At 36.5% G+C, this 107,165-nt stretch overlaps 3 protein-coding genes, 1 non-coding gene and 1 pseudogene across 11 annotated transcripts; 2 read left to right on the top strand and 3 right to left on the bottom strand.

Annotated features, from left to right (window-relative positions):
- Positions 1–7,338: 7,338 nt before the first annotated feature.
- Positions 7,339–26,412, bottom strand: HSFA1D (heat shock transcription factor A1D). Of its 4 annotated transcripts, none has more exons than XM_088900667.1 (4): positions 25,832–26,412; positions 22,607–22,668; positions 20,554–20,948; positions 7,339–9,057 (listed from the first exon to the last, which is right to left on the bottom strand). In XM_088900667.1, the coding sequence occupies exons 3-4, from the start codon at positions 20,800–20,802 to the stop codon at positions 7,816–7,818; spliced, it is 1,491 nt and encodes a 496-aa protein (XP_088756793.1). In that variant the 5' UTR covers positions 20,803–20,948; positions 22,607–22,668; positions 25,832–26,412; the 3' UTR covers positions 7,339–7,815. The 4 variants fall into 4 exon arrangements, with proteins under 4 accessions (XP_088756793.1, XP_010276858.1, XP_010276854.1 ...); XM_010278556.3 differs by lacking the exon at positions 22,607–22,668 and adding an exon at positions 24,184–24,267; XM_010278552.3 differs by lacking the exon at positions 22,607–22,668.
- Positions 26,413–40,932: 14,520 nt separating this feature from the next.
- TRNAW-CCA (transfer RNA tryptophan (anticodon CCA)) lies at positions 40,933–41,004 on the bottom strand. The gene has a single exon. It is a non-coding gene; the product is annotated as a tRNA-Trp (tRNA).
- Positions 41,005–60,862: 19,858 nt separating this feature from the next.
- On the top strand, positions 60,863–63,916 carry LOC104611498 (cationic amino acid transporter 1-like). Of its 3 annotated transcripts, none has more exons than XM_088899866.1 (2): positions 60,863–61,076; positions 61,933–63,916. In XM_088899866.1, the coding sequence occupies exon 2, from the start codon at positions 61,937–61,939 to the stop codon at positions 63,761–63,763; it is 1,827 nt and encodes a 608-aa protein (XP_088755992.1). In that variant the 5' UTR covers positions 60,863–61,076; positions 61,933–61,936; the 3' UTR covers positions 63,764–63,916. The 3 variants fall into 3 exon arrangements, with proteins under 3 accessions (XP_088755992.1, XP_088755993.1, XP_088755991.1); XM_088899867.1 differs by lacking the exon at positions 60,863–61,076 and adding an exon at positions 61,116–61,771; XM_088899865.1 differs by lacking the exon at positions 60,863–61,076 and adding an exon at positions 61,116–61,725.
- Positions 63,917–71,514: 7,598 nt separating this feature from the next.
- LOC104611479 (cationic amino acid transporter 1 pseudogene) lies at positions 71,515–76,165 on the top strand (annotated as a pseudogene). Its single transcript, XR_016084134.1, has 2 exons — positions 71,515–71,568; positions 73,549–76,165. The product of XR_016084134.1 is annotated as a cationic amino acid transporter 1 pseudogene (transcript).
- Positions 76,166–76,869: 704 nt separating this feature from the next.
- On the bottom strand, positions 76,870–106,416 carry NHL8 (NDR1/HIN1-like 8). Of its 2 annotated transcripts, XR_016084133.1 has the most exons (8): positions 105,815–106,416; positions 93,553–93,627; positions 92,923–93,469; positions 85,428–85,813; positions 81,697–81,923; positions 81,443–81,590; positions 77,602–77,867; positions 76,870–77,190 (listed from the first exon to the last, which is right to left on the bottom strand). XR_016084133.1 is itself a non-coding variant. In XM_088901405.1 (7 exons), the coding sequence occupies exons 1-7, from the start codon at positions 106,316–106,318 to the stop codon at positions 77,739–77,741; spliced, it is 2,016 nt and encodes a 671-aa protein (XP_088757531.1). In that variant the 5' UTR covers positions 106,319–106,416; the 3' UTR covers positions 77,095–77,738. The 2 variants fall into 2 exon arrangements, 1 of the variants encoding a protein (XP_088757531.1); XM_088901405.1 differs by having other exon boundaries at positions 77,095–77,867.
- Between the last annotated feature and the right edge of the window lie 749 nt (positions 106,417–107,165).

The following is a 107,165-nucleotide window of genomic DNA, read 5'->3' on the forward strand; positions in this document are numbered from 1 at the left end:
GATAAACCCCCGTTATCATATATGTGTTCTTATTTTTCAAATTCAAAGCAAGAAATAAAAAATTTCCTCTAAAGGCATAGACAATAAGGCAAGGCACAGACTGCCACTGGTGCAATTCCATGCTTTTCCTTTTGCTTTTTAACCAGAAGAAGAAGATTCATTAAGAAAGCAGAGGAGCAGTATTACAGAGTCAGTTTCACAGAGGAGGACATGACTCAAGAAATGACTGATGTATTTTGAGCAGAAGGCATCAGCTCCCATGACTTGTTCAAGAACCAGACCATTCTGTTAAACTAGTTATTTATGGGTACCGAGGGAGAAGCAGAGGAATCAATGCAGATTCATCACTTGGAAACAAAATTCAGTAACCCGGCCATATTCATTTAAATTCTTCGTCTGCTCTGCTCTGTTCTGTCCTTTGACTCCTTTCCCTCTTCTTTGTTTCGTCTCTCGAGCCACAGTCAAGCCATATTTCTTTGTTAATCTGAAAAAGAGGACATGATAACGATAACGGGGTTAAACTCTGCAGTCTCCATTAATGGAAGTTCGAACAAGTGAGTATGGATTCCCGTGCATAGCTAACGTGTAACCATATGAGTGCAAGTGCACGAGGGCGTGGATTAATACGAGTGCAGGAGGAGATCCCAACAAAACTTGAAAAACTTTTCATTCTTGCTTCTCGGCAAATGTTATGATAAAAAAAGGCATAAAGCTGCTAACCTCATATGTAGCCAGTTAGCCACACAACCCCATGAATTTTCTATCCTATAAGCTACATTATTTTTTAAGGGTACAAAAACGCCCCCCACTGTCATTTAAATTTTCAAAAACATGCACTCTCAGAACAATTATAGTCTCATGATTGAACAATAATTTCCACTATTTTTGCCATTTATATAATTTTCTGATATGTTACAAATTGACCCATTCAACCGGGATGGTAGAACCAGTGACCTGCAACATGGACGGTTCAGCCTCTAAGATGGTGTTTGGTATCGATGTAGCTTTTTTGAGCAATGGTGCCAGCTCACCAATAGGTACGTAATGGCGGTGAGGTGCAAAAAATCATTTTTGAAGACAAAATCATATAAATTGATACCAAACATGTTCACTAAGTTGGTTTTTAAAGCATTGCATTTTGCAAGGCATCAATCATTATTCATTCAAATTTGCAAGTTGGACTTGTAGTTCATGAATTGGCTAGTGTGTCCTTAGGTATAAGTGGCTTTGCTTCCACCTCACAGCACTTAGTAGCCATGCATCATAATCATATCCTCATGAATGAAAATATATAAATATAGGAGATGTTCCCAATGTGCTGCTTATGAGATGGGTGTGAGTAGGAAACCCGAACTTGTTTATGTCATATTTCATAGTCATGAAGAATATTATGATATTTCAATTTCAAGTGTTTGATGAAATATAATTTACTCTATATGAATCCGTCACATTCATAATAGTAAGTTTTAATATTATTTCCTCTTGCCTAAGTAATCTTTCAATTGAAAGCCTAACCTGAGCCCAATGTAATTTAACGTAAGCTTTTCCATGGGTTCGTCTTGAGTTTTCAGGCTCAAGGATAGGCTTGGGCTAGAAAACTCTGGCCTGACCTAAACTTAGGTTAGGCTTAGGTTTAGCCTTCAAGTAGGAATTTGGATATGCTCTGTCCATAGTGAGTCTCACGCCGATCTTACAGTCACATCTCACCTTGTATTGGAAACATCTTCCCATGATAATAATAAATTCAAGGGCGGGAGATGTTCCCAATGTGTGGCAAGAACATGTTGTGAGGTCAGTGTGAGACGCACAGTGTGAGGAGCAGATCTGGACTCTTTCAAGTAGTTCAAGCCCCGTTGTTTGCATGGTATTCTGTAACATAAATAGGTGTGTAGTATCTTCTATACCTTAGAATATATGGTCAGAAAAACCTCGCCTGAGGTTCACTTTCACAAAAACCTTCCCTGTAGTATTGAAGAAACTTGTAGTTACCTCCCTCTTGTTATTGTATTGGACAGGAAACATTGGCCAAATGCATTAGTTTTTCAAAAGTACCCATTATATCTATCAATTAAGATGGAAAATATACTAAAATACCCCAAAAAATGTTTTCACTTTTAATTGAAAAAATTTCCGAGTTAGATTGAACAGAATAAAGTAATTTTACATAAGGATGGTAACTGCAGGTCTTTGTGAAACTACAAGGGAGGTTTTTGTAAAAATGAAACCTTAGTGAAGGCTATTCTGATTGTCAAAAATTTCAAGGGAGGTTTTAATATTTTACCTAGATTATAACTATACTACTATTAAAAGTGTGAAACTTTTGTTTGACTAAAATACATCATCTTTTTAATTTGGTCCCTCTCTAATTAATTGTAAGGACATAAGTGTAATTTGAGCAACAACTTTTCTCCTCGTTCAAATTCCTCTCATTAAGTCTTGTATTTAAGGTATTAACTCCTATTAACAATCATTAATCTTATTCTTGATCAGAATACCCTTATTTTTGAATTTTATATTCTCTCTAATTGTGATGGAACAAAATGTAATTCGAACTACTATATTTCTCCTCATTCAATTCCCTCTCATTAAGGTTTATATTTAGGGTATTAATTCCCATTATTTTATTGAATCATACATTAATTAATCATATTAAATAAAATAAGTGTGATAAAGAATAATTGTTTTATTGGTGATATAAATAAAATACAAATTTAAAACTAATGCAAAAGTAGAATTGTTTTTTTTTTTGTTTGGTGGAAAGTCAACAATTCAACCTTTTAGGTCAAAATGTGTCAACCTTTGATGTCATAGTTAAATAATAATAATAAAAATTAAAAAGAAAAGATGAAAACACACAAAAGTATAAAAAATATAAAAAATTGTTGAAAACATTTGGGCACATCTCTAATATCATATATTCATTAATGTGACAAATAAAAATAATTTTTATAGATATAGAAATATAAAAAAAAAAATTGTAAAAAATTTGGAAACATATTATTTGTTAACATCATTATCATCACCACAAAAGAATTGTCATGTGCAAAGCAAGTGCATATTTACTAGTTTATATTAGGTATGTAAAATGTGGCCCAAGACCGCCAAAACATAGCCCTAGTTATGTTAGGTTAAACTTGTGTTGGGCTTGGGTTAGTAAACTCAGGTTAGGCCTAAGACCTAAAGTCTTAGGTTTGGGCTTACATGACCATCAACCCTAAGTTGATTGGCTTCATGTAAAAAATATCAAAAAAAGAGGGAAAAAACTAGTACCTTTATTTTCCTCTTTTCTAACACATGATTCATCTCTATTCTTTTGCACATGAGAGATTGAAAAGGCTTTGATATTTTCCTAAACTTGGAGCAAATATGATGTTTAGGCCCCATTCACTTTTTTGGGAAGTTATTTATCCATGTTCTTTTGTTTTCTAGGTAAATATGGCAATGATCATTTTATCCAGATAAGTATGTCTCAAGAAACAATTGCGTGTAAGTAACTTCCCAAAAAACCAAACAGGGCCTTGCAGTAAAAACTGAATTGCTAGTTCTAGGAATTGAATTATGTTTTCAAGTGATATAAGATTAATATATACATCCAATCTTAACTCCCACAAAGTTTTGATCATGATTTACAGGGATGCACAACGTATAAACGAATACGAAAAGCGTGTGGTTTGGTTGATTAAAAAAATGCTTGGGAGATGCAAATGATCTGTGTTATAAATGACAATGCAGTCATGCAGATACAATCAGAAATCCATGCAAGAGTCAAGCTACGGCCAGCAACTCAAGTTTGATGGCTAAGCTAAAAGAGGGTCAACTAGGTGAGACTTCAATTTTAATCAACTTAGGCTCAGTTTTACTTAATTCTCAGCCCTTTTATACCAATTATAGATAAAGGGCTACACAAACTAGGGGTGTAGCACATCCCCAGTGTCCATTAAGCAAATATGGTCGAGAGAGTTTGATCCAATATGCTCTACATAGTATATATATAGGGCTTTTTTGGCACGCCTTTTGGTCTTTCGAAAGCTCAGAAGACCAAGAAAAGGCATTTTCCCCTTTGGCATTGCATAGACTAGAAAGCGAGCATGCGGAAAGACTGAAAAAGCTGAAAATTGGCAAGCTCCAAATGAAGCATTTGTCTCTTGGCACTAAAATAGCCTTTTCATATATTTTTAACGGTCCAATAAACCATAATGTGAACCAAATAGTCTTGGCCTTTAAAGATAAGACTTCAAAAGCTCAATACATCTCTTCTATCTGCTAGGTCGTTGAAAGATCTACTTAGAAAAACTTGCCAAACAGGTCCATAATAAACCCCGCAAAGAATAGAATATTTTGGTCAGTAGCTTGGTTGGGTTCTCTAAGCGCCCAATTGGAGGAGTTCTCAAACCATGGCTTTTTGGCTTTGTGAGATAGGCCCCACCCAAGTAGGAGTCTAGGTTTGGCCATCTATGTATTATAGTTAATAAATCCAAACTCACCAGGTAGCCTGGTATGCAATTAGCAATATTTGGTGAAAAGGCTAAAAAAAAAGTTAAGAGTAGCTGTCCCTTGTTCAAAAACAATGGCTTTGGTGCAAAGCTTCTCTTAATGGCTTCTCCAAGGCAGCTCAAAGAGAGCGTTGCACAGATGGTCTGGGAGTGCTTCAGCTTTGACTGAGTTGCTATGATAGAGCCGTTTTGAAGAAGTTATTAAAACTAACTTGTCAAAATGTAGATTTCTTAGCAGAAATTGTGTGTACTTAGCTTGGGTTTTCACCAAATATAATTTTTGGACTTTCCATGTAGGGTTTTCACCAAACACGACACAGTTAGTGCATTTGGGTATATCTTAGCTATGTCCGTATCAAAATAATGCTGACCTGTTTGACATGATTAATAAACATGTCAATTTTGGGTTAATCCACTTAATTCGAAATTACATGTTTATAACCTGAAGTTTCAAGTATTAGATCATGCATGTGTATTTGAATGAAATGCTATTGTGGTAGATAAGAACGGCATTGAATGTTTTTTATGGATTTGTTTAGGTAATGGATTATTGAATATTTATTTTACTATTTAAATTTATTTTTTGTTTAATTTAAACAAATTAATTGTGCTGATTTCTTGTTAATTTGAGTTGCATGTGTCATTTAGTAAATAATAAACAGGTCATGCTCATATTTAAAATTTTAACACGATTAACTAATTGTATCATATTTGTATTGGAGTATATATCCAAATACCCTTACCTTGACACGATACAAGAACACAAATTCCCACCCCCTAATGGATGCCCATTATTAATATTAAATAGAATAACAAAACTAATCAATATATAAATATTAAAACAATCAATAAACCATAAAGTTCAATTATTATTATCCATAAAATAAGATATAAAACAAGGTTCAAAATACCAACTAATGGTGGTTCAATCGGTAGGACCTCTAACTCCTTGTAGTAGAGATCCAGAATCAAATCTTGCTGCCACCAAGGTTGGGAGGGGTTAAAGGGATGGGAATGGACTGCCCCATTGTAAAGACCCATGAAAAACAAAGGTTCAAAATATTAACACATGATACAAAAAATAAATAAATACAATGCATGTATTGATTGATACTCTTTTTTTTTCAATTTGTTATTTAAATATAGGTTTGAAGGGATAGATATTGTATGTGTTTGGAACTATGGAAGTTTATTGATCAAACGTTTTGTACTTGATTTGTTTGGAAAACCGAGAAAAGTAATAATAAACTTGTTTATTGACACTTAGGCACCACATCAGCAAAATAGTGAATAAATGTCTACTCGTTGGGAGAGGTGCTAAAATGAAGTTTTCTTAACGGTAAGCGTGCACATAAACTGAATCCTACTTTTGCAAATCCCTATGCGTACGGATTCACATAATGGGAGAAATGTTGAAGTGGCACTCATGTGACAACATTTATTTACATGGCTCCAAACACCCTCATTAACATCTCAACTGTTAATATCCCCTTACTCTCAATATTTTGCATGTTGGTGGCCTTGGTAAACAATAAGAGACAAGCTGCATATCATATCAATAAATTAATTTTTTTTTCGGTATTAATCATTGTCTGACACCCCATAAGGGCCGTTAAGTGAATAGTACTAGATCACATCAACAACAGTAATCATACAATTCTACTTCTTACAGAGATGATAATAGCAGAATCCAAAACTGCACCACTGCTGGGACATTTCATCCAGCACGCCAATGCCAACTGTGCTACTCCTTAATTGGCAATACTTTAAAGTTTAAACCTTGGCATAAACACACATGCAATACATACATTGCAATCAAAACATGAACCAATTAAAATTTAAGGTAAAAGACTAAACATGCCCTAAGTTTTTCAAAAAAAGACTTACATATACCTTGTGAAATGATCACACTGGACCTAAACATACCCTTCATCAATGAAAAGGCACATGTGAAGTCATTTAAAATTTCAAAAATCCTATTTTACCCTTTTGGGCAGAAAGAAGAAGAAGAAATGTGGGAGGAGAGAAGAAAAAAATGACCAACGGTCCAATTCTATTAACACACACAGGGAGAGAGAGAGAGAGGTTCCCATAGCTGGAAAGTAAAAATAAGGGGAGAAGTTAGGCAGTAAATGGGGAAAATGGGAAGTTCAACTCGAAAACAAATTTTTGGGTTTAGGGGAGAGAATCCAGAGAAAGATTAAACTGAAACGTTATCACGCTGAGCCGTTAGGGTTTAGTTAAAAAGTTTGAAGAAGTGACGGGGAGGGAAAAAAAGTCAATGGATGGCTCCTCATCTTTTGGTTCTGAAGGGGACCCATGCAAAAGTTGTCGAGGTTGGTGGCCCCCATCATCAATAACGTCACCTTAACTTAGCAAAGAAATTATATTCAGAGCCCTTCAAGCATCGTAGAACTGTAGAAGTCCCACATAGGTTGAGCCCTCGCAGTAGAAAACAAAAACATGATCAAATGACTTTGAACCACAACCATCTTATTAGTGTATTATTTTTCTGGGCTTTATAAAACTTAAAACAAAAGACACACGCCTCATGAGTTCAAAAAATTTAGGATACATTTTGAACCATTACATGACTTTCAACCATTTGATTAGAGGCAATCCAGTATGCTCAATTACCAACTAGGGCAACCACCTACATGAATTTAAAAAATTCAGGATGCATTTTAAAAGTGTAAAAAAATATGAAGGATAAAAAGTCACAAGTCTTTAAATAATACTAAGAATACATATAAGTCGATTTATGAAAACAGAGAGAGCATGTTCAAGTCTTTTGCCTAGGCACAAGCAACTCATGAACCCATTACTATGAATTAAAATGCATAAATTTAAAAATATGTAAATTTAATATAAAATTGTACGTGTCGGTTCATAAACATATGAATTGGTGTACCGTGCTCCTAAGCCCAGAAAAGGATATGTAAAACAGTTAAAAGTTAAACCTTCCTACCCACAGGCAGAACTGCATAACTCCATGGCTTCGCAGAGCAGTACCTTCATCTGTGGTCTCTACAAAGGGGATACCTAATGGAAGACCTTACACCATTGCATTCGTTTAATTCTGTTGAACCGAGGGAGCTTAGGTAGGGTACAAGGGAAAAAATAACAAGAAAGAAAAACAGAAATGAAACTTATGGCTAGAAATGGACCCTGTATGTGCAGAAGAACGAAGATGGAGATATTCTATCTATAGCCTGATCATTTGATCGCTCAAGTAAGAGAACCATGCAAGCGAAGAAAGCAGAATGAGTGTATATGGGTCAACCATTTCAAGGGCCAGAAGGAAATACATCAAACACAAAGGTTACCCCGCTTTGGTATCTGACGTAAGTAGCCCCATCTGTTCTGTGAGCTGATCCATATGTTCAGCCTTATCCCACCCATTTTCCTCTCCTGAATTCTCCTTTTTTTCCTTAACAATACCTTCTGGTATGCTAGAATCAATCTCCTCTGGGTCCCCTGAAAGAGGGCTTACATTGAGAAACTGTTCCCAGAATACATCATTTATGCTCGGAAGCAATTCAGAATCAGGTAATGGATCTATGTATGCTCCATTACATGTTTCAGTCTCCACGTAACTCACAGCAGGAATATCAACAATGTTTGTTTCTCCCACCAGTCCGTGTACTTGTGGAAGGTCAGGCAAAACCATGTCCGTCTGGCATGAGGCAACGGCTCCCCCCTCTTCCACTCCAGATAGCACACTCAAATCTGGAAATTCAGTTGTTGAAACCATGTCTGTTACTAGGCCAGAAGAAGACTGGATCTCAGATATGGCAGCTGAGGGACGACTACCTGGAAACCCTGAGGCCACAGGCAAAAGTGATTGCCCAGATGTTGGTGGGACCTCCGAAAGTGTCACTCCCGAGGTCCTACTTGAAGAGCCACCACCATCAAATGAGCCGTCTAATGAGTTAGATGGTGTAGGAATATCATCAATCATGAAACTGTCGGGATTGCCATTTGAAGATTCTAGCCTGGGTGATGCATCAAACTTCAAAATTTGCCTTAGCATTGATTTTGCAGCTTCACTCATCAAGGGCTGGTACTTTACAATCTGTCCATCAGGAGCTACAGCACACTCACCCTCAGAGTTCTCTTCCTGTTTCGGGAGTCTCCTTTTCTTACTGACCCCAGATATGCACCGGTTGCTATCATTCTGCTGTTGGACCAGTTGTGCAAGGAATCCAGGGCTTTGCATGGCCTTTGCCAGGAATGACATCATCTGCTGCTGTCGCTGCTCCATTCCCTGAAGTCGCTGACCCATGGTCTGTAACTGGTGATCAGTTGCCTGTTGCTGCTGCCTTAGTCTAACCAGTTCCTGCATAAGTACATTTTTATCTCTTTTAAGTCTCTCAACCTCTTCCTCAAGTCCAAACTTTCCCACCTCAACGCATGCCCCGACTGAAGTACTCTGTCCTTGAGGTTGTTGGTGATGCACATGGGCGGGTTTTCGCCTATTAATACTTTTCAACAAGTGTTTCTGACCCCTCAGGAAACCCTCATTTGCAAATTCCCAGCGGTCTGGATCAACCTTCCTGAATCCCTGGTCAAAGAAAGCCAGCAGAACAAGAAAGGAGAAAGGACTCGTATCAGCATTTTCTATGTTTTCGGTGTCTTTCCATGCATAGTTGTATTTCACTTCCATCATTTAATAAAATCAATAAGATCCAGTTACAATCTAAAACTGAAAACCTTGAGAAAGCTCCAAAGGTCCCCTCCGATGGTCAGGCTTGGGCTCGGGCCTGAACATATTCTGTTAATGTAGAGGCAAAGCCCGGCCTGGCCTGGCCCATGAACAGGTCTAATGGCGGCACAAAACTTTACAAACAAGACAGAACCAAGAAACAACGTGAAGAGTTGAACCCAGTGTTGAATGGGACTCTCCTAAATGGATGTGTTGTGCCAGACATGCACCTAAGGCTCGCATTTCACGGACTCTTGAAGGCACAGGGCACTTCTACATAACATTTCCTCTTTTTACCAGCAACAAGAATCTACATTTCCTTTTTATCCCGTAGCATAGTTCTGTTAATTTCATAACAAGTAGTTATGCCACAATTAATGTTGACAAGTAAAACCAATGGTCAACTTGCATAATACTTTTTTTGTTTTGCTAATAAACTAGTCAATCCAAGAATTTCAAGAGTTTCTATGGGATTTTGTATAGGAGATTTTCCTTCTTTAGTTATAATTTCTTTACTACTCGTATTTAACTGCATGCTAACACTATATATATACATATATAAATTTGATTGCACAATGGCATATTATGACTGCCTAAATGTTTTGGAAAGATCGCTGGTGTTTGGACAGACCTTTAGCTGAGGCTTTTCCCCTCCTTTTCCACTGTGCAGTTAACCAAGAAATATCAGTGGCGGAGTCCTATGTGATCTCTAACAACACAGTAACTTGGAATCCTCAGTTTAGAAGAGATTTGTTTGATTGGGAGATTGATGGAGTGATGCAACTACTGCAGATTTTGCAGGAGCAGTCAATAGATATTTCTGGTGAAGATGAATGGAGTTCTGGTCCTGGAGTAGGGATGGCTGTTTCTCAGTCAAATCTCCGACTGTTAAGCTTAGCAGTACAGGGATTACTAAGTTCCCCTGCCAGCAAGTGTGGAAATCTTGTTCTCCCTCGAAGTTTATCTTCCTTGTGTGGACTATGGTGCTAATGTCTCTCAAGACTCAACCTGGATAGAAGGGGTATTCAGCTCCCTTCTCTGTTGTGTGGTTTGTGTGGCTTATTGCCTGAGTTATCCATTGTCCTATCTCTTCGAGAGTCTGGTACCACTTTATAGGAGTGATTGATCTTTGTTGGGTCATGCCAAATTCAGTTAAAGATCTGCTGCTTTGCTGGAATATTCAAGGTCTGATGAAATAAGGAAATTTAACTTGGAGAACTATTCCTGCGGTTGATGTGGGTGATTTGGTCAGAGAGGAACAGAAGAGTCTTCAGCAACAAATCTAAGAGCATGGAGGAGATTGTGCAGCAGACGGTCAGCAAGCTGATTTCTTGGGTGTCTGTAGCCCCTGATTTTAAAAATTTGAATGTTCCTGAATTGTTTAGATCTGTATCCATTTAGGATCTGTAACATGTCCCATGATCTGAGTAAGCCACATGTAGTTAGCTCTCCTGTTGTAATGAGTTCTTTCTGATTTAATAAATCTCTTACTTTACCTTTCAAAAAAAAAACCTTTAATAGCAACAGGATTTCAAGTCCATACTTACTTCCTTATCTAATAATTTCCTCCTGTCCACTATTCCTACCATAAAATTTTTCTTGATAAGTTATTCCAGTGGCCATGCCTAGGCACACAGGCAAGGTGTGTACCTTAAAATTAGGGATGCAAATGGATTGGATCGAATTTGATTCTGAGTATATCTAAATCTGATCCGATAATACAAATCGTAGATCCAACCCAAACGGATCTTACAAACATCAATTCAAATCTGAATCTGTTAAGGATGTCGAATATCCAAATCTCATCCAATCCAATTTAATTTCTGAAAATTTTAATAAATTATTAAAAGGCAAAAATATTACAGTTTATATAAAGAAAAACAAAAAAAAGTAATTTTTTCAACTATTTTCATCATATATATACACGTTTCTATAAAAATAAATAATATAAAAAATTACAACAATGCAATATAAACATATTTATAAATAAATAACACATATATATATGATAGGATTGGCTTTTTTCAGATTAGATAAGGGTGATCCGAATCCGATCCAATTTTTAATCAAATCTATTATCCGATCCAATCCAAAAATCAAACAAGGGATATCCGAATCTGACAAAATAGGATCAGATTATGGATTGGACCGGATCATGGTCCGATCCATTTTCACCCCTACTTAAAATGCACCTCCCCTACCCCTAGGTCCTAGGTGCACGACTTTCAAAAGGCATGAGCTTGATGCACCTAGTGCACCTTGCGCCTCAGCCCAGGTGTGTGTGCCTTTTTTTCATTTTTTGCACTTTTTGGTGTTTTTCTAGCATGGTAGAGGGCTGGGGGTTCCACCCCCGGACTCCCAGCCAAGCCCCTTGAAGCAAGCCCAAACAAGTCCATGTAATGGTCTTAAATTCTTAATCCCTGGCCTCAAGGGGCTCGGTACAAAGGTAGGTTGTACAATTAGGAATGAAAGATGTCAAATCACATTAACTATTTGAAATAATGCAATTGAGCAAGAAATAAAGAAATTAAAAGTTTGACATGCTTGAATATGTTTTGTATACTATTTTTTATTTTATTTTTGCATTTTTTCACTTTGGATATGTTTTATATGCTATGTTTATGTATCTAAATTTGAGCTAATAGGCTTTTTTAAAACATTTGGTTTAAAATCAAAGTTTGAATTTTTTTAATTAATACTATTAATATTTTCTTAATTTATTTTGAATGTTTACTATTTTTTCATTTTCTCCCTTTTTTTATTTTGCACCTTGCTTCAAAAAGGCACTAGCCTCACCTTACGCCTTACACCTCAAGTGCAAAATGGCCTTTGTGCCTTTTTTTTTATGAATGCCTTTGTGCTTTTTTTCCACCTTGTTCTTTCAAAACATTGAGTTATTCATATCATACAAATTTAGCCCCTTCCCCCCCCCCTCCCCGTTCAAGCACAACAAAATAAACTCAACCTAACTAAACCTGAACCCAATCATTTCACCAGCTATCCAATTCCTTTGCCACTAGGGATGATCAAGCCCACGGCCCTAGGCCAGGCTGGACTGAGCCAGGCCTAATTCTGACCCTACAAATTTTATGTATAAAACATTAAATGTATATAATATTTTATATTATACATCTATAATATGTATATATATATATAATTTATTTTACACATAATGTAACATATAAGATAATATATAATATGTATTATATATAGGTGTTATATTATAATATTTATATAGAATACAAAATATGAGAAAATAACATACATGCATATGTAATTATTATCTACAAATATGTGCAGGCTGGGCTGGGCCTGAAGTATTGGGCCCAGGCCTGCCCTGAAATTTGCAGTCCTAATGTGGGCCTAGGCCTGAGTCAGGGCTGAACACAAAAACCTAGGCCCAAGCCTGGAATTTCCAGGTCTAGCCAAGCCAGGCAGAAAATGATCACCCCTATTCACCACTTTTCAATCTTTATGAGGGTAATATCTTATGTGAAATGGATAAAATCAAATAGTCTTTTTTGAACGTCAAACTAACATAAAATAGAAAAGCAAATCAAGGATAAAATAAGAAGAAATAGAGAGAACACCAAGATTTAGGCTATGTTTGGTTCCGTGGGTGTTTATTGAAAAAACGCCACAAGAAGAGAGGGAAAAATATCCACTATGAAAACAAGAGATACATGGATGATCTCTCGACTCACAACAAAATATTGCTCTCTCCTCAAACCCTAATCTCACACACTCGCTAGCTTAAATAAGCAAAGATCATATTAATATTAGAATTATACATAAGCCCCTCTTTCTCCCATAAATACATATAGGTCTCCATAACTTATCAATATTACAAATATACCCTTGTAATCTCCAACAACCCAAATACAATATATCTCTCAACATTGAAAAAGCAAATATTGCCAAATCATGTGAACCAACAAATTAAAGACATTCCAATCATTAAATTCCAAGAAGTAATACAATATACAAGGCTCCTCAGACTTGAAGAAACTTTGAAACTCAAAAGCATGAACATCTTTTTTTATCAGCAACACAAATGAAAATTTCATTCATCAATTATTTATCAAAAAAAATAATTCATTAATTAGAAAAGGTGCAACAAGGGGTTGTGAGTACAAAGAAAGAGGAAAAAAATACAGCCTTAACTTCCCCCCACCCAAAAACACATCACATCACACAGCCCAAAAAAGAGATTGTCTATTAACTCTCCGCCTTACCAAACCATCAGCCAAGCCTTAACTTTCCCCCACCCAAAAACACATTACATCACAGCCCAAAAAAGAGATTGTCTATTAACTCCCTTCTTTGTCAAACTATCAGCCAAGCCATTTGCTGATCTTTGTACCCACTTAATTCCCAACTGCATATCCTTCAAGAAACACATAAACTGCCTGAATTCGCTCCTGTAGCACCAAGCAACTTTCTCCTCCAAAAATCAACTGATAACCGCTCTAGAATCACCTCCAACAATCAGCCTTACAGTTCCCATTTCCTTGGTTTTCTGCATCCCCAAAGTCATGAACACCTTAGAACCCTACTAGTGATCATCAACATCATCATCTAAGCCTTTAGGCCCTTTACCTTACTATATGGGGTTGGTTACATGAATCATGTCTCACCATTCTGTTCTGTTCAATGCCTTATCCATAGTTAAACTACAAGCCCTTAAACAATTTCTTACTACTTCAACCCATTTCTTTATTCATCTGACACTAGCTTTTTTTATAGGCCGTCTGCTGCTACTACCTTTTCTAGCCCCTTCAACTTGTAACAGAGCATTTCTTCTCAGAAGTGCTGTAGATGGTCTTCTATGTAACCAAACCATCTTAATCTACTTTCCCTCACTTTATCACCTATTGGATATGCTCCTAGGTTCCTTCAAATGAATTCATTTTTTATCCTGCCGTTCCTAGTTTTCACACTCATCCATCACATATTTGCATTTCTGTCATAGTCATGCTTTGGACATGTGATTAAAAAAAAAACTTGAAATTGTCATATTTTGACCTTATCACCTAAAGATGTTAGCCTCAAAAGAAGGAAATCAAACGGCCAAAAATACAGCACTGTCTAGAATGTTAAAGCAAGCACTCACACTTGTTGGTATGCAGTTAGCAAAGGTGATATGGGAATTGGGATAGCCAAATAATCTAGGAATCCTATACATGAAGATTTAAATAATGGTTGACTACCATTACAAGGGACAGAAGTTAATGGGAAAAATAGAATACTGATCATGGAATAGCCCATCTAAGGTGAAGGTTTTCTGTTAGGAGATGGCAAACCAGGCCATTAACACATGTGAGAGACTCCAAAATAAACGGAAATCTTGGTACCTTTTTCCCCATGTGTCTTCTTTGCCTAAGGAGTGGAGAAAACACTAACCATCTTTTATTGAGTGTCAATATTCTATGCAGGTTTGAAACAACTTTTTATCCATCTTTAGTAGTGACTGGATGGCCCTTGGTAGTGTTTTGGTATTATCTCCATGACAACCCCCCAGTCTTATCAGTTATCACACAAGAAGGCAAACAATATGATGTCAGTGAACATTTTTTGGTAATAAGTTAAAAAAGAAATTTTATTCAAAGAGAAGAAAAGATAATACAGGAGGAGGTGATAAGATATCACCCAACAAAAACAACAGAAGAGACCCATCACCCTTCCCAGACTGTGCAGCTGTGTGTGTATATTTGGTTGAAATTCAAGAGCTTTTGAAGAAAACGAAATTGGGGTTAGTCTCTTTATTGAACTCACTATGCAAGAACTAATCATTGGACCTTAGTGTGTGATGAATTTAAAGAGGTGAGTATGAATGATAATGCTGAGGGGATGATAAATAGTTGCCAGATTCCACAGCACAAGACAGCAAAGAAATGATCAATTGGAAGCACCAGGAAAAGGAAGGCTGAGGCTCAATTTTGAAGGATGTAGTCTTGCCAATCTGGAAATATGTCGGAGAGTGTCAGACATAGGTGGGGTGATCAAAGATCACAACAGCACCACTCTTCTCAGTTTCTTAGGACCATTGTGTATTAGTAACTCCTTAAAGCAGAACTGCTGGCTTTGTTCCAAGGATTGAAAATGGCTTCAATTAAAGGATGGACTGATGGAGTGAAATGGAGGCAGAGGGTGATTGTCTTTATGCTAAAATCCCTTGGGAAGTTAGGCCTTTAATAAGGGGGACACTTAAGCTAATTCAGATTAGCTGAATGCATTAGCTGTATGGCAGGCTGTGGAACCAATGATACCGCCCCACGCCAGTGATAAAATACATGGGGCCCACAGTGAGAGATTGAATGGTTGTGGGCCCCATGTATTTTATGACTAATGTGGAGTGTTATTATTGGTTCCACAGCCTGCTGAACAGCTACTGCATTCAGCCAATCCTATCTCCACTTAAGCAAGGCAGCAATTTCAATAGCTCATTCAAATAGGTTCCTGAGAATGCTAATGGCTTGGCAGATGCATTAGCAAAATTGGGTGCTGTCAGGGAAAGGCTGGAATGAGGTGAACTTGGGCCATGAATTATTGCAATCCAATTGTTACATTTCTGAACCAAATGGACTTGTATTTCATTGGTCTGCTACTCTTTTTGGGGTAGTATGGAGGTTTTTTAATGAAACTACCATGGTTATTTATCAAAAATAAATAAATAATGTCCGCTATTCATGGGGCTGTACCAAACAACAGAATACCTTCAGGCGGACATAACACATTAACGTCCAAATGGTTTAATTAAAAGGGGAAGAAACCATATTCTTCTTCAAAGCAGGAAGGATTAATAACACTGGTAGAGGGAGGAAAGACATTGCTTTTACCTGCAATTCACATTTATATTTATGCAACTTGTTCTGTATAAGTGATACACAAGTGAAATATAAGTACAGGAAGGACAAGCATGGCACTTATGCTAAACACAGAAGATACCATGGCAACATAGGCAAACTGGATGCCAATCTGCACCATCCATGAGCTCAATTTACGCCTAAGCGAGTTACAGCCCAAAGATGGGATAATTATTAATCCATATTTTCCATTTGACAGCAACATTCTTAGGTCAAAATTAATTGTTACTTGGTTATTATCCAGTCCACAGAAGGCTGATCACATAAAGGTGATTGGGTAATTCCTCAAATGATATAGGTTTTAGGTTGATGCTAATGTAAGAAGTTGAAATGGTCCCTGGACCAACGGCCACAATAATGACCACATCTGTTGTGTGGAACCTTTTGGCATCATACAACGAGAAAGCTCACCCTGCTTGGTCAGTTGCCAATGTAAGTTCCTGAATGTAGTGAAGTGCTAATGCCTGTCAAGCATATTTAACAACCTTAACAGGGAATACAAATACATAGATCTCTGGTCATAAAATATATACCAGAAAAATAATTCCACAATGAAAAATGTCTTAAAACAAAAGAACGTAAATATAGTGGAGCTTGAACTCATAGGGGCCTATAAGCCAACATTGACTTACCATGTCCAGGGTATTGTTACCTACAATGTAAAATATCAAATGTTTCTGCAAAATGTATGCATAGCAAACCAAATGGAATTCAATAATGATTAATGGATATAAATACTAAATAGACTTATTAGAGGCAGAAAACTATAATTTGCAGGCCTCAAGCAATATATAGTACAGATCTATAATCCAGAAGCAATGGCACCAAATATAATAGCCTAAGAATCCATATAACTTGAATAGTTGGATCTTATATTTCTTATTAGCAGGAATATGAAAAGGAATGGCCATGCATAAAATTTCAACATCCACCACCATCATCATGTACATCTTGTCCAAACTATATGGGATTGGCTATATGAATCCTCTTCTGTTATTCTGTTCTATTCAGATCCATTTCCATTGGTTAACCATGGGCCCTTATCATTTTCTTGATAATTTCCCTTAGATCATTTCTTACCACTTCAGCTCATGCCCTTTTTGGTCTGCTGCTCCTAGATCTTCTAGCCCCTTCATCTTGTAATAGATCACTTCTTACAGGTGCTAAAGATGACCTTCTCTGCATATGCCCAAACCAACTGATCCCTATTTACCCCTTGCTTAGCTAAAGCATCAGCCATCACATTAGCTTATCTCTTAACCCAATGTATCCTAAAACTCACATTTCGAGTAGGGGCAAGCATGGGTTGGCTTGGTTTGGTTCCAAGGCAGAACCAGGAACCTACCCTGTAGGGATCGGTTCCAGATTTTTGGAACCAGAACCTACCCTGTCAAGATTGGTTTAAAGGTCAGGTTCTGGTCTTGGTGATTTTATGGTCAGTTCCAGGGACTACCCATGGAACCTATTCTTTTAAAAATAATAATAGGGGTGTTCATTATATGGTTCAAACCATAAAACCGAACCGAACTAAAATTGCGCTTTGGTTCGGTTTACACCTAAAAACGGTTTGGTTCAGTTTGGTAGTTTTCTAAATTATGGTTTACGGTTTTGGTTTGGTTCATTGGATTTCATAAACCAAACCAAACCATAAACTGTAAACCGAAATTATATATATATAATGTAAATTATAAATATATATGAATATATGATGTATAAATATTGTATAATATATCTAAATTGAATGCATAAAATTATAAGTATATAATAAACTCTTTATTTTATAATAAAATAATAAAATAAGTTTTAATTTTTAATTTTTAGGGAAGCTATTTGGGCTTTCTAATTGGATTAAGCCCAATAGAATCATAGAATGGTCCAAGTCCCCAAACTGTATTAGAAACCGCACCAAACCATAATAAAATGGTTTGGTCTGGTTTGGTTTCTATACCAAAACGGTTTGGTTCAGTTTGGAAACTTCTCAAACCGTAGTTTACCGGTTTGGTCTGAGATCTTCTCCAAACTGGACCGTGAACACCCCCTAAATAATATTATGTTGTTTTTTATATTTTTCCCTTTCAAATTTATAATCATTCAATCTCAAAGAAATAAAACATGATCCATAAACAACCTAAATAATATCACATAATCATTACTAATCCATAGTCCAACTTCACACAAGGTTGGTTCTCTGGTTAGTTCGAGTAGGGTAAACCCCCAAACCTTGACACCAGCCTAGGTGGGGGTCAGTTCCAAGAATCTGGAACCTGACCCTTTGTTTTTTATAAGTAGAAAGAAAAATATTCATTAAAATAAAAAGATGAATATAATCAACAACAAGTGTTAAGGCAACACCCACATCAACACTACCCAATCACATCAAAATTTCAACAATCTAAAATGAAAACACACACACACACACTCCAAAGCTCTTCTTGATAAATTAATCTTCTTCCTATAGCTCTGGAACCACAAATTAACAAACAGATGCATGTTGCCATTTGCCAACTCGCCAACACCTTAATCATCTTCTTCCTGCCCATCTCCTTCCTCGTTCCATGCCTCTCCTCCTTCTGGCCTCCCCTACTATGGTCTTCTTTAATCTCTCCTCCCACTTGCTCCTTTTTTTTATCAATAACAAAAGCTCCCTTCAAAAGAACAAACCTAAACTCTTGCCAAATGCCAACTCTGACATCTCTAGCGGCCAAATTCTCGATCTCCACTAATCCTCCCTTTTCTTCTTTGCTATCTGAAATAACCTCATCAGGTTTCTTCTCTTCCCGCCTCCCCCCTCCTTTTCAATAACCTCTGACCCATCAATTAGCTCTAACATTTTTCTCATATGCAACTAACAAATGAGTCACTGCCCCATCTAACGCTTGAGTCTCGGAACCTCTCCTCTCAACCATCTCAATCAAACCCTTGAATTGTGATCCATTTTTCTTATAAACTCTCTTCAACTTGTTGTTGGACGACCAGCCCCAACCAGGCCCTCTTTCAATCTTGAAAAAATTTTAGTAACATGCAATAAATAGGATTTATTCGCAATTTAAGCTTCCTACAACACCTTCAACTCACTCACAAAACCATCTAGAACCAAATCATACCCAAGAACTGATTGGAACCATCCTTGCCAAGGCCAATTTGAGGTCGGTTCCAATTTGCTCTGAGTGGAACCAACCCATTTTTTCTTGGTACTTGTACAACCAACCCATTTGCTCACCCCTAATTTCAAATAAGCAATTTAAATTTGCATCACTTTTTTGTCCCCCCTCGACCTCCAGATGTGCCATATTCAACTCATTTGCAATCTGTACCCCTTGTAGTGCAACAAGCAAATAATCCCTGATAGAATCCCCTACTCCTGGACCCAAGAATAAAGAAATGACGGCCCAACATTCTGCTCCATGATTTTTCAAATCCATTAGCATTCTAGATTAAGTGTGAACAGCCATAATCTAGTAATGGGTTTTAAGGCTAAACATAGGCAAATAAAGATATATAATCTATAATCTATAAGCAATGACACCAACCAAATAGTTAAGAATCTCTAAAACTTGGATCTAGTAATTCTTGATGGAGGAACATGAAATAGAATAGTAAGATCATGTATAAAATGCCAACATCCATAACCTAAAAAATTAACAGACCCGTAATCTAGAAGGAAGAACACATAGATTAATAATTTCTATGACTTGCCAACTGAGGGGTGGCTCAGTTGGTGCATTAGCTGGTTTGTTCCAGAAAAAACGCAGATTTGATTCGCCCTATCACCAAATTTGGGGAGAGGGTTATTAGCATGGTGCTGCACTACTCAACAGCCCCTACGGAGGATTTGGGCATATCACCACATACCAATAAAAAAAATTCTAAGACTTGGATCCAGTACTTATTGTTGGCAAGTATACCAGATAGAATGGTAACCCGGACCAATCAAATCATATTAACTCTGATCAGTCACTTGTCGATTTAGAAAGCTCGCCAGTAATTAACTTTTCAAACTTTTAGCCACTGTGTTCCATTGAACAAAATCTATCGACCAAATGTTATCTAGGGCAAAAGAATGGATCGAATGTTCATTAGTTTAGTTGTAATACGTCACCAACAAGATCCATCACAAAAAAAAAAAAACGTCAACAAAAAAGTTATGACGAAAAAATACAGAAAAAAAAGCAGGATACGCAAGTGTTCCTCTGCCTTCACCAACAAAATTGAACCATTATGCTTCAATGGAAACTGAAGAAACTCAATAGATTGGATAACCTTGCTACTTTCAAGAGGCCTCATGATCTCACACTTATGTGCACTGCTAATATAAGAGTGTAAAAATTTATCATGCTTCACATTAAGAACAAAAATAGAAGCCAGAAAATAGATAAGAACCCGACATCTTTTTTTATTAGCTGATATTCCCTCTGGTTCAAAACATTATTATAACAGTAATAATAAGAGGAAAAAGAACTTCAATAAGCTCAAGGAGGGAAAGGCGTACGTATGTGTTCAACTGTCTGACGAAACTGGAGAAGTTATTGTGCTTGAAATACTTGGGCAGCAGATCCCTTGCGAACTCCGGCGGGTTCCAGACGACAAAGCTGTTGTTGCTAGGGCTCCAGGACACGATCGAATTCGTCGAGGGATCATCAACCATGTCATAGGTCTTGCTCAGGAACGGGGGCGGAGCATTCGCATTCGAAATCGAGCTCGAGCTTGAAATCGTCGTTGTGCTCTGAACCCCATCCATGCCGCCGTAAATTTAAACAACGACAAGCATCGAACAGCCGATAAAAAAACTTAGGAGAAGAGGGAGTATTATCAACTTCCGAGACAACTTCCTTACACAGGAAATAGAGGTTTAAACGAGTTGAAATGGCGCCGTTACTGTAACAACTGCTGAGAAAAAGCAGAGATAGGAGGATTAGGTTCGATCTCGAAGGGAATATAGGGTTATTGGAAGCGAATTAAAGGGTCCTGACTGAAGAGAGCGTTTAATTGGAGAAATAGTGGGAAAATGAAGAGAAACCCTAAATTGCCCGATGGATGCCATTGTACAGTCAATGCCTGGATAGGGGGGGTGGAGGAGGGAAGACTGCTTAGAGACGGAGGTGAAAGTGATTTTATTAGGGGGTTTTTATTAGTGGAAGAGAGAGAGAGAGAGATGGGAGACGACGGAGGAAACGGACACGAACCGGTCGACGGTGCTTGAGAAAGTCGTGACGGCGTCGAGTTTTGTGTAAATTCAAGAGAATAATTGCTCCCTCACGTTCTCCCAAATAACGAAAATGCCTTCCAAGATGTTTTTGGAATATATATGGGTCATGTAATTTGGGGTAGTGACGTTTAAAAAGGGCTTTGACTTCTAAAATTATACACTCTACTACAGTAGATAACTGAAATATTTACAAAAGTCATTTCACCCTCGGAGTCCCAATAGGATACTCAATACATAGAAAAAAGATTTTGGGAGTGAGATTTAGTCATTTGGAACACTTATGGACTGGTATTATAAGTTCGATGAACAAAATGAAACTTAACATTTTAAAGTTTGTAATTAAATTTCTGGTTTTTAACAAAATCCAATGGCAAGACCTAGGGGTGCAAGTCGAGTGGGTTGGGTTGGGCTGGGTTTATGGTCAACCCAGGCTCAGTCTTAAAATTTGGGCTCAAGGCCTGAGCCTAGGGTTAAGCCTGATTTTTCTAATCCGAGCCTAACCCATCATGTATTTGAAGCACTTAGGTTGGGTTTGGGCCCGGGTCGGGCTGGGGTTGGTCAATAAATTCACTCTAAAATTACACACATATAAATGTATTTATACAAATATGTATGTATGTATGTATGTATGTATATATATATATATATCAGGCTCAGGTCTGGTTTGGGCTACCTAAGGGCTAAGCCTAAGCTCGGCCCGAAAAAAAAAAAAAAAAAAAAAAACTCAAATTCTTGGGCCCGAGCCCATCCTAAGGACTGAAAATCCAAGCCCAGCTCATGTAAAATTCTGGCTTGGGCTGGTTCAGGCTCAGGCTGGGCCCACCCAGGTTGCACCCCTAGCAAGACCAGGGAAGTATACTTTTTTCTTGTAAAGTCCATACAACCGTTTGTGCATCTATGGTTGTGTTTGTTTTCGTGGGCGTTTATTGAAAAAATGACACCACATCAGTGTCACATAGGCATATTGCATATGAAGCAAAATGAAACAACTGTTTGGTTTCACCGTTTATCAAATAAATGGTAGAAAACTGAAACGTTTTGGTTTTTGTGACTAGAGCATTTGGGGAAACGTCAAATTCTTGTTTCCTCCAACACCCCATTGTTTCTTGAAACCAAATACTGATGTGGCACACTTTAATGGGTATTAATCTGAGGTGGAGAGTAAAAAACATTTAAAATAAAGTCCAACCAAACAACAAAAACATGAAACATTTAAAGTGAAAAAGTACAAATAAACGGCCTATCCATAAACGCCCACAGAACCAAACACATACTATATCTCCACAATTCCAATTCTAAATTTCTATTAAAGCCTGCATAATAACAAATAGTTCACCTTGATCAGTAGAAGCAACATTGAATGCTCTTCCCCTTAGAATTTTCAAGCAGGATAGATTCCTTGATAAAATGATAATTCCAAAACTGAATAAGGAATCAGTTACTTTCCCAGTGAAGATAATTAAATCAGTAGAATGGGTAACAGAAAGCGCAAACTTTTGTGATAGAGATGCAATCCATGAGAGCCATTTTGAGGAACTGAAGCATTCTAGGCACTTTGATTTATAATATTAATGAGATTTTGAGGAAGAATTTGTCAGTTCATGAAACATTTCTCATTTCGGGCATACTAGATATAGTAACAAGCAATAGCAATCCATCCTAAGATTTGCAACAATAATTGATTGTCTACAATTAAAGTAGATAAAGTATTTACACATGACATCCAAGATCCTTGATATACATTCTTGAGATTTAGGTTCTCGGGTTCTACAAAGAAAATAGCTTGTGCAAATTGACAATCAATAAACAAATGAGAAAAGGATTCTACTGCTTCATTACATAAAGCACAGATTTTATCTTGTGGATCAAAGAAAAGCATGTCTTTTATAGGAATAAAATTATTGATTACTCTCCAGAAAAACAACTGAAATCGAGGAGGAATATTGAGTTCCTAGATTCTATTCAAGCAAAATTTTAATTCGGGGGGAATAGCTCTCAAATATTGTTGTTGGTTCCTTTTATATTCCTCTTTAATTGAAAACTTACCTAAGTTATGAACAGTCCAAATCCAAGTAATATCATTGTTTGAGGGAAAGATTGGAGTTCTAAGGATTTTATTGGCTTCCCTGGTGGTGAACAAAGAATTAATGAGTGTTTCATTCCACTGTCCTGAGGAGAGGAGGGTTGAAATTCTTAGATTCTTAAGATTAGGGGTTAAAAGAAAAGGAATCCAAGAGAAATCATTATTGGAATGAATCCAAGGCACTTGGTCCAAATAAAAAGAGGAAGTTTCATTCACTAGATAACTACATTCATAAGCTAGTTCCCTAATCTCTAGGGCTATGTATTTCCAATAAAAGGAGATTGAAGGAGCTATTGAATAAGGAATATGAGTGCAGTGTTTTAAATATTTTAATTTCCAAATTTGGGCCCATAATTTATGTTGCTCATTCAGATATTGCCAACCAATTTTCTTAAGAAGGGCCAGGTTTACCAATTTCAGATGTTTCAAGCCTAAACCTCCAAAGGCCTTTGGCAAAGTAAGTTTATTCCAAGAGCAGCAACGATAAGGATGACTCCGAGAGTTAGAAACCCCCCACCAGAACTCTTTAATAATTTTCTCCATACTATTAATAGTTTTTTGGGGATAGTGTATAAGGCTCATAAAATTGAGAGGGTCAGCTTGGAGAACTTATTGAATTAAAATTTTCTTTCCTGCTTGGCTAATAGCAGAAGCTCTCTACTTATTTAATTTGGATTTGAGGTTTTCCAAGGCATTATTTAAATTTGAGGGCCTATGTGCAGCTGGAATTAAGAGGGCCTATGTGTAGTTGCCACCTAATCATTCTTTAATGTCTTGGATGAATATTCTTATTACAAAAAGGCCTAATTTTTCAAAGTTTACCAGCTAACCTGGAGTTGATTGATATTGAAGAAGAATCTGTTTCAAATTATCCAACTCTTCTCTATGGGCTCGAAGAAATAGCATAATATCATCTGCAAAAAATAAATGGGAAATGGAAGGAGAAGAGTTATTTATTTTAATATATACCTTGTAATTTTCCTTCCTGCTCAGCATGTGAAATCAAACAAGACAGACCCTTCATGGAAAAAATGAACAAATAGGAAGAAAGAGGGTCTCCTTGACGTAAGCCTCTGGTAGGACAAAAGTGTCCTTCCAAGGTACCATTAATTAAGACTGAAAGGAAACTATGGAAATACATTCTTTTATTAGCTGACAGAATGCTTCAGAAAACCCAAGGAGAGATAATATTTTTAATAGGAAACCACATTCTAGACAGTCATAGGCTTTAGACATATCTAACTTTAAAGCTACATAGCCCGTACCTCGTTTTTTATGTTTAAGGAAGTGGAACATCTCATGTGTAATAATGGAATTGTCTACCATTTGACGTCTAGGGACAAAAGCTGCTTGATTAGGAGCAATACATTTATCTAGTAGAGTATGAAGCCTAGTAGCTATCAATTTTGCTATAATTTTATAAAGGACATTACATAAACTAATAGGTCTATAGCCTTGTATTTTCTTATAGTATACTTTTTTCAGAATTAAATAGATAAAAGTATGACTGGGCCTCCTAAGTAGTTTTTTAGTGATAAAGAAATCCTGAACTACCTGCACAATTTTCAATCCCATCATGTCCCAACATTCCTTAAAAACTAGAACTGGCATTCTATCCGGACCCAAAGATTTTAGACTCCCAATGCTAAAAAGTGTTAATTTTACTTCTTCTTCGGAGGGAATTGTCATTAGCATAGTATTTTCCTCCTTAGTAACAATAGTATTAATGAGATGGGATAAATCCTCAATTTCTTATGGATCCCGAGACATGTACAGATTTGAAAAGTACTCTACAAAAATTTGAGCAAGGTCTTTGTGAGAGGATATCCAATTATTTTGTCATTCCTTGTGAACGTCGAGAAAAATCCCCCAGTAGTTCACTTCATGGCCGAAGAGATGGAGTTGTCACCCATTAGGATACATAACTAGGAATCATGGGCCTCCCGGGATTAGATTTCGCAAAATATTTTGCATTTATAGTGACTCCACATCAATCAACCAGGACAAGGCTGATCTGGGTAAGTTGAAAAAGAGAGAGGGAAGGGGTTAGACACCCCTCTCTCATGTCAGTGTGAATGCTAGTTTCCCTTCTCTGATTTTTATTTAAAAAAACAACATATCGGATAGAGAACCTGCCTTCACTAGCTTGAAAATGTGAGGTGGCTGAAATAATCTCTTTCCTCCTCTAGACCAAACCCCTTTTGGATGCAGGGACTTGAGCAAAGAGGTGAGAAAATCTATCCTTACCCCTTTTTATCAGGAACCCCACTTTCAGAATCAGCTGAATGGTCAGAGGAGATTGAGAGGACGAAATCGCCACTTCCACCAAGCAAAGGAGAGAGCAGGTGCTCCCAAACTCAAAAGAGTGAAGCAAACAAGCGCAAATACAATAAAAAGCTTTCAACGATTAAAAGGAAATAAATGCTTCCAAAAAAATAAACTATGAATCTAACACAAAAAGTGAAGTAAGGATTTTACCTCTATGTAGCCTATGAATAAGGGGTGAATGTTGCTAATGGTGTCACCGAAATAGAAGCCAGATGAATGAAGATTTAGTCGCCTAATAACTACATCAAATTGCAATTTTTGATTGAATTGATGGTGCTAGGGGGGAAAATGATTTTGTGAGAATGAGATGCAAGATGTGAGTCGTTGTTGCTGGTAGGTTCAAACCCGCCGCTGCAACTCAAAGTGTGGTCTGTGGGTCGGAGGGATGCAAAGGGGAACTAACAAAAGAGAAGAGAAAAGGAGAGAGAGGGGAAAAGAATGAGAGACGGGGAAAGAGAGAACACTAGGGGAATTCCGAGCTCACCACCCACCGTCGCCACTATGTAGTTGCCGTAGGGTTGAAGACAACGAACCCTTCTACCCTTTTACCTCTCTTCAAACTCTTCTTGCCCAACCCCTTTCTCTCTCGACTTATCCTAGCAAGATGACTCTTTTCTCTTTGAGCCCCTCTTTCTCGAAACTTTATCTCTGAACTCGTATCTCGACCACCTTCCAGCCTTCCCAAAAACAAAACAACGAGAGAGCCTCTTTTCCAAGATCCTCTCCTCCAACCCCTTTTTTTTTTGGGATGGGTGCCTTCTATTTATAATAGGAGTGAGGGGATTCTCAAAGAAACTTCAAAGTGAATGGGGGGTTTGGGGTGACTTGACAATTAAGGTTTGAAAGGACCCATTTAGAGTGGTGCTTGGGTTCATGAAGGGTATTATTGTAATTTGAGGTTTGTGGGGTAAATTGGTAATTTGGGATAAAAGGGTAATCAGGTAGTTTTGAGGTAATTTGGTGATTTGGGGTTTGAAGGGGTTGATTAGGAAGGATAATTGGGTAAATTTGGTGAATAAGGGCATTTTGGTAAATTTGGTTAAAAGGGCAATTCGAGAATTTGGAATGGAGGGTATTTTAGGAATTTGGTCAAGGGGTATTTTGGGAGATTTGAAAAGGGGTCATTTGGGAATTAAGTTAGGGGTATTTTGGTAATTGGTCCAATGAGGGTATTTCGGGAATTTAGAAGAAGGGGTAATTTGGGAACCAGGTCAGGGGTATTTTGGTAATTTGGAAAGAATGTAGTTTTGGTAACTTGGTCAAGGGTATTTTGGAAATTTGGTGTGAGGGTACTTTTGGTAATTTGGTCAAGGGTATTTTTAGCATTTAGTCAAGGGGTATTTTGGTAATTTGGAAGGAGGGTAATTTTGATAATCTGGTCTAGGGTATTTTGGGCATTTGGTCAATGGTATTTTTGGAATTTGGTTCAGGGGTTTTTTGGTAATTTGGAATGGGGATGATTTTGGTAATCTGGTTAAGGGTATTAGGTGGGTCCATTTATGGATCTTGGGGATTTGGGGTTGAGATTTGGGTTCTTTGGATTCTTTGGATATCGGTAGTGTCGGAATGGTTTAATCGGTGTTCGAGAGTGAGTTGGGGGTTTAGACAGAGGACCGAGCAAAAATCGAGTGCTCACAATCTTTAATGCCATCAATATAATTTATTTTTTGTCTAAAGAGAGTACTCCTATGAAAAAATTTTGTATTCTTGTCACCCAAATGCAGCCAAGTTTGATAAGATTTTTGTCATTAAAAGCTTTCAATTTGTGTTATCGTCTTCTCATATTCTTTCTAAAGGCTATTCAATCTATGAGAGTCCTCAGTTTCAGCTTCTTCTATTTAATTTGGTCCTCCAACATTTTTAGTTTCTCTCTAGGTTCAAGAAAAGAAGTCTTCCTCCATTGAATTAGGTATTTCTTAATCCTATCTAGACGAAGGGTTATCCGATAAGCTGAGTGTCCATTAATCAGATTCCATCCATCCTCCATTACAGATTTACAAGAATTGTCAGATAACCACATCTCATAAAAATGAAACATTTTGGGCAGATTTAGAATATGAGGGTTTATATTCAAAATTAAAGGATGATGATTTGATCCCCATCTAGTACCTAAGGACATAGAAGCATGTGGATACCAGTTTAACCAGTCTGGAGAAGCAACAACCCTATTAAGAGTTCATTGAATATGCCCTTTACTTCGTTTATTAGTCCAAGCTATACCCCCTCCCTGAATGTTTAGCTCCACAAGGTTTAGTTCTATAATTAAGTTCCTATATTGCTTGGAAATGAGAGGGTTCGAAGCAGAAGTAGAAGGGTCTAAAGTTTCCACCTATGCTGCTTCATCAACATCACCAATTAATACAAAAGGTAGACTTATAGTTTCTAGCCAAGAATTTAAGTTTGCCCAACTTATAATGTAAGGACCATAAATAAAGCCAATTAACCAAGAATAAGAATCTGAGTTGATTTTCAGGAAGACATACCTTGGATGAACCAAAAAGATTGAGGCCTGGATACCAGTTTTCCAAATAACAACTAATCTTCCGACTCTCCCTTTAGGAGGAATCATATAGGAATTAGAATGGCGAAGTTGATTAGCCAAACTATTTATTTCATTGTTAGGGATTTTAGTTTACTTGAAAAATAAAATCAAGATTAAAACGGTGAGCAAAATCCCTTAGGCCTTGAATTGCCTTGGGGCGAGCAGCCCCACGACAGTTCCAGCTCATTATGATCATTGGCGGTGGTGTGGCTGTTGAGGGCAAGTCACCACCGCCCACTGGAATAAAAAATGAATATAAAAAGCCAAAGAAACAATACTCACCTTATGCCTTCCATCGAGTTCTTGAACAAATTCCTTGAATTTTATGTGATCAATAGTGACAATTAGTTCCAATGGAAGACTAGAATATGACAATTCAGGTCTATCAAAAATTGGGAGATTAGGAGTATCATTCTCTACTTATAGACCTGACAAGAGATCCAAGTGGGGTCTCTTCCCTCGAGACAAGGAGGAGGGGCCCAATTGGTCATCCATCAGCCGATTGAGGATGGATTGAGTAGCAACCGCTAATTGGAAAGTTTGAGGTGACACTTGAACATGGGGTAAGGGAGTGGGAGTAGAATAAGAAGTTAGAGTCACTATTTGAGGGGTAGAAGGGACACAGTTTTGTTCACGAATCTGGGTTTGGGCAACCAGCTCAGGTATTGCTTCATCAAGAAGATTTGTAGGATGGACAGGAGCATTCACAAGAATATGAACAAACTACTAAATTGGGGGCTCTTCCAGAATCTATGCATACTTTGTTCAGCTCTGAGCTAAAGACCTAGAAGGTTCATCACCATATGACTGAAAAACTACTCAAATGAATGACCATTGGTACGAGGTAATGGCTGAGAACACCAGCAGAAGAGATGACTAATTTTACCACAGAGGTAGCAAATCCAAAGAAGATCTTCATGGTGATACGTAATCCAATTGTGAATACTTACAAAACATCCGATTTTAGAGGCTTATCTACTAAAATAGTGACCTTTGCTTGAATATAGTTTTGAACTACATACACTAATTGAGTAGGACCTAGCATTCAAAAAGGGGGCATCCAATATCTTCTGACGAGGTTTCAAAGGGTAGATAAGGGATTTGCACCCATAATTCAACTTCTTGTAGATTCCAAGCATATTGTGGTTGACCAGGGACCAGGGTTGCATGAGGATCTATTGACCATTGAGGGTCCATGGACCATTGTCTTTGATCCTAACTAACATAATCATCCTCATAACGGAAATGAAGGCAGAAATGCCCTCGTTGAAAGGGAGCTAGTAACAAATGATTAGGTCCTAAATTCCATAGCGCATAGAGGCCTTGCACTATTTCCTTCATATTCTCTAGGATATATGTTGAAGGTTAACCACATCTATATTTCCGGGGAGGTTTCCATTCATCATGAAAGCTTCATTGAGCACATCCAGGTTATCCATGACCAAAACAGAAGAAGAGACAAAGAGTTATGGGAATTGAGGAAGCAAAGATGAAAACTGGAAGGAGAAGAAACAAGGAGGGGAAGAAGTTTGTAGAAGGATACAGAGGAAGAGGCTAAAGGAAGGAAGGAGAAGAAAATATTTACAGAGAAGAAGCTAGATAAAACACACAATACTTGATCTATCACATCACCGATCACAAAAAAAAAATCGAATAGACAAGATTCAACACTTAAATGGTTTAACAGCTCATATCGAGAAAAGAAACAGTTGAAACTAAACGAGTCTAGTTCGATTCTAATCAAATGTGAATAACTAACCTTGGTATAGAGAGTGATTTTCTAACCAGTCAAAGCTTCAAAGAAGTATAAAGAGGGTTTTAAATATAAGTTTAGTGAGTGAAATAGAATCTAAACATGGTCATTTTCATAATTTTGCCCTCATTGCAATGATAATCTTAACAAAGTTGGACTTAAATGTATATTTTTAAAAGTTGAGAGTACTAAAATGTTCCATTAAAAAGTTTTAGACCATTAAGTGTTACTACCCTAAAGTACAATACCTATTTATAATTTACCTATGTTTTTATATAGGGATAAGTAGATTGCACTCCACCTCAAAATTATGAATTCCACTGCAGACCTACAACAATTCAAAATTTCAAACACCTCCACTTAAACACCAGTACCCGCTCGTGTATTGGCATCAATTACAAGCTGGCACCTGCCCCAACTGAATGGTGGAGATAAGATTTGTGGGAGTGGACTGAACACTAAAAACCCCTTTTATATATTGGAAATTATCTGTAAAATACATGAATTGGTGTTAAAATATCCTATGTGATTAAATTTACTTTACTAACATCTATTTCCATATCTATATTATATCATTATTATAATTATTATTATTACTACTTTGTTAAGCAAGAGTTAAATAATAGAAACATATAAGAGTAGATAATTGTTTTATATTTTATTTTTTTAAATAATTAATAATTATATATTTATATACTAATTTTATTAATTTTTGCGTAACACAAAAAAATAATAATTAATTTCAACTAGGCCTTGTTCATCAAACCAACCAATCCGACCCAACTCAAGCCGAGTTAGTCGATTTTCTGTATTTCTAGCCGGCTTTGGTTCAACAATTTTCCAACATGGCCGGGTTAGTTTTGGTTTGGCAATTTGTAAATCGATCAAAATCAAACCGACCTAGCCACACATATATATAATAATTTTTTAATACAAGAGAGTGGGAAAATTCCCATATTTCTTGGTTTAAAATATTTTATATTATAATCTTAATTTTTTAATTTATTTTTAATAATATCGTTATAATTCTTAAGTTTAAATCTTTTGAACCAACCGACTAAATTGAAAATTGATCCAAACCGATACTAGTGTTTTCAACCCGCCATTGACCTAGCTAGTTGAATCATTCGAACTATCACCTGGCCTTTGGATGGTTCAATCACACGCTTATTCGACCTGATTATCGGGTCACAAATTGTACATTTAATGTAAGTGCAAACTTTAGGAGGCCATAACTTTGCACTTTGATGTTCAATTTAGGTGATCTTTTCTTTTTTTTTGGGGGGGGGGTAACTTTTCGTGATCTGTGCATCCCAAGGTGCCATGAGCTCCCTACCCCACTATTTTCACAAAAAAACCCATTTACCTTAAATTGCACTTTTTAATATTTTTATAAATAAAAAAATTAAAAAGCATAAATTAAATATAAATAATACATATATTATATGTAAAACATAATTATACAATATTTATTAATAAAATATGTATTTGCACATATAATAAACATTTATATATATATATATATATATATATATGTATATAAATATATTTTTATTTAAATATATAGAGTGCTAACATGGAATGGACCGACGAGTTCAACCTGAACAATCAAATCATTATCCCGCGACTCAGAGGCAAAAGTGGGTCAGCCTCCATGTCGCATTTAAAACATTGACTGATACAACTCCAGTTAGTTTTGAGTGACCAACTCCCCAACCCGACCAAGTCTGTTTGGTTGGCCAAACAATCTGTAAATCGAACCAAATTGAACTAACTAGTGAACACTCATAATTTTACTTAAATTAATAGTCTAATCCTTAACAAATAATAATAGTTTAATCTCCAATAATAATTGAAAATTTATAATGAAAATACACAATTACTTAAAATAAATTTATAACAAAAATGCAATAACAACTAATAAAAATACAATAAATACAATAATTATGAAAATACTATAAAATACTAAAAATGTATTAAATGAGAAAATAAATAGCATGGTTTTCAAAACTGAACCACACCGGGCGGTCAAATTGGAATAACCGGGAACCGGCCCGTTTTCCTCAAAAACCGGATTTCCCCCCAAAACCGTTGATTTTGGTCAACCAACCACTGAACCAGGTGGTTAACCATTCGAATGGTTTTGACTGTTTTTTTTTTGAATTTTTTTATTTTCTTGTTAGGACGGGTCGAGCGTTCAGTTTGAACGGTCGGACCGTTCGACCTAGTAACCAGACCCCTGACCGGTTCGGTCACCGGGTTGGTTTTAAAAACCATGATAAATAGTGTAATCTCCAATAATAGTTTAATCTCTAAAAAATATTAATCAGTAAATTATAATGAAACTATATAATTACTAAAAATAAATTTATAACAAAAATACAACAAATCCAATAAGTAGATAAATTAAATTTAAAAAGTTAAATAACATTAATTTAATCTCCAATAGCTAGTGAAAACTTTGTCTTAAATAACAAAACAAAAATAGATTTATACATAATTATTGAAAGTAAAATAAATATTAATTTTTTTATATATAAATAATTAATAAAAAAATTAAAATTATTATTAATAAATATTAGTTTTTCTGAAAGTTATTTTCTAGAATTATTAATTGATATAAGTGAAATAATGTTTTTATTATTTGTACATTAATAATTGCAATTATTATTCTATCTTTTAATATCTATTCAAAATAAGTTTTAGAAAGTTATTACATAAATTTGTTATTGGAAGCTTCAATACCTCTAAGTTATTTAATCTATTTTTATTATTACATCATTTTATTATTTATTCTATTTTTTAAATAATATTCAAAACACGATTCAGTTAATTTTTTTTGAATATTTCAAATATTTAAAAACTATTTATTTACAATATTATTTAGTTATTACACAATATTAAATATTTTTTTATATAATTATTTAGCTATTATTAATATTTTTATTTTAAATATTTAGTTATTTAAATATTTAAATAATAATTTGTATGTTTTTAATTTTAAATTTTAGTATTTCAATTACATTTAAATAAACTGTTATTTAATTTAAATATTTAAATAATTATTTAAATTTTATTATTTAGCTATTTTAATATTTTGTTATTTAACACACTTAGTTATTGAAATATTTAATTAATATTATTTTATAACTTTTAAATACTTATTATTTCAATAAAGTTAAATATTTTTTATTTATTTTTTAAAATATTACTTAGTTATTAAATTGAATAATTAGAATTAGAATTATTATTGTTATTACATAATTTCGTTATAAAATATATAAAATATAAAATTATTAATAATATGAATATTATTAAATATATTGTAATTATTTTTTGTGTTTTTAATAAATATTTTAACATAATTTCATGATAACATTTAAATAATTCATAAAATTTTAATTCAAACTTTATTCAAATAAATATAAATGAAAAGTGGGGGATAGGATAAATAGGAATAATAAATAATTTCAGAGAAAGTGGGGGATAGTGGTGCCATGTGCCTAGTGGGGGATTGGAACAAATTTGAGTAAGGATTGGCTTTACAAAGTTCTTTTATATCTTTACTAAAAAATAGGTGCAAATTGCTAAGACATGCTGAGGTGGCAACTCTACATACTCAGAGAGGGAATAATGTACTCCCTCTAAAATTGCAGCATTTTTGTATTGGAGCATGGAGAGGCCTTTTATGTGGCCTAGTTTACTTTAGTATATATAGAATATTATTAAAAGTACAAATGAGATTGTGGAATTTTTGTTTGACTAAAATATCTCAAATTTTTAATTTGATTCCTCTATAATTATAAAGATATAAATGTAATGTGAACTACCACTTTTCTCTCCATTCAAACCTCCCTTGTTAAGTCTTATATTTAAGGTATTAGGTTATTGCCTCACATTATTATTCATTGAGTTCTATTTTTATTAGAATTAATAACCCCAATTTTGAATTTGGTCTGTTTCTAATTATGAGGGCACAAAATATAATTTGAATTACTATATTTCTTTTCATTGAATTCCCTCTCATTAAGTCTTATATTTAGGGTATTAACTTCCATTTTCTCATTAAATCCTATATTTAAGTTATTTTTTCACCAATAAATTCTATCCATTATATCTATATTTCATGCTTTTAACAATATTGAATACATGTTTTTTTAAATTGACCCAAAATGGAAACATTCTTCTACCATGATGATAGTGGTGAGTAAGTAATTCAACCATCTAGGTTAAATAGGTCATTTCATGATGTTAAAATAAAAACTTTTTAAATAGAAATAAATATAAAAAATAAAAATATGGAAAATGGGCACATCTCTAATGTTTTATATTAATCATACTAGCAAGACACCCATGTAATGCACATAATAAGTATTTAAAATTTGATGATTGTGTGTCTATATACCAATGAAGAATAAAATTGGCACTAATCAATTTAAATTTATAGAAGAAAAATATTTAGTGTAAAAATTAGTAAAAGTAGTCCAATGCATGGGATTGGTTATGATCAATTAACATTAATTCTACTTTAATTTATGCTAGTTAATTATAAAATTTTGTTACGTTTACTAATCAATTTTATACCCTTAAAATTTTATGAAATCAATTACTTTTAAATTGATTTTAAATTACAAATAAAAATAATTTATTTCCATTTTATTTTTAATTATTGTAATTATTCTTATGAGGAATTTAAATGAATTTCAAAATATAATTAAATGTAATTTATTTCAAATAATTAGGGGGAATTTAAATTTATCCAATTTATGATTAATTATAATTATTTATAAATTAACTTTGTAGTTCATTAATTACAATTATTATAATATTATGAAACCCTAGCTTTATTATAAGTCATAAATTGATTATTTAGAATTTGTAATCAGTCATAAAATGGTTTAGTGAAGAATAGAAGAGAGGAAAAGAGAAGAAGATAAAACGTAATAGAGAGAAATCAAATGGTTTAGTGGCGGCACCCACTTTACCCTAATATTAATAAAATAATAATTATAGAGTGGCCCGTAAAAACGAAAAGTAACAAGAACCTCCTGATACAATGAATTAATATAAAAAGCGTAAATTTCTTAAACTATCCATACTATTTAGCTAATTGATTAAGTATACCCCTATATACCCCTACTGTATGACTATTGTCTAATGCTATATACCCTTACTATTTCTGACAATTGACTAATTCTACCCTTACCGTTAGCATTCGTTAATACTCCTCAAAACCCGTACACATGTGACACTATATGACTTATACTTTTTAAACCCAATTTTACCCTTGGTCCCTCTCCCTTCTTCTTCTTCTTCTTCTTCTTCTTCTTCGTTTCAGTAGCAGCAAATCAAGCTGGCTTGATCCTTAACCAGCGGCGGCGATAACCACCTTCACCTCCGGCTTCTCTCTCTCTCTCTCTCTCTCTCTCTCTCTTTCTCTCTCTCTCCCGTGTGTACTCCCTACGAGAACCAAAAGCGTCGAGATTGGAATTCCTGAGGCATCTTGACCACAGTCCTCCATTGTCGCTCTGGGTTGCGATGCTGATGCCTTGTTCTGAGTATCTCTTAGATCTCAGATCTAGTTTTCTTGTAGATTTGAAAGATTTAAAAGTTCTAAAACTGCTCGGAGATCTCCACCCTCTCTCTACGAATCTTGGGAAGCTTGAAATAGGGGCCTCCTTGGCCTTCTCCTCCGTCGGCTTTTTCTTCTCATTGTGGTGCCATTGACCGAAAATTGCAGAGATAAATGTTGTAGGTGAAGGCGATTGTGCTCCATCTCTATTCTCATGCATAAATTATACTTAAGGACAAAATGAACATTTTAGCCCTTCTATCAATATTTAATGCCAATTGGTAATTTTTCGGAACAGTAGAGGTAGAGTTAGACAATAGTCAAACAGTAGGGGTATACTTAGTCAATTAACTAAACCATAAGAGTAGTCAAACACCCCTTACAATTCAAAAGTGAAATTGTTTTCCTATTTAGTGGTCGATCAAGAATTCAACATTTTAGGTGAAATGTGTGAACTCATGATGTCATAATTAGATTATAAAAATTATAAAACACAAAAGGAAAAAGAAATATATAAATTATGTAAAAGACATTTGTGCTTATCCCTAATATTTTATATTAAGGGCAAATTTCTTAAACTACCCTTATGGTTTAGCTAATTGACTAACTCTACCCTTATTATTTATATATTGTCTTAGAGTACCTCTAAGGTTTTTTGACAATTGACATTTTATCCATTATTCTGAAGGGATGAGATATCCATCATATGGATGCCCAAATCTTGCGGAATGGAATGGGCGAATTTCAAAAATTTCTCTCCATCCTAGTGGGAATTGTATTCCCTATTTTAGAAAAATCATATTTTTCAAGGATCAATCTTGAACCAAGAACCGAACCAGATCTGAACAAAAAACAATAGGAGAGGGATATACTTGATACAGAGAAATAGTATCTCCCAATGGAGGTGTTCACACCCAAGGAAGGAACCAAAAACTGCTCCCACTGAAGATGGCGCAGTGTAAGATGGAGCAGAATCAGTAGCGTTCTTCAAAAGAACCAGATCCTTCACAAAAATCAGCTGGATGGCACGTGAGCACTACTTCCAATCAGTCCTTCCACAAAGAACTGATATAGAGATATGATCTTGATCACTCCCACTGAGAACAGGAGATCGAATTGGCAGATATGGCGGCGGCAGGAAGGAGGCGGCAAGAGAGATTTAGCGCAGTAATGCTGAATTCTCTCTTCTGTGATTTTAGCTTTGAAGACAGGATGTGAAGTGTTTCAAAAGGCTGCCACCCCCTCCTCCTTTTATAACCTTAAAGGGATCAACTCCTAATCTCATTAGGAGGTTTCCAAATCTGAATCACATTTAGATAATGGACTCTCTGAGTGGATAGGGTTAAGACACAATCCTATCTGCTAATCCAATCTCAGAACTCGCCCCTTATTTAACTGATCAAATCAGCCCAGTTCGAAATGGGCTTTAGGCCGAATAAGGTTATGTGCTCACTTAGCCTTCCAAACTGCTGCCCAATTGGCCTTCCTTGTATGGCGTGAGACCCAAACATTGATCTACACATCAGCCACATGGGTTCAGCCCAGCCTTTATTACAAGGCCTGGCCGAATACACTGTTAGGGACAGTGCACCCCCTGAAACCCATCACATGGGCTCTATGGGCCCAACACTTACCCTAAGTGGTCTTTGGGCCAAGCCACCTTGTAACACCCAGGGACTGTGGGCAGATGCAAGATTAGCCCATCAGGTATTACCCTCAATGGTCTTACACTTAACCTCTCAGCCCATAATGATCAAACACTGCCTGACAAGAGAGGACCTCTCCCTCGGCTGCAAGGAACAGTGCTGCATTCTCTGCTCACATGGATCCCGGGAATTAAAACCTTTTGCAAACTTTGGGAACCATAATATATATACTTTTATATCTCATATAAAATATATTTTGCAAAACAAATCTCAACGATTGAAATCGGCTGCCGGCAGTCTTGGTTTCCATCAGAGAGAGTGCATCCCCGATCATTACCTTTGTCCGACAAAGGGGCTGATCCTGTCACTATGATCACCCACTCAGATGAATTCTCAGACTGTCCCAACGTACCCAGGTTTTGACCCCCGCTAAGGATCTCACTGATTGGCATATCAAAAATAGCCCAATCCGACACCTAGTGTAGTATCATAATCGAGTCTAGGGGTCAAGTGTAACTTTCCAGTTTTGCCCATCAATCTCCAAGGTCCAGGGCAATACTGGAAATCTGGTCCGGTTCAAAGATTCAATTAATTATACACTGCATGTGCCTTAGGTCTCACCCTGGTGGCTGAGACAGGCCACCCCAACATTTGGCAGCACACTAGTGTTAGCCTTGGCAGGATAAATCTCCCCAGACTTATCCAATGACTGTGAACATTCTAAACTAACACGAGTCTCATAAGTGTCCAATTTAAAGGGTATTACACAGAAACGCATCATAGGAACATGAATCAAATATGTACTTTATTCATTTACAATAAATTCATAATGTACATCATTCTGATTAGAGCTAAGGGCATACAGCTGCCTAACATGTTCTCCTTCAAATTTTCAAAATGAAAGAAAAAATGGGAGAGAGAGAGAGAGTACATGTGGAGAGAGGGAGGGAGTGTGTACTTGCACTGCTAGTGGATGGTGGAATAAGGGACAGCAGAGGCAAGGATATAGAAACACGATTCCGTTCTCTATCAGAACAATACCTCCTATATGCCTTCAGGTTTGTAGTGATTCAGATTTACAGCCATTAGTGTCTGAACACCACTACACCATGAATCTTTTCCTCAGCGATTGTGAGGAGTTTCAAAAGCTCCCACATGCAAAAGAAAAGAAGGTCATGATAGAGAATCAAATGGGGTGGCAGCTATTTGAAACCTTGAAATTTGAAACTTAAAAGAAGGTCACGGCAGAGGAGTTTTAGAAACTCCCATGTCTGAATGCCACTGCCCCATGAATCTCAATTTGAAACCTTAAAGAAGGTCATGATAGAGAATCAGATGGGGCGACAACGATTTGAAACCCTGAAAGTTGAAACTCAAAAGAAGGTAATGGCAGAGGAGTTTTAGAAGCTCCCACGTCCAAACGTCATTGCACCATGAGTCTCAATTTGAAATCCTAAGGAAGGTCACAACTCACAATAGAGAATCAGATGGGGTGATAATGATTTGAAACCTTTAAATTTGAAATTCAAAAGATGGTCAAGGTAGAGGAGTTTTAGAAGTTTCCACATCCGAACGCCACTTCACCATGAGTCTTAGTTTGAAACCCTAAAATTTTCATGTCATGGAAGCAATGGTTTGTAATATATCTAAAACAAAACAAAATCGAAACTCGCCATATGGAAATTCTAGCTAAAAGAAAAAGAAAGAATCTCTTATAACTATTAACTAGAACCAAAAGGTCCAAAGTCCAAAATCCCTTATTTTACCCTCCCTGTTTAAACAACTTGAGGAATTTCACCAATAAATCCCTCCAAAGAAGATAAACATATCTATGAAGTTGATAGAAACTTAAAATCAATCGAAGCGATTAGAGCAAGTAAACCCTAGAAGCCACGCTTGGTACAAATCTTTCGTTTCATTTTACTGTCATTTCCTTGTTTGGATTGCAGGTCATGGTAGAAGGCAAACTTGGTATAGGATGCAAGGATTCCCAAGATCCAAAGCCCCTCGAATTGGAAATATCAATGGATGTATCTCTTAGTTATGAACATTTGGGTTCATATTCGAACCTAGATTCACATTTGACATCTTGCTTTGATAGATAAGAGGGAGGGGAGAAAGAGGGAAAAGAGAAGGGCTTCGTATGAGTTGGTGATTCTATTTGGGGCTAGGGATGAAGGGTATCATTAGGTTTTAAAAAAAGTTTTATATGTCATGTGGTGTCACATGTGTACAGATTTTGATGGAACATTAACAGACACTAACGATAGGGGTAGAGCTAGTCAATTATCAAAAACAGTAGAGGTGGTTTAAAACAATAGTTAAATAGTAAGAGTACAAGTTGTCAATTAGCTAAACAGTAGGGCTAGTTTAAGAAATTTGCCCTTATATTAATTAGCCATATTAAATTAAAATAAGCATGACAAAGAATACTTGTTTTTATTGGTGATAGAAATAAAATACAAATTTAAAACCAACCCAAAAATGGAATTGTTTTCTTGTTCGGTGGTAAGTTAACAATTCAACATTTTGGACAAATGTGACAACCCTTCATGTCATAATTAAATAATAAAGATTAAAAAAACGTAAACACACAAAGTATTAAATATTCAAAAAATTTGGTAGAAAACATTTGGACACATCTTGAATATCATATATTCATCACCATAGAAATATAACGTAATTGTAAAAAAATTTTAAAAACATATTATTTACTATCATCATCATAAAAATGATCACATGCAAAGCACATGGATGCTTACTATATATAGGTTTAATTTATTAGTGATTTAATTGATTAATTACGTGCATAATGTATTGGATATGCCAAGGGACTGGCTATGGCTAAGTCATTTAACAAAAATATACCAAGGGAGTGGTATAAATGAACTTTTGTATATATTGTAGGGCTAAGGTTTATGATCCAACTTGACATGGATGGAGGAGATGAATGAAAATGTCGTTTAAGATGAAAATAGGTCAGCTGGAAACCTCACAAAGATGATTGAATTATGGGTAACTGGATTATGGTCTTGTGGATTCATGGCTAAATTATGGGCTATCGAACATGTTTTCACATTGACATTTTGATAATAGTTAAAGAAAAAAGGAAATTGTCCAAAACTCACCATGACTTTTTAGTATTTCTCTTAAATCCACTATAACTTTTCAAAACACCCAAGAAACCCTATGTTTTGTACGTTAAATAGACTAATGAGTTTTAGTAGATTACCATTTTACTCATTATATTCGATTCGTTTTTCAATATTTTAGAAATACCCCTGATTTTATTCATTCAAAAACTCATTTTTCAGCTTTCTTGAAATACTGTCAAGCAGCACAATGAGGGCAAAATGTCTCTCAACAGGTAGAAATCTTATATATACGGCAGTTGGGCATTTTAGTCGTATAAAATTTTTTAAATAAGGTTTACTTTGCATTTAGGGGTAGTTTGGTAATGAAAATTGCATTTATGCTGACATGCGACAATTTCTGTCAAATATACACTAACAGTGCTCTAGCGGATGGTGATTTTTGAAAAATAAAAAAATTTGCTAACATGGGGTTCCCGGGATGTTTTAAAAAGTTATGATCAATTTAAGAGAAATGCTGAAAAGTCATAGTAAGTTTTAGACAATTTCTCAAGAAAAAGAAGATTTTTTTCTTTTTTGGTGAATAAAGGATGGAGCTCAAGAAATAGTCATATATATAAAACAGTTTTGGATCATTGGGAGAGATTGAACCCGACGTGAATCGAACACGCAACCTTCTGATCTGGAGTCAGACGCGCTACCATTGCGCCACGGATCCGTTGGTTTCTGAGGTGGTACAATCGCATCAAATTAGAGAAAATTGTGCACCACATAGAGAAAGACGTAAATTCTATTGTTTGGTTGATAAGGAAAACCGACAAAATAACTCAAATGGGAGAATCGACCACAAGACTATGGAGTGTGGAGAGTGCAGACCCCATCATCTCTCTACATAGCTTTTATTATCATTATATAGGTTCTCGTTTGCTTCCAACCATTAACTAATGTGACTATGGTGAATATGGACCAGGCTGTAAAAATGATCATCCGTAATGACTATCTCTCAAGGGTCTGCTAGCTACTCCAGAGATGTTTCAGATGGACCTTTTAAGTTATGGTTGATTTTATTAAGTAATTATATTGTTCAAGAGAATTTGGATGTATTGAATCCAAAAGGTTTCAAGGACAAAGAGAGTAAAAGAAATAAGAGAATTCTTTACTTTAGTTCCACTTCATAAATTTATATTTGTTTTTTTTTTATTTTAATTTTCAAAACCAACACCTATGATATAATATACAACCTTTAGTATTGCATCAAATTCCTCATTAATTTGTTAGTATATAAATAAACAGAAATTTGTGAGATGGGAGAATCTGAAAATTCCCCAATTAAAAAAAAAAAAACAAAGAGAATTAATTCACCTAATATTCTAGATTACCAAATTGGGTGCCCATCCATGATCCAACCATTGATGTAGCACACACGGACAGGTGGCTAGATTTCAACTGCAAGATTGATCTATCCTCTGATCAGGCTGTCAAGTTGGAACCCTTTCGGCAGCCACATCTACAGTTATGACAATGGGATTGATTCACATTGAGCATAAAGATTGTCATCTACATTTACTACGTGTTCAGTGCGTGATCTTTTTCTATATCACCGTTAATTATCAATAACAAGTATATCATGCAAGACTGAACATTGTTTTGTAATAAAGACCCCTTGAACTTTTAAATTCCATACTTTGCTTTTATTATCGGTATTTTATTAATTAATGTCATGTAGAACTGTTCATGAGCGGGGTTAGAGCTTCGCTTTTGTCAAAATTTGAATGAATCTGATCTAAAACCTGAATCTGAAACAGTGTAAAATTGGATCCAAACCCCAGCCCGTAAACATTACTTTAAATATTTTTTCAACCTCAAATTACCCTGTATGTTATTTCATGAGACTATTTTGTCCTTTTAAATTAGGTTTTGCTTGGTACAATTGCCATTTCAGGCTCAAATGTCAAAACCCCAACATGAAACTTGTTTAATTAGTACTTGTGCTGACTGCTGACTAGGCATTGAGCAAGTGTTTTTAGTAGTATTCTGTTTGATATTGATATTGCTACTTGAAACATTTAAATGAAAACGCTTATATTAATGGGACACCATTCTACCATATTGATATCTTATCCAACGGTCAAATTAATTTTTCTTTTATTATTGGCTCATTATTATACATAAATTAACATTTAGATGCAGATCTAATGGTTCTAAGTATTAAACTAAAAAAGAATCTTTGTTTTAGAAGTAAATATTTATAAGTATTCAATTGTGTATATAGTTGGGATAACACTTGGATGATAATTATAAGGACAAATTTATTAACTACATTTAAGGTTTAGGAAATTGATTAATTTCTACATTTTTCACCCAATCCGCTGAACCCGCCCAACCCACCCAAAATCTAGTTCGCCTAACCCGTTCATTTATTTGGAGAGTTGTGTGATCAACCCATCACTCAACCCACCCGTTTAAATGGGTTGGGTTGTGAATAACTGTTGGGTTAACCATTACAAGCATAAGTATTAATTCCTTAGTCTTTTTTTTATTTTTTCATTAGAATTAAATAATTTATAATTAATGCATTAATTTTCTATTAATTGTTGATTAAATTTAGTTTTGTCTTGAATTAACACACTTCACCCAACATAAATCCAAATCAATTTCACCCAAGTCCGGTTCAGTTCAACGCAGTCTGACCCGATCCAACATATACCAATCCGGGTCAACTCGAATTTGAAATAGACCTCAAACGGGATGGCTCGGTATCGCTTGTTTTGCCCAGTTTAGGTTATCCGGTCCAACCATTATTCACACAGCCCGATCCGACACAAGCTGATCCGGGTCGACCCAAATTTGAAGCGGGTCGGATAGGGTGAAGTCCAGACCCTAAACCACCCCACTTGTTTTGCTCAGTTTGGATCGTATCCATACAATCCGACCTGAATCCGGTCCGGGTCAACAATGCTGGATAAACTAGATCCTTTGGAGCCTCTGACCTTGGACCGACCCGAATCCGTCGTGGTCCGGTTCGACCAAAGTTAACTGGTCCATCCAGGGTCGGGCCCGACAGAGCTGAACCAGCCCAATTGGGTGTGGTCCCGATGGGTCTAGTCCGACCAGTCTGAACCGGTTCAGTCGGGACCTAGTTCGGCCGGACTGGTCCAGATCTGAAGGGTTCAACCACTCTTGATGTGATTAGCTCAAATATAATTTAATTAGATAGTTCAAGTTGGTTTGACCGGTTTGAACCTAAGTGGTTCATCAAATCTAAAGCCCAAACATAGTTAAATGGCTTTGTTGTTGGCTGTAATTGAATCTCAGCATGGTCGGTGTGGTCAAGCTAATGGATACATCTTGGAGGGCAGAGAACTTGAGTATGCACGCTGAGAAGGTTGGAAAAAACAGTGCTCTAGGAAAAAACTTCTTTGAATGGACAATTTAGCGTCTATTTGGTATCGATGTCATTGTTCCAGAAAACAGTGATACATCATCGCTATGTTAGAAAAAACGATGCTCTAGGAGACGTCAATATGTTTGGAACCGTTTTTTCATAAAAAACGGTACTCCAAGCCATGTCTTGGAAATCGAGGAGGTATGGTTTGGAGCAACGTTGAATTTGACGTTTTCTCAGATTGGAGCTCATTGCTGCCAATGAAGACATGATGTGGTAGTGATGTGGACTTCCTATAATGGGTACTAGTGATGAAAACAGATATGGAGCACTAGTACCAAACAAAAGGTATTGTTGTTGCTCTAGGAAATGTCCTAAAAAAAAACACTGTTTTCTCAGAAAATGGTGCTTCCAATCCACACATCAGCAGCACTGTTTTCTGTGAAAACAAAGCTGTATTTGCAGCATCGATGCCAAACATATACTTAATAATTTCACCTTTTAATTGTCAACCCTTTCAGTGGGTTATAGCCTTATATGTGCACAAAACAAAGTTCGAGGGACCAAGTGTTACTACCCCTAAGTACAAGGTTGGCAATCTATAATTTACCTAAATAAAAAGTTGTTTTGTAAAATGCCCTTGCACAAACAAAACCGTTGCACAATACCTTTAGGGGGTATTCTTTGTTCGGATTTTGAGAGGGGGAAGTTGGTCAATGGGATTTTAAATTTTCATTGACCAAGAACCCCATGTTCTTTTCTCAGATTATGTGGGGACCAGGGAAAGCTTATTTTCATGGGTACCACTAACCCGGGTAAGTGATACCCATCTCCTAGGTGGGTAAATAACTTTCCCACCTAGGGGGAAAGTTGCCAACACCTGAATGGGACAAAAATGCCCCTTTTAATAATGGATTTTTATGGCTAAAATGGTCATTGTCTTATTTACATGAGAAATAAAAGAACATGGGTAAATGAACTTACCCGAGTAAGTAACTTACCGAAAAGCGAACAAGGACTTAATACTACTGGAATTGTAACATTTCTATTTGCTACATTAAAAAAGACAGTGATTTCTTAATAAGAAACTTGCAATTATAAGTACTCAAGTCTTGAAACTCATATAAAGACTTAAAAAGAGATCATCTTGTTCTCGATTTTTAAATATTGCTTTAGCAAAACATCTCATATAAAAGAACATGATCATATAGTGATAATTCTGAGTTATGCTTCATAGTTGTCCTTTGTTTCACATCGAGAACTCCTAGTTGACCCAGACAGTAGGACCGTTCGGCCTAGGAACCGTCTAGGAAATTGGTTCCGTTTTACCTCAAACCTAATCCCTAGCTAAAAATCATTGAATCGGTCAACGACCCATTGACCCGGGCGATCGAACCATCGACCCGTTCAACGGTTTTGGCCATTTTTTATTATTATTTTTTTTTAATTTTTGTTGCCAGAATAAGCTGTCTATTCAAACCGGATGCTCAAACCGTCGACTTGAAAACCGGTGGCCAGAATGGTTCCGTTTCTAGGTCATTTTTTCTAGATATCAATAATTAGACGAAATAACTTTGTAGTCATAGTCATGGGAAGGGTGGACATTGCGAGGGATTCCAAAACCTTGAAAGATAAATCCAAAGTGGCCTTAAACACAGAAAAAAAAATTTTGTGATAAATCCACCAATCTGGAAAAACCAAGGAAAAAAAATCAAAAAATCAAGTCCAAAGTTCCGCTTTGAGACAGAGCTAAACACACATGCAATCAAAGAAAGAGACCGAACAAATCGCCTTGTAATAAAATAAAATAAAAAAACATTGCACAAGAAAACCCAAAGAAAAAAACAAAAGGGAAGAAATAAAATGGTGCTAAACCCTTGACCGTTTTGGAAGATCTTGAAGAAGAAGACCAAACAAAAAAAAAAAACAAAAGCAGAAAATGAAAAAAAAATGAACATATCTTCGTCAAATCACACACGCTCGAATAAACCCCACAACAGAAGAAACCTTTGAATAGTGAAAATCCAAAAGCATAAAAAACCATGGTTTTCGAACCGTCGTTGACCTGGATGGTCGGACCATTCATCATGGGAACCGTCCAAGCAACCGGTTCCGTTTTACCTTGATCCCAGTCCCTAGCCAAAAAAAATGTTGAATCAGTCAACAACCCATTGACCCGGGCAGTCGAATTATCAACTCGTTCAACGGTTTTTGGTCGTTTTTTACTTTTTTAAAATTTGGTTGTCAGAATGGGTTGTCTATTCGAACCAGATGGTCGAATCGTCAACCTAGAAAGTGGTGGCTAGAATGGTTCTATTTTTGGGTCATTTTTTAATACCATGTAAAAAACCCTAAAAAAGTAGAAAAAAGAAGGAGAAGAACAAAAAGATGGGGGAAAGACAAAAGCTTTGCCAAAACAAAGATGGGGGGAGAGAGAGAGAGAAAGGTTACTGTGTGAAACTTAAGCCGCATGAGTGGATTGGGTAGTGCGTGCAATATGACTTCATAGATTTCGGCTGGGGATTCCATTTACTGGACACTCAGGGCATCCACGAATCACCATTTTATATGTATATATATATAAGATTCTTCATGGCCAAATCATTCATGTTAAAATATAAAATCAATGGATGTAAATCAACTAAAAAGCTTTATATTTGGTTGCATGAAGGAAAAGAAACTTTAACAAAATATGCTAATTTATCTTGGAGCTTTGTTGCATGTAAAAGATCCATGATTATTCAAAAACATGTAAAAGAGCCATGGAAAATAAATAATTCCTAAAAAGTTAATGGTTGAACTGGTCCTTAAGCTTTTTCAATATTTTGAATCGAATCAATCGATTTGGTTTTTGATCGGTTTGGTTCGTAGGTTTTTTAGTTTTTTATATTTATAATATATAATATAAATATTATAAATTTATATAATATATTTGATGAAGATCAAGAGTTGCTGATTGATTCAGGGTAGCTCGGAGGTTGGCAGAGTACTTGCAAGGGAGAGCAAAGTCAAAGGGCTCGGGTGATATTTCGGGCTTATCACTTTGATAATCAAGTCAATGAAGGCCGAGTTGTCAAAGGTGTGAAAGCCGATAATTAATGAGGCTAAAAGTATCTAATGAATGCAGAGCTGGCCTTTATATAGGTTTGGGGTGTCGTACCTAGGGATGGCAATTTCCCCATTTCCCCGATCCCCGTAGGGATCTGCCCTAAATGGGGTGGGGATGGGAATGATTTTCCCCTTGCAAGGATGGGGATGGGGAAACTTTCGTCCTTATTGGAAGGGATGGGGAGAGCACTCCCTGTCCCACAGGGACTCCGATCCCTACCCTATGGGATCCCTACTAATATATGTATATATGTACACATACATTTATGCATTTATATATTAATATTTTAAAGAATGATATGGTTGAATATATTTGAATCTTTTCTAATATGATTGTGGTTTTTGATTATATATATTTTTTATTTTTTATAAAAAACAAAAACAAAAGGATTGATATTATAAAAAATCACGGGGAACGGGGATCCCCGTAGGGATGGAGATGGGGAGAGGCTCTCCGTCCCCGCCCTACCCCGTTGCCGTTCCTACTCGTACCAAGAGATATGCATCGGAGAGGTGCTAGACACTTGGAGATCAGGTAGGACACTTGTAGGTTGACCAGGACACCTGAAAATCGGGCAAGACACCTCGAACCGAAGTGGGACCATGGCTAGCTATGTTGGTCAATGGTGGCTCTGGTTGACCAAGATGAGAGCCCATAGGTGGAGGCGTGGGTGTTGCTAGAGCTGTCATGTGTTTGAATTCTACTAGAGGATATATAATAACAATGATGGTGATAATGATGATGATGATGATGATCATAATAATAATAATAATAATAATAATAATAATAATAATAATAATAATAATAATAATAAATATATAACTATAAATATTTTGTCGTGCGAAAAATGAGTTTCCTTCCAATATTCCAATAATAAACATTTACCAATCAACACCCATTCATTTTTCAATTACTTAAGTTTGCTTTTTCAAGTCAATACAATCACCAACAAAATTAAAAAATAATTCATTTTTATATTGAATATAACCTTAGTGCAAGTTATTCAGGTACCCGATTTAAACAATTTAGGCCTTGTTCTCTTTTTGGTAAGATACTTACCTAGGTAAATGCTGTTACCTGGGTAAATTTTTCTTGGGAAACACTTATCCGGGTAAGTGCATTTACCCATGTTCTTTTATTTATCATGTAAATAAGGCAATGACCATTTTATCCATAAAATTCCATTATTAAAAGAGGCATTTTTGTTCCATTCAAGTGTTGGCAACTTTTCCCCTAGGTGGGAAAGTTATTTACCCACCTAGGAAGTGATACCTAGGAAAATAAACTTTCCCTAGTCCCCACATAAATATGAAAAAAGGGCATGTGTTCTTGATCAATGAGAACCAAAATCTAATTGACTAAATCCCCCCCCCCCCCAAAATCCAAAAAAAGAATGCCCCTTTAATGAATTTACACATCATCTGGCCTGACCTTTTGGGCAAAGCCCATTCAAATTTTAACAAATCCGGGTAAGTGATACCCAGGAAAATAAACTTTCCCTGGTCCCCACATAAATCTGAAAAAAGGGCATGGGTTCTTGGTCAATGAGAACCAAAATCTAATTGACCAAATCCCCCCCCCCTCAAAATCCAAAAAAGGAATGCCCCCTTAATGAATTTACACATCATCTGGCCTTTGGGCAAAGCCCATTCAAATTTTAACAAATCCGCCTGACCTAGTTACACCCGTAATAAAAAATAGGATCCAAGACCAACGAATCTATCTATCTATCTATCTATCTATCTATCTATCTATATATATATATATATATATATATTAAAATTGGTCATGCCATGTCAGCATAGCTCTCATTGTAGGAAAACCCCCTTCCTAATTTTTTTTTTAATTTTTTAATTTTTAATTCCACATAATTACCCATTAAACCAATAAGGAAATCACATATACCTAACTATTTCTAACAATCATAAAGCTTTTCTAATGTTTAGCCAAGTGGTACCACTTTCCCCCCACATCCTCATAAATTGTCTCTAATTCCTATTTATCTATTAAATTATCTCTAACTCCTATTTATCTCTTAAATTATCTCTAACTCCTATTTATCTCTTAAATTATCTCTAATTTACTAGATAGATTCTCTCCTAAACTATCTCTAATTTTTATTTATCCTCTCCCCCACTTTTTATCTATATCTATCTAAAGAAAGTTTCAACTAAAAAAAATTCAGAACTATTTAAATGTTATAACGGAGTTATATACTAAATTTAAAATATTTATTCAAAACACAAAAAAATAATAGATTTAATAATATTCATATTATTAATAATTCAATATTTTTACAAAATTCATCCTGAAATTATGTAGCAACAATAAAACTTATAATTTTATGAATTATTCAATTTAAATGTTATTCAAATAATAAGAATTTAACATTAAAAGTAAAACATTATTTAAATATTTCAATAACTAAAAATCTTAATTAAAAACATTAAAAATAGCTAAATAATATAACAAAATACTTAGTATTACGTAATAACATTAAAATAAATGAAATTCAAACAATGAAAATTTTTAAATATTTTACATATTATTTAAATATTTAAATAACAAAATATTTAACATGACAAAATTTTAAATAGTTAAAATAACGCAATTATGTAATAAATTTAAAAAAAATCTTAAAAGTAGAAAAATAATTATAATAGAATTCATAACATTCATATTAATAATAATTTAATATTTTACAAAATTAATAACGAATTGTGTAATAATAGTACAATTATAACTTTATGGATTATTAAATTCAATAAATAATTAATATTTTAAAACTTAAATAACAATATTATTTAAATAAGTAAATAATATTGTAAATAATTAATTTCACTTATATCAATTAATAATTATAGAATATAACTATCAACAAAATTATATTTATTAGTAATAATTTTACAATAATAGTTTATATTCATTATATATTTACATTTACTATAATTAATATTTGTTTTATTTTCAGTAATTATTTATTGTTTTTAATAAATATTCTTTCAATAATTATTTTTAAATGTATCTTTATTTTGTTATTTAATAGTATATTATCAATAATTATTGGAGATTAAAAAATTATTATTTAATTTTTGAAATTTAATTTATCATATTTATTGTATTTTTGTTATAAATTTATTTTTAGTAATTTTATTTTTTTATGATTTATAGATTAATACTTATTAGAGATTAAACTATTATTTAGGATTACAGTATTTATTGACTAATTTAGTATATTTTGAGTACTTATTATATTTTTGTAATTATTGTATTTTTTTATATATCTATTCTATTTCATTATAAACTTATTTTCAATAATTGTGTACTTCACTATAAATTTTCAATAGTTATTGGAGATTAAACTATTTTTATTTATTAGAGATTAGATTATAAATTTAGTTGAAATTTGGAGTGTTCAATGATTGGTTCAGTTTTGTTGCAAGCTTTTTTGCCAACGAAATCGATCTGGTCAAGTCTGCAGTTTGTCACTCGAAATCAATTGATCATTAGCGAAAATCCCCCAACTCGGATTGTATCGATTTTGGTCTATTTTCAGTTTAGTTTGTTTATTCAAAAGATTTAAAGTTAAAAATTTAACTTTAAATTTCATAAATTACAATGATATTATTAAAATATAAATTACAAAAATTAAATCTATGATATCAAATTTTTTAGACTAACAAGTATGGGAATTTTCCTACTTCCCCGTATTAAAAAATTAAATTTAAAATATGAAATATAAAATATTAATATATATATATATATATATTTATTAAACCAAAGCCGATCTGAAATGCTAGAAAACCGACTAACTCGGGTTGAGTTTGATCGGATTGTTTATTAAAAAGTTCAAATATAAAACAATTATATATGTATTTCTAGTGTTTAACTTTCGCTTAACAAAGCATGGGTCCCTGTCACCTTGCCTCTCCTTGCTCCATTATCCCCACCTGCATTCTCTTTGACCTTCTCACCTCTCCCCTTCCCACCACTCCCATTAAGCCTTTCACCCAACTACCTAAAAATATTCCTATAATCTCTCTCCTAACATATCTCATTTAACCGATAGGAAAGTATTATGTTGCCCCACTCCCTAATGAATTCCTAAAATGCACACCCCCCAATCTATATCCACTCTCCATCATTTAAAATATTCATATTAATTAATAAATAGTCAAATACGGTTAATATTTAATCCCACCCATATTCAATGAGTATTAAATAGTGTTATTACCAAAAGTTAATAAATACGGTTACTAATTACCAAAAATTAATAATTATTGTTATTAATTAACTCATTAACAACAATGTATAGAAATTGAAAAATCTTTAACTTATTTCTATAAAATTGAGAACTATATTTAACAATTATCAAAAAATATAAAATTTTAGTTATTGTTATTATTATAATTAATAACCAAATACAAATGGAGGAATAAAATATTATAATGTTAGAATATGAAACTATTAATTAATTTATATTGAAAAGTAAAAGATAAATTAGTGTAATTTTGTTAGTAAACTACTAAATAAAAATATATATTTAATAACATTTTAAAAAAATTCAATAAATCCCCATAGTTACACATATGTAATAATTTTTTCAAAAATTTTTATAAAACTACATTTTCACAAAATAACAATTTTGAAAATAAAAGATATGTAGTATTTGAAAGTTTATTTAAAATGCATGAAATAATTATTGAAAATTATTAGAATATTTTGGAAATTTTAGGAAAAATTATTGCATTTGATAAAGATAAATGACTATGGGAAATGAAAAACTATAATTTGAACAAATAATTACACAAATTATTAAGATAAATTAGTATGATATTGGAAAAAGGAAATTATTGGTTAGTTTATATTAGAAATTATAAGATAAATTTGTATAATCTTGTAAGTAAACCATTTAAAAATAAAATAAATTATTTAATAAAAATTTAAAATAAATCTAAATAAATTTTCAACATTACACAAGTATAATAATTTTCCAAAATTTTCATAAAATTACATTTTTGAATATTAAAGACAATTTAGTGTACTTTTAGAAAGTTACCATGTGGTTCATACTTAATATATCCTTTTGATAATTTTTATCATCAAATTGAATATTGGGTTGACGGGACTGTGTTTTCAAGACTGAATCAAACCAGATGGTTAGATCGAGAATTTGGGAACCAGACATCGTTTCTCCTTAAAACCTCTTTTTGTTCAAAATCCGTTTATTTGGTTAGCGAATCATTGACCTGGGCGGTTGAATCGTCAACCCAGACAACAGTCTTTGGCCTTTTTTTGTTTTTCTAATTTTTTTTTTTGTCAGAGTGGGTCATCCGTTTGACAAATAGATAGTTTGACCCCAAAACGGTTTCCTATCCAGTCCAATTTTAAAAACCTTGGACTGCAAGTGGGTGCCTTGCCTTGAGATTGGCTTGGTGTGTGGCATGGCTTGGCCCAAGGCCCAGCCCATGGACCAGCCTGACCCACGGCATGGCACGAGCCTGTGCGGGCTCGAGCCGTGGGCCGTGCTGAACCGACCCCCAAATTATCCTAGAGGAGGGAGGCACGGCCCGGGATGCCTCGTGGGCTAGCACGGCGTGACTCGCACTTTGTGTTGGCCACATGCGAATCGTGTCATGCCAACCCAACACCACCCAATTTACACCTCTACTTGAACCCACCCAATACTGGGGACGGGGTAGGAAAATTCGAGGATTCTCCATCCTTGCTGAGGAGTGGGCTGTCTGGCCCTTGAACTCGCTCGACATTAAGGAGTGGTTACCTTGCCCTGAACTCGCGTGACACTGGGGACAGGGCGGGGATGGGGTGTCCTGCCTTGAATCCACCCCGTTGTCATTCCTATATAATTGTTAATTATTAGTGGAATTAAGAAAAATGTTAGCTTTTATAATTATTTTAAAAGTAATCAAAATTTCATTTTAAAACAATAAAAAGAATAAAAATTATTAAAATTACTACAAATTATTAATAAAACAAAATTTATTAAAAAATATTTACTCATATTCAATTAACAATTATTATTTTTTTATAAATCAACATTAAATGAAAAATAAAATTATTAAATCTTTCAGATTTACAACAAAATTAATAATAATTTAATATTTTACAAAATTAATAACGAATTATGTAATAATACTACAATTATACTTTTATGGATTATTAAATTCAATAAATAATTAATATTTTAAGAATTTAAATAACAATATTATTTCAATAAAAAATAATATTGTAAATAACTAATTTCACTTATTAATTATAAATATATATTGAATATACACTATTATTGTAAAATTATTACTAATAAATTTAATTTTTTTCATAGTTATTTTCTATAATTATTAATTGATATAAGTGAAATTAGTTACTTACAATATTATTTTGTTATTGAAATAATATTGTTATTTAAATTCTTAAAATATTAATTATTTATTCAATATTATGAATTCGTACTATTATTACATAATTGGTTATTAATTTTGTAAAATACTAAATTGTTATTAATATGAATATTATGAATTCTATTATAATTATTTTTCTACTTTTAAGAATTTATGTTATTTATTGATATAAGTGAATTAATAATGCATTATTTTATGAATTATGAATTCGTAATTTGTTATTATATTATAATAATTATTATTATTCTACTTTTAAAATCCCCATATTTACACAAATGTGATAAATTTTTCAAAAATTTTCATAAAACTACATTTTCGAAAAATAACAATTTTGAAATTAAAGGATATAAAATATTTGAAAGTTTATGTAAAATGCATTAAATAATTATTGAAAATCATTAGAATATTTTGAAAAATTTATTAAATTTGATGGATTTTAAAAAACCATTGAAAAATTTTGTAATTTTCATTGCAAATTATTGAAAGTTATTAAAGTTAAATGACTATGGGAAATGGAAATTTATGATTTGAACAAATAATTACACAAATTATTAAGATAAATTAGTATAATTTTGTAAGTAAACCATTTAAAAAGGAAATAAATTATTTAAAATTTTTAATAAATTTTCAAAATTACACAAGTACAATAAATTTTCCAAAATTTTCATAAAATTACACTTTTGAATATTAAAGACAAATTAGTCTACTTTTAGAAATTTACCATGTGCTTGATACTCAATATATCATTTTGATCATTTCTATCATCAAATTGAATATTGGGTTGACGGAGACTGTGTTTTCAAACCTGGATCAAACCAAATGGTTTGATTAGAAAAATTGGGAACCAGACACCGTTTCACCTCAAAACCGTTTTTGTCCTAAACCATTTATTTAGTTTGCGAACCGTTGACCTGGGCGGTCAAACCGTCAACCCGGATAGCAATTTTTGGCCTTTTTTTTGTTTTTCTAATTTTTTTGTCAAAGCGGGTCATCTATTCAGACCGAATAGTCAGACCGTTTGACCCCAAAACAGTTCCCTATCCGGTCCAATTTTAAAAACATTAGAAGGGGAGTGAGTGCCTTGCCTTGAGCTTGGCTTGGTGTGCGGCATTGCCTGGTTCAATGCCTGACTGATGGAACGGCACGGGCCCGTGTGGGCTCGAGCTGTGGGCTGTGCCATTCCTCGTGGGCTAGCACGACACAACTCACACTTTGTGCAGGCCACATGCGGGTCGTCAGCACGACCCAATTTACAACTCTACTTGAACCCGCCTAATACTAGGGACGGGACAGGGAAATTTGAGGATTCTCCATCCTTAATGAGGAGTGCGGTGCCTTACCCCTGAACTTGCCCGACATTGAGGAGTGGTTACCTTGCCTTGAACCCGCATGACAGTAGGGCCTAGGCGGGGATGGGATAGAGTGTCTTGATTATGGAGCAAGGAAAGGGATGGGGTGCCCTACCCTGAACCCACCCCATTGTCATTCCTATATAATTGTTAATTATTAGTGGAATTAATAAAAATGTTAGTTTTTATAATTATTTTTATATATTTAAAATTAATCAAAATTTCATTTAAAAATAAAAAAATAATAAAAATGATTAAAATTACTACAAGTTATTAATAAAACTAAATTTATTAAAAATATCTATTCATATTCAATTAACAATAATTATTTTTTATAAATCAACATTAAATGAAAAATAAAATTATTAAATCTTTTAGATTTTCCCGTGCATTAACGGGTCCCTACTAGTATATATATATAATAAAACAAAGTGGTCAAGAAAATTTCTCCTTTTTTGAATTTTTTATTTTTTTATTCCATGTTATTTTTGAAACAACCAATGAGATGCACTTTCCCAATAACCTAAATAATCTCTTCTCCTAAAATTACTCCTAAACTACCTCCCCCACTTTCTCCAAAATTATCTCTAATTCCTATTTATCTTCTAAATTATCACTAATTCCTATTTATCTCCAAAATTATCTCTAATTTACTAGAGAGTTTCTCTCGTAAATTAAGTTAATCTGTATTTATTATATATATACTAAAAATATTATTTATTATCTTTTGTGATCAATCTATTTTCAACGATTATGTATAAGTTTACTATTATTGAAATTTGTAAATTTAATTTATTGTACTTATTGTATTTATTGTATTTTTGTTATAAGTTATTAATTCATATTTATTAGAGATTAAACTATTATTTGAGATTATACTATTTATTAACTAAGTTAATATATTTTTATAACTTATTGTATTTTTGTAATTTCTATAATTATTGTATTTTTTATTATCAACATATTTTTAATAATTATGTATTTTTGCTATAAATTTTCAATAATTATTGGACATTATTAAACTATTATTATTTGTTAGAGATAAGACTATTAATTTAGCTGAAATTATGAGTGTTCATGAATTGGTTTGGTTCAATTTTAGGCTATTTGGCCAACCAAATTGACCTGGTCAGGTTAGGGAGTTGGTCAGTTGAAACCAACTAACTTTTGTGAAAACCAATCCACTCAAGTTGTATTGGTTTGTTCAATTTGTTCAAAAGATTTAAACTTAAAAATTTAATTTAATTTTAAAAATTATGGTTCAATTATTAAAAGAAAATTAAAAATTAGATCTATGATATAAAACATTTTAAACTAAGAAATATGGGAAAATTCCCACTTTTTCATATTAAAAATTATATTTAAAATACAAAATATTAATATATATCCATGGTTAGGTCATTCGATTTTGGTTGGTTTACAAATGGCCAAAGTGAAACTAATCCAACTTGGTCAAATTGGGAAAATTTTGAACCAAAGCCAACCTAAAATACTAGAAAACCGACCAACTCAGGTAGAATTAATCTAGTTGGTCGGTTTCATTAGTTTGATAAATAAACCTAATTGAAATTAATTATTATTATTTTTATATTATAAAAAATTTATTAAAAGTAGTATATAAAATATTAAATAATTATTAATCATTTAAAAAGTTGAAAATATAAAACAATTGCATACTCCTATGTGTTTCTATTAGGGTCATTTATTAGAACACACTTTTAGGGATGACAGTTTTTCCCATCCTCGATGGGGACCCAACTTCCCCAACCCGATGGGACTGGGGATGGGGATTGTTTTGGTGAGGCGGGGTCGGGGTCGTGGTCGGGGATTAATAGGAATCCCCGGTCGAGGTCGGGGTTGGGGATTGAGGTCCTCGCCCCACCTCGACCCCAATTATATATATATATATTAAATGTTATTTATATTAAATATACTATTATATTATTTATTAGATATATATCAAAACATATCTAAAACATTATTTATAATTTAAAATTTTTATTTATTTTAAATAAATTTATTTAAAAAATACTATTATCTGAAAACATTTTGGGATTCGGGTCCCCACGGGGAACCCATCCCCGTCGGGGATCGGGGATGGGGTTAATTTCAGAATCGGGGTTGGGGACGGGGAAGTTGATCCCCGCCCCGTTGCCATTCTTACACACCTTATAGTTTTACATATTTACTTAAACCTACCTTATAGTTTTACATATTTACTTAAACCTACCTTATAGTTTTTCATTTTACTAAAACATCCCATATATTTTGCAACATATTTACTTAATCAACTTTTCATTAAGAAGTGTTTGTTTTGCCATTAGGCCCATAATTTTTTATTCCAAAAATACCCTTAACACTTTTTTGTATAAAAAACAAAATTGACCAAATATAGCCCATAGAGTGGTTGCCCGTGTCTTATTAAGGGCAAATGTGGTATTTTTATTTTTATTTTATTTCGATTAAATTTATTTAAATGAACATTAGGGTCAACACTGTCATTTTCACTATCATTTAATGGAAGATTGATTAAATCCATTGCAAATTATAAGTGGTGTTTTAGTGAAATGCTAACTATACGGTAGATTTTAGTAAATCCTTGTAACTATTTGGGGTATTTTATTATATGACCCTTTCTATTATTTAGCTTTATGTTAATAAATCCCGTGCATCGCACGGGTCCTGCTAGTATATATATTAAAACAAAGCGGTCAAGAAATTTTTGCCTTTTTTTGAATTTTTTTATTTTTTTTATTCCATGTCATTTTTGAAATAACCAATGAGATGCACTTCCAAATAACCTAAATACTCTCTTCTCCTAAAATTTATCCTAAACTACCTTTCCCACTATCCCCCACTTTCTCCAAAATTATCTCCAATTCCAACTTATCTTCTAAATTATCTCTAATTCCTATTTATCTCCAAAATTATCTCTAAGTTAGTAGATAGTTTCTCTCCTAAATTATCTCTAATTCCTATTTATCTCCAAAATTATCTCTAAGTTAGTAGATAGTTTCTCTCCTAAATTATCTCTAATTCCTATTTATCCTCTCTCCTACTTTTTATCTATATCTATCTAAAGAAAAGTTTGGATTAAAAAATTTAAGAATTATTTAAATATTCTAACAAAATTATATAATAACATTTTGTTAATAATATAAAAAAATAATTTTATATTTTTACAAAATATATCACGAAATTATGTACTAATAATTTAAATTATGTTTTTTTATTGATTATCAATTTAAATGTAATAGTATTAAATAAATAAAATTCAAATAACAAAAAATTAAATATTTTATAGATTATCTAAATATTTAAATAACTAAAATATTTATTAGAGATGATAATATTGTTATTTATTAGAGATGAGACTATTAATTTAACTGGAATTATAAGTGTTCATGAGTTGGTTTGGTTCAGTCATAAGTTATTTGGCCAACCAAATTGACCTGGTAAGGTTGGGGAGTTGGTTAGTTGAAACTGACTGACCTTATGTGAAAATCAACTTCAAGTTGTATTGGTTTGGGTCGATTTTTTGGTTTGGTTAATCGGTTCAAATGATTTAAATTGAAAAATTAAATTTAGTTTTAAAAATTATAGTACAATTAATAAAAGTAAATTGAAAAATTATATTTATGATATAAACCACTTTAGACTAAGAAAATGGGAAATATTCCACTTTTCATATTAAAAATTATATTTAAAATATAATATATATATATATATATATATATATATATATATATATATATATATATATATATATCCATGGTTAGGTCATTCGATTTTGGTCCATTTACAAGTGGCCAAAGTGAAACTTATCCAACTTGGTCGAATTGGAAAATTTTTGAAACAAAGTCGACCTAAAATACTAGAAAATCGACTAAATTGGATCGAATTGATCGGGTTGGTCGATTTCATCAATTTGATGAATAAACCTAATTGAAATTAATTATTGTTATTTTTGTATTATAAAAAAATTATTAAAAGTAGTATATAAAATATGAATTATTATTAATTATTTAAAAAGTTGAAAATATAAAACAATTGTATACCTTTATGTGTTTCTATTAGGGTCATTTACTATAACACAATTTATAGTTTTACATATTTACTTAAACCTACTTTATAGTTTTCATTTTACTAAAATATCCCATATATTTTATAACTTATTTACTTAATCAACCTTTCATTAAAGAGTGTTTGTTTTGCCATTAGGCCATTGATTTTTTATTCCAAAAATACTTTTAACACTTTTTTGTACAGAAAACGAAATTGACCAAATATAACCAATAGAGTAGTTGCCTATGTCTTATTAAGGGAAAAATGATATTTTTACTTTTATTTTCTTTTGATTAAATTTATTTAAATGAACATTAGGGTCAACACTGTCATTTTCCATTGTTATCTAATAGAAGATTGATTAAATCCGTTGTAAATTATAAGTGATGTTTTAGTAAAATGCTAATTATAAGGTAGATTTTAGTAAATCCATAAAACTATAAAGAATATTTTAGTAAATGACCCATTCTATTATTTAACTTTTACTTAGTAAATCCTGTGCATCACACGGGTCCCCACTAGTAAATATTTATTATTTGTTTCTCGTTTGTATCAACTCGAACCTTTTTTCATCTGTTTTTGGCATAGGAAAACTGAGTGATTTATTAGTTAGTACTTACTAGTTAGTAATGATGAAACACGGATTCAATTCTTTCAACCGCTTTCCTGACTTTATACCAAAAAATTTATATTTTATTAATATTACTAGTTAAGTGGTACATGTAGAGGGAGAGTCGTCATATGTATGTAATAAATTATATTTTTAGTATAAATTTTAAATTTTATTTATTCATAAAATAGAATAGGATATAGAACTTCACTTGTGCCTCTATAAGGGGGCGTTTGTTTTCTAATAAACTGGAGTGGGAAAGTTGATGGGCTTAAGAAAAGTAAAAGAAATAAAAACCCGCATTCGTGTTTTAGTATTAATGGATCCCATGGAAAAAACAATTTCCGAGTGACTCATTTACCTGGATAAGTAATATCCTCCTAAGAATTGTACAAATAAGCTTTATAGCAGTACAGAAAATTGTTAATGCATGATAAGATAATGACAGTTATATAGATTAAATGACTATTATATAAGTTTACCTGGAAAATAAAAGACACCAATAAATGCATTATCTAGGTTAGTATTTCTCAGTAAATACTTGCCCAAATAAATACATTTACCTAAGTAGTAAATGATATATCTAAACATGAATGAGGCCTAAAAGGCTGTACGATTCTATATTCTTTATTCTCTAGTAAGTTGGGTTGGTCAACAAATTTTTGGGCTTGGGCTTAAATTTTGTATTCAATTCATACCTGATTCATGATATATGTATATGCTAATTCTATACATAAATATTATAATCATATGACAAAATATCTCGATCCAGGCTGGCCCATGGTCCCACGTAACGAAGAGATACTTGAAATTGGTAATATATGGTAACCCTTTAAGCTCCGTTTGATTTTTGGTAAGTTATTTATCTATGTAAGTTTTTCTTGAGAAACACTTACCCGGGTAAGTGCATTGAATAAAAGGGAATGTGATTTATACTTTACATATAAAATTTAATGAGAGGGAATTGAATAAATTAAAAAAGTAATAATTCAAATTACATTTTCTACCTTCATAATTAGAAGGAGACCAAATTCAAAAACGGGGTATTTTAGTTAATAGTGTAATAAACGGGATATTTTAGTTGATAGTGTAATTTAGTGAGAGATAAAGGGAGTTAATACATTAATTATAAAACTTAAGGTGTGTACAAAAATCCAAAAACAATATAATTTTTCTATATGGCATTTGTTTTTGTTTTAAAAGCAAAATCAACCATGCTGTCCAACAACCCCTTTTAAGGATAGAGAATTGAATACAGTAAAAAATAGTAGTTTAAATTACTCTTTTTGCCCTCCTAATAAAAAAGAACCAAATTAAAGATAGGAGGTATTTTATTCAAAAACAAGATCTAGTGAGTATAAGACTGAGAGGGAATTAATGAGATAAAACTACTAAAAACAATTGAATTGAAAGTGGTAATTGAAATTACATTTTATGCCCTCAAAATTAGAGACACCAAATTCAAAAATAAGGGTATTTTGGTCAAATAAAATTTACACACTAATTCGTGCCAAGCCACACCAACGTCTCAGATTATCCTTATCCGGTCCAGTAAAACCTGGACACATTAGCCCACCAAGAAATTACATCACCCAATGTTCTGAAACAAATGGATATCCTGTCAAAATACAGATGAGACGTGCCCTAGCGTCCTCACTCAGTTCAAATTGGATTTCCTGCCTAGAGCCTACTACTCTCTACCCGCCCTGAATTGCAGTTACACATCGCTATCTTGGGTAGGGCGTGGGTAGAAGAACTAGAAAATATGGGTTCCATAAATTGAGAGCCCTACTTTTAATCTCTTTCATTCTCTTTTGCATTCTCTCTTTCATCGTGGCCTCGCCTAATTGAAGGTAATTCTGCATTCTTTCCTCTTCTTCTTCATCATCAGCAATGGTAGTCTGCTAGGGGACAAGGATTGAACGTTACCAGTAAACAAACCCCAAATCCTATTGATTAGGAGAGGCCCATGTTAAATTTCTTTCTTTATTTTTTTGTGATTTAGATGTAATTCATCAAGTGGACCGATCAGACTCTATCAGGAGCCCTTCCATTAATTACTTCCTAGCATAACCTTGATGGTTCAATTGGTAGACTAGTACAAGGACCATTAAGGGTTGGCTGGTACAAAGTAATCGAAAGTTGGCTTGGACTTTGGAGGTAAACAGATAAGAATGAAACGAGAATGCCGAACAAGATGAATCATCATTTGTTCCGGAAAGTGACGTAGAAAGAGATCAGTGGGCTTGGCCCAGCTGAGAGTGAATGGAAATGGAAGTAGAACATGGATTTTGAATGCGCTCGATGAAGTAGGGAGTAGGGAATCCTTTGTGGCAATATACAATCGAAGCAAACATTAGTGCCTCTGTTCTTTATACATTTCTAACTTAAATTATTTCATTTCAAAGACCCTATGTCCCATAGTCAACAAACAACCGCGGCTTTCTTCTACCATAGGAAGAGCTTGCCGAAAAGAGGAAGATCTGTCTTCTTGTGCTAAATGTAGATATCAAACGGTTAAAGCTCATCTGTTTTTTTCTGATTCTTGGTATGCATAGGAAACCCCTTTGGTGGCAGCTTCTGATGCTCTCTATGCATATGAGAAAAAGCTCCTCTGGGACAGCGGTTGAGACTTGAGGGAAACCCTCAGCGCACTGATCTCTGAATGCTTCTTTATATACCTTAAAGATCAAGTTTCTCTGTTTGCAGGGCTATGGCGACCACGGGTGGCAGTGGTGGAGCAACTGATGGTGGTACTGGTAGTACTGCAACTAAGAGAAGGGGATGCTGGTGCTCCAAAGATGATTTCTTTCCAGAGGAATCGTTCCGGAACTGGGGGAGCTATGTCAAGGCACTGGGTGAAACAAAGGCCAGACTCAAAGATCGCCTCTTTGCCAGATCACTTGATGACATTGAGCTGAATCAAGTGCGGGCCCGGAGCCAGCACGAGATGAAGAAAAGCCTGTCCTGGTGGGATCTAATCTGGTTCGGTGTGAGTTCTGTAATGGGTGCAGGGATTTTCGTGCTGACAGGTCTCGAGGCAAGGAATGACGCTGGCCCTGCCGTTGTAATCTCCTTCGTAGTGTCTGGCATCTCTGCTCTGCTCTCTGTGTTCTGTTACACCGAGTTCGCTGTTGATATCCCGGTGGCAGGAGGTTCATTTGCCTATCTAAGGGTGGAGCTTGGTGACTTCGCAGCCTATATTGCCGCCGGAAACATCCTATTCGAGTACATCGTGGCCGGTGCCGGGGTGGCGCGTTCATGGACATCATACTTCGCGACCCTTTGTAATCATGAGCCTGATGACTTCCGCATAGTGGTCTCTGGCCTCAACAAGAACTACAATCACCTAGACCCCATTTCAGTGGTTATCTCTGCCATTGTTGCTGTTTTGGCTTCTGTCAGCACAAAGGGCTCCTCCGTCTTCAATGTAGTCGCATCTGTAATCCATATTGCTGTCCTTCTCCTCATTGTTTGCGTTGGTCTTACCAAAGCCAACGTCGCTAATTTCAGCAACTTTGCTCCATATGGGGTGAAGGGCGTGTTCAAAGCCTCAGCTGTGCTCTTCTTTGCCTACGTTGGCTTCGATGGCGTAGCGACACTGGGCGAGGAGACAAAGAAACCAGCCCGAGACATCCCCATAGGCCTCGTCGGCTCCATGTTGATCACTATAGTGTTTTACTGCTTCCTTGGGGCCACTCTGTGCCTCATGCTGCCATTCACTGCAATAGATGTTAATGCGCCATACTCTGAAGCATTCCAGGCCGTCGGCATGCGCTGGGTTAAATACATAGTTGCTTTGGGGGCACTGAAGGGTATGACCACAGTCTTGCTAACCAACATCATTGGTCAAGCTCGGTACTTCACTCACATTGGGCGGACTCACATGGCCCCGCCATGGCTAGCCATCATCAACAAGAAGTTCAGGACGCCAATGAATGCCACAATTGTCATGACAATTGCCAATTCCATTGTAGGCTTCTTCACTGATCTCAGCATCCTCTCAAACCTCCTCTCTATCTCTACCCTTTTCATCTTTTCACTGGTCGCCGTCGCCCTTCTCGTGAGGCGGTACTACGTTGCCGGTGTGACGTCGAACCATGACCGGAATATGTTTGTTGGGTTCCTGACATTGATACTGGTTTCATCTATTGCAACAGCAGTATATTGGGCAGCTAGTGATAAGGGATGGATTGGTTATATGATCACAGTGCCAATTTGGTTTCTGGCAACCTTAGGACTGAAGGTGAAGGTTAAGGAGGCAAGGAAGCCTAAGCTATGGGGGGTGCCGTTGTTTCCATGGTTGCCATCAGCCACTATTGCTGTTAATATGTTTTTGTTGGGTTCACTTGATGTGCCATCTTTTGTGAGGTTTGTAGTTTGGACCCTGATCTTGATTATCTATTACTTGCTTGTTGGGCTGCATGCATCATATGATGTGGCTAAGGAGGGTTTAGGCGAGGCTCATGGGGTAGACCTCAAAAATATTGGAGCTCCTGCAACACATTCTGACAAGAATGAAGTCTCATTGGTTGGTTGAGAGAATGAAAATGCCCTAGATTATCTATAATGTTTACTATTTGTTGTCCTGTTAGACGTTCTCCTACTCTCTAAATTTGAATAGAGGGTGGAAATGGGAGTACTGCATATATATATTGGTATTTGGGAGTGTGGAGAAAAAAAACCTTTGAATTAAGAGGAATTCTAAAGACGCAATGTTTTTTTCCGTGGCCTGGTTTGTTTGAAATGCAATTTCATTTGTACTGGTGCAAAAATATGAAATTGCAAATGATTTGAGTGATTTCTTTTTGCCTAGGTGGGCCTTTTACATTTGAATGTAATGCAGATTATGCATAAAGAAAAGTAAAGTAAATTCCAATGCAAACATGAACTAGAATTTGTACCCTTCTCATTTTAACTTTCATGCATTTGTATTAATTAGTAATTAAGCACATGCGTTGCACGTGAGAAATTTTTCTTCATATTAATTACTTAAATTTTAGATATATCATAGTTAAGATAGAAATTGAAAATTAAAAAAAGTAACAATATGATTAAAAATAAACTTAAATATTTATTATTCAATTATGACATCATGCATTTTTTTGAAAAGTTTGGTCATTGACCCACCATCTAGATAAGAAATAGCATTGCTTTTGGATTAGTTTTAAATTAGGGGAAATTATAGTTGGAGCCGGTTGTACATTTAAAATTTGGTTACAAGTTGGTCCATAAACCAACAAAACTTTAATAAACGGCTCTACATTTCAAGTTATAAAAGCTCTCACCATGTCATCAGAGGGTTATGTGGCTATTGCCAACATGAGACTCTTAATCCATATTGGACATAATAAAAAACTTGTATAGAAATTTCCCTTTAATGTTGGGTGATTGGAAAATAAAAAAAGGGTTTTTAGTTTCTCTCTCTCTCTCTCTCTTTCTCAATCTCCCTCACACTCTTTCACCCATAGCCATTTTTATCTGCTCAACGACTATGTGATTTGAAAATAAATAAAAATGGTTTTTGGTTTCTGTATTTATGTTCTCTATATTAATTTCTCTCATTCTCCCTTAATTTCTATCATTCTCCCATAGTTTCTCTCCCTCTCCCTCTCTCTCTCTCGTTTTTTTTTTATTTTTTTTTTATTTTCTTACACACTTATATGGTATTAATCAGATCGTATAAAAGAACAACTTGGTATGGTTAAAAAATCATTACACCAATTTGATAAAATTCACAAGAAACTCTTGGCTATGAAATTTACACCAATTGGAGAACGATAGAGATTGAAGGAGAAGGAGATTTTGACCGAGAGGGAGAGTGAGGGAGAAGAATGAGAAAGATTGAGGGAGAACAATAGAGAGAGAGGTTTTGATTTGGCTACAGATTGAAGCAAAGAGAGTGGGAGAGATAGAGGGAGCGACAGATCGAGAGATGACTGTAAGAGTGAGAGAGAAGGGAGGGAGATCGAGAGACAGAGGGAGTGGAAGAGAAACTGAAAACCTATTTTTGATATAGGTTTTTTGTTGTGTCCAATATGAAATAAGAGTCCCATGTTGGCAACAACCACATAAGCCTCTGATGACATGGCGGGGGTTTTTATAATTTGAAATGTAGAGCTAGTTTTCAGAGTTTGGTTGGTTTCTAGACCAACCTACAACCTAATTTTAAATGTAAAATCGACTTTGACTATAATTTTCCCTTTAAATTATATATTTCATTTACATTACATAAAATATTTTTTTACTTACCACACTTAATTTTTGTTTGTTTAAGGTATCATTTTACTCAAACCACTAACACACCATCTAAAAATAAAAATTGTTTGATTTCTAGGTTGATTTTAAATTTTGTATTCCATCATTGATAAAATTATTTCTTATGTACAAAACCTATTTTTGTTCAATATAATGAATGTACAATATTAGAGATGTACCCAATATTTTATTTTTTATAAATATATAACGTTAGATATGTACCCAAAATTTTCTCTTATCTTTTTTTATTTTTGTGATTCTTTGTAATTTTTATTATTAAAACTTTTATTATTTGACTATGACATCATTTAATTTCTAAGTAGATTTTGAAATTGGCTTTCCATTTTCATAATTAATAAAAATACTTCTTACATTTCATAGTTATTTATTTTAATTTTTTATTATTTAATTATGACATTATTTATTGATCCATTTGACCTAGGGTTGTTCATGGGTTGGGTTGGAACCGAAATTGACCCAGTACTAAGTAAAACTGACATGGTCCGTTTGAATCGGCTTGGGTCGATTTTGTGAATGATTCTCTCGGTGTGAACGGTAAAGGATTCAAGTCTAAGAAAGCAAAGGCTGGATGCCTGGAAATTAAAAATGATTTGATGGATTAAAACTGATATTTTATATCTAAAATATATATTAAAACTGAAATATATCAGATATATATATTATATATATACATCTGAAATATTATATATATAATATATATCTAAGTCGGTTTGGGTCGATTCGGTTTCGGTTTTCACACATGAAAACCGAAACCGAACAAAACCATCGGTTTATGTTTTTTTCTAACCCGAAACCGACCGGTGCTGAAGAAAAACTGACCAACTCGAGTTGGATCGAACCGGGTTGGTCGGTTTGGGTCTTGTTATGAACAACCCTAATTTGACCCCAAATGGTCAAATTGCTTGCCCACCACTGGGAAGGAAGAAAATGGTTTTGTTTTCAAATTATTTTTCAAAATATTGATTTTTATACTATTAAAATTAATATTGTGGATTTAATTACAAGAATTTAATGATGAGAAATATATTTTAAATATAGGATTTAATGAGAGGGAATAGTAAAATATTTTTATTTTCAATTGGTTTTAAGTTTTACATTCCATTTTCATCATTAATAAAAACATTTCTTATTTAACATACTTATTATTCTTTAATATGTATGTTAAAAATGTTTCCATTTTTTAATTTTTTTTCATTTTATCTATTTTTTAATTTTATTATTTAATCATGACAGCATTGATTAACCCATTTGACCCAAAATGATTTAATTTCTTACCACCACTTAGATGAAAACACTATTTTTACTAGGTAGATTTTAAATGTATAAGCTTTTATGTTATTGGAATTATTAATTTATTAAGTATGTATTTAATTAATAGAACTTAATGATGAGAAGAAATAAAAATGACTTAAATATATGATTCAATGAACATGAATGCAAGTTAATAACTTAAATGTTGGATTTAATGAGAGGGGATCGAATGCATTGAATATCTTTGGCAGCATGGATTAACCCATTTGACCCAAAATGATTTAAATTCTTACCACCATTAGATGAAAACACTATTTTTGCTAGGTAGATTTTAAATGTATAAGCTTTTATGTTATTGGAATTATTAATTTATTAAGTATGTATTTAATTAATAGAACTTAATGATGAGAAAAAATAAAAATGACTTAAATATATGATTCAATGAACATGAATACAAGTTAATAACTTAAATGTTGGATTTAATGAGAGGGGATCGAATGCATTGAATATTTTTAAATTACATCTTTTTAACTCATTTAATATCAAGAACCAATTACCCTATTTGCCCTCATTTTTTTATCATTAAATTTAAATATAGTGGGGTAAATATTGTCCTTAGAAAATTCCAGAAATATTCTTGAGACCATTCGTACTTTTTAAAGTAGTATAGATATAAATTAAATTGCATTATGAACAAACAAAGCCTTTCTTATATATATATGAGGGATACAAATCCACTTTACAACATATTTGAAATAGAGGTGTAAAGTGGGTCGTGCTATGCCTGTATGACACGATTTTGCGGGCTGCCGGTGCTTTAGCAAGTCATGCCATGTCAGAAACATGGGCCTAGGTGGGTTGTGCTTGCTTAGCTAGGAACCCTTCAAAGGTCAGGCCCGACATGACCCATAGCACGAGCCTAGGCGGTTTTGTGTCAGGCTAGGCTAGGCTGCAAGAGATATATTTTAAAAGAATTGAAAAATTTAAAATAAATTAACAAAATAGTCAAAAAATTAAATAAATAAATCTTATTCTATATGAATTTTGATGTATACAATTGTTTATATATGAAATAATAAAATGAAATTTAAAAAAATTGAAAATACATATATATATATATATAATATTAATATATAACAATAATGTATGTATGTATGTATGTGGGCCATGCCATACCAGCAGGTTGTATCGGGTTGGGCCGTAGGCCAATGCTAGCATAGTCCACTTGTTTGTGCCTTGCCATGTCAGTGGGTCTCAAAATCCATGCCCAATATAACCCGGGGTATGGGATGGGCCATGACACGACTTGGTTGTTACAACAATGGATCGGGCCTGGCATGGCCCATATCATGCAAGGCTATGCCAGCTCGTGGGTGGAAAAACCCACTCTACAACTCTAGTGTGAAAGTGAAAAACCAAGCAAAGAAACCAAATTGATTCATTGCTTTTGGTAATGTGTCAATGGTGTATCCAATTAGTGTTAGTACCAAGGTTCAAATTATCAGAAACACAAGGTGTATTGGAAAGGTAGTTTTAAGAGATGTATTGTGATACACTTTGGATATGGATGGAAAATTAAGATATGCATAAATATGATAAAAAAATCAAATAAATTTTAAAAAATATATTACTAACTATATTTACATATTTTATATGATTGTAAATATGTCATTTAAATGTAAAAAACCATAATTTAATGGTTTATATAAAGTGTGACATATCGGGGCACAATTAGTAACCATTGAAAAATTATGGAATAACTAAAATGTAAAACAAAAAACAAAAAAATAAAAATAAAATGTGAATGACAAATTTCAAAAACCAATATAATTAATCTTAATATTTATTAGTATATAAATTTTAATAATTAATTCTAGCATTTATTAATAAAAACTTGTAACTTATTAAGAAAAGTAAAAATTTACTTAATATTAAAAATACATATAATTATAGCAAACAAATATGTGTGGCTCATGGGCGCACTTGTGATTATTAAAAACAAGAGGCCAAGGTTCAAACCTTGCTATAACTAAAATTTAAAGCTTTTACACTAACAAAACGAAATTAAGAGTTGGGGATTATTAAAGAAATATTTTATCTCTTTTCTCTTGAATTGGAATTTTCAATCGGCTCTCTCAAATTTGTGGTTAAGATCAATGTTCAAAGTATTCTTATGGAAGGATGTATCAACACTTTGAACCTTGTAGTAGTAAGTATTTTTTTTTTCAAAAATATGTTAGGGGTCATTGATTTAAATGTTGTTTAACTTTTAGAAACAAAAGCTTTGGGAAAAGCCTTAAAAAGGTGTATCAACCACCCTCCAATATGATACAATACACCTAATACAAGGCATAGATGCTAGAACTATATCTAGTAAGGTGGAAAATATGAATCCATAACTAGACCTTGCTGCCTTATTAGATGTAGATTAAGATTTGAGTGGACCCATAACTAGGATCCAATCTAGTCCATCTTAAAAATTAGATCTAAATAGAAATCATCATCCATGCCTTATCCCAATCATATGGGGTTGGTTATATGAATCCTATTTCCGAACTCCATTTTATTTAATGCCATATCCATTGTTAAATTATTAATGCTTAAAATAATTTCTTATTACTTCTACGGATGTATTTTTTCGGTCTATCTTGAGCACCTTTAGCCCCTTTAATGCATAACAAATCACTTCTTATAACTTGTGTGGTTGGTGGCCTTTTATGCACGTGCCCAAACCATCTTAATCTACTCTCTCTCATTTTATCACCTATTGGAGTTACTCCTAAGTTCCTATGGATAACTTCATTTCTAATCTTGTCCGTTTTAGAATTTCTTATTTAGTCTAAATGTGTGGTATTCGCTCGCACCCCTCCATTTTTCCTATCTTGCTTAAATCTTTGGATGGCATCTTCCTCAATCTTTCCTTTTTATGAATTAGTGAACTAAGGTATCAGAAATAATCATATTAAGTTATCTCTTGGCTTTTTATCCTAATTATACTCATATGATTAAGTCCTACTTATTTAAAACTTCTCATTTCTAAGGCATTTGTAGCTTAATTTTGCATTAATCCAAATGTAAATCCAATCCTTTTCCCCTATAAATGCATCTATGTGGGTTACATCCAAATATAAATTGATTAATTTTACTCAGTTGAGTTTTATGACTGTAACCTTACCAAGTAATAACGTATCAATGTTTTTATCTATTGTCAACTCAATAGGTATTGATTAGATGACCCATCACGAAGCTAGGGTTTTTGGTCTATCTCATTCACCGTACTTATTTTTATTTAATACATGGATATATAATATTAGAGACATGGCTAATTTTCTATATTCTTTTATTTTTATCTATTTTTCATTATATGATTAAAGAGATTGGGTCTAAGAATGTTGAACAATTGACATGGATCCAATCCTTTTATGGACATTCAACAAAACTTTTTTCTTAATCATTACATTTTTTTTGTATTAGATTAATTTTCTAATATAATTCATAAAATATTGGATCACTATAAGATTTATTTTGGAGAGAATTAGTACTTTAAATTAATATTTTTAATTTAATAAATAGAATATTTTGGTTGGGAATGAACAACCCAAGTTAATTGATTTACATATTTTTAATATTATTAAATATATAATCTTATATTGAGTTTTGTATTTACTTTTTATATTGGTTAAATTTTATAATATTAATAAATAGACCATTAAATTGATACTAAATTAAATCTCGACATTTCAATTTATGACAATTGAACTCCGAGAAGATTTTCTAATTAATGAAAATTAATTTTTTAATATCTTTTAGTTAATTACTTCATATTTTGAAAATGAAAAAAAGAGAAATATTCTTAAAAGGTCACCAAGAACAAAGAGTGATCCTGACTCAATCCTTTCATATACATAATATTTTAAAATTTATTGTTTAATATTATTGTATCCTATTCATTAATATTATTTAAAATTTTTTAATTTAAAGCAGCCAAACGGTTGAACTGTTTGACTAGTGAAATGATTCAATCCGAGATTTCTGACAAGATTTGTAAATCAATGCCAACCATGGTTTTTAAAATCGGACCAGATGGTTGGATCGAAAAAACCGGAAATTGGTCACCTGATTGGTCCCGTTTTATCTTAGAATTGTCTTTTGGCAAAAAACTGTTGATTTGATTAATAAACCACTGACTCAGGCAGTTGTGCTGTCTGGTGATTTTTGGCCGTTTTTTTTTTTTTCTTAATTTTTATCAAAATGGGTCATCCATTTAATTCAAATGGTAAAACCATTTGACCTGGAAACAGACCCTAAACGGTTCGTTGTCCGATTCGATTTAAAAACCTTGATGCCAACAATCAGACGAGAGGGGGCATAGCCTATGCCAGCTCTAGTTAAATTAGCTGCACCACCATCTCCCGAGCGGTCGCAGCATTCTCTTGCTACCCCCAATCAAAAACGAACACGTCAGCAACGAGAATAAATTCTTTATCATCGCGAGAATCACTTTTAATTTTTCATTGCTGATGTGCTCCTATTTAATTGGGGGTCGCAAGGAAATGCTGCGACCATAGTCACAGCAAATGTAATTTCGTCGGAACTACATGACACGGTCCAATAAAACATGGACATGGAGTGTTCTGAAATTGAAACAAATGGACAGCGTGTCAAGACACTGCTGGGACGGTGGTCGCCGTGTCAAGATGCTCCAAAGCCCTGCCGCTTAAAGAGTTCATAGCTCAGTCCAAAAAGCAATCTCCCATTAACATTTCTTCGTTCTCCATTGGCTTCTCTCTTTCATCGATCGTGGCCTAATTGAAGGTAAGTGTGCATCCCTTCTTCAGCAATGGTAGGATGATAGAAGGATAAATATTAAGGCTCATTTAGTTTGAAAGGAGTATAAATGCAAATGTGTGAAGTGTAAAACCTTATATTTTGTATGTATTTATATTGTATATATTTGTGTTTATACTCTTCTTAAACTGAGCCGGCCAAACAGTAAAAATAAATAAACCCAAAATCCTGTTGATTAATTAATATCCTTTGGTTCTTTTTTTTTATAATATAAACGTAATTTATCCTTATCCAAGAAACCCTCTTGACATCAAGATTAGAATGTCTCTTTCTCATAAAAAGAACTTAACATATAAAGTTAGAGATATTATGTAGAGGGCTTAAGGTTTTATACTGGTATTTGCAATTTTCTTAAATTGATTTTAAGTCTGTCTTTGGTTGCAATACAAATTTTATGTGTATATTATTGGCTGTGTTTGATTGCAGAGTGCAACTTTATTTGCAGTGATGCAAAACTATAGTAGTGCAAATGATTTGATTGTATTAAAAATGAAGGAAAATATAAGACCCAAAACAGAATAAAATAAAATCCAAAACAAAATTAAACCAAACTCTGCATTTTGTTCATTTGCACCACATACATTTGTGGTAGTGCAAATAAAATTGCACTGCAACTAAACACAGCCATTGGTGTAAATGCATGGGGATGCAATTATGAAAATAGGTAAAGTATAAATTTTGGTTTACTTTTGCTTTAAATTTGACTTTGTCTCTTGTTTGTTTGTGAAAAGTACAATAAGAAGTAAAATAGTGTTTTCCCCTCTTATAGGCAAGAGCATTGAAGTGAGAGGGTGGTTATTTATTTGAGAGTGAGGTAGGAAGTAAGATGATATAGTTCCCTACTTGGCTATTTTATATGAGAGAAAATTGAGGTAGGAGAAAGGTGGGTGATGCAAGTTTTGCATCAATTTTGATATGCAAAATTTAGGCTGCGTTTGTTTGTAATGTAAACGCAAATATGTACATCACATATTTACCTATTTTTTGGTTCATGGATGCAAATATGGTTCACATTTTAAATCGTTTTTGCATTTATCCTGTTTGCTTGAAATCGATGCAAAGGTGTGGGCCCATCATTAAATACTCCAATTATCTTATGTTCCAATACTGGTCAAAAAGTTAATTATCAAATGAATACAAAATTGTATCCAAAAAATAAGTACAGTAATGCTCTCTTTTTAGAGTACAAAACTGTCAGAAAATGCATTTTTGCTTTGATAACCATTACTTTTTTACATTTCAAACAAATGCTCGCAAATGTGAACCGGGGTGCATAAATACCCCAGTTCGGCGTTTGTATTGCAAACAAATGGAGTTTTAATTACACTAATGGTGGCCGGGTGCAAAAATGAGAAAAAAGTACAAATTTTGTGTCGAGTAAAGGTGCAAATTATAATTACGTACAAACAAACAGATGCAAAATTTTTATCTGGTTCAGATTTGCACTGCAACCAAACATAACCTAACGAATTTTATTTTCTATCCAACCAAACATAGATAGCCTAAAACGTTGGCTGGTTTAAGATTAATCAAAAGTTGGTTTGGGCTTAATTTGGAGGCAAAGAAATTACTTTTATGGGATGAGAACATGTAATAGATAATAATGAAAAGAATGAAACGAGGATGCAAACAAGATGAATCATCATTTGTTTCAGAAAGTAACATAAAAAGAGCTTAGTGGATTTTTTTTTTTTTTTTGTTTAGGTAGAAAAGCTTAGTGGAGTTGATCCAGTTAATAATATATGTAAGATTATCATTCCGTTAAACAACCACCACCACAACACAGTGATTGATTAGCGGTGGGTCTGGGATCTAAGTGGAGAGTAGATAGATGGAAGTGGAAACGTTGCTAGATTTTGAACGATTTGCCGCAGTAGCTTCTCCCACTATGCATATTCTGAATGCTCTCGATGAAGTCAACTTATTTAATTTCTTGTATCTAGGCAGAAATATGACAACCATAGAGAGCAGTAGTGGAACTAGTGATGATGGCAGTGCAACTAAGAGAAGGGGATGTTGTTGCTCCAAAGATGATTTCTTTCCAGAGAAGTCGTTCCGGAGCTGGTGGAGCTATGACAAGGCATTAGGTGAAACAAAGGACAGACTCAAAGACCGCCTGCTTGCTCGATCAGTTGATGACATTGAGCTTAATCAAGTACGGGCCCAAAGCCAGGACGAGATGAAGAGAAGCCTGTCATGGTGGGATCTAATTTGGTTCGGTTTGAGTTCTGTAATGGGTGCAGGGGTATTCGTATTGACAGGTCTCGAGGCAAGGAAGGACGCTGGCCCTGCTGTTACAGTCTCCTTCATCGTGTCTGGCATCTCTGCTCTGCTCTCCGTGTTCTGTTACACCGAGTTTTCTGTCGAGATCCCGGTGGCAGGAGGATCATTCGCCTATCTAAGGGTGGAGCTTGGTGATTTTGCAGCCTACATTGCCGCCGGAAACATCCTATTCGAGTACATCGTGGCCGGTGCTGCGGTGGCGCGGTCATGGACGTCATACTTGGCCACCCTTTGTAACCATGAGCCCGATGACTTCCGCATAGTGGTCTCTGGTCTCAACAAGAACTACAATCATCTAGACCCCATTTCGGTGGCCGTCTCGTCCATTATTGGTGTTTTGGCTTCTGTCAGCACAAAAGGGCTCCTCTGTCTTCAATGTAGTCGCATCTGTAATCCACATTACTGTTCTTCTCCTCATTGTTTGCTTTGGTCTTACCAAGGCCAACGTCGCCAATTTCAGGAACTTTGCTCCATATGGGGTGAAGGGCGTGTTCAAAGCCTCAGCTGTGCTCTTCTTTGCCTACGTTGGCTTCGATGGAGTAGCAACATTGGGCGAGGAGACAAAGAAACCAGCCCGAGACATCCCCATCGGCCTCGTCGTCTCCATGTCGATCACCATAGTGCTTTACTGCCTCCTTGGGGCCACTCTGTGCCTCATGCTGCCATTCACTGCAATAGATGTTGATGCGCCATACTCTGAAGCTTTCCAGGCCGTAGGCATGCGCTGGGTCAAGTACATGGTTGCTTTAGGAGCATTGAAGGGTATGGCTGCAGTCTTGCTAACCAACATCATTGGTCAAGCCAGGTATTTCACTCACATTGGGCGGACTCACATGGCCCCGCCATGGCTAGCCATCATCAACAAGAAGTTCAAGACGCCAATGAATGCAACAATTGTCATGACAATTGCCAACTCCATTGTAGGCTTCTTCACTGATCTCAGTGTCCTCTCAAGCCTCCTCTCTATCTCTACCCTTTTCATCTTTTCGCTCGTCGCCGTCGCCCTTCTTGTGAGGCGGTACTACATTGCTGGTGCGACGTCGAACCATGACCGGAATATGTTTGTTGGGTTCCTGACATTGATACTGGTTTCATCTATTGCAACAGCAGTATATTGGGCAGTTAGTGATAAGGGATGGATTGGTTATATGATCACAGTGCCAATTTGGTTTCTGGCAACTTTAGGACTGAAGGTGAAGGTTAAGGAGGCAAGGAAGCCTAAGCTATGGGGTGCCGTTGTTTCCATGGTTGCCATCAGCCACTATTGCTGTTAATATGTTTTTGTTGGGTTCACTTGATGTGCCATCTTTTGTGAGGTTTGTAGTTTGGATACTGATCTTGATTATCTATTACTTGCTTGTTGGGCTGCATGCATCATATGATGTGGCTAAGGAGGGTTTAGGCGAGGCTCATGGTCATGGAGCAGGCCTCAAGAATATGGAAGGGGGAGCTCCTGCAACACAATCTGACAAATGAAGTCTTATAACACAGTAGCTGAGATGGTCACTTGGAATTCCTCAAACATGGAGGTGCAGGATCAAACCTGTATAACGGAGGTTTTCTGTGGTAAGGTCAGTGGGTCTCAGGTTGTGTCTCCAACCCTTAATCCCCCTATAATGTGAAAACAGGTTGAGCTTTTGACTCTTTATTTTCTTTTTCATTTCTTTTCCTGTTTGCAATGCAGTTTCATTTACACTGGTGCAAACATATGAAAGTGCAAATGATTTGAGTGGAGCATTGTGTGCATGAGACCAAGAACAAGGGAACATCACAATCGACACAAGGTTTCCGAGACCTCTTACAATTTTTGTTTTGTTTTTTATCCTAGTAATTTTTTAAGGAATTAGAGTATTAAATGTGAGAAAGATGGTCAAGCTTATGTAAAAAATGTCATCTATGAGAGAGAGAGAGAGAGAGAGAGAGAGAGAGAGACTTAATGATTGTAGTGCATGAATTTTAAATTCCAAAGACTAGGAATATTGTCCCATTAACTCAAGTATGATTTCATACGGACCTAACTATGTAGGTATATACAAATGTACCTATGCTTGCATAGAAGATATTAAATGAAGTGAAGAAGAAACCAGTAGAAGATTCATTTTTGGATAGGATTTATGACCATCTCATCCATTATCAATAAAACTAATTTTGCAATTTTTCTGATACCATAAGGTTGTTCTATTTTCACCCACGCAGGACTAAGATCCTTGACATTGACATTGGTCTTGAGACGATTGAACCACTATCGGAAGAACACTTGAATCATTGCTGACAGAGTATTGTCACCGTTTGGCACAGAGTTTTTAAAACCGGACTGGACAGGGAACCATTCTGGGGACTGGTTTCCGAGTCGGACAGTCTGACTGTTCGGTCTGAATGGATGCCCGTTCTGACAAAAAATTGAAAAAAAAAAACGAACAGCCAAAAACCACTGTCCAGTTCAACGGTTCAACCACTCGAGTCAGTGGTTTGCTGACCAAATCAACGCTTTTTTGCCAAAAAGCGGTTTTGGGGTGAAACGGAACCAATCAGGTGACTGGCTCCTGATTTTTCTGGTCCAAAACTGGCCCGGTTTTGAAAACTGAAAACATCACATTAGCCTTTTATGTTTAGATCTATAATTTTAGTCACCATGACCTTTGCTAAACCCAGAAAAGCCTTGCACCACTTTAATAATACATTGTATAAATGCCAACCAACATATATGACAGAACAAAGACAATATATCTCACGAGCTGCAGGAACTCCAAGAAATTTTAATGGGAATGTTTGTCAGAAAAGGGAAAGAAACAAATAGAATAAGAAAGAAGAGACAGAACAAGAAAAAGAAGTGAAGGTAAGACATATAAGAGTCTTGCTACCACCATATAAGCACACCATATGTGAGAGAAATCTCTCCTCTCAAGCAACAAGCTTTTTATAGATTAAATAGAATTTCTTTGATTAATTAAGCATAAAGTGTACACAACTAATCTTAGACAACAATAAATGAAAGTAACCTCATCTTACAAAGCAAGGTTCTTCAGTATAAGTTTGTACAAAAGACTATAAAAGATTATCTCCTCAGCATATATTCTAGAAAATTTCTCTTCTATGCTCTTTAATGACGTCTGGTGGAATGAGTTTACATTTAGACCATGGGGTATGTCGTTATGAGCTGAGCCACAGGACATGGGCCACAGAACAATGAATTTTGTTCTGAAGTCGTAATTTTTGGTTTTTTTTTTCTATTGCTTTAGGCTTTAGACCAATATGAGATCCTATGGTGTTGGACTTGGACCTGCGAGTAAAAAGGGTATGCTCTATCTGCATCACACAACCTGTTGTTAATAAAAGATTGAAATAATAATAATTTCAACTTCTCTTGCAAATAAAGTCATCACAGTTTTTCCTAACAACTTGACATTAATACATTTCTCTATGCTGTAAATTCACATGCTACACAAAACTTAAATGAAAAGACTCCACTAATTGTAGCATACAAACAAAGAAAATAATTATAAATAAATAAGAACCCTTCCAAGCAAACAAATCAATAAACTTTCGGATAAGTCTTCATCATCATCTTAATTTCCACACAAAGCATTTTCAACTTAATTTCGATACAAAACCTCAGCAGGAGAAAACATCTCATTTATGGGTAGCTCATTTTCCACCACAAACAAACAATTTGACAGGGAGGAGCAAAAGAGAAAAAGCATGACAAGACAACATTACCAGAATTTGCCATCCGTTATCTGATGAGATGACTGATTTTTTCTTGATATATAATTAACCGTCTGCTGATGCCAATGTTACTGGGACCATATGGCTGAAAATCATTCCTCCACACAGTTGGGTGCAGCTCCTTTGAGTCATCCCACTGAATGTTGCTTGCAACCTCTGGGCCCATAATGCTGAGAGCTGCGCCGGACAATCTTCCGACACAAGTAGCAGTAGTGGTTTTGACAGGACCAACAAAAGATGTGGTTGTTGTTTCCTACCTGTGTTTAAAAATAATAAGAACAGAAAAGAGAACTCTTATCACTCAGTTATATAAACACAGTGTGTTTATCATGATAATCCATTAATGCAAGCAATGACAGGTCCATTGAACCAATACTAATCAGAACCAAGTGAGACCATTAAACACAAATTGTAGTGAGAACAACAGATTCAAATGCATTATATCATCAAACCCAAATACATGTTGCCCAAACAGTTTAGGCATATTAATGATTCTATGTTCTTTTATGGCAGCTTTTGAGATCTCTGTGCAACCTATTACATTTTAGGAGAGGGTACTTAAGGTACAGGGAGATTGTCTAGTGGGACCCACTTAGGGAAAAAGCTAGACTAGAATCTACATGCCCCACAAGAATAGGCAACTTCAATACTCAAGAAACGAAGAATGCCCTGTCTTAGCTTGAATTGAGACCTCTCAGCTATGGAGATGGTGTCACAACACTGGGGCAATGATTCTATGTTTAAGCATGCCTTCTCAAAGTATCTACATGGTTATTAGCTCTGGATATCAATCTAACATTTAATCATCTAAAATCAAAGGGTTTTCAGTTGCCAAGTGTTAGTTTTATGTGCAAAGAGCAAGAGGAAGATGTTAAACAATTCTTCATTTTTTATCAATAACAGGATTCCATTAGATATAAAACAATACAAGAAATGGAGAGATAAACTATCTTAACTCTCCACAGAAGAATTTTGCTATTACAATTGAACCCAAAATAAATGATTCCTTCCTACCCCTTGTTTTAATACATCAGCAAACCCATTTATAGTTCTTTTAACCCAACTGAATTTCACATCCATATTTTGTGTCAACCACTTGAATCTCTTCTTTTCATTATTAAAGACCCAAGATCCTTTTTCTTCCTTTTGCAGTCACTCCACTACCAACTTTGAATCACTTTCTATAACTAGCTTTCTTAGATTCATGCCTTTTTCCTTTTGCAGTCCCTCCATGACAACTATAACCTCAGCACTTAAAGAGTCCCCTACTCCTATTGGGTCTGAAAATAGGCCAATGATTCTACCTTCACTATCTCTAAACACCCCTCCAATTCCAGAGGGACCTAGATTACCCGCACTGCTTCCATCAAAGTTCATATGGGTTTTATTTTTTTCAATGTTTAGTATTCAAAAATCCGTTCTTTTGTTACCAGGAAATATCTTCTCTACTTACCCTAACATTATGGAAACTAAAATGCTGAAATCCTTTGGAGCATCATTCTGTTTGCAGTCTATTGGGGCATTTGGAGATAAAAGAAATGCATATTTTTTCAGGATAAGGTTCAGACTGAGGAAAAGTAAGTGCTGAAATTTGCTGTTTGGTTGTGGTAGAATTGAATGATGCTAATAGAGAAGCATTTGGGTCTAATTTATGATCTACCTTGGGCTAAAGTAGTGAGGCTCAATGTGTGTATTTTTTTTTTTGGTGGATTGTCTTCACTCTGTTGATTGTAATTCTTCCTTTTTCATCTAATGAAGGTTATCTTTTTACGACCTAAACGAAAAACAAGGATAAATACATGCTTACTTGACTTTAATTTAGTCCAGAAAAGTGGATAAAATAGCACAATAAAAGAGATATCTTATGACAGTAGAAACTTAAGTGCTGCAAAGTCACTACAAAAGATGATAAAACAGACAACAGACACAACCACATAAAATGGCAAGGTTTTGGGAGGTTAGCAAGTACATGAATCATTTCCCAAGAGAAATAAGTCTCATGGGGCTGCCCAAATGTTTTAAGTTCATCTGTAATGTTTGATGGCAGTAACCATGATCATTTTTGTGCTTTCCTTATGTATTATATAGTACATATTTATGACAGAGGGATGACAATCTACAGAATGATGATTGATAAATGGATTAGATGATTTGCCACCATGCCTCTAAGAAGTAGATAGTTTTGATATCAGCATTATTGATAATAAAATTCCAGATTTAACTGAATGAATTAGAATGTATTTTATAGGAGTCTGATCCATCTTACCCTGAAGGATAGGGTTATGGGAATTTGGCTAAGATAGGTACCCCACCTGGGTATAGATTTATGCAAAAATTGTACATTGAAATGCAAGATATAATTTTCCAGTAAGCAGCAAATTATCTTTAACAATTTAGCTGTATTTCATTATTATACTCATAATGGGAACATGCAACAATGAACAAACTGCACCTGGAACATAACAAATCAAATAATCTACTCAAGTCTACAGGGAATAAGGACCAAAGTGGAGCATTTAATACATTCGAGTTTCAACTTCAAGATGAAAGTTTGGTAGTGGCTTGGCTACTTGATGAGGAAAGCAGGATGTGGAAATACAACAATGAGAAGAAAAAAATTCAAATGGATCACAAAGGACATAGAACTGCGAATACTTTGGGTAAAAAGAACTGCTAATTCGATGGCTGATGCATTAGCCAAACAAGGGGTTGGGAGAATTCAACTATTTCGGGCACAGATGTAACTTTTGATTAAAATTTAAAGGGGAGAGATAAGAGGGTTTGTCTCTCACTGACTTTCTTTTGTACTATTACATCTAATTTGAATGTATTTAACAGTTATTGATAAAAAAAAAAAACTTCAAGATGAAAGTGCCTTTTAAAAATACAAGAATAAATGATTTATGTTGCTTATCTGTCAAAATAAATGGTCATTATATACAATTTACCAAAGCCTCATCGAGCGAGCACGATATAAGTATGGTGGATCCAACAGAACCCGTTCCCATGTATCCCTAGACAATAGCAGACATGGTACTTTGCACTCAACTTGTTGTGTAAGTAAAATCTGATTTTACCTATGTAAAATCCAACTGAGTAAAATAATGGTTCAGAATTGGTTCAAATTTTATTCACTTTTTATGTCTTTGTGGGCCCCACCTGTTCTAAACCAAATGAAAGTTTTCTTCCCTTTTAGATTGTCAGCTTCAGAATTTTATTGGTATAAACATATGAAAGTTTTCTTCTCAAAGTGAATACAATATTTTCTCAGTTTGTAAGTAAAATTTTACTTCCTAAACTGAGTAAATTGGCTGGTAAAATGAGTGGAATTTACCTACTGACCACGTAAAACAAACAATTAACCACATGTCAAAACACTGAAGAGGGCAAAATTTGACCAGTTTCAATTATTTTACTTCAAAACAAATGGAGCCTTGGTGTAAAATGAAGGATTCAGGTATCATAGCTTTTACTCACAAATAGCATTGTAATGCTAGATGGATACTACTTTTGAGATGAGGGAGTCAAATTTGTGTCAATTAATGTTTCCCATGCATTACAGTTGAAAATATGTATTCATGATATTTTTCCTTTTTTCCCCCTTTTCTGTTTAGAAAAACGAAAAGATAGGAGATGTAGAAGACAACTGGTTTTGTCAAACACAAAGAATAACTTAGCTGACTCTTGCTGTGCTCAGATAAGTTGCATAGTGTTTGACAGTTTAGAAGCTGCCAGTGTTACAACCCAAAACTAAGATTCTTTAACATTAACAGCATCGGGTCTAAGTTCAAGACTGAATAGATGAGGATAACTATAATTGATTTCAACTGACCTTTGCATTCATTTGACCACAATTAGGGCATGAGTGACGGCGATCTGCAAAGAGCTTGGCTTGTACCTGACCTAACAACCGACGTTCATTCATCTGTTCCACCCAGATTTGGATCATTTCACGTGGGAAAAGTTCACAAGTTCCATCTCTTCATTAGAAAAATACTATTAGTTTGGTAACTTTTAAGTAAGAACACATGCACAAATAAATTGATCATAATAAATTAATTTTAAACTTGAGAATTAAGCTGCAACCTGAAGTGATCATATCCATCAATTGCCTTGTTACAACGGTAACAAAAGAACTGTCCACAGTTCTGGCATACCATCTTGTTGCAACCTTCAGTTCGAGAGATTGCCATCTTGCAAGATGGACATTGCTTTGCATCATGAAGTATTTCCTTCACACTAAGAATCTCATTAATCATTTCACGTTCCCTGCGCCTTTGTTCATCCTTGATCTGAGATGAATTCTGTCGCTCCTGCAAGCATTACTGTAAAGTCTCAAAAAACTAATTTATCAAATGACAAGGATGGTTCATCTTGTGCACAACACTCTCTCTAGATGGCAATAAGAGCAGCTTTTCAGGCCAAACAGCTATACCAGAGAGACAGAGGAATTTGATGATCCTAAGTGACAACCAGAAGACTTTTCTTGGGGGATCAACATAAATATAAATGAAACTTATACTGAAAAATTAAGGCTTCCTTTCTGCCTGTGGCAGGGCTATTATGTTGAAACTTCTCTAACAGTTGAAGGAAGGAACATCTATGAGCATGCATGGCAGTTTTAAACCAGAAAAAAAAAAGAAAAGAAAAAGAAAAACTGTAAAAGATACCTCATAATATCCCAGCTTTTCCAGGGTGTTGGGCAGGGTAGAGTGGATATGGACCTAAGCTTTGGCAATGTGGTGAATCTATATTATTTGTCAAAAGCATCATAGACATTGGTTTTATTGGACGTTCCAATGAAGTGAATTCTTGAAATTTCAAAGTCTAATTGAAATGGGGGGGGGGGGGGGGGGAAATGACCAATAGAGTAGTTTAGTTTTGCTTTTCAATATGGCACTGAGTTCTATGAATAAAGATGTTTTCTTGACCTTAAATTTTTTAACATCTGTGGTAAAAATTTCATCCACCAGGCCAATCCACGAGTTATGTGCAAATATACATAATAATATGATATTAGTCGAAGAGATGGAATTACAACATGAACAAAATGGCATAGCCCTCTAATGTGAACGTGTATGAAGTTTATGTGATTATGATCCAAAAAAGTTCCACATTGGGGATTCATTAGGCCAAAAACTTAGCTTGATATGACTCTATCTTGTGCATGTTTAGGTGATAGAAGAGTTCTAGCAACTTATGAATCTGCTATAACCATTCCAATCAAATTGTTAAACATGCTGCCTTCTGTAGGTATGCCTTAGATGGGGTCCACCAACATTTTGAGTTATGAGGTCCAAATAGCCAGAGCATGACTATGTGTCCTGCCCAAGCCACTTTAAGTGCCATCCTGAACACAATATACATATATAATGGAGCTCGGGTCTCCTGCCTACAAACTCTTCCCACATCTCCATCCACAGGACACTACAGGTGCGCATTGGGAATATCTCCCTTGTCATTCATGGGGAGATGTTCCCAATACATGGTGGTAGTGTTTTGTGAGTAGGGATGTGATAAAAGTTTGTGGGTAGGAGATCTGGAATGTATATAATGATATAAAAATGTGTAATAGCATAGCACAGATGCAAACGTATATTTAAATATGTACTTATGCATGTATAAGAAGTAATCTGTTGCAAGCTGAACAGGTAGAAAGGGTAGGGGTAGACCAAAAAGGATATAGGTCAGAGTAGTAAGAAATGATTTAAGCATAAATAATTTAACAATGGATATTAAGCATAATAGAAGGTGACTCTAAATTAGTAAATTCTTGGATGGATGACAGCAGCCTGGGTGTGTGGAAGTTCAGACATCTAACCAGAGAGATCAAAAGTTTAGCAAAGGACCTTGAGGCAAGCTTCAACTGGGTTAAGATAAACAGCAAATGGATTTGCAGATACTTTGCAAAACAAGGGGTGCACAGGGATCAATTTTTTTGGGCAGATTTGGGTTAATTTGTTTCCTTGGATAAGTGGTCTTGTTTCTTATCTGTTCTTAAATCTGTGATGTAACTTATTTCTTCATACCTAATGAAATTACTCCGTTCACTGATAAAATAAATAAATAAATAGAATACATGAATATATAGGATTCATGTAGCCAACCCCATATAGGATTCATGTATACAAGAGGTCACTGTGAATGACTGGGGAACTCTATAACATGCATGTAGGGGTGTAAACGGATTGAATTCGAATTGGATCAGGTAATATCCGAATTCGAATCTGATTAAAAAATTCGAAATCCGAATCCGATTTGATATCCGACAGATATTGAAAATTAACATTTGAATTCGAATCCGATTAAATATTCGAATATTTGATTCGATTCAAATTCAACTAACTAATTATTTTAGGTAATTAATAAATATATAAAATAAAAATTTTATTTATATAAAGTATATAAATATATCAATTATTTATATAATTTAATTATTATATATATTATATAAAACATTTAAAAGTTTTATATATTATATATAAGAATTAAATAATCGGTCAAATTTGGATATTTATCGAATTGAATCAGGTCATATCCGAATTTGAATCCGATTAGCTATTCGTATGAATAGGACATCCGAATTTGACCAGTTAGATATTTGAATTATCCGAATTCGATTTGATTATGTCGAATCTCGAATTCGAAATCGGATTTTTGAATACCTTTGACACCCCTACATGATTGTACGCTTAATTAACTTTTCTTTGGTTGGTTTGAAAAGGGTGTGGGGGGATGCCCCATGCCCCCTTGGGTCTGCCCATGCTAAGAGAAACTTTTGATAATGAGATATTATCCTGAACAGATGTCATTGAGAAAATGATTGGTATGATGGATAAAATGATTTCCTTGCCACTCCAGCTTTGTCCAACCAAGAAGATCAATAATTGATTGCATTATCTTGGGACCCCCTTTTCTCTTTCTTTTTTGGTACCATCACCATGAGTAGAAAACACGGTTTACTTCTTTCCCATGTTCGAATGGCATTTACTTCTTCAAAATTCAAAGAAACATAGACTGATGAACAATGGGTAAAACCTAATTCATACAAATTGGAGAAATTCTTTTAAAAAGGATAAGTTTGAATGATAATAGAAAAAGATATTGTATACACGAGAGGATATAGATAGTTGTAAATACCCCAACCTCCAGCTGATCAACCAACCAAACAAATGAACAAATAAATAGCCAAAACAAAAAACTATCACTACAAAAACACCATGACAAAAAAAAAATGCTAAGCTTCTGGTGATAAAACTTAACTCTCTTGTCATCCATTAATCTGAACAGTCAAGGAGGATAAGTTTCCCTCATTAGAGTCATATTTCCATGCATAGAGATTTGTTAAAAACAGGTGACGAAGAATAATACAACATGAAGTACTATGAGATATTTTCATTCTATAATCATGACCACCAACAGTAACAAAAGAGAAAAAAAACCTGGGCCTTGAAAAAGCACTGAATCATGAACATGGGTTCCAACATCATGGAACCTAAAACAACAACCATGCTACTGGCTTTCCAACAATAGTTTCAATGTCAATTGAACCACAACAACCCCATCCAGATGGTGAGAGTGGCACCTTGTATCCAACCCCAAGTATATGATTCAACATGAATGTCACAAGATAGACTACAAAAACAACAGAAATAGAAGGCAGGGATAAAAGAAAAGGATAGCAGGAAGAAATAACATGTCTGTACAGTGTTGGAATCAGACAAACAATTTAGCACAGTGGTTTTCTATATTTAGCTAGGAAGAGGGTCAAAATAGGCCATCTTTCAATGATACAACAATATGTCTTAAGTTGTTACCTGCAAAATTCGAAACTTCATTTCTGGTGTCATACATGCTATTCCTACATGACGCCGCTCTCTGCAAAGACTACAGAAGCTAAAAAAGCACTTGGGGCACTGAGCATGCTGGTCATCATCTTCTAAGCAGGCTGTTTCACATCTTGGGCAATAGGTTATATCAGACATCGAGTCAAGTGTTTTCTGTAACAGTAAGGACTCCCAACGGTCAAACTCTTCATCCCCAAGCAGCAGTTTCAACAGTCCAGGTGGGACTGGACCTCCACATTTTGCATCAAGGCAGAGCAACTTGTTTATGGTGCCTTCCTTTACATGCATGTTCAAATAAGTCTTCATGCATTTCCGGCAGAAGAAATGCTGGCATGGTAATTTGACAAACTCTGTGCCTGAAAAGAGAACGATTACTTCAATACCACATCCAGTGATATGGGTAGAACAATTTTTTTGCCTTGCGCTCATACAGATACTAACTCTAGTGATAAGATCTATATATTAACAACTAGAAACAATCTAAGTAAAAGCAATCTATGGAAAAAATGAGATGTAAATCAGTCCTCAAAAATTAGGTGTAAATTTGAAAATTGGAGAGAAAAATGAAGAAAAGTAAGAGCAGCAGTACAAGAGAAGAAGATGGCGGAAAGAGGAGTACAAGAAAAGTAAGAGCAGCAGTACATTAAGAATTAATGTTAAGGTAATTACAAGTATGTCCTTAAATGGGCGGCCAGCTAGGTAGTAACATAAAGAGATCAAACAAAAAGAAATAACAGGTCCATTAAGAGAGGCCCATTAGCTAACAAGAAAAAGAAAATATATTACAAGAGAAGATACTAGGACCCATTCGGCCCAGTCTCTTTACAAAATGTTCAAGCGAGATAAACAATGCAGCATTTCCATGAAAAGTTTTCCTTGGTTATACTAATTTACATCTTACATGTTGAAAATTAATAGCCACCCTTCATTTTTTTTAAAGTTAAAAAAAATAAAGAAAAAATCTATTAAGTTCCTTGGTTTTTTTTAATTTTTTGATCAATAACAGAAACTCATATTATTAAATAAAAGACAGGATTACATACAGCACTCCGGGAAGAGGTAAAATGACTTAACTCTTCCCAAGAGACCAAGAAAGAAATTAAAAAATAGCCCAAAACATTTGCTCCCTTCCCACCCCCTGCTTTGCCAATGTATCTGCAAATTGGTTCATTTTTAATGATTAACACTTCTACTTTTATTAATGAAATTAAAAGGTACTACATTAAAAATCATACATCAGTTGTATCCCTGGTGGATATGGTTACCCATATTTAACCATCCATTTGGAACCTTCATATAAATTGTTACAGAGCACCCCTCCCCCTTTGGGTTTATTCCCTATATGCTTAGAAGCAGGTGAATGAGCTGTGGAGTCTTATACCACACTAAACACAGAGTAGAAATTTCCTAGTAGGAGCTCATTAAGGGCTGAACTGTACCAGAATGGCCATGGTAGTTAGAATATAATAGCAAATAATAAAGAAGAAAGACCCACATAGTCTAGGATGAACAAAATCTTGCATAAAATAGAAATATTGTCAAATATAGCATAAGAAGGTGAAAAAAAACCCCTTTATACAAACTTTTAGCTTGCCTCTACAAAGCTCTCAACCTGACAGAAAGAAGCAAATAAAAATAATAGCAGTAGAAGAAAAAAATCCCACACAACACATTCAGACATTGAACTCCCTTACAATACCAAGCCCCAATTGACAGAAATACATAATTTGATAGATATTATGCAGAACAAAAGGGATGGCAATGGATACCTTTACTAGTGGATTTTTTGGGTTGTCTTTGCCCATGAACACGAGCATCATGCCAAAGCACACAAGTCCTGTTCTTGTGTTATAGTTCTATTTATTTTTCTCTTAAGGCTCCTAGTCTTGTGTTATTGTTCTATTTATTTTTCTTTAGGGTTGTGCTCTCTTTGCCTTAACAAAAACAAAAGAGATTTCTACATGAAGGAACATATTTTCAAGGGTATGTTTTACACCAAATTAAGGTCAGGTAAAAGGAGAAAACTCAAAATAAGACATCTGGGTCTGGGTCTTAGATCCTTCTATCATCTCTATTTGGAACAATGTTGGACATTTGGAACCTTGCTAGAAGATCCATATGCATGTCATCCTACCAACTGTTAACATGATTCAAAAATCAAGGATCCCAGACCATTTCATTAGCCACAACCTCATGGAAATCCTGCACTAGAACTCCCCAATCAACAGCCATTTCATACAATGTTCAGAAGTCATCATGAAGAAGCCTACCCTCAGATTATCAATACTCCCAAAACAATAGGAAATCATCAAACAAATGTAAAATGCTAATGAACACAGAACCCATCTCTAACACACAGAAATTGCAAGAAACAAGAGAGGGCTGATGATCCTTGTATTATGGGACCTTTCGATATTGTTATATTCTAGAAAGCACTTGTAATCTGTTACTAAATTATTAAATTTATAAAAATCCTCTTTTTCTAATAAAAAAATATGGACTTAAATGTTCACAACTAGTGGATGAACCTGGGGAGTTTATCCTAAGAAGGTTGTCATTCTCACACTTACCAAGTAGTGGAGCAGTGGGTCTCAGCTACTTGGATTTGTGACTTAAGGTGTGAAAATGTGTGTTTGCAAGAAACATTGAACTAGACCAAACCCAGTGTGTTCCTGGACTTTGTGATAAGTGGAACAACTGGGTGTTGCATTTAATCCCTAGACTTGATATTAGTATTAGGCTGAGTACCAAGTGTTTATCTTTGATATGCCAACCAATGAGATCCTTTTTAGGTCAAATACCAGGGTATGTTGGGGTATTCAAGAATGGCATGTCAACTAATGATCAATGTGATTTGCTACTAAGACATAGAGAATGCTCTGTACAGCTTCCCATGAGGATCCGTTAGAGGTGGAGGTTGGACACCATGTCATAAAGACCGAGAGGGAAAAGTCCTTCCTCACATGTAGTGTTGAGTGTTACTAGTAGAGAAATTAATTGCAAGTGATTTGTTGGGCTAATTTAACCTGATAATTACAGGGGCTGAACCAATTAGACATGCAGACTTAGGCCTTTAGGATGGTAAGGTCCCAAGTGTATATAAGTGTTTAGACATTTATTGGGCTGATTCACTAAAGCCCATAATAGAAATGGGTGAATTGGCCACATGGACTAATTGATTTAAGTAGCGGGCTCCACTAGCTTAAGTGTTAAGTAAGTAGAGTTAAGAGTTGGTTCACTCATTAGTAGTAGGTCCCACACCATACAAACCGGTGTTTCCCATTATTAAATGGATTTTCAAGATTTAATGGATACTATAAGTTGGTTAGAAGTCTTTCTAAAGAGACCTAGTTAAACTACCAACAAGAAAGTCAAAGTTCGTTACAAAATTTGACTAGGATACTTAACTAGAAAGGCCTAGTATTTGGGCTGAATTAGAAGAGCAAGATTCTCTCCAAGATTATCCTAATTATTTTAGGAAACTGATTTGGATTAGGAGAGGACTCTTTTAGCCCTTCCCTTGTCTTAAAAGGATCAATGTGGGGAGATCGAACCATGCATTCTTTCTCCCGACATAGCTGAACCCAACCATCTATTGTGAGAGACATATCTAGGGTTTTGAACCCCATTCGACCAGATCTTGTGAACATTCATTAGAGAGTGATTCCAGAACCATTTTGAGTGAGAAAGACCACCCAAATCGTGGTAAGCATCTCATCTTTCTTGCCGGAATTCTTGGAGATCAATTGAAGCTACAAATATCAAAGTTGCACCATCTTCAACTCATTGTAGTCTTTCTTGGGAGCATCAAAGCTTGGGTGTGGACTACCACTTCGATCTTTGCACTTGTGGACATCAAAGATTGGGTATTTCTTTCATCTAAAGATTTGATCTTGCAATGGTCCAATAGATCCAAGCGATTCAAGAGAGAAAACTGTTCTCTCATGTTATGCAATTCCAGAATTAGGGTTGATTAGAAGTTTTGAATTTTACCTTCTCTAATTACTGGGATTTTGCATACTATAAAAACTAGATGATCATCTCATAGGATATAATCTCTTTTCCACATATACTTGGGCTGGCTAGGATATGGACTTATGGGTCCACATATCCTCCAAAACTTTTTAATGTGTCCTAAGCAGCGCATGTATCAAAATGCTAGTTAACTAATTGATATTTCTGAGTCTAAGCACAAGGCTTGGATAAGTCTTTAACTTTAGAACAGTCTATAAGATTCAACATCCTCTACATGTTGATTATCCCTAACATAGCTTGACCATGCAAATGGATCTTTGCTAGTGTCTATTACCATAATCTTAATTTTTACCTTCATGATTGACTTAAATGTTGAAAATGCACTAGACATGAAATAACTGTTTCTAGTATTTCTATCTGCAAGACAGTTCTTACTCTTGTTGTAGTTACCTCTAATCAGATTGCAAGCAAGCTTTAAGTGCATTAATTACCAGGAAATCTGTTTCTTACATGAATGGATATTCACAAAGAACGAGTTTCAGGTATTTCTTTCTTTACATAGGACCTTTGACCTTTGTGGCAGGCACAAAACCCTAGAAATCCCGAGGAGAGAAGTGTATTTCCTGTAGATTAGACTTCAGAGTGACAGTTTCTATAATGATGGTTTCACAGATATTTGGGGAGAGAGAGAGAGAGAGAGAGAAAGAGAGAAGGGCTAATGGTGTTGCTGCTGCCAAAGGGAGGAATTTACCCCCAAACATGATAAGAGTTGCAGACAACTAAACTTCACGTCTTATTCATTGATTCACTGACTTCAAAACAAAAAGAACATAACTATTTATAGAAATCCCAAGGCCCTAATCCTAGCTTGCTATTCAAGCAACCTAATAAGACAAGAAAATAACAAATAAATTAGAAAAGCACAAATATATCCCTAAGAATCTTCTGGAATATTCTTCTGATTTGGGCTTATAATATTGATCTCAACTCAACTATGGGTCTCTAAAGAGCCCATTGGCCTTAAGTGATGGGACTGGCCCAAAAAGAGATGGTAAGGCTTGCCTAGTAAAACTAAGCTTTGGATTCTCCGGACTGTGCCTGCATCAACCATCATCATCATCATCATCCAAACCTTATCCCAACTATATAGGGTTGGCAACATGAATCCTGTTTTTCCATTCTATTCTGTTTAATGCCATATGCACTGTTAAATTATGGGCACTTAAATCATTTCTAATTACCTTAACCCATCTCCTTTTTGGTCTACCCCTGGCCTTTCTAGCCCCTTGCCTGCATCAACCTTTCTCCCTAAACAAACTTGTGTATTTTTTTTTGCCAACAAACTTGTGTATTTAAGTTCATAATTTCTGACTCTCGTCCCCCTCTCTGGTAAATATGAATAGAAAAATAACCTTTGCATACCAATACCAGTAAGTGCCATTTCTGACACTCAAAAACATAAAAATAACAGTGTAAAAGACACCATTAAGTATGGGTAACAAGCAACAATTTTGATGCATGTTTTGTATATCCCCATGTACAGAGCCTTGGTTAACATGGCTTCTCAAGAAAAGGGAAAAAAAGGCATGGGTAATAAGCAACTCCAACAATGTGCTGCACTCAATCAGATACAGGAAGAGTTAGAGTAACTCCAACTTGGTAGACAACTTATGCTTACAGAAACTTCTACAAATTCTTTGACATGGACCCTGGCATTGTTTTGAGGGAATTCTCCAGAATTAAAATGATGACACTAGAGGATGTGAATCCATGTAGCAGAAAATAACTTGACAACATTTGAGAAGATGCAAGTCTAGACAAAATGGGACAACCAAACAGGATTTGATCAAACCATCCCAAAGTGTAGGGATAAGATTCCAGTGAAGACACTCATGAAATACAAGCATTTATTGTGATGAGTTGTATATTAAAAAAGTGATTCCATTAAAGTAAAAGAAGTTTAAGAGGGGATTTGAGGAACAGTAGTATCTGTTGAGGCCATATCAAACCGTATAGACCCATGACTAGTTTATTTTTTATTATTAGTAAAATTCCTTTCTTAAGGAACTGAAAAATCCCAGAATACATCCAACAGGCCCCAAAGGAATAAGAGGTCAAGTACAAAGTTGAATCTAAACAAAAAGAAAGACTAACAAGTTACAAATTACAGCCCGGCCATGGACAAGACCATTCTAGATGATCCTTTGACACTCCCACCCTAGCCAATGTGTCAGCCATCAAATTGGCACTTCTAGGTATCCAGTTGAATGAGGTGCTCAAGGGATCCCCCTAGGGAGAGTGCTTGTCTTGCTAAAGGCCTCATCCTCCATGGAATTTCTTCTCTATTCTTCAGTCAAGAGATAGCTGTTTGGTAATCTCCTTCAACGTCCACTACTCTCACCCCTTTACTCTTAGCAATTTTAACCTTTAAATGGCTGGAAACAGTTCATCCCCGAGAGAGATTCCATGTCCAATTGGACCCAAGAAACTAAGAAGAATATTAACAGTTTCATCTCTCACTACACCCCTGACTCCTGATTCCCCTGGATTTCCCAAACAACAGCCATCAAAGTTAAATTTAATCCTTCCAGCTGTTGGTGGGGACCACTCAACTAGCCTTGGTAGTCTTGTGCTTTGAAAGCCACCAACTACCTGCCATTCTCTTAATAAGCCATTCACAGAACACCTCTGAACATCACAAACTGATGTACAGTGAGCTACCCTTATCATTAGAAGCTCGCACACCTCCTCAGTTGTCATGTAATTTTCTTCAAAAGTTCTTGCATTCCTCTCCCCAGTTCCCAAAGTACAGATCCTCTTACACACTGCCATAAAATCTTTTGCCTTCTAGTGTCGATGATTATCATGTTTGGGCCTACATCAACATCTTTCTGATAATGATATAGAGGTGTATCAATAAACAGATCGAAAAATTAATTAAAAAGAAAAAAGATTACAATCAGGTAAAGAGAATTCACCACAAACATTACATAAAGAGAAATCCAAACACCAATGCAAAATTTTCATTTAAAAGAGATTTCATTAATGGTTTTCTGACTATACTTTACTCCACTGCTTTGAAATGTGAAGGAATGACATCCAATGGAATTTCAAAGCCATGCTTGTACATCATGCCTAGTATATGTGCTACTTTATTTTTGTGCCCACTTTGCATGTAAGCCTTGTAAGTTATTAAGAATATTTTCTTCGAAGGGTCAAGGTTAAACCTGCTCATCTCTTCTAAGACATTTTCCATTTATTCTAAGTGATGCAGTGAAGAATACATGGTCATCTTAGAATGGTACACGGACGGAAATTAGAATAATGAAGATGAATTTATAGAAAGTTGATTCTACTGAAGTTTCTATACTCTGGCATGAACTAAAAGGTGCATAATAATTTCCTTCTGAAAAATATGATAAATATGTGCAAGTATACTATAAGATGTAACTTTAACAGTATATATCTTACAGTGGAAAGTGGAAGGTACCTGCAAACTCACTAAAACAGATGCAGCATTCATGTAAATCTTGAAGAAAATTTACATGGCATTTTTCAGCATTATAACTCATAATTGAAGGAATAACAACATCTGGTGATATAATTCCTGAAATTGCACGCCTGTCTCCGGTATCTTGCATGTCATAGGCACCAAGGACTATTTCTTTATCAAACCCTAAATAAGAAAGAGAAGAGCTGCACAGCCATTCCACCCATGGGTATATAACCTCCCGCTTTGGTTGTTCCATCCATATTGAATCTAGCATGCTACAAAGACTGGCTATCTTTGCAGAATCCAACCACTGTATTGAGATGGTAAAATAAGGAGAGGTATGGCTCGGGTATGATTTGGGTAATAAACATGCCAAAATAATTGGTGGGAGATGTTGGACTTTGAATGTGTATGAAAACTCATCTGAAGCACTGCTTGCAGTAATGGGGTCACCACCTTTTCCTCCAAATTTCAACTTTTCATTGGAGGAATTAAGCTTTGCAAATACAGTGAGTTCATGAGGAGATTCAATATGTATATGGATCTGCAAAACAACAGACATGTGTCGGACTATTTTCTTCTTTATAGCTGTAGACAAGATAGAGAGTTAATCAATTATTGCAAAACCTGAAAAGAACGTAAGCCCTCCTTCCTGTTAAGGATGAAAACATTCTCCCCATATATGGCCTCCATTGCCAATAACTGCAAAGCACAACTTGGATATGAGAAAAAAGCAATAATAGTTCATATTGCCAAATCATGTTAGCTGTAGCTTACATATGTCCTGATAGAAGGTTCGGTGCCATTCTTTATAACCTTTCCTCAAGACTGCTTTATGGATCTCTACTTAGTGAGATTGGATCTCCCTCACCTAAAGATCATATATCCTCTCCTGTGATGAAGGTGTTTCATTAACTAGATAAAATACTTAGCTGTAGCTTATGTATGTCCTGATAGAAGGTTTGGTGACATTCTTTATAATCTTTTCTCAAGACAGCTTTATGGATCTCTACTTAGATTAGATCTCCCTCTCCTAAAGATAATATATCCTCTCCTAGGATGGTGTTTCATTAACTAGTGATGGAGGACGATTTGACCCAACCTATGAAACGGTGACACATGGACACTGACTCAGCACGAGCGACAGCTCAGCGTTATAGCCTGGTGCGACCAAGTGACGGGGCCTATGAAGCAGCTTGCTACATGGTAGCTCACAAAAGGAGAAGCTCGCCACAACGCGAGCCCCGGGTTCCCCGAGCTACCTTTGAAGAGATACTCCGAGGCAACTTTAGCTCGCGAGCTAAAGTTATTAGCTCGTCCGAGCTCCCAAGCAGACAAGTCATCCCAAGGACCAATTCTACTAAGGGTAATCCTGGAGTGTTCCAAGCTCGCTACAAAATAGTTCGCGAATGAGCTGCATGGGCGCTCCTCAGGAAGCTTCTGACTGACAGACCGCACTGATCATACTGCACCATATCCCTTACTAACGGCGTAGTCTCAGTCCTTTCGCCAGTCTGCATCTACGTCTCTCAGCAGGCAAAGGCGTGCCTTCCACTTCGGAGACGTGTCACTCACCCGGGCGAGACGTACGCCACAACGGCCACCTGCGCAGCCCTGGCAGGTAACGGCTGTGGCAGGAGCCCAGTGGCGGTTATGCCCGACCTGACGTGAATGCCCCTATAAAAGCCCTTAGGGCTGAAGAGAAACTTCTTCTTGAGACCTCTAATCTCTCGAGTATAGTGAGAACGCGCTATCTGCACTCTTAGCCTTCGTCTCCTTTTTGCTTCTCCTACAGAGTACTAACTTAAGCATCGGAGTATCCCCACCGGGTAAACTCCCCGGGGATTCTTCTTCTTCCTCATCTCAGGTACCTTCCGGGAGCCACGTGAGTGCCAGCTAGGGGTGACCGGATCGCACTACATCATTTGGCGCCGTCTGTGGGAAACGCTTCGAAAAGCCTTTCTCTAAACTTTCACATCTTTTTACTCTTCAAAAACTCAACACTCATGGCGTCCTCAAGCAATATCGGACGAAGCACGGAGATGAATAACTCCAGGGAACAGCCTCAGCTTCCTACTGTCTGCATCGGACAGTTCTCCGTCCCCCTCTCAGCGGACGGGATCCCTAGTTTGAACGTGCCTCTTGCAGGGGCACCCGTCGTTGCTCCACTCCCTACCACAGTCGGAACAACCTTCACTGAACCCTCGGTTGTGCCCCCAGCGGCCAACCCAAACCAGCTGGAAGATTTGGTACAGTGCATGCGGGCCATGCAAGCTCAAATGCAACAGTTTCAAAAGTTTCAGATCTATCAACAGCATGTGCTACACCAGGTCTCCTAGTACCAGTATCAGCAGCAATTTCCCCAGTTGCCACAACCTTAGCTTCAGCAATTGCAGCTCCCTCCTCGGCACCCAGCCTCACAGCGGGCTAAGTCCCATCGTCAAGAGGAGCACCTTTCTCGCCAAGGAAAGGCCCCCCAGAACCCTCCAAGGAGCCAGGCCTCCTCCCGCAGTAGACAGGAAAGACCGGCCACTCCGGCCTCGCCATGGGCGGTCAGGTCAGAAGGACCCCAGCTCGCCAAGTCCACATCGTCTCAGCCCTCCAAGCCCGATACCCCATTCTTAGAGAACCGGTTCGAGATTCTGGCTGCAGGCTCTAAGCAGGATCCCTCTGTCCACAGTCATCACCAGCGGCCCGAGCTGCTTCCTGCACACACCATCCCGGATAGCACAGAGGTGAGTAGTACAAACGCCGAGCCCACTAAGAAGTAGAGACGTCGCCGCCGAGCTCGCCGATCTGTCACCCGCGATTTGCCCAAGCTTGGGGGCAAAGAAGTAAGCTCGGCCGAAGTTAAAGCTCCCCTCCTCTCAGTTCCATCCCCCCTGTCTTCCGAACTCCTGGCAGTCCCAATGCCTAAAGACTTCAAGCTCCCCCCTCTTGACAAGTATGACGGGTCGTTTGACCCGAATGATCACGTAGATGCCTTCCAGTCACAGATGCACCTGGCGAGAGCCAGCGAGTCGTGCATGTGCGTGGCCTTCTCCACCACTTTTAGAGGAGTAGCCCGTACATGGTACTGAAACTTGGCACCTGGGTCGATAAGAAGTTGGGCGCAGTTCGCGAAAGCCTTCACGTCCCACTTCGTCACCAGCAAACGGTGCCCGCGGATTGAAGAAAGCCTCCTCGGCATAGTGCAGAGAGAGGGAGAGTCCATCCGGGGCTATATCAAGCGGTTCAACGATGCTTGTATGCAGATACCGTGCCTAGACCCCGTCGTGCGCCTTGCAGCAGCCAAGAAAGGCGTGACACACAAAGAGGAAGAGGGAAGGAGAGCCTCCCAGCCAAGGGGACAGCCGAAAGAAAAAAGATGCAGCTCGGGGGGCAAAGCCGGGTCATTCGTTTCGAGCTCCAGTAGCGGACCGAGCTGACTACACCCCACTGAACGCAAAGCGGGCCGAAATCCTGATGGCAATCAAAGACGCCCCCCATATGTGAAGTGGCCACCCCATTTGAAGGGGAATCCCAATGAAAGAACTAAGAATCTGTACTGCAGTTTTCATAGGGATCACGGTCATAGTACCGAAAATTGTAAAAACCTCCGCGACGAGATTGAGGAGCTCATCCATCGCGGGTATTTAAGAAATTTTGTACATAATAATAATAATAGTAATAATAATAATAAAGCAGGTCGGCAAGGGGAGCACGGTAAGGATGCTCCCGAGTCCAGCAGCAAGCCGACCGAACAGCCACAGAGGCGGCCTCCGGAAGAGAGGCCGGTCCGGGGGACCATCCACATGATAGTGGGAGGTTCGATCGTTGCGGGTTGCACTTCAGCAACAGCTCGGACGTCAGTTCGTGAGGCCGCCCGAGAAGAGCAGAATCCTCCAAAGAAGCCGAGGACAGAAGAAACAATTTTCTTCACAGAAGATGATGCGCGAGGGGTCCACTACCCCCATGACGACGCACTCGTAATAAAGCTGAGAATCAACGACTTCGAGGTCAGGCGCGTACTCATCGACTCAGGCAGCTCGGCCGACATCCTCTTCAAAGCTGCGTTCGACCAGCTTCAGTTGCAGAGAAGTGACCTGAAGCCTGCGAACACTCCTTTGGTGGGCTTCAGCGGGGAAGAAGTCCGGCCCCTTGGGAAAATAACAGTACCTGTGGAAGTTGGCACATGGCCTTGCATAGTCAGATTCAAACACGACTTCCTGGTGGTCACGACCCCCTCCCCCTACAATGCCATAATAGGTCGGCCGATCACCCATGTCCTACGGGCGGTGGTCTCCACTTACCATTTGGCTATGAAGTTCCCAACAGACTTCAATGTGGGGGTAGCACGGGGCGACCAGCTCGAGTCCCGCAAGTGTTATGTCGCCACCCTGAAGGGAAAGACCAAGGTGGCCGACAACCTCGAACTGGAGCGGCCAACGGAGAAAGGCGAAGAATGAGCCGCGCCCACGGAAGAAACAGTCACAGTCCCGACCTCAGCGGCAGACCCAACTCGGACGCTTCAGATCGGCGCTTCCATCCAGGAGCCTCTACGATCCGAACTGGTAAGCTTCTTACTTCAAAATTTAGATATTTTTGCATGGTCCGTGGCAGAGATGCCCGGTATAGACCCTGACCTTATAACTCACAAGTTGAATACTGATCCTGTAGTCAGGCCCGCTAGACAGAAGAAACACAACCTAGCCCTGGAGCGGTGGAAAGCGGTCGACGAGGAGGTCGAGAAGCTCCTCGCAGCTGACTTCATAAGAGAAGTCCACTACCCTAGCTAGGTAGCCAACCCCGTCCTAGTAAAGAAGGCCAACGGCAAGTGGCGCATGTGCGTCGACTACACTGGCCTAAACCGGGCCTGCCCAAAAGACTGCTTCCCACTCCCCAGAATTGACCGCTTGGTGGACGCGACCTCAGTGCACGAGTTGCTAAGTTTCTTGGATGCCTATTCGGGCTATAACCAAATCAAGATGGACCCGGCGGACGAAGAAAAGACCGCCTTCATCACGGAGTTCGGTCTGTACTGTTACAAGGTTATGCCCTTCGGGTTGAAAAACGCAGGGGCAACCTTTCAAAGACTCGTAAATAAGCTGTTTGCACCATTAATCGACAGAAAAGTAGAATGCAATGTAGATGACATGGTCGTCAAAACTCAATTTTCACATGAATTAATACAAGACTTGCATTCCGTTTTTGAAATCTTGCGTAAGTTTAATATGAGACTGAACCCAAACAAGTGTGTATTCGGTGTGACCTCGGGCAAGTTCCTAGGATACATCGTTAACCGGCACGGCATCGAGGCCAACCCGGATAAGATTAAGGCCATCTTAGACATGAGACCACCCCGGAAGTTGAAGGAGGTTCAGAGGTTGAATGGTCGCATAGCCGCCCTGAGCCGCTTCATGTCCAAATCGGCGGACCGATGTCTACCATTCTTTAAGGCAATTAAGAGCAAAGGGTTCGAGTGGACCCAAGACTGCCAGCTCGCGTTCGATGAGCTCAAGAAGTACCTTGCTAGTGTGTCGATCTTAACCCGGCCCGAGGAGGGTGATATTTTAGAACTGTACCTCTCGGCAAGCGACGAAGTGGTCAGTTCGGTACTAATAAAAGAAGTAGATCGGGTTCAACGACCCATCTATTATGTTAGTAAAGTATTGCAGGGAGAAGAGACGAGATACCCAGAGATAGAAAAGCTAGCATACGCATTGGTAGTTGCAGCTCGGAAGCTCCGCCCGTACTTCCAGGCTCACACTGTTATCGTTCTCACTGACAAGCCTCTGAGGCAAGTCCTACTTAAGCCCGAGGTCTCAGGTCGGTTGATGAAGTGGGCCGTTGAGCTCAGTGAGTACGACCTCCAGTACAAGCCGCGAACTGCCATTAAGGCCCAAGCCTTAGCAGATTTCATCGCCGAGTGCACATTCAGCTCCGAAGTCCCCAGGCCGGTTGAGCACGAGGCTCCCAGCTCGGGTGAGCCCGAAGCTCCCAGGCCAGTCGAGTCCGAGCCCCGTAAGGTAGCAGCCAATGTGGCATCTCTCCTAGTTCAGCCAAGCGCAAGCTGGGATGAGGAGCCCTGGATCCTTCACGTAGATGGCTCCTCGAACCAACAGGGCAGCGGAGCCGGAATAGTTCTACACGGCCCAAGTGGCACGAAACTGGAGTACGCGCTACGGTTCGAGTTCGCGGCATCTAACAATGAAGCGGAGTACGAGGCGTTGATAGCTGGACTAGCTCTAGCCAGAGAAGTAAAAGCCAAGCACATCGTTATCTGTAGTGACTCCCAGCTCGTGGTCAACCAGGTCACCGGCGAGTACGAAGCTCGCGAGCCAACCATGATCGCCTACTTAGCCAAAGGCAGAGAGGCCCTGCTCAACTTCCAGTCACACTTTATCAGGCAAATCCCAAGGTCGGAGAACGCTGAGGCCGACGCCCTGTCCAGATTAGCCAGCGCCAGCGACATTACCATGAGAACCGTGTACGTAGAGGACTTGCCTCGGCCTAGCATTCTCCGAGGGGCAGAGAAGGTCGCTCCCATCGTTCAAGCAGAGCTGAGCTGGATTGACCCGCTTGCGAGCTTCTTGCTACACGGGACCCTCCCTACAGACCGCAATGCAGCCAGAAGGGTGCAATGCCAGGTAGCCAAATACGTCATGATAGACGAACGGCTATACCGGAGATCTTACACGCTCCCCTATCTGTGTTTTTGTTGCGACCTACCGAGGCCGAGGCCGAGCTCGTACTTCGTGACGCTCATGAGGGATTGTGCGACAGACACTTGGGGGGCAGGGCCCGGGCCCAGAAGGCACTCCGACAGGGGTATTATTTGCCAACAATGAAAGCAGACGCCATCGAGCTCGTTAGGAAATGTGACAAATGCCAGAGACATGCCAATATTCACCACCAACCCGCTGCCGACCTCAAGTATCTCACCAGCCCGTTGCCCTTTGCGCAATGGGGTATCGATCTACACGGACCATTCCCGCCAACAACGGGTGGGAGGATGTTCTTAGTAGTAGCAGTGGACTACTTCACCAAGTGGGTAGAAGCTGAACCCCTTGTAACGATCACAACCCGGAATGTCCAAAACTTCTTTTGGAAGAACATCGTGTGCCGCTTCGGATTACCTCGGGTATTGATTTCTGACAACGGCAAGCAATTGGAGGACATCAAATTCCAAGACTAGTGCCGAGACATGGGAATCCGACAGAATTTTACTTCGGTCGCACACCCCCAAGCAAACGGTCAGGCAGAAGTCACGAACAGAGCCATCCTCCGCAGACTGAAGGCACGACTGGGCCGAGCTAAAGGGTTGTGGGCTGATGAGCTATCCAGCGTTCTATGGGCCTACCGGACCACGGAGAAGACCGCCATGGGAGAAATACCCTTCAACCTCACCTACGGTACCGAAGCAGTTATCCCCGCAGAGATCGAAGTCCCTACGCTGCGACTAGAAGCATACAGTGATCAGACGAATGAAGATGAGCTCCGTACCAACCTCGATCTACTTGACGAAGTAAGGGACCTCGCGTATATCAGGACCGCAGCATAACAGCAAAGAGTAGCTCGGTACTATAACACCAGGGTCAAGAAGCGGAACCTCCGCGTTGGCGACCTGGTTCTTCGAAAGGTTATGGTACCTGAGCCCGGCACTGGCAAGCTTGGGTCTAACTGGGAAGGACCTTACCGAGTGAAACGAGTACTCGGGGAAGGAACGTATGAGCTCGAGACCCTCAAAGGGAAATAAGTACCTCGGGCATGGAATATTGTCAACTTAAGACAATACTATCTGTAACAACTGAGTAGGCCACGAGCCACTCCCAAAGCCTAAGGGCCGAAATGCCGAGCTAACACGATCTCGGCGCAATAAGACCCGGTCGCCTTTGAGGCACGGGCAAACTCCAAAAGTGGACTATAATTTACTTCCAGAGCCTAAGGGCCAAAATGCCGAGCTAACACGATCTCGGCGCAATCAGACCCAATCGTCTCCATGACATGGGCGAACTTCAAGTGAGGAGTGAAACAGCTCGGGCTTAAACCCCACCAAGCATAGCTTGTTCTAGTACGATGATCAAACTAGAGAATAACCGACGAGCATATAGTTCGGGCACACATGGTAATCACTTTGTTGTGCACCATAGAGATGCCTTAAATGATTTAAGGAACAGTTCGAGATAACGATTATCGAAGAGTCCTACTTCGGGTATGTAGCTCTAATAGCTTGGGTGTTGAGATCGCTTAGCAAAGATAAAGAGAGCACATCATACTTGGAAGAAAAAAGGGAGAACTTTCATTATCATTTCAAAAAAAAAAGGAGAGAAAAAAGAGAAAGAAAAATGACAATGCAATAACCGAGCTAAACAGCTCGGGAAAGTTTGACTATCACAGGGCACAACCGCCCAACCAAAGACCTTTGAAAGACTGGGTTTGTGGCACCCGGAATACACCAGAAGTCCAAGGAAACACCGCCTCAGGGATCCACCTCCTCATCCTCATCCCCTAGGGAGTTAGGCTCCTCTTCCTCCGCTTGGTCCGCCGTCTCAGGAGACAGACTCTTCATAGTGATGCCATCGAGGTTGAGTCCGGAGAACTTTTTCCGAACCAGCCACCGGCAGAGCTTAAACCCAGAGCGGTACGAACTTGAACCATATTCCACCTGGAGGTCGTGGTATTCCTAGGAGTCTCTAAAATCCCAGACCGCTTTCTCTCGTTCAGCTTCCACCATCTGATCAAAGTTTCAAGTCCGATCTAAAAGAGTGGACTCCAAGTCCCACACCTGCTGCCTGAGGAGCTCCCTCTCCGCCGCCACCCTCGATGACTCCTCCTTGTAACGCGCGCTCTCTTCAAAAAGCCGGGCAATTTGAGCCTCCTGGTCGTGGACGAGCAGCTCTTGAGACTCGCTCCCCTTGCGAGTATGATGGAGCTCGCCCCGAATCCGGTCGAGCTCGCCGTGGAGCTTCTTATTAGCAGTCCGCTAGTCGAGGGCATCGACGCGATGGACGCGCGTCTGGAGAGCCATGGCATGGATGGCGGAATTCACTTGCCAACAGAAGAGAAGATCAAAGGACAGTGAAAGGGAGCAAAATGAGAGAAGAAAAAGGAAAGGAGTCACTTACCACCATGCAGTGGGCGGAGGCGAACGCAGCGAGGTCCTCGGGCTCCATATTCCCCCAGTGAGCGACCTCATCGTTATTAATCGCCTTCCGGCTCCTCCGGCGAGCCACGAGGTAGTCGTTCACCCCTTCCCAGTTTCCCACTGGGAACCGGGGGTAAGGGCATGGCTGGAGGGGCTTACAGGGAGACTCCCCCTGCTGAGGGAGCTCGTCCCCTCCGAAACCAACCCCACTAGTTCCCTCGGGTGGGGGTGCCGGAATCTCAGGCGAAGGGGAGGATAAAACCGTCTCGGCAGACCCGAACTCAGTACCTCCCGAGGGGGGAATCCGGTCGGGGCGCGTCCTCTTCGCATGGCGCCTCTGGTTGCTCGAGAGAAGGCGGCGCGAATCAATGCTAGACATGATGGCTGCCAAGAAGGGCATCAGTGTTAGTTCAATAAGAATGAAATATATGCATGCGAATGTGAGTACGATGTCGTTACAAAAACCACGCGACTTAAAAAGACAACCTACCCTGGCTCAGGCCGGCCTGCACGAGCTTCTCCTCGGCCAAGTAGTCCGAGCAGAGGAAGCCTACCGATGCCCAGGACAGCATCGTTTTCCGAGTTTCGGGTCCAACTCGGCCCCGGGGTCCTGGATGGCGCCCCTCCAAGAAGTTGGGAAGGGCCACCCCTCAAGGTTGCGGACCACAAAGTAATCCCGCTTCCAGGCGGGAATCTTATTCGGCAGCTCGTACAAGAGCTTATAGCCGCGACGGGGAGAGAGGTAGTAAAAGCGCCTCTCCGAAGGGACCCCAGGAGCAGCATTTTTTATACAAAGGATAGAGGCAAAAATATCAAGGTTCAAGGGAAGAAAGTACTCGTAACACAAAGATATAGTCCCAACCATGTTTCGAATGGCGTTGGGATGAAGTTGGTCAATGGTGACGTTAAAATGATTTAGCACCTCCACTATCAAGGGGTGCAGGGGGAGACGCAAGCCAACCTCGAGCTGTTCCTGGAAGATTACTATGTCATTGGGACCATGCTCCCAAGGGAAGTTGCTAGTAGGAAGACGGTAGACCAGGTCCCTAGGGAGGTGAAAGTAGCGGATTAGAGACCTAAGTCTCTCCGCTGTCATGGAGGAAGGGCCAAAAGTGTCAGGCTCCCTCCCCCTAGAAGTAGATGCTACATCGCCGGAGGCCTCCCGAGCCTCCAGGATCTGCTCCCAGGCTCCCCCCGAGCTCGAAGAAGCATCGTCGTCCTAGTTATCGCCCCAGTGGTAGGTGCGGTATGGGTACCCAGACATGGTTGGCAGTGATTGAGACTCACCGAAAGAGATGGAACAAAGCAAATTGAGGAATTCGAGTAGACTAGATGAAGTTCGCGACCTCAGAATCCGAAGACAGCAAGATGGCGTGGAAGAAAATGAGGCCCAGAAGGCCCCCTATTTATAGTCTCCACTCTTCCAAATTGACAGCCCGAATCAAAGCAGATCCAACAGCCCGCGGGGGCACTGACTGCATGCCTTCTGAAAACTGAAGGTGATTGGCGGCACGTCTTCCATGATTAAGGTAATCGTGGCCGCACGACGCTCAGAGTTAAGAGCCACTTCAGCACGTTTTCAGAATCCGAAAAGTCAGGAAGGTCAGAAAATCTCTTGATTCCCGCGAATGCATTTAATGTGAGTAGTCAATCAAGTTTGAATTTCGGTCAAATCAGTCCATCGCGCTTCATAAACTCCCCGCGCTAAGACAGTGCTCTCAGCCCGAGGAGTGAGGGGCAATTGATGGAGGACGATTTGACCCAACCTATGAAACGGTGACACATGGACACTGACTCAGCACGAGCGACAACTCAGCGTTATAGCCTGGTGCGACCAAGTGACGGGCCTATGAAGCAGCTCGCTACATGGTAGCTCACAAAAGGAGAAGATCGCCACAACGCGAGCCCCGGGTTCCCCGAGCTACCTTTGAAGAGATACTCCGAGGCAACTTTAGCTCGCGAGCTAAAGTTATTAGCTTGTGAGCTAAAGTTATTAGCTCGTCCGAGCTCCCAAGCAGACAAGTCATCCCAAGGACCAATTCTACTCAGGGTAATCTTGGAGTGTTCCAAGCTCGCTACAAAATAGTTCGCGAATGAGCCGCATGAGCGCTCCTTAGGAAGCTTCTGACTAACAGACCACACCGGTCAAACTGCGCCATATCCCTTACTGACGGCGCAGTCCCCGTCCTTTCGCCAGTCTGCATCCACGTCTCTCAGCAGGCAAAGGCGTGCCTTCCACTTCGGTGACGTGTCACTCACCCGGGCGAGACGTACGCCACAACGGCCACCTGCGCAGCCCTGGCAGGTAACGGCTGTGGCAGGAGCCCAGTGGTGGTTATGCGTGACCTGACGTGAATGCCCCTATAAAAGCCCTTAGGGCTGAAGAGAAACTTCTTCTTGAGACCTCTAATCTCTCGAGTATAGTGAGAACGCGCTATCTGCACTCTTAGCCTTCGTCTCCTTTTTGCTTCTCCTACAGAGTACTAACTTAAGCATCGGAGTATCCCCACCGGGTAAACTCCCCGGGGATTCTTCTTCTTCCTCATCTCAGGTACCTTCCGGGAGCCACGTGAGTGCCAGCTAGGGGTGACCGGATCGCGCTACATCAACTAGATAAAATGCTAAGCTACAATCTTCTTTTTGCATTAGTTCTAGATGGACCAACTAAACATTTTATGGCTGTATGTTGCTTGTTAAGGATATAATATTAGTTGATGAACACCAAAGATGAGCTGAAGACCTGAATGTAAAGCTAAAACAATGGAGAAATGCATTAGAATAAAAGGTATCAGGATAATTCAAACTAAGACAAAATACATGCATTGCAGTTTTAGTAAATATTAATAACTTGGTGCAAGTAAAGGGCTCTAAAGGAGCAATGGGGAGACCAAAGAACACAGCCTGAAGTGCTAAAAAATGATCTGAGGACTTACAATTTGACAGAAAACATGGCTCTTGATAGAGCACATTGGCAGGGCAAGATTAGTATAGCCAACCCAAATAGTTGGGACTTGAGGTTAGGGATGAGTTGAATTTTCACAAGCCCTTAAATTCCAGTAATGGTAACAAAGTTGACCAACAGACAGGAAAATGCAATTTCTTCTATAAGACCCATCTTAAATATGATTCTCCTTTTAAGGTACTTAAAGAAAAGGAACATTAGGATAAGAATGCAGATATGGTGGAAAAAATCAGTAGATTCATGATACAATGAACAATTACTTAAAAAGAGGGATGCGGCATAAGTCTCACGATATTAACATTAAGATTATTGGTCATTGAACGTAAGTGGAATAATGTGGACAGTAATACTACTTTGTTTATTGAAAACCCTGACTTTGCAAACTCATCAGGAAGTCCTCTGTTCTTGACATCCTGTTTATTTTATGACTGACCCAATTCATTCTTTTAATTATTCCTGTTCAGAGTTAGGAATTGTTTATATTCTTTGTTTATAATCTGTTGATACTGAACTTATCTGATTATTAACACCATGGTACCTATAGATAAGGTTCAGGTTGTGAGAATTGATTTGAGCCCTCACAACTTAACAATGGATATGGCTTTTGATAGAGTGGAATGGAAATTATTAGTGCACCCGTGCCCATTTAGTTGGCTTAAGTTCGTTGGTTAGCTGGTTTGCTATATTCAAGAGTACAGAAGTATATTCCTCCAACGAAAGGATGTATTAATCTTATAAGCTCCCCAACCCAAAAGTATGCTATCTGAATTTACTTAGCATTTAAGAGATTATCGAAATACCTCTTCCTCTTGCAACTGGTCATTGATTCTCAGCTGCTCATCTGATAATTCGGGCTCTTCAGTACTCAATTGGAGCTCTCCCAGTCGACTCTCAATACTGTTATCCTCCTTAAATAAATCACAATCCTCAATTGATTGATCATTCGAATTGCTCGTCGAAACAGACGCTTGTCCATCTTTCAATTTCTCTTCTTCTACCTCTTCCTCTTTTTGCTTGCTCGGAACAGAATTACCTTCTTCAGGGGCATCGACAGCCGGACTTTTGACGGTAATCCGGTTACGATTAAGCCCATTAGAATACGGACGATTCAACTGTACTGTTGGGGCCTTTGCGGCAAAATCCGAAGTGGGTACAGCTGAGGAATCGGGGTTTTCTTTAGGAGAAACGAGGACAGATAAGTTTTCTGGATTGGGTCGTTGTGGGATATTTTGGTCACGATTGTGAGGTTTAACAATCCATTCCCGTTTAAGTTGGAAATCCTTTTCTTTTCTTCCTTTTTTCATGGCGGGATTGCAGAACCAGCAGCTTAGCTCAAGCGGTGGAGAGAGAAGACCAAAGAGAGTCCGAAGAGTAGACAGTTTGGACCGAACAGACAGAACAGTAACACAATAAGAGCAATTAATAGTTTTTTTTTTTAAAGTTATTAACGTTAATGAAAAGTTATATCAATTAATAATTTTAGAAAATAATTTTCAAAAAAATTAATATTTATTAATAATAATTTTAAAGTCTTAATACATATTTATTTTTTTGATAAGTAATAAAATGATTTATTAAGAATGGTTAATATGAGACAATAAAAATTACATAATAGAGATCTCACATAAAGGCGCTAGATGTTGCCTCAAAAAACAATGCAAAATTACAACTTAACCCAGAATAATTGATCCCTATGCACCCTTAGGTTGGCAAGAAGATCTGCCATTCTATTAGCACCCCTTGTATTTATTATATATTTATATATACTAAACAATACATTTTTTGTGATAAAACATATTTTCAATAATTATGTAAATATATTTTTATTTTGTTATTTAATAAAAAAATTTTAATAATTATTGGAGATTAAACTACTGTTATTTAGCTTTTTAAATTTAATTTATTGTATTTATTGTATGTTTTTTATTATTTATTGGTTAATATTTATTAGAGATTAAACTATTATTTTATATTACACTATTTATTGACTAATTTAATATATATTTTTAGTATTTGTTGTATTTTTGTAGTTAATGCATTTTTATTAGTTATTTATTGTATTTTCATTATCAATATATTTTCAATAATTTTATATTTTTGTTATAAATTTTCAATAAATATTAGAGATTAAACTATTGTTATTTATTAGAA

The sequence above is a fragment of the Nelumbo nucifera genome, chromosome 3 (assembly GCF_055504915.1).
Source record: "Nelumbo nucifera cultivar China Antique chromosome 3, China Antique-T2T, whole genome shotgun sequence".
NCBI lineage: Eukaryota > Viridiplantae > Streptophyta > Magnoliopsida > Proteales > Nelumbonaceae > Nelumbo > Nelumbo nucifera.

What these genes read in the sequence shown, in the direction of transcription:
- HSFA1D (XM_010278552.3), bottom strand. Translation starts at nt 20,802, where the DNA reads ATGGATGGGGTTCAGAGCACAACGACGATTTCAAGCTCGAGCTCGATT. An exon ending in TCAGACAGTTGAACACATAC is followed by an intron (nt 9,058 to 20,553) that starts GTACGCCTTTCC and finishes TTCTTTGACCAG; the next exon opens with GGATTCAGGAAGGTTGATCC.
- NHL8 (XM_088901405.1), bottom strand. Translation starts at nt 106,318, where the DNA reads ATGAAAAAAGGAAGAAAAGAAAAGGATTTCCAACTTAAACGGGAATGG. An exon ending in AGGGCTTACGTTCTTTTCAG is followed by an intron (nt 93,470 to 93,552) that starts GTTTTGCAATAA and finishes GTTGTTTTGCAG; the next exon opens with ATCCATATACATATTGAATC. An exon ending in GATGGATATGATCACTTCAG is followed by an intron (nt 81,591 to 81,696) that starts GTTGCAGCTTAA and finishes TTTCTAATGAAG; the next exon opens with AGATGGAACTTGTGAACTTT.